This window comes from Trachinotus anak, unplaced genomic scaffold, assembly GCF_046630095.1.
Source record: "Trachinotus anak isolate AG129_WGS33_773 ecotype Australia unplaced genomic scaffold, CSIRO_AGI_Tana_v1 ptg000032l, whole genome shotgun sequence".
In the NCBI taxonomy this organism is placed as follows: domain Eukaryota; kingdom Metazoa; phylum Chordata; class Actinopteri; order Carangiformes; family Carangidae; genus Trachinotus; species Trachinotus anak.
This window is the reverse complement of record NW_027273883.1, coordinates 10,363,793-10,501,887: the sequence shown is the minus strand read 5'-3', so window position 1 is coordinate 10,501,887 and position 138,095 is coordinate 10,363,793. Positions and strand designations below refer to the sequence as shown.

At 42.8% G+C, this 138,095-nt stretch overlaps 4 protein-coding genes across 17 annotated transcripts; 3 read left to right on the top strand and 1 right to left on the bottom strand.

Annotated features, from left to right (window-relative positions):
• The first annotated feature begins 18,783 nt into the window (after nucleotides 1–18,783).
• atp1a3b (ATPase Na+/K+ transporting subunit alpha 3b) lies at nucleotides 18,784–40,369 on the top strand. Of its 3 annotated transcripts, none has more exons than XM_071468465.1 (23): nucleotides 18,784–18,923; nucleotides 19,067–19,161; nucleotides 30,541–30,618; nucleotides 31,174–31,233; nucleotides 31,511–31,714; nucleotides 31,954–32,067; nucleotides 32,858–32,992; nucleotides 33,092–33,209; nucleotides 33,425–33,693; nucleotides 33,998–34,196; nucleotides 34,313–34,557; nucleotides 34,685–34,877; nucleotides 35,127–35,302; nucleotides 35,394–35,530; nucleotides 35,618–35,768; nucleotides 36,385–36,553; nucleotides 36,760–36,914; nucleotides 37,056–37,179; nucleotides 37,417–37,562; nucleotides 37,662–37,792; nucleotides 37,968–38,069; nucleotides 38,183–38,274; nucleotides 38,810–40,369. In XM_071468465.1, the coding sequence occupies exons 2-23, from the start codon at nucleotides 19,156–19,158 to the stop codon at nucleotides 38,836–38,838; spliced, it is 3,033 nt and encodes a 1,010-aa protein (XP_071324566.1). In that variant the 5' UTR covers nucleotides 18,784–18,923; nucleotides 19,067–19,155; the 3' UTR covers nucleotides 38,839–40,369. The 3 variants fall into 3 exon arrangements, with proteins under 3 accessions (XP_071324566.1, XP_071324564.1, XP_071324567.1); XM_071468463.1 differs by having other exon boundaries at nucleotides 30,502–30,618; XM_071468466.1 differs by having other exon boundaries at nucleotides 18,789–18,923; nucleotides 19,020–19,161.
• A 1,684-nt stretch (nucleotides 40,370–42,053) lies between these two features.
• On the bottom strand, nucleotides 42,054–46,321 carry rabac1 (Rab acceptor 1 (prenylated)). Of its 2 annotated transcripts, none has more exons than XM_071468483.1 (6): nucleotides 46,168–46,321; nucleotides 44,987–45,122; nucleotides 44,402–44,614; nucleotides 43,983–44,080; nucleotides 43,349–43,450; nucleotides 42,054–43,054 (listed from the first exon to the last, which is right to left on the bottom strand). In XM_071468483.1, the coding sequence occupies exons 2-6, from the start codon at nucleotides 45,106–45,108 to the stop codon at nucleotides 42,966–42,968; spliced, it is 624 nt and encodes a 207-aa protein (XP_071324584.1). In that variant the 5' UTR covers nucleotides 45,109–45,122; nucleotides 46,168–46,321; the 3' UTR covers nucleotides 42,054–42,965. The 2 variants fall into 2 exon arrangements, with proteins under 2 accessions (XP_071324584.1, XP_071324585.1); XM_071468484.1 differs by having other exon boundaries at nucleotides 44,987–45,119; nucleotides 46,168–46,300.
• A 1,060-nt stretch (nucleotides 46,322–47,381) lies between these two features.
• On the top strand, nucleotides 47,382–61,444 carry dedd1 (death effector domain-containing 1). 5 transcript variants are annotated; one of them, XM_071468478.1, is made up of 7 exons: nucleotides 47,382–47,525; nucleotides 47,862–48,065; nucleotides 48,546–49,062; nucleotides 49,222–49,350; nucleotides 49,975–50,127; nucleotides 58,159–58,533; nucleotides 60,693–61,440. In XM_071468478.1, the coding sequence occupies exons 3-7, from the start codon at nucleotides 48,588–48,590 to the stop codon at nucleotides 60,806–60,808; spliced, it is 1,248 nt and encodes a 415-aa protein (XP_071324579.1). In that variant the 5' UTR covers nucleotides 47,382–47,525; nucleotides 47,862–48,065; nucleotides 48,546–48,587; the 3' UTR covers nucleotides 60,809–61,440. The 5 variants fall into 5 exon arrangements, with proteins under 5 accessions (XP_071324579.1, XP_071324583.1, XP_071324582.1 ...); XM_071468482.1 differs by lacking the exon at nucleotides 60,693–61,440 and adding an exon at nucleotides 58,856–60,149; XM_071468479.1 differs by lacking the exon at nucleotides 47,382–47,525 and adding an exon at nucleotides 47,564–47,659.
• A 25,554-nt stretch (nucleotides 61,445–86,998) lies between these two features.
• On the top strand, nucleotides 86,999–124,981 carry pou2f2b (POU class 2 homeobox 2b). Of its 7 annotated transcripts, none has more exons than XM_071469812.1 (16): nucleotides 86,999–87,243; nucleotides 115,117–115,182; nucleotides 115,329–115,363; nucleotides 115,973–116,023; nucleotides 116,776–116,895; nucleotides 117,085–117,423; nucleotides 117,760–117,865; nucleotides 117,968–118,059; nucleotides 118,197–118,346; nucleotides 118,438–118,579; nucleotides 118,738–118,886; nucleotides 119,167–119,364; nucleotides 119,531–119,757; nucleotides 121,573–121,641; nucleotides 121,969–122,042; nucleotides 124,006–124,475. In XM_071469812.1, exons 1-16 carry the CDS (start codon nucleotides 87,144–87,146, stop codon nucleotides 124,332–124,334), a joined length of 2,247 nt encoding a protein of 748 aa, XP_071325913.1. In that variant the 5' UTR covers nucleotides 86,999–87,143; the 3' UTR covers nucleotides 124,335–124,475. The 7 variants fall into 7 exon arrangements, with proteins under 7 accessions (XP_071325913.1, XP_071325915.1, XP_071325916.1 ...); XM_071469813.1 differs by lacking the exon at nucleotides 86,999–87,243 and adding an exon at nucleotides 110,031–110,158; XM_071469814.1 differs by lacking the exon at nucleotides 117,085–117,423.
• Nucleotides 124,982–138,095: the final 13,114 nt, after the last annotated feature.

Sequence of the window (138,095 nt, the reverse complement as noted above, 5' to 3'; positions counted from 1 at the left end):
GAAGAAGAAGCAAATTGTTTAAGTAAATAATTTAGGAATCCACTATTGTCTGTCCGCTGGTTTTCCAGAAAGTAACTGGAGATCAACAACTTCTAAAAGCTCCTCACTTGTTCTCAGCTCCATTTTCCTCTCCTTTATTTTATTTATATTTTTCATTCCTTCTGCCATCACCTCTCAACTGGGCTAATTCTGTAAACACCAGGCCAGAAGGACACACTGTGTGAGAGGAGAGCAAGAGGACGAGGGAGGCACGAACGCTGGCACCGTGGTGAGTGACACTGTCGAGACGCCCTCGCAACAGGGAAAGCATGCAAGTCTGGAGAGGAATGGAAAGAGGGAGAAAGTGATAGAGCGGGTGGACTAGATAAGGGGAACAGGCTGTGAAAGAGGAAGAGAGAGAGAGAGATACAGAGAGAGAGTGAGAGAGAGAGCGAGAGAGAGAAGCTTTGGGGATTAAAGAGGAGCTGAAGGTGGAGGGCAGACAAGGCCAGTGGACAGCTGGGAGAGGCCTGGTTCACTGCAGATTGGTTCAAATTTGAACTGCTTGTTTCTCACGTTGAAAACTTACACATGGGGTCATTGGAAGTGGTTAGTAAGATGCATGTGTATTATGAAAACAGAAATAAATTGAACTTGAGGAAAAAAAACAAAACAATCTCTGATAAGTTTATGTCTTTAGGAAATTTATTAACCCAAGCATAAACAGTGGCTAGGTCAAGTAGAGTCAAGTAAGGCTATAAATATCTGTCAAAGGACTGTAAGTGTTGCAATGTTGAGAGACCAAACTATCTGATTGGCCAGTGCTGCTGTTTCATGTGCATTGTATCCGCAAAAACAACAGCCTTTAACGTGACATCTTTGGAGCTGTTATTTTACATTAAACCTTGACACAGTTAAAATCATTTTACAGCCCATGTTAATTATTGTCTTTGCAACTATATGCATCAGCAAAAAAGAAACATAATACAATTAACACACTATGACCAAAACAAACAACCAGAATCAACAATGTCATCCAGTAGACACACTGATGTGATAATGGTCCAACAGAGGTGTTCAATATTACAGCACTTTGCTCTCTGTATGCCTCAGGCAGGACCACACTGACTAATAGTGAATGCAGCTACACTTTGTTTTGCATTAACATGGTGATGTAACTTCAATTCTATATATAAAACAACCAAATGTGTAAATAAAGAGAAGCTATTGGATTTTTGTACTGAAAAGAATCTGTTCAAAATAAAATATTAGTATCTTGGAATAGGTGATGGCTGTGTAACATAAACTGAACAGCATTACTAAAGTAGTAATTACAGGATAATGGTATATGCTAAAATGTAGTGCAACAGTAGCACAAGCAGAGTAAAGTTGTAATGTCAATGAACTGAAATACTAATATAAGAAAGTGTTCATACCAGACCAAGTCAGGCTATAGTGGAAAAACCCTTGACTGTGTTTTTAATAAAGCAAGTGTGTGTTTTATGTTTTATTTAGTTTATTTGACATGGATAATGCTCACTGATCAAATGAAAAAAAAATAGTTTAAATGATTTAGGGTTTATTTCAAAGCTAATTTCCAGTTTTAGAGGTGCTGGTAGGCTTCAGCCACAGACACACCGACGGTTTCCCCCTGTTTCCAGTCTTATCGCTAAGCTAAGCTAACAGGCTCCTTCCTGTGGTCTTATTTTTATTGGACAAAAGTGAAAGTGGTATTGATCTTCTCATCTAACTCTACACTTCCAATTGTTCTTCCCAAAATGTTGAAATAATGTGAAAAATTATATTATGGCAATTTTTAGTGTTCATTATTTTATTTTTGGTTTGGCATTTTTTTGTCTGCTAAAATAGATTTACCTTTATTTACCCTCAGTCTGAAATGCTTTGTTAGAGCTCAAGGCTCTTTAAGGCCCCCTTCTGCCTGAAACTGACCAATCAGAGTACACTGGGCTCTGTTTCCACAGCTCCACTTCCGCCCATGGCTTGCATTCTCGCGCACCTGTAACATACATTCTCATGAATGTATGTTACAGAATGAGCTGTAATCAAATGGTTGTGGCTACTAAAATGGTGTCGGTTCAGCCTTATCAGTTTGAGTGCCAGCTCTTGAAGAAGATGACAGACAAGCAAACCCACTGCCAGGCAGGTTTTTTATCCTTGGACTCTTATGGAGGAAAGGTATATATATATATATATATATATATATATATATATATATATATATATATATATATATATATAATTGAGGAATAGCCATACAATAAGACTTCACAACTGCATCAAAGGTAGGGAGTTGCTGCTTTGCCATCTTGCTGGTTCATGATGCTGCTGAATCTGGATTATAATAAATTATACCTACCTTTGTGCTCATAGTTAGTGAAAAATGAATTGAATTGTGAAATTGCGCATCATTTATCTGAGCTAATGAGTATAGCATGTTAGTATTGATAGACATTTATATCTATTATATATTATAAGCATTTATATCTTTACCATCAGATCGCCTGAGACCCGGTTAAACATCACAAATCCACCAATAATAATACTGCATAATACTTTGGGCAACATAAAGTGAAAACTGCTCCCTCCGTCAGTGATAAACACTGCGACAATACAGCGTCAAATTGCACTGTTTTTGAAGCAGTTCTCCTGAAGTGTCAGTAAAATGTCCAAAACAGTGGAGGTAAAACATAAGTTCCACCCAAGAAGTTCTTTGTGGTTCTGCTGTTGTCAGTGCAAACAAAGTAGGTTTCTCCAGGCAACTGAGAACACAGTGTCTTCTCAGCATGTCTAAAAGCTATGTAACACCATAGGAAAGGGAAAGCTTGAAAAAGCGTAGGAGCTCTTCCTTTTAATTACAGTGTATATCAAAGATTGTTAACACATCTATCTATCAGTGCTGAGAGATAAATGTGTTATACATTGTAAGTACAAAGCATATTGGCTATGGTACTCATCCTAATTATAAGTGAATGGTGAGTGTGTTTACATGTGTGCAACCGTGTGTGTGTGTGCGTGTGTGTGAGAGAGAGAGAGAGAGAGAGAGACATTTACAGCTTGTTTCCCAGGGGCAGTCGTGATGCCAGCTGGTTTAAAACGATGGTTAATATTTAATGCTATCAGCTCAGGTTGCATCATTCTTCTGTACCTGCATAGTGACTTCCTTTAACTCTCTCCAAATTATCTCATTCAAAGGAATGAGATGTCCAACATGCCCTTTAAATGCCTTGCTGGCTGAGCTCAATCCTCTCTGTGCTCACACCCACAAATTATGTTATCACGTATCTAACTATACTCACTAATTTAGTGTCAGCTATGGGCTATTGATGTTACAGGACAACATCCTTCCTGTGTTGAAATTTAAGTGTGTGAAAGACACAGAGAAAGGTGGCTGTTACATTAGACAGTCTTTGATTCACTCCTCTGCTGATCTGCAATGTTCTGTACCTACTTTGTTGTAATACCTCCCAGTTGTTTTTCCCCCACACGACTCTCTTTTCATTTCATCTTTATTTTATTTTTTATGCTTGTGTTAAGAGAAAAAATAGTCATTTTCAACAATCCCAGCACCATGAGAGTCCTCCTACTCCAGTCACGTTCAGCTGAGTCTCAGCTCTTGTCTAATAAAACAGGGCTGTGTCTTCTCTCTCCTCCAATCACAGACGTTAGGGCTACACTGCAGATGCAGGTGGTGGGATGGTGTGCAGAGATGTGGGTGTTCTTGTTACAGTGTTAAGCAGGTGATCCACCTGGACAAGATAAGACAGGAAGACAGAGAGGAGAGGGTTGTATGAGCTGTCATCACAAGAAAAAGCCACTTAGAACATGTGAATATGTTGCAGCAAAGGAGAAACAGGCTTCAATCAGCAGGATGAGATGGCAAATGGTGGTGTCATAAAAGTAACCTTCAGGTTTTCATATACCTGGTGGTAATTCATCCTTGTATGATCAGTTATATGCACACACACACACACACACACACACACACACACACACAATGCCATAAACACAGCACCGATTTAGCATTAATCAGAGGCAGGGATGCAATTGTTCTTCACATTAACTGGTGGCATGAAACAAAACAACAGATACAACTTTGTAATGAGGCACCCTTTACAAAGCTTACATAATTTGTACCAAAGATATGTACCATAGATGGATGATAAATTAATGGTGCTGGGCTCCCATGAGCTGCTAGGACAGCACTATTTCTCCAAGTCTCTTGATCTGTATTGGAGGTATGCGCACCGCTCTTCAAAAGGATATTCCCTTTTTTGTTTTTTTGGTAAAGGTGGTGGAACATGCCGTCTAACAAGCTCTATGTCCCACTGGCGTTCAGTTGGGATGAGATGGCGAATATGAAAGATATGGAAAGAAATTGTTTTCATACCCATGAAACTATTCATGACCGCTCACTCTCTGTATGGAAGTTGTATTCATTATGTCTCTGCACTCATGCATTCATCCTTTTTGTCACTTTGTCAGCAGATAAACAAATAATCAAAAGAAAAGCCACTTGTAGCTGCACCACTTGCTTACATGGATAAATAAGAGCTATTCATTTAAATAAAACGAGCAAAAATAGTTGAGCATTAATCAGGACCACTGTACTTACAATAGAGCTACTCCTGCACTGAGAGTGACAGACTTCCCAATCAGCCTGGGTTTTTCTGCACTTGATTATGTGTCTTTGTGCCTGTGCGAGTAAATGAGTAAAACCAGCCAGTCAAGGCCACCTCACCAAAACAGTGCCAGATGTTTCATTCCCCAGTGATGACACAACATTTGAACGACTGAGTGCCTCTTGGGTACTCATCCAAACTCCCTCCCCTTCATCATCCCTCATTTCATTCAATCCGAAATCACATTTCTGGGCACGTGTGCAACCTTGCCGTCTCATACACAAACATACACACTGACACAGACACAACCGCCTACATTCAAAGGGCTGCCAGGGAAACACTTGAATAACAACATGTTTTCACAGAGTGAGGAATGGCTCAACTGATCGTTCAGTCGGAGTAAACAAGGCTTGATTTAATCGCATGACATTAGTTAGCATGTGCTAGCGAACATGGCATAATCTAATGAATCATGACTTATATGTGGTTTAGAGCTACTCAAGTTAATGAGGTGTATGTGCTAGTGTGTGTGTGTGTGTGTGTGTGTGTGTGTGTGTGTCTGACTGTTAGCTTGCCAGGGTGTGTCCAGATGTTCATTTCAATTAAGCCTGCAACCACACCCACAATTCTCCATAACCTTCAGGGAAACAGCTGGCTGAGATTTGAGTTTATCAATGAACTCCACAAGCACAGTCAGCAGATGCCATCATGACACAGAGATGTTGCTCCTTAGAACTTCTTAACATTAGTGGTCTAGTGTAGGTCTTTGTAATGTGGCAGATCTTAACCCTAATTGACCTCTGCCACTGCCAGCACCCTCAGGCTAAATAATGTGGCTAATACATCAGCATTAGTTAAACAGCTGGATACAGCTAATAACCTTTTTTATATATAGTCTATGCTAACAACCACAGTTTATGCTAACAACTAGTGCTGCATGGTGGGTTATCAGGCTGAAGTGTTGCTAGGCAATCAGTATGAACTGTATGCATAGATCCATTCTTGAAAATCTTGTAGGGGTTCTAATGTTTAACTAACAAAAAATATCCCAACTCAACTTCCACTTAATCTTTCAGTTGAGTCTTGTGTTCTTCATCAGTGAATGAAGTGTAGTTAGCATCTTTTATTTATGTTGTTTGTTAGCTTGTAACTGGCAGTGACTGACATAGTGCTAGTGGTTGTGCTAATGCAAACTCTTTCTCTCTCTCTCTACTGACAAAGTTCCGAGTTTATTTCTCCCACCCCCAGTCCCCCTAAATTGATGGGATTGGTTCCTTAGGTATATGACGTATGAAACCCTGGCTGTGTCATTTGTTCACTGCAGTTCCAAGGTGAAAACACACAGTCTTGACGTTGACTGCTTATTTCGCTCAAGATAAGTACTGTATTATATTAAAAAAAACATCATATGGTTAGAATCAAGGTTACAAACTTGACTGGAGTCTTTAAATCATATCAGTACCATTTTTGTTCAGTACAAAGGAAATTGAAAAAGAAAAGACAGCAGTGTTTTTTTAACAGGGTTACTTCCAAGAGCATCTGTTTATAGTTTAGCTACACTATCCTGTGTCTGTCTCTCACCTTGCTCCTCTGAGGATGTGAATGACCTGTGATTTACTGCTATAACATGTCTGTAGTTTAAATGAAAATGTGCTAATCCCTCAGGCTTTGCCAAGGATAAGGTTTGGCTTCAATTTTCTGTGTATGTGTGTGTGCAGTTGTGTTGCACGCTGCATGTTCCCCTATGTGTTAGCATGCATAACCTTGGGAGCTATCCTTCCTCTGAGCATCATGGGATGGCTCAGAGGACAGGGAATTAGCCAATCAGCCATTAGGGTCACCCCAGTCAAATGCCCCTAGAGACTTGCCGCTTCCCATCCCCCTCCCCTTTCATCTCACTCCTCATCACATTACTCATCTGTTCACACATTGCTTCACACACACACACACACACACACACACACACAGACACACACACACACGCACACATCCACTCAAGATGTTCCACATGAAAATGCAAATGTGCTACGCAAATTTCTAGGGTAATAAAATTTGAGTGTAACCGTTGTGTTCCAGCTAAAATCAGACTCATCACAAGTCCACAACAGAGAAAGACAGAAAGAAGGAGTTAGAACAACAGAGGAAGTGAAGTGTGGGAGAGAGGTGAGGATGAAGGGACCAAATAGAAATTTGTAGAGGACATAAGACAGGGTGACATACAAGAGAGAAAAGTGCAAGTGCAGCTCTTTTCTACCATTAGCAATTTCTCCTTCCTAGGTGCCTTGGTAATAATGATAATAATAATAATAGCAATAATAATAGCAAATTAGGCATAGAAGCATCTTTTTTATTAGTAGAAACTAAAATAAGAGCATTCAAATTGAATTTAAAATGGTTAAGTTTTTTAATAATAAGATATATATTCATAGATGTATGAAAGTGCATTTCAGAGGTTGATCTGCAGCTAAGCTTAAGGTCTGATTTCTCATAATGCAGAGCTTAATAAAGGGGGTGCAAAATGTCAAAAGGTCTTTGATAAGAGGTCGGTAAATGAACCTTTTTCCTAGAAATTACATTTTTTGACAACACAGATTAGTAGTATGTCAACATCATTTCTGGGGGACAGGTAAACAGGTGCATTTCTATACATACAATACACTGATTGGTCAGGAGAAGTGCAAACTCCTCTCCTGAGGGAGACAGGTAACCATTGTAGTTTGTGGAGGAAAGTGGTCGTGTAACCACACTCTCATTAGTATCCCAGCAGCAAGCTGGAGGCTCTGGCAGGAATCCAAAGCTATGGCTCACTGCAGTAGTTCAGCCTTGAAGAGATGAATGGACCAGCTTCTCAGCATCAGCGAGGAATTAAATGGGATGTAGCTTGGCAATGTTCTTGAGATGATAGAAGAAGGTTTTATAGAAATGTTTAATGTGTTTTGCATGCATCATCACCCTCTCCTTCTTTCTCTCTTTTTCCCTCTGAAAGTGAAGTTATGGGGAGTCTAAATACAGCAGTTATACTGGACTTTCAAAGTTCCTCTCCAGACATGTAAATATGTAAAAAATACTCTGCTATGATAAATATTTTGTTTAACGTGATTTTCCCACAAAAAAAAAAATCAAGAACTGTGGCTGACAGCTACGCTTACTTCCTCACTGAAAAATCTGGGTCAGGCCTTATGCCCCGCCCACCACCACTGCTTGTGCTCGGTTGACAGGTGAGACAGCAGTGCATATCAAGATGATACTCTGTACTCACAAGGTTTTGGTGACTGGTGAAGAAGCCGCACGAAAAAAGTTTTAGAGGGAACATCGGAGACACTCAGATACATGTTTGAGCCTCAGTCACACCCAGACTCAGATGAGGAGTCAGTAGTGCACCAAAATGGCAACTAGCACACATATCAGCGCAGTTAGCCTCTTTTATTTGTTTATGTTATTTGGGAGTGGCTGACACAGTGTTAGTGGTTGTATTAATGTAAACTCTTGCTCTATGTACTGACAAGGTTTCAGGTTTATTTTGTCTTCCCCTCATCCCTGAAAGCTGACAGGATTGCGTCATTAGTTTTGTTTTGAATGAAACCCTGGCTGTTTGAATCAGTTTTTATGACTGTCATTGGTTCAGTGCAGTTCCAGGGTGGAAATGCACAGCCATGGCTTATGCCATGCTTATTTGTCTTTATTTTGTATTATATAAAAAACATCATATGGAAATATAAACAAGGTCTTTCAGGGGGTCTTTAAATCATTACCTATGTGTACATACATATATATATATGTATGTGTACAACATATATATATATATATATATATATATATATATATATATATATATATATATATATATATATATATATATATATATATATATATATATATATATATGTACTACCCTATACTGGACATGTGTGGATGTGTATGTACTGCAGGTGTGACAGATGAGTAATGTAATGACAAGTGAAATGAAAGGGAGATTGGAGGGAGGAGTGCTGGTTGTTGCCAGGGTGACCTCCTCCAGTCTCCAGGGTCATTTGACGGGGTGACCCTGACAGCCAGCATTCCCTTTACTATTCCATACTACACCTTCTGTATCTGCTGAATGACCAGTGTCTCAGTGAAGCTCGCCGTCGTATGGACAGTACCTGTCATACAGATGACATGGCTCTCACAGACCATCAGCTTACATTTGGACTGCAGCCTTTGACTGTACGAATGAGTGCACACAGAGGGGACAAAGCAGTGGCCGGTGGAGAGCCAATTATCTAGTCACTCACACACACTCCACACTCCCACTGAGGGAACAGTGTCTGTGAGAGTCTTACAATAACGAGCACACAGCAGCCTATTTCTGTCAGAACAGAGCTCAGGATAAGGGCACAAATACACATCCAGCGGACAAGCCTTGGGGACAGAAGACACAGAACCACACACATGGGCACACATTAAGCTATGAATGCACACACAGATGATACACACTCAGAAGGCAAATGAACAACCAAAATTAGCACAAAGAGTAAAGGCATTTATTAATTATTTTTATGCATTTTTCTGCAATCTTTACCTTTTAGTTATGTGGGTGTGCTCATGTGTGTTTAAAATATGCTTGTCAGTTGTGGTCCAGTAGACATGGACTGTGGTACAGTGTGGGGTCTCATGTCTGAAGTGACTGGGTGCAGCAATAATGAAAATATTGCTGAGTTTGCCTCGCCAACATTGAGTTGGGCTAGCACTCAATCACACTGACTCATTGGGCGCAGCAGCAGCATGCCCCCAGTGACACATGCACACACACACTCATACATGCAAAGACACAAACACACATCACATATACATGCACACACACACACACTGCCAGTCCCGTGGCTAGAGAACACATACTGACGCACACAGCGCATGCACAGATCTGCTGACGCACACACAGGCGAGCAGCATATTCAGACACTAATTTCTTTGGTGCAATCTTCCTCTTACATAAAAAGGGCAGACACGCACAAATACAAACTCACACAAACGTAGTCTCATTCTATCATCTGGAACAGAATCAGGTCACACACAAGGCAACACATCTGGTGGGGCCATGCACAGCACTGCTGTGCCTGCTGCTGACACCACACAGAAGAGGACTAGTAACCTCACTATGAAAGTGACTGCATCATTAGGCTATCATTGAGATTATGTAGTTTATAATCAACGGGTGTTAAACACTGAACGAAAGAGTGTCTTCACAAGCATAATCACCCCTGTATCTCACTTTAGTTTAAATAGTTCTGTCTACATTTTATTTTTGGAACAGCCAGTTTGACATTTTGAAGATACACTTGTCCACTTTCATGCCTAAAGGTACATAGGAAGATTGATACCACTATCACGTCTGTACAATAAATATGAATTTACAGCTAGGACATCACCTTAGCTTAGCTTAACAACTGTAAACAGGGGGAAACGGCTAGCCTGGCTCTCTATGAAGCTAACAAACTCTACCTACATATTTATACCATAGCTTTTCCTTTTTACAGTTTTCCTGGGGATTGAACAAACAAAAGATTATGTGTCAGTTGGTAAACTTTAGAGATGCTGGTAGACAGATTACCTTTGGAGTGAGGCAGGTTGTTTCCAGTATTTATGCTAAGCTAAGCTAACCATCTCTTGGCTCTAACTTCATACTTACCATACAGACAGGGGAGTGGTATCTGTCTTCTCATCTCAACTCTATTCAAGACAGTGAATAAGCATATTTAGGTTTACGTTTAAAAATGTCTTTGTTTTTTAAGGAGTCTCCCATTTTCTTGGAAAAACAGTCTGTGGAAATCTGAGACCCCTTTTTTATCTTCTTCAACCACAATTTCTGTGTCCACATTATTGCCACTTCTAAATCTGAGTCCTATTCTTATTCCTCTCCTTTCATCCCTTTCAGAGAAATTCTTATGCAACATAAGAGTGTGGCATGCTTTCAATTTAATCTGGACGGGATGACGTCTGCATGTATGTCACAGACGCAGAAAGAGACAGAGGTGGAGTGAGGCAGAACTACGCAGCTGAACTTTTAATCCTCTTAGTGTCCTCAACTATCTATCTCTTATTCATCCTTCTGCATCTATCTATTTATTTATTTATTGTATCATGTGTGTTATGTATAGTAAATTACCTTTGTGGTAAAGCATAATACATTTTTTCACCTTTCTTAGCATGAATTTTCTCTCATCCTCCAAATTCCCTCCATCATCCCAGCACTTTCTGTACCAACCGTTCTTGTCCTTCCTTCATCTGCCCCCTCTGTGTGCTCTTCCCTCTCTACCCTCTCCATCCGTCGGCCCCCCTGCAAGGTCGTTCCCAAGGACGGCCTGCTCCCAGCATCCCCTGCCTGATTGGCTGATAGCTATTAAAGGGCCAGCTCTCCCACTGAGCACATGGCTCGACTCAAGCTCCGCTACAACACTGTCATTGTTCCCATCACTCCTGAGGCTGCTCACTGTGCTCGCGACACACACATACACACACTTACTGGCTCACATGTACATGCAGAAGTGAATCCAAAGACACACTCAGCTAACATAAGATGCTGACAAAATGTCTGACACACTCACATTCATAGACTATCCTGTCTCTTAAATCAGGTTGGGGCTGCTTGCTGTACTCTACATGACATGTCACTTATCAGACTGACAAAAGATGCTTGCTTGCAAATATGCAAACTTACGCACGCAATGAAAAAAAACCACTTACAGACAGTCAGCACCGTTTGAACCACGCAAACCTCTTCCTTTACAATAAGTGAGCGTGACATACAACAACCTCGGCAGACCTGAAAAACACAAAGCAGCCAGCTTCAAAGCAGCTTGAGCAGATAGACAGTCAGCAAAATGGCCACCACTGTGAACAAATTTAGCCAAATGGTCTCGCTGGAATTAAAAGAGGATTACAGGGTGGTTGTTAAAACATAAGAGTACAATTCTGAAATATTCCTGCCCTCTTTAAAAGGTTTTTACAAAGTCCATCAGTCCCCAACTTAGGCGAAAAGCTAAGCTAAGAATCTGCTGATCTGTTGAAGAATCATAGCACCCAAACACCATTTTCCCTCATCCTAGTGACCTTTATATCTCTTTCTACCCAACCTCAATCAGCCAAGATTACTGAGAACACCTACCTTAAATAAAATAGTCAAAGCATTTTACTGTGAGACGTAAGGTGTTGAAAGAGAAGAGAGAATGAAGAGAATGAACAAATATGAAAAAAAAAAAACTGCACAGTGTGTTGGAGCATTATATTTATGTTACTTAAAACATAATGAGCAACTAATATATTACAAAAAAAACTTTGAGGATTTCCTCAAACGCTCATTCTCTGACTGAGAGGCTTCGGTGAGGCCTCTTCATTTCCTTATTTCTGTCAGAATGAGTCATTTGAACTATTGTAAGAATAGCTCACAATATCAAAGAAATTAACTCCCTACAAGGTAGGAATGCTTCTGTTATATATAAACTTTATGTAATCAGGCAACCTTATTGCGATTTGTATCTATTTTTTGAAAGAGACCACAATTATACCCGAACTAGTACTGCCTAAATGAATATATACAAATGGAAATACATATGGAAAATCTGTAGTTATGTAAGTATTGAATTGCGTACTATAATTACAAGACCGAAAAGAAAGAAGAGCTATAACTGTAGAGCTTCACAGATAAATATCATGAGGTGATTATTTCTTCTAGTCGGTAAGGAAGTGCATCCAAGTTAATGAGAGAGCAGTGATGAGCACAAAATTTGGTTAACAGGGTTTAGCTGATGAAGTAATGATCAGTATTTAGCCTAGTTTTATTTTTAATTCTTGAGTCAAATGCTGATTATGAATCTTGAATGATAGTTGGATATCAAGCAAGTTTCCTAAATATTTGTACGAGAAAGAGTGATATGGGTGCCATTTCAGGTTTTTATGGCAGGATATTAGCATATTAGTGTTTATGAAGTCTTAATGGGAGTTTAAGTGGGCCTCTAAGTGCATCCTAAGAATAAACACCTACTAAAAGGCAGTCACATAAAATGAAAAACAAGTAAATGCATGTTTGCTTTCTAATGGCCTTGTAGACGGAGAGACTTCATTAAATGCTCTTTAGTTTCACCCATAAGTCTTTCAATCATTCCTCTGTGTTTATAAAAAGATATTATATTGAAACCACTGACTGCAGCACAAGACGTTCACATCTGATGATCTTTCGGGGAAATGCATTAGTCAAACCACCTGAAAGCAATGAATATTTCAACAATCAAATGCACTTAAATCAGAAAAACATTTTTGAAAGAACACAGGCCAACTGCATCTTCACATTAGGAGCATGGTGTTCCCAGGCCTTTGTTTGCTGTTTGCAGGGATTACTGAGGCTGGCTGGTAAGTGGTATTCTGTAGCTAAGATGTAGGTGTATTTAAAAAAAAAAAAAAACACATGGTATTGAAGGTAGAGTGGAGCAGAGTTTTGCTGCAGTGGTTTTGGTGCTGAAAGGACAGCTACCAGAGGAGGCGGAGGAGGAGGAGGAGGAGGAAGAGGAGGAGGGGTCAGGGAGGACGGAGGAGAGGGGAAATGCTATAGAACCAGATGGAGTGAGAGAGGAGGCAGATTGAAGTCATGTGTGCATTTCACATGAGCTGGTGAATAAGTCTAATATACTGTCTATGACATTTTGTACATCCATGTGTGCGTTCAGGTGTATGAGTGTATCCTTTCTGGATGTATCAAGAGCACTATTTGCCCTTTGACTTAAAAAAATAAACTTAACCTTCTTCTCCACAACTTGAAGTTTATTCTCTCTTTTTCTTAGACACAAACCAGACAGTTTCATGTCATAGCAAGAAAAGCAGGGATTTAACATGATAACATGGTAAATGGCTGCATTATGTGCCCCACGTCGAGGGCCTGTGTGGTGTGAATGTTGGCATTCATTACTGGGACATTCAAACGGTATGGAGCCATTGCTATTGTTTTTAGTGAGACCAGTGCTTTTCCTGCCATGACAAGTTCAAATGTTGCCAGGATCTTAAAATACTAAGGTCATGAGTGTATGTGTATCTCCTGTACTGTTTCCACTGTCAGGAATAAAATAAAATGAGCTCTGAGTCATCACAGGCCCTGTATACCCATGGTATACCCTCACAAGTGATTTCAGTTATATTGGTCGATTTGATTTCCTCTCTCAGCACCGCGTGTGGGTGTGCACAGACTGGAGTTGATTGAAATCTCCCTCATTCTCTGTTTTCTTATTTTTTTTGTTGGCTTTAAACAAATCAAATTTGAACATGCTGAGTCCAAAATACCAGCATCATAAAAGCATATAAAATGCTCACCGTGTGTTTATTTCTAATTGCAGATTGTTACCTCCCCAAGGTTTATAAAACCAGAGAATTCTCAGGACACTTCAGACACAACCTCAGTTTCCTCTGTGGTAGAAACAGCCCTGTTGGAATTTACCTGTATTGGAATGGCCGTAATTAAATACAGTATTTTTATTTTTAGGAAACAAAAGATGAAAAATGTTACCCATGCTGTCATGAAATAGTAGTTTCATAACCGAATGAAATGGTGGTGAAAACCAAATAAAAATCATGCGGGAGCCAGATTTTGAAGGAGCTCAGTATACATTCATGTGTTGTTCCACCTGTTTTTCTTCAGGCCGTGACATGTTCCCAACATATTCAACATAGTTGGCTGCTCTTTCACCAAACAAATACTGATACAACAAATCACTATAAATCTCCTTTTCTCATTCTCTGTTTCTAGCCAGTTGTGTGCCTGTGTTTTCACTTACACATGCACACGTGAATGGATTTTGATTCCAGACGAACCTACAGTTCATTATATTGGCAGATTCCTGTTCTCTCCCCTGTTTTTTCTGCATTCTTTATCAGATTTCTGATTAGAGACTCTGCCCTACCCCTGTCTCTGTTTTCCTCTCCTTTACCCTTTACCACACATCAGCCATTTCATGATAGCTGAACCTTCATTGATAGTCCTGTGTCACTCTTTCCACACTAAATCCCAGAGGAATTTTCCACCACCCACCAGCCTCCTTCCTGCTTCATCTCTTACTCATTTCTTGTCCTCTCCATCCCCTCCCTCCCTCCTCCTCCTAACCCTAACCCATGTGTCTTTACACAATCCATCCCCTGTGATCTCAGCCCTCTCCTCTTTTTGTTCCTGCCTCTCTCTCTCTCTCTCTCTCCTCTCCTCTCTGTCTGTCTGTCTGTCTCTGCCTCTTTTCCTCCCTTCTCCCTGGTCTGGACACTGTGACTGGAACACAGATTATGTCATTTATAAAACCGGATTAGCTAGGATCACCTTCACACACGCACATATACATGCGCACAAATACAAACGACATAGCCAAAAGTATGGGGACACCCTTTTGCATACGTCTAGTTTAGGACTATTTTTCATGGTTTAAGACGAAATCTTAATATAAATGTAACTCAGTGCCCCTGTGCACATAAAGAAATGGCTTCTTTGGAGTTTGTTGGAATAATTTTACTTGCCTGCACAGAGCCGTGACTCTAACCTCATCCGACAACTTTGAGAGGACCTAAAATGTCGACTGCAAGCCTGGCCTTATCGCTCATCACCAGTGCCCACAACCTCACACGAGCTTTTGAGGCTGAATGGGAGCAAATCCCTGCAGCCAGGTTCCAAAACCTTACAGAAAGCCGCCCCAGAGGAGGAGAGGTTGTCATATCAGCGTGTTAATGACCACGGTTTTAGAATTACATATCCAGAAATCACATGAAATGTTGGGGTTTCCACACACGTTTGGCCATGAAGTATATGTATACTTAGATACACTAGCACATACCACACACACACATGCTATTTTAGTCTGAGTCACACATATTTTCCTGAATCCTACACACATGACCTATGACACTAAATCCTCATGACATATGATATTCATCTGCCGCTCTGACTCACACAGAGCACCTTAACGTCACACTTTCCGAAATCACTGACCGCGCACACTATCACACTATCACACTATCACACTCAGTCTCTCTTGGCTGTGTCCCATGTGTTCAGCTTCTCTCCAAGACGCACAAATCAGCTTCATGTAAATTAGCATGACACAGCACTGTCTGCATGATCAGCATCCACACAGAGACAGAATCAGTTAGAATAACAGTACCAGTGCTCTCTCTGTGTCATCTCTCTCTCCTTCTCTGTCTTTCTCCCTCCTGTTCTTTCCTCCCCGCATCCCCCTCACCCATCCCTCAATTTCTGACTCAGCAGAACGAGTCAGAGACAAGGTCATCTGACTGCTGTTGCTGTGGAGACGGAGAATTCAGGGTTTTTTCCCTCCCTCCCATCCTTCCTTGTGCTGCAAGGCAGGGGGGAGTTGTGGGGTAGTGGGGGGCAGGAAGGAGCGAGTGAACATGAAGGTATGACAGAGGTTAAGAAAGGATAGCCTACTAGTGGCAGCCATTTTGGTTGAAATGAGATTGAATAGATCTTTATTAACAGCAGCATGGTGACAAAGTCACCCTCATGGGCAGCACTGTGGGCTTCAGGATCAAATTCTTGTAGTCCTTACTGCCCATTGCCTGTATTCTATACATGTCTCAACACCTCTAATGTGCAGGAATCTTTTTAAGAGATTCAGTGGGATTTTTGATTATGTTGCAGCCTTAAAACTGGCTACATCAAGATCTTTTATAGTCACAAAAAAAGGCTTTAATCAGTGTTTCTGTTTTTTGTGCATCCCTTGTATAGCTTAACATCCATCCCCAAATTTTTGGAGGTTGGTTCACGTAAATGAAAACAGAGGGATTATTTTGCATTATAAGAACCTTGAAAGCAAAAATAAAAAAGTTTAATTACTTTGTTGTACTGCTTAGGTTTGTACTGCATGACACTGCCAAAATATAGGAAGCCACCAGATTTTAAAACAAGACATTCTTTTTGAAATTGGACACAAGGACTAAAACACAAAGTCTGATCTCTTGATACATAGAGTGTACTGTATTACATGTGTTTGCATTTTCATGTTGGTGTTAGCAGTGAAATTTCTACAGAGTGCGAGCCTCCTACAGACAAGCCAGTGTTTAGTAAAAAATTTGACGTGACGACCAATAATTGCAGTAGCTTAGTAGCCAATTATAAAAACTGTGCAAACCTTTTTTTGAAACCAGGCCTGGGTCAAACAGTAATATAAGTGTCAACATTTAACATCCTGTGAGTGCTGTATGAGTGGGATTTGCAGCAGAATGTGTACTTGAAACTTTACCCTGTCCATCTGGTCATTCAAGAAGGTTACAAAAACTACAAAATTACCACAAACAAAATGATTACTCACTGCAAAATGAAATTCTTGCCATTAGTTAGTCATCTGGCCGATTTCAGATGACTTGAATAATAAAACCATCTACACCATAACAGCATGTTTGAAGAGTGTTGTAGTTGACTATCCTCTAACCCTGAGCTGACCCTGTTTTGATGCTCCGGGGCTTTATGGTGCTGTGTGGTCATCATCTGGGCCCACAGCGAGGAGGGCAGTGAGGCATGGCCACAATCTGCTGCAGGGAGAGCACGCATGTCTCTCTGCTTTGCCTTGCAAAACAGGCAGGGCATTGCATGCATTTGTGCGTAAGTGTGTGTATGCAAGTTAGGGACTCCTCGTGTGTGCTCCTGCTGCTGCATCATCTCTTCAGTGAAATGCACAGAGGAAAAACGTGACCAAAGGCCTGCAATGGCATCTCACTACTGCATATGGGGCAGCTTTCTCCTGCTCTCTCATGTCTTTAGATCTCTTTGGTGCTGTTACAGAAAAATACTGTCCATCTATCCCTTTTCTTCCATGTCCTCATATTTTGTTCTTTCTAACTACACTTGCCCTTGGCATGACTCCCATCTCTGTCATTTTAGTGCCACTCTCAAAGAATGTGGCCTGATCTGTTCAACTAGTTCATTCCTCTCTTTGAGTGGGTAGTTACAGTTGTCAGCAGGGGATTACATTTTTTACAACTGTCCTCATAAATGTCAAGCAAAGTTACAGCCCCAGAAACCCTTGAGCATTAACTGAGAATATATGGTGCTGAAACAAGCCAGCTTTGATTCCTTTTTTTTTAACATCCATTTACATACACCCAATTTCACCTTTGTTGCTGAGTCTCTCTAAGTCAGCTTAATCGCTGACTCCACATTGCCAAAACTGTGCACCTGCTGATATAGGCAGTCAGGTTGCAGGCTGTTTTTTGCAACTGGCCCTGATGCTCCTCATGTGCAGTGATACTGTGATGACTGAAACGTTCAGGTATGTGATCACATATGGAGTCTGGCTTCGCCTCCCTCCCGCCAAACACACACACATACACACACTCACATACTTTGACTTTATTGCTGTCTCCTCTGTCTGCTGTGCCCAGGCCCACTTGTAGGGTGACCATTTCCATAACACCAAAAAGGAGGACATTATGCGGCATATCAATAAATTACTATGGTGTACATAGGACTCTGGTATACTCTCATTTATAGTACAATTGTGAGTGGTTTAAAGATGATGTTTGTGTAGCTGAATAGGCTACACAAACATACAGCGGCCGGACAGGGCAGTGAAAATCCGGACTGTCCGCCCTAAAGCCGGACGCCTGGTCACCCTACCCACTTGTGAAGTGACATTTTGAGGTGCACAACATGCTCATGACAGGACCAACACGACCGATGAGACATCCAGGGGTGCTTATGACATGCAATGATGCACACAAATCCACTATTTTATATTACGGAAAGACATTACATAATGAGCAAACACAATCACGACACCTAGAATCTAACCTTGTGCGTCCATTTAAACAAAATTTCAGCCTAGAGACTTGCGACGTCGCTGGGTGCAAGCCTCGGAAATCTGCAGTAATGCAGGAGGGGCAGAACTGGCTTTCTATTGGCTCGCTTCAAGACTGGGATTAAAGCGATTGGTCGGCGATCCCATCACCGATGAGTCGCTCCGAATTACGATTGGCCATCTGTCTGAGGGGTGGGCGGGCGTAGCTGGCCCCGTCGGTTCAGTCATTTGCTCCAGGCGGCGCTTCTTTTACCGGCGGAGTGGTGCAGCTAGAGGAACGGAGTAGTGCGGCAGCAGGCACGGCCGCGGATGGACACCAAGTCCTGAAAAGGTAGCAGTGCGGCACGTTAGTTTCGCCGGTCTTTCACCGCAAGTATCAGAGAGCAGAGGAAGGAAGCGCATCTCAGCGTGATGCTCCGCTTGAGACCGCAACATTTCATTTGAACGACGTCTCACGGAGGAGAACGACTGTAGCCTAAGCTTTTTGAAGGTTTGAGAGACAGTTTATTTAAGCCCACGAACACTGTTTTGTCAGACATACAGACAACTTCTCTGACGTCTTTTGTCCTGCTCATCTTTCATTTAGGCTTAGCAACCCCGAGAAACTGAGCGTGTCCTCTTTTGTTTTCAAAGGCGAGGCATTTTGATATCTAATTCGACGTGAGGGGCTGACACCTCTCAAGCCGTGCATCACCTGAGAGGAGAAGAGTGACTGCGCCAACATGGGGGTAAGACTGACGACTCCAACTTTCTAACTGCATTGTAGCCCACCTGAAATGGCCTGAGAAGTGAGGGTTAGCCTGCTGCCTGGCTCCCAACGTGGAAGTGCTTCAAAAAGAGCGGTGATGTCATTTTTATTTATTTATTTATTTATTTTTCTTTATGGAAATCCCGTTTGTCTGAGTGACATTGAGTCTAATGCGGAACTGTGTTTTACCCTGCTCTCCTAGACTGCGACAAATTGATGTAGCCAGTACAGCTCCTGTCTAATGCAGCCTCAGACAGCAGCGGCATTTAACTTGGCGTTTTTTGATTTGACTTCAGCCTGGTTTCGACGGGAATAGAATATTATTGGCTCATGGCTTTTGCAAACAGGTCCCGCTAATGAAATATGAACGAAAGCTGGTGTCCGAGTCTCAAAAGAAGAGAAAGTCCGGTGTGGTTTAAAATGTTGGCAGTGTGTCTCTGATAGGCCTTATTTTGACTAGATAACCTTGCCAGCCATGGTAGGCCTAATCGGTTTATTCCTACAGAGAGCTGTCGTGTGGGAGAGAGGAACAGCGAGGGGGGAAAGGTGGTGGTGGGGGGGGGCGATATTTTAGAAACCTGTGTTGGTCACCCATCATTAACCTGTGGTTTAAAATATGAGTTTTGTCATGTTTGAAGGTACAAAAGAACATAGTTATGATTTATGACTTCCCCAGGGGTGAATGAACACAGTGTACCGTGACCTCCTTCATGCCCTCGCTGCCTCCCTCCCCTCCCCTCCCCTCCCCCCCCACCCCTGTCCTGTCCGTCCGGCTGGCTTTATACCCCCGCTGGCACTGCCCCTCTCTCCGGTCTGGTGCCGCACAGGAGCAGCATCTGGCATCGCGTCCTTAAAGCGGACGCCACCAGCGGAGGAGCCTCATCCTCGGCACCCTCGATGACCCATGCGTCATAATGCGGTTACCGGGAATAAGCGCCTCACCAGCTTATTTCCCCTTTAATTTGTGACATAACAGGCGCTCGATAATCGCCAGCAGTGAACGCATTCACACACACTACAGATTAAAGAAACGATGCCTCCAGTGCACCGGGATGCACGACGATGTGCCCGTTAGAGTCAGAGGTTTGACTCTAGAGAGTCCTCATCTGCCAGTGCGCACCGTTAAACCGTGAAAAGCACCTGATCTGTCTCCAGTTATTTAGATGAACTTATTAGCAATGCAGATGAATCAGTGGAGGCTGCTGGAAAAACACAGCGCCACTGGGAAATGCCAAAGTGTCGATGCGACTGCCGGCTTGAGATATTGCGCAATTTTTGATCCATCACCATCTTGCGGAAGGAGTCGTAATATTTAATCTGTCCCTCGGTCTGTCTGCTGAACGATGCGGTGGCATGACGCTGCAGACAGAGAGGACCACGCAGCGCTAAGAGACAGCGGCCGCCCTCTGGGCAGCGCAAACCGTTGTCATTGCAGTGATGTTGCCCCTGCAGCATCTGACGTTTCTCTGCCGGTTCAAGATGTATGTATCAAGGGTGGAGAGAGCCTCCCCTCCGTGTCAGGCTATTCATTTAGATGGGAAATAAAAGCCGGCAACATTAGTGGGCACTGCGTCAAAAGGGATGGGATGGCAAAAAAAAAAAGTGCTTACGAGTGTAGGTGCTGCAGCTGTGTGCAAGTTTTGGTGTAACAGAGTGAGGATGGGAGGCAGAATCTAATTGGGGTGCCATTTCGGAAGATGCCACAGCTCTCCAGACATGACATTATAAAAAACAATATGAGCGTCCCCGGCGACCTGTCAAGGGTGTTTCCTTGCTCGTCACTCTGTGCGCTCCGAGGTGACCCTGAAGGAGAAAAGGGATGGATAAAAGGATGGAGAGATGGATAGATGAGTGTAATGGGTATCATGTTATCACGCAGGTCGACTACACTTCCGAAAATCTCTGTCTCTCTCTCTCTCTCTCTCTCTCTCTCGCTCTATTTCTCTCACTGTCTGTCTCTCTTCCGCAAATTTCGCACTGGCGCACTGTGCGATGGCACTGCCAGCTGTCCTTTCCCAAGGCCGCAGTGGGCACCGCTTGCAAAGTGCCTCCTGCGTCAAACCGGGGGCGGGGCCTCTGGTGTGGAAATTCCCTGTAAAGAGCCCTGATAGGTTGCCAGGAGGAGCCACGCAGAAAGTACCAGGTTATAAAGACAGCAGTGATGCTATAGAGCAAAGCTGCATTGTCAGGGATATTGGAGAGACACAGAGACAGATGGAGCATCTCAAAAGAAATAGACGTACACACCTTCATCTTTTCTTGTTGCTCATTGTTGTGCTCCCTGCATTGATGCAGCTCTACGTTGCAGTGGCTGATGCTGATGAGACTATAGGATGCTGATGCTGATGAGACTATGTGATGAAGGGCTGCACACATGCATTAGCTGCTGGTTTTCACCTTCAGACACGTGACTCTGATGGGGGGGGGGGGGGGGGGGGGGCTGCCAATGCTGAGAGAGCAAGAGCGACGGAGAGAGAGAGGAAGGGCAGATAAGTAGTGACTGGTCTGCAGGTGTAGAGAGAGAGAAAGAGAGAGGGATTTAAAGTGAGGGAGGAGACATGGAGAGGGGGAGGGCAGCCTGGCTGTATATCCTGTTACAGGATAATGACCTGAGGCTCATATTACCATGGCTCCTGTTTCCTCTTGCTTCGCTTTGTGGGATTGGTTATCAGGACAACAGGAGACAGATGGGAAAGGGAGAGGTGGGAAGGGGTGGGGTGGATGATCTTCACAGGACATTGACTGAAGGGTGAGTGTAGTGGTGGTGAAGAGGTTAGCGAGGTGTAGTGTAGGTGGGCTAATACACCAGGAGAGTTGGGGGATTAAAGAAAGATGAAGGCGCAGTAGAAGCACTCAGGTTTTGTCAGAAGGTCATGGCGAGGGGTGTGGTTGAGCTGCTCTGAATGCAGCCTGACTGAGGAGAAGCTCCTGTTAGTGTTGAGGTCCCTCTAAGTGTTTGATTGGACTAACTAATTACCTCACATCCTGATATAAAGGTTTCTAGAACAGCGTGTACTTTGATATTGGCACTAGTGAGGCGTGTGCAGTGAAAGAGAAGAAGAAGGTGTTCGTGGAAGGTAGTTCAGGAATTGGATGTGTGTGGCCTCTGCAGAGGCCCAGCCCTCAGTTTGGTGCAGAGTGCTGCACATCCCTCCCCACTGCACCTGCTGCCTGATGCTGATAGGCTGCACTGTACCACGACTGATCTGTCCCACACGTTGCAGGAACCAATAGAAGAGCATGTCCACACAGGGTCTGCTCATCCGCATGGTCTTTCTGACTGCACAGCCAGCTGGGGATGTTGTGGCACTGTGGCCTAGGGGTCAATTAAGGTCAATATGGTGACTCTTTGAAATGCTCCTCCATTGTCTCCTTCAAACCTCTTGATGGTGTTTGATCAATAGATATCCACTGTAATGAGGACAATGTCCTTAGAGAGTATTGCTGAAGGGCAGAGTCCAGACTTCTGTAGTGCCTCAGCAAAAAAAAGCTGCAGTTAGTCTCCTCACAAGTGTGAGACTAACAGGACAGGGCCTGAGCTGTGAGCTCAGAAGCAGCTTGTGTAATGTTAATAAAATGTAAAGGTCAGTGCTGTCTCCTTCATACATTACTTTAAAACAAGATTACAGTCAGCCCTGTGACTGATAAGGCTAACAGTTTTCCAACAATAACATGCTGATGGGCTCCCGTAATGAGAGCAATTCAGAAGGGTTAGGTTGCCTGACTACAACAACATGACTAATTCAGGGTGTTGTCCTGGAGATGTGTGTATGTTTGTGAAGTGTGTGTGGCTGTAAATGTGTGCGTGTGTATTCCTCACACAAAGTGTATCCCTAGGCAGCCACAATGGACGCAGGCGTGTTAAAATCAAAAGATTTTCAGTATTTGATTTTTTAAAAAATTTTGTTACCCTATAATTATTCAAGTAGTTTTATAATTAACAATGAGTGAATGGTGAGTGATTCTTCAGATCCTATGGACACAACACATAATGGTTTGAAATCACAAATCTGATATGTTAATGGGTTTTTGGTTAGCTGTGCAGTCAGCGGCTGTGTGTGTGCATGTGTATGCACGCACATCTGCACAACTCTGCGTGACCAGCTGCCCGCTGAGAAGTCCTAAGGTGCCCTTTCTCAACCATGGCGAGATGCCATGTTTGCTACAAGCACCAACGAACCAAGATTTACAATGCTAAACCAGACCAGGCTATATTCGCACACACACATACACACACATTCACACACACGTAAAGACACACAAACTGCAGTATAAGCACATCCTTTAGACCTCCGCAGCGCATTGTGTAGAACCAAAGTTACACAGTTACACAATTATTCCTGTGGGATGAACAGATGATGATGATGACGGACAGATGGACAGAAGGGAACAGAGTGGAGGGGTGTGGGGGGTTACAACCGAAATTTGGGTTTTCAGTTTGTGCTTTGTTTGGTTTTGTTTCTTGCTTTTGTTTATTTTTAGTTTTTAGAGAGAGCACAGCTCAGATGATATGAGAGTTAATTTCTTTGTGTTTATGTGGTTTAGAGATTACGATTTTTCTCAGTGCTGTTAAGCAGCCACAGTTTTTTATTGTACATTTACCATTTTACATATACCTTTCCATCAAATCAATTCGTTACATGTACTAGTACATGTCTCCTTGGACTGTTGTTATTCACTGTCTGTTTCTTCCAAAAAGGTTTTTATGTAATCTTTTCTTTCTTCTTCATGTCTGATATCTTGAATCTCCCTCCTTTTGATGTCTGTTCACTGAAATAGAGATAAGAAGCCTTCACATCACTCTCAAGGCTGATATAGATAAGTGAAACAAATATCTTAACAGTCTCTTTTACAACGCATTCAAATCATCTGTCAGAAATAACCATCTAATCATTCCCTTCCCAGTACTGTTAGCAGCTCTCCACCAAATTACATGGCACCTGGACCTAATGATAAATGTGATAATTGAATTTATGTATTTGCTTTTACTGGGAGAGAACAGCACAGAAAGAAGAGTGACAGAGAGACAAAGAGAGAGACAAGGGAGTGGGCTAATCCAGTGCAGTAATCTGACTAGCTAATCCCAACAGCCATGTCTCTTGGTCCCCAGCCTGAGCCCCCTACTGTGGTGCAGAGCCCTGTCACCCTGCTGCAAGAAACAGCAGATGGCCCAATGACCTTGCAAGGTCACACACACACACACACATACGCACGCAACGACACATTTAAACGCACGACACACATTGCTGCATCTCTACAGGTGCGAAATTTTAAACACAGATTTAAGAATACAGTGTTACAAATCTTAATTTAAATTAATGCATTGCAGTTACTTTTTAAAGGATAGATATGCAGACAGTGAGGTGGAGATCTAACATTCTTCTGACAGTGTCTGCCTATTTTACCTTTAAACTCATTTCAGAAGACATCGTCTCTGTTCTATCTAGTTTAGCACCTCTGGCCTTGCTTTACTTTCCTCTGTAGTTTGCGTGCAAAATAGGTCTACTGTGCAAAGAGCACAACTGAAATCAGTATGTCTGAGTACAGAAAGCATATAACATTGATTTGTATTTAAAACTCAGATGTCTTTATGTGTTTTTTCTCTTGGAAATCTGATCTGATTTACATAATCTTTTTTGGGCAGCCACTGTACAGATTCATGATGAAAAACACAGAATGAGGCCATGATGTAGATGTCACATGGTCAGTGGAGAGAAGCTCTGCTCTGTACACAGGGGAAGTGGAGGTTTGCAGTAAAATAAGAACAGAATGTGAACCGCGATGGTGTCTCTTCCACCTACAAAGCACTTCCTCATATGAGTTTACATCTAAAGGGAAATAAAATAGCACAACAACAGCAAACTTGCCTCAACCTTGCATGCAATTAAAAGAGAAGAAAAAAAATGTCACATCAGTGCCCAAATCAAAGCCACTATACATGATGTGCACAATACAACAGGGCAATTTCACTGGATTTCATTTCATTCTTTCAGAATAAATTACATCTATGTCGTTTTATCATTCGTGAGAAAGCCACATTTGCCTTTACCACGGCCAGTGCTTGTTCAAGTCAGAAAATTTGCCACTCCACATTTCAATATGATTTTGACCAGCTCTCTTTGATTATAAATTCTGAGCTGTGTCTTATTTTTATGTCTTATTATATGATTTCTTAATCACTAGGTCTCTCCCTCTCATTCACTCTACATCTGCCTCACTCTCTCTGCCGCATTGCGTGTAGACGCTGCTCATACGAACTGTAGCCAACACAATGACTCACCTCTGCTCGCGCAGACACATGCACACAAAAACACAAACCGATTTCTTGAGTCACTTGCCTGTCTGTGTTATACAGCAGTGAATACAGTGTCCAGTTACAGATACATCAATTATTACTCGTCACGGATCACATCAGAGGTTCCTAGGAGTACTAGGCCACTGCTGAGCTTCGTCACCATGCCAGTGGCCATGCCGGTCACCATGGTTACTTGCCCTCCAAACACACTCCCTCAACAGAGTTGTTCACACGAGGACAAAATGCAGGATTTAGTTTGGTTAGCCAGAGCAGGCCTGCAGAATAGTTTATGATGACATCAACCACACAACCAGATACATGAGGCACTGGCTTAATTCAATTATTGATATTCTAATCACATTTTAATAAGCCACTATGTAACTGGACATGAGTGATTTCACTATGTAATCCATAGGGCAGAGTGAGATTTTTCCATTTCCTGATAATGTCAGAGATGTGTCTGTACATCAGTCTGTTTCATCTGTGTGCTTGTGTGGGAGAGCGAGCGTCTGTAATTCCAGCCATGAGTCTCTGTTTCCTTCCTCAGAACTGAGGGGGCTCATTACATTACCCAGAGCTGTGTGAGACAGCTGGACACCGACACAGACACACACAGGCAAGCACACTTTGATGTCGTCTGCATATGAAAAGACGCTTGGATTGTGCACAAAATATAGACACGAGCTTTCTCTGCAGAATAATTAGATAATCAAGATGAGACAATAGAGACAGACTTGAACAGATGAGAGGATGAACTGCAGTGATAACAGACATGTAGTTTAAAGACTTTGCTTTGTGACTGAGGCAAAATGTTAGCAACAGAGGTGCAATGAGAAGACATGCTAACACTTTACTTTAAGTTCCCCTATTTAGCATTATAAAGAGTATATAAATGTTTAATTAAGGGTTTATAACACACTACAATATAGTTATTAGCAGGCCTAAGGCTATTTGTAAGTGTTTATTAAGATGTAGTATTTGTCAAGATTTATAACTTTTCCTATGAAGCCATAATTATTACAGCTCTGCTTAACCATATTGTCATTCACAATCGATAACAGACCAGACTCCACTCATTTATATCTGATTACCACTACATTACAATGTGTTATAAACCATCTATTAATTGTTTACATACTGCGTATGTATGCTAAATATAGGGACTTAAAGTAAAGTGTAATCAGATAGCCGAGTGTGTATAGAGGAGGGAAAGGAGAGGCTTGGTGGGTTGTCCCGTCTGTCTTTAATGATTGAGTGGCAAGCACACACACGCAGAGCCAAAACGGTTATGCACATAACATACTCAACACACTGTAAGTGCACACAAACGATAAATCAGCAAACTCTCCTCTCTCTGTGAGTCACGCTGATAAATGCTCATTCATATCCGCAAATGCGCATACACTTAAGGACACACACAGACACCCGAAGTGACAGAACAACCTTTCAGCATATGAGAACACATGCTGAAAGTGACACACACCCACCATAAGTGAGGTTGTGCAATCTATTAGAGTGGGGGTGACTGTGGGTCAAACACTGACACAGAGCCAGCAGACAAAGACTGGTGGTCAATATCTAATTAGAAGCATGAGAGAAGGGTGACAACAGTTTCTCTCTCTCGCTCTCTCTCTTTCACTCACTCCATTTATCTTTCTCACTCATTCACTCTTAGTCCCTTTCTCCACCTGCCTTTCTCACCTGTCCCTGCTTCTCACCTCCCACTGACGTCTACCTTTCCATGTACCTAGTCATGTCTGTCATCCACCCCCTTCACATCCATCTCTCTCTGTCCTTACTTTTCACCACATATCGTTTTGTTTGGCACTCCTGTCCACCTCCCTACCAACCACTTCTATTGTCTGGGCATGTGTGTGTGTGTGTGTGTGTGTTTGTGTGTGTTACATGTACAGAAAGAGATAGATCTGTGTGTGTCTATATTTCTATTGGCAATTTAAGTGTGCATACGCTCAGAGGAGCAGGTGCACTTTTGAGCTGACAATGCTCCCTAAATGTAGTGTTCATTCAGTCTGTGAAAAAAAAATCATGGCCAGTAGCCACAATCCGTGAATCTAAACTAACACACCTGCCAGTCTGTCATCTGACATGGCACCAAATTGACTTAAATACAAGTTAAATTAGTAACTTCCATGTCACTTAAATATAGACATAGAGCCACCATTCATTCACTTAATACATATTTATGATACATATGTGTAAGGCCCCCCCCCCCCCCCCCCCCCCCCCCCCACACACACACACACACACACACACACATACACACATATCCGGGGTGTGTCTCAGAGGGGATAAGCTGCAGTACTTTTCCACTGCATCAGTCTCAGCTCTGTGCATCCCTGCCTCACCAGGCCTGCCTGGTCTTGCTGCAGCAAGACATTTGCTTGCCTGTTTTTTTGTTGCTGAACTCTCTGTGTGTATGTGTGTTTGCATATGTGTGTGTGTGTGTGTGTGTGTGTGCGCGTTTGCAGTCATGACAAACAGCTCCCTCCTACTGACATACAACTCTCTGCCTGACATGCTTGAACAAATGGTTTCATTGTTGGCTTTGAATTCAGAAGTGGTCGCGGAGCAGCCCGCGCGTTTTTATGACGAAGAAACCAGAAAGACTGGTCTTTGTCACAACGTACAAATTGAATATGAACATGACGTGATTTCACAAGAGCAGTGCAATCACAGGTCAAGTGGGAGATGCAGTGGCAAAGTGATCTTTGTTACTAACATTTTATCCCGCTGCAGGTGTGTGTGTTTTGGAGTGGTATGGGTGTGTGTTTGTCAATCAGCATGAGTGGAGGCCTTAGGATCCTAATCCATACTTCCTTCTTTTTGCAAATATACTGGTCACAATTTGAACAAAGGACCCACATATTTTAAAGTAAGCATACTTAAAGTAAGCACAAAGTTTTTGTCTTTGTAGTTCATATCTGTGTTATAATGTCAGATGCAAACTAAGCAATCAAGAAGCAGTTACTTGAAAATGTTGCTACAGTATTGTACCACTAGGGGGTGTTTGCCCTATTTCATTGAATTTCAGCACACAGTCCCAGTCAAGTCAGATTTTATTATATAGCCCAATATATATTCCAATACAGATCATAAATTTGCCTCAAGGGGCTCAACTTTCTGTACAGCATTACGACACCCTCTGGAGGAGAAACAGGAAACAGGAAAAAATTAAAGAAAACAGAGGAGGGATCCCACATCCAAGACAGACCGACATGCAACAGATATTGTATGTACAGCATAGAGCAACAAAGAAAGTAGATTTTCAGCACAGAGACTCAGGATGACAGCATTATAGACTGGAAACATTCATGAAGAAAATAATCTGGGAGGACAGGACCTGAGCCACGCAACCTCCTCTCCACCACAAAGACCAGAAAGAGAACGGATTACACAAACACACAAGAGACAAAACCAAGCACATTTTTCACATATTGAGGAGAAGGAAACAGACAAACAGGGGGAGAGAGACAAGGAGTTAGACAGTAGGAACAGTAGGAAAAGACTATGCAGCCTGGTGACAACTTTTTAACTCTGAAATAGAAAGAGAGAAAAGCAACGGACCAAGAACAGAGCTCTGGGGTACTCCATATTTCCTAAAGCCCACCCTTCTGCTCTTCTGATACACATACCTTAATCTTACATTAACATTATTGTTGTCATTGATTATTAGTTGATAGATATTGATGTTTATGTCTCATCCAAGATAAATTTATGTGACATTGTTATCAGCTGGACTCTGCCTCTGGTCACGCAAACCCCTTCTTCGATTCATTAGTGTATATTTGGCTACATTGACGCACCACCAAGGGCAGTTCCTTGATGACTCGGTTATGTCAATGAAAGGCCAGTCCACAGGGACCCACTCACACCTCCTGAGAGGGATTCTTGCCTGCCTGTGTCACATCTGACCTTTGTTGGGGGACATTTGTATTGATGTGGCACAGCAGTCAGGCTGCTCTCCTTCTGGACGCCAAGCTAGCTTTACAGTTGCAGTGCTAAAAGCAGTAGAATGTGCAGTTCTGGAGAAAATTGTGGTTATTAATGGCTACTCATGTCTAGTTTAACAAGATAAGTCAATTTCTGAGGGGAGACTTGTGGTAAGGAGTGTACCAGGAACAAGCAGGGAGGACGAGAACATTTGATGTGTTTCTGTGTGTTTGTGCATTTGTGTACTTGTGACTTAATTTCTCGGTTATCTTGGCATCAAAGTGTCTCTGATGTATCTTGTCTAATAGCATAGAACATACTAGAATCTAATCAAAAAGCCTTTGATGAGCCTATAAGCACAGTTCGTATGCTCTCTCTGTCTCGCTCCCTCTCTCTCACATCTTTAATGCTTGCTGCCAGATAAAAAAAAAAATAAAATAAAAAAAAAAGAAAGGCAGCAGGAAGCATTTAGTTAAAACCTACAGGTTAAACCATTTGCACTTGATTATGTTTTGATGTGTTTATTAGGCTGTTGTGGCCATCAGAGCAAGATTTGTTTGATCAGATGGATATGGCAGAGCAGACCACAGGCACAGTTGTTAATATGTGGTGATAGTGCACTCAGACCTACCAGGGTAATGCATTCTCCTTTCATGTCACAATGATTCTTATGATAGTAATGCTTTTCATCTACTATCTTCCTCATACACTCAGAATAATTGACATTATTACCCTCTGAGAAATGCAGGTGACTTCTCAAGGCCATTTCACCGGGATACAAAGCTATTTACTGTACACTGACAGACAGAATCTCAAGGGCAATTCAATAAAGCCCACTGGCTTTGATTCTGTTGCAGTCAGTGGCTGATAAATACTGTTAGAAAGCCAGGCAAGATAGCTCTCTGAACAAAGAGGGTATGTAATGCATTTTCAGAGACAAAGTATAGTTTTTAGTTAATACAATGTACATGTACAAGCCCAGAGAACAGCTAAGATTATACAGAAAGGCGCACAGGCCACTTTCTCCATAATCTAGTCCAAAGGCATGTATAAAACATGTGTGTGTGTCTGTAGTATGGGCGGTCAGACAGTTACCGCGTTGCCACCACACAGGACAAAGATGACCGATCCCCCAAGAAGAAGAAGGGGGGGACCAAGGACATGGATGACCTGAAGAAGGAAGTGCCCATTGTAAGTAAAACGTCTTTTATCTCTGAATATTTGAATGTTGGTATAAAGTATGTTTGAGATCTATTCACCTGTGATCCCCTCAGTCAAAAGATGATTAATTTCCTCATTATTTAAAAAGATTTTAGTACCATCCATATCGGGATGTGAGAAAATGATTTTCAACTTTGAAGAACATCTTCTTGCAGGTTATAGTAAATGAAAGTGAACTGGAAACAGGGAAAATCTCATACAGGCCAAATTCATGTATTTTTGCTGGTAAGAGGGTTGACTTGTCAGGAGGTCATCACTTTGATCCAACACCTCAGCGCAAGAAACTGACACCAGGGTCGCCATACCTGGCTGCCCTGATACTCTTATCTCTCAGGTGAATTGCATGCATGGAGTAAATTTCTATTACCTTGTATGATGTTAAATTACTGGATATTCTAAAAATGCAGCACAGTTCAAAACTATTTTAATCTGGAAAATGTCTACAAATTTTTCCTGCATGCAAAAATATGGTAAATAAACATACTAAACTATGCAGAGTTCTGATTATTTCTGTATTTTTTTCAGACGGAACATAAGATGTCTGTAGAGGAAGTATGCAGGAAATTCCAGACTGATATTGTCCAGGTGAGTTAATGAAATTCAGGTTCTCTCAGCATGTACTGTACATCTATGATGTGAGACTGTTTTTCTAGTTGTCCACTAGGTGGCATGAGGGGGCCTTCATTGATTTATTATAGTTTCTGACAATCCCAAGGTCAACAGTTTGCTAGACTCCAAAGTCATAATAAAGAAATGTGAGAATGGTAACATACTGAAACATGTGTTTTCTTTGACTTTGCATCACTGCACACCTTCCTTTCTCCACTAACTCTACATCTGACCTCTTCTCTGCCTCCCCCAGGGACTGACCAATGCCAAGGCAGCAGAGTTTCTGATCAGAGATGGTCCCAATGCTCTCACCCCTCCTCCCACCACCCCAGAATGGGTCAAGTTCTGTCGCCAGCTGTTTGGCGGATTCTCCATCCTGCTGTGGATCGGCGCCATCCTCTGCTTCCTGGCCTACGCCATCCAGGCAGCCACTGAGGACGATCCTGCAGGAGACAATGTGAGCGCCACATGTACACATACAGAGATTTTGCACACACATATTCACATCTGGCCCATCTACACCTCATTAACACATCCGCCACACTCTGAAATACAGACATAAATAACACCTTTGACTTGTCACACAAATTGTACCCAGTGCCTCCATACAGCCCACACTCACATGTGTTTTACAATCTTTCTCTCTCTCTCTCTATCTCTATCGATCTATCTATCTATCTATCTATCTATCTCCAGTTGTACCTAGGTATTGTGCTCACAGCTGTCGTCATCATCACTGGTTGCTTCTCATACTTCCAAGAGGCCAAGAGCTCTAAAATCATGGAGTCTTTCAAGAACATGGTGCCTCAGGTAAATATGCATTTGCACAAAAGAAACCAACTTATGTGTGAAAAGCAATCTGGACCCAGACTTTACAGCCTTGAAAGTGAATATATGTAGGACACCAGAAACTATAGCTTGTTAATACCCAGTTAATGTGTCTTTATGAACTTGGCACTGGGAAGCAGAAATACTTGTCTCTATTCATGTCTCCACAATGTGGCGACTTTGTTGCCCAGCCAAGTGTTAGTTGCAGAGTAATGTTTGCTGGCTGCTGTTCTAACAAAGTGAGCAGTTTTGCCTTTACAGCTTTTCTTTTAGATTCTTTGCCTTTTCAGGGATAATTCATTCTTTAGATTAGACTAAGACAAGGCTGTGGTAAAACAATGTCCATTAAGAACCCCCAGTTTTGACAATTTTAATTTCATTGTTTTTCACTTCTTTAATTATAGAAAAACACACTTTAGCCACCTCCTGTTACATGAACATTTAAAATGTCAGTCAAGGTCTTCTTCAAAGTTTTTTCAACTGCTTGTCAGCCACCAAACATTTACCTCTTAACTTGGCACTGAGATGGAATGAAAATACTGTATATTGCAAAAGGACGTGGTACAGCTGGTGGTTGCCACACTCAGTGTAAAAATGGTTTTGCATACTTTGTGCTTTAATTGCCAGTGCTTAGATTTTATGAAGTCTTTACCTACAGGATCTACAGTCAAACATGGAGGCAGGTTGTTCTGTTCACATGATGTATATAATGTTGATCCAAATAATATCGTGTGTGTGTTGTTTTCTAACCATCACTGATATCCACCTGCAGCAAGCCTTGGTGATCCGTGAGGGTGAGAAGGTACAGATCAATGCTGAAGAAGTGGTGGCCGGAGATCTGATTGAAGTAAAGGGAGGAGACAGGATCCCAGCTGACATCAGGGTGGTTTCTGCTCATGGCTGCAAGGTACACACATGTACATGTACATATACACACACATTCACATTCTTGCTTCTTTTTGTATGCAATATGTTTTTTTGGTTGTTTTTTTCTGTTTCTTAATAGGTGGATAACTCCTCCCTGACAGGCGAGTCAGAACCTCAGAGCAGGTCACCTGACTGTACCCATGACAACCCCTTGGAGACCCGAAACATTGCTTTCTTCTCTACCAACTGTGTGGAAGGTAGAGTCACTATGGCGATAACATTACATACTCTTATTAACAGTGGCTTGATTTAAACCCACCGAACTGAGCAGAGTTATAAACTTTAAACTTATACTTTTCTCTTGGCTAAAATGTTACAGTTAATAGTAATTTTATCTTAAATAAATAGACACAGATTTTGTTGCCATAAATGATATTTAATAACATTGTATCTCTTTTCTTTTCCAAACTAGGCACAGCGCGTGGCATTGTTATCTGCACAGGAGACCGCACAGTCATGGGTCGCATTGCTACTCTGACCTCTGGCCTGGAGACTGGCAAAACCCCCATCGCTAAGGAGATCGAGCACTTCATCCACATCATCACAGGTGTGGCCGTCTTCTTGGGTGTCACCTTTTTCATCCTGGCCATCATCCTGGGTTACACCTGGCTGGAGGCTGTCATCTTCCTCATCGGCATCATTGTGGCAAACGTGCCTGAAGGGCTGCTGGCCACAGTCACTGTAAGTGGGCAAGTTATTAGATACGTCTCTGACCCTTTCCATACTATAGTATCATATGGTATCTTCTTTTTAAGCTATTTGTTTCTTTTGTTTCTTACTTGCCGTTTTGTTTGTTGATTTCACCACCTACCTTGTGTATGCTCCTTTTATTATTATTTTTAGTGTATTTTGTTAAACTTAGTTAAGTGTAATTGTACCATGCTCACATTCCTCAGCATCAAGAAACAGGGAAATTCTCTACATCCAAATAATTTATCCAATAATCCGTAACATGTTTTAACATCATAAATGTATTTTTCTGCAGGTCTGTCTGACCCTGACTGCCAAACGCATGGCTAAGAAAAACTGCTTGGTGAAGAACTTGGAAGCTGTGGAAACCCTTGGCTCCACCTCCACCATCTGCTCTGACAAGACAGGCACCCTGACCCAGAACAGGATGACTGTGGCCCACATGTGGTTTGACAACCAGATCCACGAGGCCGACACCACTGAGGATCAGTCTGGTTAGTGAGGAGAGGGCATACACACATCACTGGTGTCTGAAATATGTGCCTACTGTAAAAGGAACAAACAGTTACTACCTCAGTGATTAATGCCCGATTTTCTGTTCTTCATCCAGGTGCCTCATTTGACAAGAGTTCAGTGACATGGCTGTCTCTGGCTCGCATTGCCGCTCTGTGTAACCGTGCTCAGTTCAAAGCCGGACAAGATTCAGTGGCCATCCTGAAGCGTGATGTTGCTGGCGATGCCTCAGAGTCGGCCCTGCTGAAGTGTATCGAGCTGTCCTGTGGCTCAGTCAGGTTGATGAGGGACAAGAACAAGAAGGTGGCTGAGATCCCCTTTAACTCCACCAACAAATACCAGGTGAGCAATGGCTAAATATAGCTGTGTATGCACAAATAATAACAACAACATTGTAAATACCAAGTTACAGTATACAAATATATCGGAGGGTTTTATCTTAACTTACACTTCTCTTCTCCTCTTTTAGCTCTCAGTGCATGAGACAGAGGATCCCAATGACAACCGCTACCTGCTGGTGATGAAGGGAGCCCCTGAGAGGATCCTTGACCGTTGCTCCACCATCATGCTGCAGGGCAAGGAGCAGCCTATGGATGAGGAGTTGAAGGAAGCTTTCCAGAATGCCTACATGGAGCTGGGAGGACTGGGAGAGAGAGTACTGGGTAAGGATAGATGGAATACTTGCATGTGAGGTATTTTAACAAATCCCAAATCTGTGACAGTTTAAGATCAAAGTAAAGTGTTTATACAGCTAGCTTTTAGTTAGTCCTTGTCAACTATCAGTTGAATTATTGAAACAAGAAAATTTCTAAATGTAATTTCCTAAGGACTAGATATTGGAAGTTCTGTCAGAGGTGATTTAGGGATAGGGAGAGAAGATCTACTGAATCACAGACATCTCTTCCTCCCAGGTTTCTGCCACTTGCTGCTTCCAGAGGACCAGTACCCCAAGGGTTTTGCCTTTGACACAGATGATGTCAACTTCCAGACTGACAACCTCTGCTTTGTTGGCCTCATGTCCATGATTGACCCTCCTCGTGCTGCTGTGCCTGATGCTGTTGGCAAATGCCGATCTGCTGGTATCAAGGTGAGCCTCATATATGATCTCTTTATTCCTTACTGGGTTTAGCAAACAGGTTCTGTTGCAAAAAAACATCATCTTTATTCCTCGGTTGTAGGTTATTATGGTCACAGGAGATCATCCAATCACAGCCAAGGCCATTGCCAAGGGAGTGGGCATCATCTCAGAAGGCAATGAGACAGTGGAGGATATTGCAGCTCGTCTCAACATACCTGTCAGCCAGGTCAACCCCCGGTAAAGAGTGTTAACAGGAAAATACATAGTCATATGAATAATAGTAAATTATGAGGCCCACATACATGTTTCAATGTCTGTGTTCAGGGATGCCAAGGCCTGTGTGATCCACGGTACAGACCTAAAGGATCTATCTCAGGATCAGATGGACGACATCCTGAGGAATCACACAGAAATCGTGTTTGCCAGGACCTCCCCACAACAGAAACTCATCATTGTAGAAGGTTGCCAGAGACAGGTTAGAAGACTTTTTTTTTAATATTTATTTTAATTTATCTCATATACAATAAAATAGAAAATGTCATTGTACCTTATGGGCTTTGTTTGTTGTAAATAACATAGTCTAAGTGCAGGGACCAGGCTTTAAAATATAATTACACTTTCACAACAGCAGATGGTGCTAGTTGTCTGTTGAATGAAGATTCCCTGACTGACACATAAAAATGTTTCTTTCACTGTGAGATGATAAGATTGCCTTTGAGATACAAAAAGGTTTTAGTTTTTATTAGATTGCATTAAAGAACACTTTTTACACTTTATATTAAAATATTAGTATTACATATTCATGTTAAAATTTGAATACATTTTGTTATCAGTTAAATGTCACAGCTTCATTTAAAAGATGTGGAAAGTATATCAGCTTTTGAATTGTTTATTCAGCTTATGCATACCAAATAAAATCTTTTACTATATTTGGTTTTCCAAAAGAACATTTCAAAAGCAGGTACTTAAAAAGTAGAAGTTGATTTGCCATATGCAGTGTATTCATGAAGTGCTGACTAAATACATCTAACAAAGATAACTTTACTTATGCTATCTGACCTACTGATTTTCCATTTTCTCATCTCTCCAAGGGTGCCATTGTGGCTGTGACAGGTGATGGTGTAAATGACTCTCCTGCACTGAAAAAGGCCGACATTGGTGTTGCCATGGGAATCTCAGGCTCCGATGTGTCCAAACAGGCCGCAGACATGATCTTGTTGGATGACAACTTCGCATCTATTGTCACAGGAGTGGAGGAAGGTGAGACAATGCAAGAGACAGAACTGGAAGACTGAAAATATTCAAATCAATAAAGATTTTTTAATGAAAGAATCTAAACTAAAAACAGCATTTCTGACACAAAATTAGAGCTCAGGACAAAAAAAGTTGAGGTTCTAATGGAGGTGATCCTAGATTACTAGATGGAGTTAGTACATGATGTAACCTGTCTGCTTCTCTCTCTTTAGGCCGTCTGATCTTTGATAACCTTAAAAAGTCCATCGCCTACACACTGACCAGCAACATCCCAGAAATCACACCCTTCCTGCTGTTCATCATTGTCAACATTCCCCTGCCACTGGGAACCATCACCATCCTGTGTATTGACCTGGGAACTGACATGGTGAGAGCTGATGAAACACCCGCTGCTTGATATGACACATACAACTTTATAAGGCCACACACAGGCACCAGTGAATCTAGCTCTTTTTGATATGCCACATCATACAGAACTAAAAATGTGCGATTCTTCCTCTCCCCTCAGGTGCCAGCCATCTCCCTGGCTTATGAAGCAGCTGAGAGCGACATCATGAAGCGTCAGCCCAGGAACCCATTCAGGGACAAGCTGGTGAATGAAAGGCTTATCAGCATTGCCTATGGACAAATTGGTAGGTGAATTGAAGATGGGGCCGTTGATTCAGGCCTTTGATATGGATTGAAGTTTGATCTTGGTTGCCTGAAAGTAATTTTGTGTTCAGATCAACTTTATCCCCCCGTATTGTTCACAAACAACAGTCAGATTATCTTTAGACCTGTCTGCTGTGCTTTTTAGGAAACTAGATTAAGGAAGTTAGAAAACTTAAAAATCTGTTACTTCATCTCTCTGTGTGTATGTTTGTCTTCAGGTATGATCCAGGCTCTGGGAGGATTCTTCTCCTACTTTGTCATCCTGGCTGAAAATGGTTTCCTGCCCTCCCGATTAGTAGGCATTAGGCTGAGGTGGGATGACCGCTCTGTCAACGACCTGGAGGACAGCTATGGACAGCAGTGGGTAAGTGTCTAGTTTCTGTGTGCGCTCAGGTTAAATTGTGTGTGTTTTCAGGTTTTGTTACTTTATCTTACTGTCTTTCTGTCCCTCTCTGCCCTTCAGACATACGAGCAGAGGAAGATTGTGGAATTCACATGCCACACAGCCTTCTTTGTCAGTATTGTAGTAGTGCAGTGGGCTGATGTCATCATCTGCAAGACCAGACGTAACTCTGTGTTCCAGCAGGGCATGAAGTGAGTCCAACAACTCTGCTGTGACATATATATACTCAAACAAATCCTTTCATTGCTAAATGTATGTTTTTGCCAAGAATCATTAGCATAGTATGATCTAAACTGGGCTGACAGGTGTCTCAATTTCTGCATCGTCATTTCTCCTCTTCAATATTTGTTGTGTTTCTCCACCCAGGAACAAAATCTTGATCTTCGGCCTGTTTGAAGAGACAGCCCTGGCTGCCTTCCTGTCCTACTGCCCAGGCATGGATGTGGCACTCAGGATGTATCCTCTAAAGTGAGCCCCATTACCGTATATATCACATGGGTACATATGCAGTCACTCTGATATGAAGCCATAAAGCAGTATTTGTTTATTGTTTTTAATCATTCTGCTTCTCTTGCCCACAGGCCTACCTGGTGGTTTTGTGCATTCCCCTATAGTTTCCTCATCTTTGTTTATGATGAAGTCCGAAAACTTCTCCTTCGTAGGAACCCTGGAGGTGAGTGTTGTTTCTCCAAATAAGCACTTAACCAAAGTGTCTTTAAAGGAGTAGTTTGACAACAACATCCTGTGGTTTTATGGCCACCATGTGCTAGACTTTGCCTTTGGTGGGTGCAGAAACATCCTGTTGTCTCGCAAACCACAAAACCACAGCGTGAAGTTTTTCCACTTCAGTTTGTGTACAGATTAAACACGGTAGACAAAATGTGTTAATTAGTGAGCATTAGATGCTGGTATGTGGATTTTGTCATCTTAGGCCAGAACCAGGCTAGCTATTTCCCCCTGTTGCCAGTCTTGGTGCTAAGCTAAGCTAACAGACTGCTAGCAGTAGCATCCCAATTACCGTACAGACATTAGAGTGGGTTCAAATCTCACATCTAACTATTGGCAGGAAGGCAAATAAGCTGCTGATGTTGAACTAGTCCTTAAGCTAATGGTAATGAAATTAAAATCTTCACAAAAATGTTATTCAAAAACAATGTTGAATTAACTGAACTTTTGCTCTGTTCTTCTTTCCCTCATTTCCTCTCCAGGTTGGGTGGAAAAGGAGACGTACTATTGATCGATGGAGCATCTTTGCTCAAACCCCCCCCCCCCATCTTCCACTTATTGCTCCCTCCTGTCACTCCATCCCTGGCAAGACACACCTCCAGATGCCCCGCCCCCTAAAGACAAAAACCGCTTTGAAGCAATTTTCATCACAACTGCCCCAAAGATTAAAAACAGCAAAAGCACCTTTACAACTTTCTACATTGACCCGCCCCCCTTTCTCCCCATCTCCTATGATACTCTTTGCATGTGTTCTCTCACTGCTGTGTACATAAACCAATATATCTACCAAACGGCAGCTGCATATTGTGTATGTAGATTTGAATGAGCTAAGGATACAAAGGGAGTGTCTATGCTCTGCAAAAAGGGCCATCCAGCTCCTTTCCCTCCCTCTTCTTCCCCTGCTCTTCCACCCTTGTCTCTGTACCTTTGGTCCTCTCTCTTTTCCCTCCTCGCCAACCCTTTGCTTGTCCTCCAATCACACACAGATATAAAGATCACACAGTGAGATCCCACCGCCGACACCACTTCGACTGCCACCTCGCGCCTCCGTCTCCTGTCTGTGGAGGACCAGCGGAGTGGTCATCTCCCTGTTGTTCTCACTGCGTCCATTTTCCTTCTCTTCAGTTGTCAACGGCCACAGTGTTGTTGTTTTTTAATATGTGGGGTAGGGGGGTTTCAATGGTTTTACTTGTCTTTTTTTATTTCTGAAACGGGAGGGGGGATATGTGAGAGCTGCTTTTCCTCATTTAGGCCTAACAAAGCACACCCCATGGCGTCCTGTCCCTTCTCTCTCCCCCTCTGTCTCTCACACCCCTCCCCTCCCCTCCCTCCTGCCCCGTTTGTCTCTGTTTGTGTGCACTGTGTGAACCATTGTCCTTGTTAATAACTATTACAGTACACCGCCCCAAAGTTGGTAAATACAATTCAATCTTTCTGTGTGCTCTAGGAAATCTATATAATTCTATACTGAATTTAAATGAAACAATAAAAAACACATGTTGAAAAACAGCTCAAGAGAGACATTCAAAAGGAAGAACACAAACAATATTGGTGAGATAGGAAAAAGTGAGAGAGATATGTGTCTCGTTCAGTTTTTTGTTTGGTTTCAGTTATTTTTGCTGGTTTTCAGGAGACTATTCTGAAAATGAAACAGCAGAGCAGGGTTTTAGGTTGTGTTTTTACCAAAAGACACAGGACACCAACCAGGGCTTTCAGGTTCCTGTCACTGCAGGTGTGTCGGTATGATGTGGTGCAGTGTGCTGTGCTGTGGTGAGTGGTGATGATGAATCCATGTGTCTGGGGTCTATTACCGGATCAGATCCAGGTCTGGTTCACTCCAGGTCCCGGTATATAGGTTGGTCCAGCCCGGGTCTGTGTGCATGTATGTGTTGGACCAGTGAAGGGCCAGCGGTCTCAGGCTGGGTCTATCTCAGATGGCTGAAAGGGTTGAAATTCAAGAAAAAAAAATTCACAACTAGTAGAACATGTGTGTCAAATAAATGAAACCAACACCAATAAAACATCTAGAACATTTAATACAACTTAGACCCGTCTGTGTGTCTTTCTGTCTCCATTTTTGACTTTTGAAGCTTCACCCATTTTATTCCTTAGTCATATTTGCCATATCTGTCTTTCATACCCTTACTTGAAAATAGTACATTACTAATTAAGGTTGTATATTTATGGGTATACACAATATAATGAATCTAATGAAATCTATTGCCATGGCCCTGCAGGAAAATCTACTTTTTGAAGCTCATAATGTCCAATTTTTGCAAGAAAAATGTGCTGAAACCCTGTGTAGACTCACTGTTTCCCCAGTACATATATTTACATATGACATCAAACTGTCCTCATTTATTAAATCACATTATGAGATGTATGTGCGTAAGTGATGCAGCTGTTGTGACACCAGCATCAGCACAGCAGGAATGCTAGAAACATGGAAACATGAGGATGGGATGCCACCTAGTGTTATGAGTTAATACGCACTTCAACCTGCAAACAGCATAATGTTAAACTGCCATAGGAGGACGAGTTGGCAGCAGTCCAGGGTAATGCACCAAACCAGCTGTAAATGTGTGAGCCTTGTCTGTTCGACAGAGATGAGCTTCAGGATGAGAATCACCATCAGCAGAAGTCTTACAAAGGGAACAATGTTCTACTATTTCCCAAAACTAATATATATATATATATATATATATATATGTATATGTATATATATGAAAAAAATAGTAGTACATGAATTATGTGTTCAAGAAGAATCGGGAAATTTTGTTATTAATAAAAGTTATTTCCAAAAGGTTACATTCCTGCAAACGAAGCAAGGTCGTATATCTTTTATCTTTAGGGAGCAGACTGTAATTGTGCTTCCTCTCTGTGCCACAGCAGTCATCTATTTTAAATGAGCCTCTTATTGCCCAACTAGTACACAAATCAAATAAATTATACACAATATACAGCCCTATAATGTGAGGTAAGTATTGGGTATTGTGAGAGGTCACTTTGCTGCATCCAGTGGAAATTTAGGACATGTCCCTTTGAGTCACAAACACAAAAACTTTCTGGCCCTGCTCTGCTACTGTCCAATGACAAATGCAGTGTCTTTTGCTCATACATACACACACTGAGACACATGCACACCCACTTCCTGTCACTCTCCCTGACAAACACTCACACACTCACCCTCTCTCTAATTTCCCCCGTGTCCCTCTGCAGTGAGCTCACTGCAGTGCGACTCTCCTCTCTCCCTCCTCGCCACCCTCCGTATAATAGAATATCGATCGCTCGCCTTTGCCGCAGTGTGTAAGCGAGTGTGTATGTCTGACTGGGGCCCTCCAAGGTCATCACCATGGCAACCTGAGCATGGGGTGCTCTTGCTGTGTTGTCACAGAGCACAGGTCAGAGGGGTCACATGAAAAGGGGCACAAGAGAGGGGATCGTGGGGGGGGGGATAAGAGGGGGTTGGTGAGTGCTGCAGTGTTTGGTGTGCTACAGAAAGAGGAGCCAGGAGGGTTGGAACTGTCCTATTCCACTGTGTATCCAGACCAGACCAGAATAATGAAAAAATGTACAAACTAAGTGCCAAGGGCCACTGAGTTCACTGCAACTCCTGCCTTGCATCCACAAATATGAGTCAACTGTAGTTTTGTCTGAATGGAAAAAAAAAAAAAAAAACTACCTGAATTAATAAAAGGCAAAATCACAGAGAAACCAACAAGAAGCTATCTTCATATCAGGGGTTTATTGCACTCCCGAAATGTCATTTAAATATAAAAAACACACACATTACATCAAAATGTAAACAGAATAATTATTTAAAAGAAAATATTTCAGGTTTTAAGAATGACCTTCAGATCTGAATATTGCCAGCAGAGCTGATAAATGTGCATATTGTCAGCAAAGTACCCTATTATCCCCAATTAAAAAAAAAAAAAAAAGACACCATTACTAAGCACTGACCTTTCAATGTCTTCTCATCATCATATCTATGTTAAGTAGCCTATCAGAAATACCAATTTTGTTTGTGCATTCTCTTGAATAAAAGCATCTTGTTTTATTTGTGCATGATGATAATATTATTATGTTTTAAATATATTTTTTTAAAGCTTTAAATGGCAATATTTCTTTGGAAAATGAATTTTTTTTTTAGCAGTTTAGAAGTGTGAACATTGCATGTATACATGATCTTTACATAAAGAAAAAGACAGAAGCAATTTCCCAAGATATCTACACAGCAGAGTATAACAAAGAGATTACTAAGATGAAAGATATGTCACTGTTTAAGGGACATTGCAGGGAATGAAAGGCTATTTGACACAAACCAGAGGCATCCATGGTTTAAAATAGATAGAGAAAGGCATATAATGTGTATGATTACGCACTTAAATATTTTATTTGTGCATATGGCAAGTTATGTGTTCGAATGAGTTTGAGAAAAGCTATACACTGTAACAACAACTATTTCAGAGGCAAGACGAGGTGCATTCTTGATAGACTGGCAAAGGTAAAATACAGGGGATACAGGATGCACATCTAGGGCTAGTTTTTTCCTCAGTCCCTCTGAGCTAACGCAATTACAGGGTCAAAGTGAAGCCTGATGGTCGACCAGCACCTGTCGAGAGTTCAGCCTGCTCTTCACACCTGCTCCATCAAGAGCTCTTCCATGTCAGATCCCTCCAGCTCACGGAACGCAGCATGAGAGCCAATCACAAACAGCGTCGCTCCTGACAGGAGACGTGACAAATGGAAAAGGGGAATGTGAAGGGAAAGAACAATGAGGAGGAAGGTTTTTCTCAGACAGGGTGTGTCCACACATGACCATATTTACAATTACATTTGTATAATTTAGCTAACACTCTTACACAGAGATTTTCATTCAATCCAACAGTATAATAGGATTTAATACATTAGTAACATCACAAAAACACAGGAGCGACAGCGCTCTGACCGGCTTTGCAACCAATATTCCTGCATGTCTAGAATGAATTGTGAATGGCAATTACTGCTGTTTGGCTTACCCAGAACCCAAAAGACTGCAGCTCCAGCTCCAGCCAACCAGAACACAGGCAGAGAGACAGCTCCAGCGAGGCTCATCTGGTGAGGGAGAGTCAGCTCCCTGCCTGGTTGACAAGGAAATGACAGATTTGACGACACATGCCAATGATTCAAAGTAGTTATTTCATGCCTTGTGGAGATCTGTTTCAATTGACTGGTAAAAAAAATATTAAAATCTAAAAAAAGGATAAATATATTCTTTTTTAGACTAAACTCAGACCTTTATTATCCGAGAAATGTATTCACTCTATTCCGGAAGAAACAAATGGTTTCAGTGTATTTCTTTGCCTGTCAAATAAACATGTAAACAAATCCTGCTCTTATCATATAGTAATTTAAGTGACACTTAGCTAGTTGCTTAAAAAAACCTACATCATTAAAGAAAATAAAACACACTTTTTTTTTTTCATCTTATTGTTTATAATATTGTTTTAAATATTTGAACTAATGTGGGTGGGCTTGATTTCTCTTAGCAAAACGCACAAACGGAAAGGTGGATATTTAGAATTCGGATGAAATGTTTGATTTTAAGAGTTGACTTTATTTAGCAGGAACACATTCAAAGGGCTGTGAGGCATATGTGACGGCTCCACTCACCGAGGACAACCAGCTTGGACTCCAAAGATTTGAGGTGGATTATGTAGAAGGCGCCAGCGAACACAGCCAAGGCAATGAGTAGCATGGGAGAACTGACGCTGAGGAGAAGAAACATTGACAGTCTAATCAAGCTGATGCTGATTTATGAGGCATTTTTACATTTTGTTTAGAATCACATAAAAGCTTAAATTATTAGATATTATACTCTTTAGTCACATTGTAGATTATTTTTCTGTTCTTTTTCCTTTTTTATATTTTTACAGTGGACAAACTAGATCTGTGAAAACCTTCCAAACTGTTTTTATATCAAGTTCCTATATGCACATCAGGCACAGGCTGTGTTAGTGAGAGCCGGGCAGCAGTAGGTGAAAATATTCCCCCCAACAAAACAAGACAACATAAATTTGTTTTGGTCTTACATGCAGTAGAGGATGAGACCCAGGAAGATGAAAGTGTAGTTGCTGTTGTAAGTTTCCACGTTTTTCACCACCCTCTGACACAACTCTCCAAAATTGCGAGGTTTTGAAAACTTGCGTTGATCCACGAAGCTGGCCCATGGTCGAATGGACACTCGACGCCTGTCGATCCACTCTTTAGCCATACTGACTGAGAAGCCTTTAGGGAGCCAGAGCCTGTGAGATAAGATGTTAAGAAGTGACTACGTAAGGAAGTATTAAGAATTTGATAAATCTACAATACAAACAGACCTACAGAGATTAGTTCCTCTCTTATCAATTATGTTAGCTGTAAACTGGAACGCTCTGTAAAGGCCCTGACATATCTGTTGGGAGTCGGTCTGTTTAATATGACTTATCTGCATTGTAGACTAGTAAACAATAGTAGCAGATCCGTCAGTATATTTCTCTCAAGTAGAAGGGAGAAAATGTGAGCAACATAGAATCACAACCCTCTTGATAATAGCATTACTATTACTATATATTATATAGTTATACTATTACTATATGATTAATTCATACTAAAAATAAAAAGATATGAGCGCTTACTTTGACAAGACTCCAGCTCCACCTGTGCCCGTTGGATGAGCATCCTCAGCACTGAACAGATCTCCAGCCTTGCTGTCCATGTCGACTTGACAGTTCTCCCCCTTTGGAGCTCCAGATGACATCTACAGACTGTCTGCTGCAAGGCAACAGTGAGTGAACAGACTTAAAAACGAGTACATCATTTTCATTAGCTATTCAAATTTTCTCGACAGTTTTAGGTCTGCATGTAGCATGCAACAAGCAACAACAAAATAACCAAATGATTATAATCCTGAATAGTGTTGGGTATCAACAAATGTTGTTGCAGAAATATTTATATTCATTAAAGTAAGATATTGTAAAGTATGATTCTGTTATAGAACCGAAAACCAGACATCATACTGCTGCTGGTTCTGTCAGCAAATAATTCATCAATTCCAATTCAGAGAAATGATCCATCAATCACAAATACCAGGAAGGATACAGCTTAACAAAGGCGTAGAGCTGCTTGCTTTATTCATGTAATTTGATTTTAAGTCATATATTTTTAAATCATTTTCTAACAAGACTAGATCAGCGATGTGAAGGCATCTCTTGGGTATCTTGTGATGTGATTTGTTAATACTTATATTTCACAATAGACTAACTCCTCCATCCACTGGTTGAAATCTGTATTATTAGAGATCAATTCTGAGGTGTCATGAAAAAGAAAATGCCAATATCTTTCACAAAAAAAGGAATAAACAAATAAATAAACTAAGCTAACTCAATAATCAAGTATGTGGCTGGTAACTATTTTTTTTCGTGAGGGGCAGTGCCGTATTTTAGGAGTGGAAAATTTTAGTCAACAAAGACAGGGCTTGGTCTCTGCCACATCAGTATAGAAGCAGGATATATATATTTAAAAAAAAAAAAAAAAAAAAAAAAAAAGACCATAGCATTAATTTATAAAGTAACTTAGATAACGTTTCTAAATTTTCTATACAAGTGCTTATGTTATATGTATATGGAATTAATTCGTAGTGAAGACAACTTTGCTAGCTGTTGAATAGACTGCAGTAGCTAGCTTCAGCGCTAGCGTTGATGTCCACCACAGGTCCCAGCACACAGGCCGGTTTTCACCACACAGCCGCGGGTAGCACAAAGAAGACGAGGCCGCTCTGAACCGACGGATCTGGGGTCGTTTAATCACATGTACTCACGGCAGAAGTTAGGTCCCGTCGTGTGTCTTCGTCTTCTGTTGCTGTTCTGCTTCACGGATGTGATGTGGATGTTATTTAACTTCCTGCTGTCCAGACGCAAAACAGCGCCACCCACTGGCCACACAGAGAACTGTTTGAAGTGTGATCAGCGCTTTAGCTCTGTTGAATCTGTCACATAAATAGATACCGGTGAATAAATATCAGTAGTGAAATGTAAGTAAGTATATTTCCTCAAGTACTGTACTTAAGTGCACATTTCACACCAATTTTACTCCACAGCAATTCAGTCTTAAATATTGTACTTTTTTTTTTTTTTTTAACAATTAATTTATTTGGGTGTTTTAGTTAGTTTACAAATTAAAAAGTGCATTAAAAAAATATGAAGAAGGTAGGAATATAATGCTTTGTTATAAATGAAACTGAATACTATTTCAGTTATTTTAAGGTTTGGACCTTTGGTGGTCAAAACAAGCACTGTGGAGGTAACACTTTGGGCTCATGGTAACTGTGACCAAAACAATGAATATCGATTAAGTGACAAAATAATCAGGAGATTAATCTATAATAAAACTGATGATTTGTCTTATACAGCCAAACCTCATCCAACTACGACAATGAAAACCTGCTTACACATTAATGCTTTAGTAATCTAATGATGTAATATAGGCTATAATAGATGCAGGGGCCCTCTTTCTGCGTTGAGTACTTATACTTTTAATATACTACTTTAAGTACATTTTTGCATTGTACTCACATAATTTTACTACATTAAAAATGTAAGCTTGACTTTTACCTGCAGTGGAGTATGTTTATGGTATCAGCACTACTTCTTAAGTAACAGAGTATCTACCTATTGCACCACTGCAAATTGTTTCTATTATTTTACGTGTGTGTGTGTGTGTGTTAGTTATTCGTATAGCAGTATGTAAATATTCTTTCAGCAAGAATATTCGTCCTGATCCCTTAAGATTATCTTTATTTTTTAACATGTGTTTCTTGTCACAACTCACAAGAGGCAGTGAATGCTACGGAGGGCAGCGCTGTATGATCGGGGAAGAAAAAAACACACTACGGTTTTTTTTTTTTTTTTGTTTTGTTTTGTTTTTTGTTTTTTTTTTGCGACACAGCTGAGACAATAGTTTTCAGACAGCTGACTTGCGATCAGCTGTCTTTTTTCCAGTTGTGCTGCCTTTAGTGGAGAAGATCTGACTCTAGATCAGTGACGTTAAAACGTGACCTGACGTCATGGTGCCGGTGGAGGGATGTGATTGGTCCGTTTTTCTGTGTTATTGTGCTGCTGCCAGTGCTGCAAGGCGCTGTGGGAGTTTCCAGATAACCCGACGCTAATAACTGGAAAGGTAAGTAGTCAGTTGTTTTACATTTTTTAAATATGGCTTTCAGAATGCAGTGAACTCTTTTATACCCGTTTCTTTTTGCGTTAACATCGTCATGACTCAAGGCCTGTCTGTGAAAAGGCCCGTGTTTAGCTAACGTAAGCTAACAACGGTATTTACTAGCAAGTAATTTCCCTTTAATGTCGGTTAATGTAGATGCAACGCAAATTTCTGTCCATAGCGAAGGGTATCTCTGTTATGTTTTAGCCAAGTTGTTTTTTTGAGACTGTTTATTTAGCTAAACGGCAGTTGGGGAGCGATTTTTTTCCTAATGTTTGGTATGTTTTTTTCCCCCCCCAGAGAAACGTGACTGGTTACGTAACTTGTCAAGGGTGTAATTTGCTCCACCGGTTGCTGATGGGCGTGTGAGGAACAACTAACAATTTCTTTGGCTTTCAGTTGATGAGCTGATATAATTGGAAAACGACGACAACATAGCACATTCACAGCTGGACATTTTGCATTACATGTTTCAAGACAGCGTCGTGCAGACCCCGACAGTAGGTAGGAATGCAGAGTTTGCAGAAACAAGCTTTTGAACATTGTAGACGAGAGGCGTTGCGATTGCATTAACATTAGCTTGAGGCTTTAGCACAGACGGATCAGACGATGTTTGTTTTGGATAGCTAGTTTTCAGGAAATGTAGCTTAGCTTGGTTTTGTCTGCTCCTTATCTAGACGTAAATATACCACATTCAGGAAATGCAGGTATATGTAACATGGCAGGATGTGGAAGTCAGACCTACATATGAATGCAGTCTTTACATAATAAAACAAGTATAATTTGATTTACTGGCTTGCATTGCAGTACAGCATTTTATATTTAGTGGTGGTTGTAAGCCTCATAAGGCGAAGCTACAGAACACCATAAGCATATGTTGTTTATTCCAAACTTTGCATTTGGAGAGTCACATCTTTACATGTCTGTTAATCTTATGTATGTGCGTGTGTTTTTATTCATTTGTTTATTCTTTATCCTGAACAGTTTTGACACAGCTGGGAAGGTGTGGTCAGGCAGACCCTGATTATGGCTGCAGTCCATCACCAAGGGTACCCTCTCAGGGAGTCACTATACTGGGATGAAACAGAGTGTCTTAACTACTATGGAATGCTGTCTCTCCATGAGGTCTTTGAAATAGTTGGTTCTCAGCTGACGGAGACTGACATTGAGGTGCTGTCATTCCTACTGAATGAAACCTGTTCTGCAAAACACCCTCTTGATCCAGCAGGCTGGACAGTTGAGCCCCGTGAGGGTGACCCAGATGACCCGGGAGCGTCCCCAAGTCCTGAGCTGCTAAAGGCCTGGAGGCGTTTAAAGCCTCAGGCCTCCCAGCATCCCTTCGTGGCTTCATATAAGCCCAAGAGTGGCCTCGAGCTGTTGCTAGAGCTAGAGAGGCAAGGATACCTCAGTGATGGTAACCTTGAGCCACTGCTGCAATTACTAAGAGTCCTCACCCGTCATGATCTGCTGCCTTTAGTGTCCCACAAGAAAAGGAGAACAGGTGAGGATGAATCATGGAAACACTTATTATCACATTTTGAGATTATGTTGATTGCAGTAGCTGCTGCCTCTCCATATAATGGCCTTCTAGAATATGTCAGTCATAAATGCATTCCTGTCCTAATAGTCCTAGCCTAATCTATAGTTTTATGCTTTTCAGTATCTCCAGAGAGAACTGGATGGAGGTATGAAACAGAGAACCGAGAGTTGGTGTGCGTCTCTGGAATGCAACATAGCTGTAGACAGACAGAATTACCTTTCCCATCTTTCACACAGCAATTGAGAACTGGTAAGTGCACTGTAGTATAGTATTTAGCTGACTTGGGGTATGTCAGATGTAGTTTTTAACTGTGCGTATGTCTGTGTTTTTAAAAATTTCTTTAACATGCACTGTTGAACCTTGTCAAAGGAAAATTTGTCTTACTTTGTGACAGATGATAACGTTTCTTGAATCTTGTATTTTAAGCTACCGTGTACCCACATTTTTGTCAGTCAAGGAGGAAGACTGTCCAAAAATCTGTGTTTATTGCTGCTTACGTTGTAACACTTCTACAGTACAATAACTGCCAGCGCCTGCTTTTTAGTGAAGAGGCACTGGCTTCCTCTCAATTCTTCTGATGTACAAAGAATGTATATGTGCATCATTTAAAGTGGTTTTCTCCAGGTCGAAATTAGAATATACTCATTTTAAGAATTAAGAGTAGTGGTGCCCTGTGGTTAACCTTCCATAGGTAGAACAAAGGATGTTTTCATCAGATATCAGCAGAAATAGATTAAACATGTAGCAATTAGCAGAATGGAATTAAAGGAAAAGAAATAAAAAGAAGGACAAAAGCAAACCCAAAGATACCCTGTCCATGCTCATATCTTATTATCCCAATTCCACAAACTAATTCCATACCTGTTCTGTCAGGAATTTACCCTCCTATGCCTGGGCCACCTCCTAGGAGGAGGAGGAAGAAGAGGGGAAATGGCTGGAGCCGTAAGCCCAAGAAAACAAGCAGACAGTGCCAGCCACTGCATCCTCCACCACCACCACCACCACCACCACACAAAGTGTCCTGTGGTAAGTGCCATTCCTGCATTCTTAACCTGTCTCTGCTGTAGTGTTTCATCTCTTACTTTCAGTACCGCCTTCATTCCCCCATTTTCTCTTCCAGATCAACCTCCTTTGTTTTTATTAACCATATAAGTTTCAGTGTCTCATTTAGTCTGTTAACTGCAGCAGAAACACATTTCCTTTTTTTGTCTTTCAATTCTCATATTGTTTGTCTATGCTGAACCTCAGCTTGAGTTAAGGAGTGAGCATGAATCAATGTTTTTTTACTCCTTTTAAAATTTTGTATTATAAAGCAAAGATTCAACCATGCTTATTCACTCTCTTTTGTGGAGAAAGAAAAGTGTAAAGAGCATGGAGAAAGTAACACACTTCAGAGGAACTGGACCAATTACTATAATCCAGTTAATCCTAAATAGCAGATGGCAATACAGCAGCCACACTAATACTGATATTATATTACTATATACTATACTGTTATTGCCAGACACATATACAATGAGGCGAGTTTGCCTGTAAAATGTTGGCACACTTTGACTGTTACAAGGCCCTTGAACTGCACAGAATCAAAATGATGGACAAAACTAACGTAGCCTAACCTTCACCAGGGAAGTTTACTAATCTTAAACATGTGCTTAAAAATCTTGACAGGATTAGAACCTAAAGCTAAATATTGGACTTAACTATGACTTTGGTGATATCACTTTGGTTTAAAATCTGTCTCTGCTACAGTACATGAGTGTAGTACTGTAGTTTACAACAATTGATTCAACTGTTGGACACAGAAATGACACATGGAATGTCAAATTGCTTGCACGTCCCTTTCAGTTTACTGACATCTTCTTTTTCATTGTCATGCTTTGGCATTGTCATGCACTTAACAGTAACATCAACATCAGGGAAAGTTTGTCACATTACCTGTTTCTCCATTCAGCCCTTCTTTGCACTCTTTTCCTCTCATTTCACCTTTCTCTAACCCACTGGACTATGTTCAGCTGTTGCGCAGCGCAGACTGGTAGGTTGTCTCCTGTCCTTTTGTCTACTCTATACTGAAACAAGTTGTTGAGTCACCACTAGACACAGCCCCTCTTCTGCTTTATTGTCAAGCTTGATACAAAGTCACAAGAGTCAACTCTCAAACCTCGTATCTTCCTGAAAAAGGATTTTGAGCAGTTGTTCAAAACGATCTAACGCCTCTGGAAAACTGAACCATATAATCCATTATCAGTGTCTTGCTCCATGTTTCAACTGTTGCCTGCCTTTTAAATCAGTCAATGCTAGTCTCTCTCAGCACAATATGATTCAGGTAACACTAACATCAGTTGCTGTTTGTGTGAAGTTTGCTTAGTCTCAAACATTTCTTTTGAACGTTCATCATTGCCTGTTGGTCAGAAATACTAATTCCACAAAGGCCTGATTCTAAATCGATTTATTTAAATTAAAAAAATAAAATAAAATAATAATAAAAAAAAAAAAAATACAACAATGAAGACAGCCCCTCTTAGCTATTCAGGATGAGTGATGTGCCTGTGACTATAAACATGTTGCTGTCTTGACTCCACATTTGATTCCACCAGGTTGACTCAGGATTCTGACTCAGATCGAGTAACCTAACACACAATGGATCATGGAGACAGAGGGGGAGACTGAGGAACAAAACAAAAAAGTCTGTCACTCCACTCTGTCCATACATACTGCAGTGTGTGTGATCAACTCAGTCATGCGCTCTCTCACAAGTCTGGGCGGATGCCTAAGGTAAAAGAGGCTCTCCCCCTTGTTACAACAGGGGTTGGTGCTGCCACTTTGCTCTGTATTCGATGATTGTGTATCATAATGTAGCTGCCCCCTACCCTGCCTCCCTCAGAAAACATAATGTGCTCTAAAAAAATCATCCTGTAATGTTATCTAGTGTTGTGAACTGTGGATGAGAAAATATTCTGTTTGAGATTCCTTATTTATCTATTTCTGACAAGGGTTGTTGGTGTCAGTGTTTCACAGAACTGACAAGAGTCCTCAGCAGCAAGCCTCAAATATTTCCAAGAAGTCTTCAGCTGATTCAAAAGGCAAAAATGCCAAAGAACAAAAATCTCTGAAAAACTCAAAGTTAATTTGATGTTCTAATGGGGATATATGAAGTGAAAGTCTATTGTAAATTCCCTGATGCTCCCTGCGGATAATGACCCTGGTCAACTTGACACATTTTCACAAATATGGCTAATGCATGTGTTTATTCTTTTGGACAACTACATGACTATAAAGTAATTTGATGAAAGCCCAGCGGTAATAGGAAGCCTTTGTCAGCTAGTTGATGTGCTAGATCATAACATGTTTGCAGCTGTGTAAGCATACAACAGTAGGAAAGCAAACGATAGTGACATGATTTTTCTGTTGCATACTATACTGAAAATGCCTTTTCTTGAATATGTCTGATGTTAGCGAAAACTCTGCTTAACATCACATGAGAATAATGAGAACCAGTCTTCATCAGCCAACTGAGCAAGTGCTAAATGCTCCTCTATATTATTTTCCAATTTGAATGTTTCATTGAACATGCATGCAGCATATTCAAATGCTGTAGAATATAGCATTCACTCAAGAGCCAGTATACTCACTGTGACCTGAGGTCTTCACATGTTAGAGTGTAGAGTTTGCAAGTTGATACCAGATACAATCAAGATGGTGAAATTTGCAGAGAAAGTCAACACAAGCTTTGGCTGTGCTCAGAGTTCCGACAGAAATACAAGAGTTGTAACATTATTTAGAAAAGGCCCTGAAACCATTCACAGCAACAGAAAAGCAAAAATTTGATGGTATCGAATGGTTTTGTTTTAGGTTATCTGTGGTTAAGGTTTTAATTATCTTAATGGTTAGGGTTTAGTAGAGATTAGCAGTGTGCACCACCCCAAATCTTGAACAATGTAACCAGTGCATGGCTGTGGCAATCTGAGCTGACAAACAAAATACCGGCACTCAAAGATGGATAATCTTCTTGGTTATTGTGGGCCACAATAAACAAGAAGATTATCTATGTTTGAGTACCGGTATTTTGTGTGTCAGTTTAGGGTTTAGTGAAGGACACTGAAGAGCTTAACTTGGAGCCCAGTGTATACCTGCAAAGACAAAACAGACATTGCTGGACATATTTGTGAAAGTGCTAGTTATCACTGCATGTGGGAAACATTTTGGGGCCATTCTTTCTGCCCATACCATCTTCATAAAAGTGGTTGTAAACATCTGCCTTAAGATTCAATCAGCTTAAATCATAATGGCAAACTAGTATGTAATGTAAGCCACCGCTGGAGTCTCAAGTTATGAAAATGATCATTTGGCACAGTTATTTATACATTGGTATGGACTGGCCCTGTATTCCATTTCAGAGAATCTAAAATGTCTGCCAAAAGGCAGCTGTTTAAAAAAAAAAAAGGCCCGTGTAACCTTTACTCACGCAGTTCTGAGGAAAATAACCCAACAGTGCTCTGCTGAAGGAAGCTCCTGCTGTATCTTATCTCTGTGCCCCATGTGAGTCCTGGGTGTGCGTTTGTCAAGAGGGAGCAGAGATAGATAGGGCGGTTCAGTCCAATGCTGGCCCCTAGCATTTAAACAGACATCAAATACTTGTCATGAATCAGCTCTCAGATCATTTTCAGTGAAGTGTCTCAATTACATTCTGACAATGACACCTGCTGTTACAAATGCCCATAAGGTGTTTGTACCTTCAGCTCAACAGCAGTTTTGTGCTATCTAAATGGGGTGCTTGTGAAGGCCGTTACTTGGTTTAATGGACATTGTTGATTAATGTTACAGTCGGGGCTTTAGTAATTGGTTGGTGAGGGCAAGGGGATTGGTCAAGGTAAGAGTAGTCCCAAGCATCCCACTTAGACACAACCATGTTATATAGTAGAGCTACAATAAAGGGTATTTCTGAGCTGATTAACTTGTCAGTATCAGCTATTGCCCTGACTCAAACCTCATTACAACTAAGAGAAGTGAGTGCTGTGCCATGCCTGCTTGATGTTGAAAAAACAACCCAGTCGACAGATATCCAACCCACTTGTGCTTGTCTCTTTTTCTCTTTCTCTCCTTTCTCTGTGTTCGCAGTTCTTAACAGACCAACCTGTGTGTCAGGAAAACAGTGTCCTTACACACAATGAGAGGGAGAGAACGAACACTAAATGCTCAAACTACGCAAAATGGTACAGAGGGTGATTTTTTGTCTATGGGGAAAAGAGAGAGTTCTGTCTGCCTGTCTCTCAGTACTCCCCTAACTCTCCACTCTCTCGGTCAGTCGTTCAGCAGAAAAACGGATCGATAAAGAGTTGAAGTTCTCCGTGCCAAGTGACTCCTCGTAAATGGGTACTTAAACTTTTTTTTTTTTTTTTTTTTTTTTTGGTGGGTTGAGATGGAGGAAGCCAAACGGGCTTGGTGTTTAAAGTGAGAAAATGAAAGCTGTGCTTCCTAATGTCCTGTCTAAGTGGATGTCTCTGTGTCTGATGAAGCGTGAAGTGCTCTGTAACCCTAACAAAATGACCATCACTGTGTTCCTGTGGTTTTAAATGGCCTTCTCCTCAGTACCACTATCTCTGCCTCCATCCTGCTAAGTATGAAATGGGAAGGTAGAAATGGAGGCCATCCATAAATACAGTAATTGCATGAAGGGCAGGTGTTTATCATAGCCACAGCCCTCCCACAGTGTAACGATCCAAAAGGTCGAACTGTTAACTGTGCTTTAACTTCATATTTCACTGAGCTCCTACTGAATATTGTAAAGGTGTAAAAGTAAGGTGATCTCCAGTATTCTGCCCCCCTTTTAAAATGGATTCCCTATCTGACTTTCTGCTTCAACACATCCTGTCACTGATTTGTCAATATGGTTGCAAGGATCAGATATGTGCAATGATGAAATGTTTTTGATCCCCCTGTTTTTAGCAATTTTTATGTTTTATTTTTTTACAGCATTGAATCACAGTGGATACATTTTTGACGCTAACAGATAAGGATTTAGTCCAAGTGAAAACAAACCTTTATGAATTTATAGGTTATTGTGCTGAAAAAATAAATCTGAGCCACAGTTCAGAACAACACTACAGCAGGTGTTCCTCAAGGATTTCTCTGTATTTTGCTGCATTCAATTCAGCTTCTACCTTCTCAAGCAATACAGATCCTGCTGCAGAGATGCATCTCACAGCATGATACTGCCACCACTGCACTTCATAGTGGGGAGAGTGTATTTCTTGGTCTGAGCAGTGATTGCTTATGCCAAACACAGAAGACAAAATTCTCAGTTTTGCTTTTGTAGAGCCACAAAACTTCATTCCATTTTGACTCAGAGATAAGTATTTGATAAGTCCATTGTTTTTCCTATATCGACTTTCTCTGCATCTGAGCGATGGTTGCGTGCAGTGTCTCCCATCTGAGCCATGGAATCCAGCAGAGTTTCCATTGGCCTCTTGGTGGCTTTCCTTTTGACTTGTTGAACCAGCACTCAGTATTCAAATATGCCCTTCTCTAGACACATTCTAGGCACTTTTTCATGATAATGCACTGAGGGGTATTTTTGGACTAAGTTTATTTTATTTATTTATTTATTTATTTATTTATTTATTTATTTTTTGTACACTTACCCTGACCAATACTTTTGAGGAACTGGTCAGTAACAATTTGCAATTTCAATGCAATTTTCCTTTGTCTTTATGATCCAGATTTGCCAGATGTTGGCAGTCCACGATTAATAAATGCTGTAAAACAATAAAATATGACAAAAAAAAGAGGGGGGGTGCATACTTGGTATACGTACTTTAAGTCCTCTAAGCACAGTCATGATCTGTGGTATGACAAGATTTTCCTCAACACAATGTATCATTCTTGTATCTGTATGTATTGTCAGTGGACTGACCTGGAGAACCATTATTACAGACAAATATCAATTATTTAAGCCATTGTAATAGAAACAGGGTTTAATTATTTGTCAAATCACTATCACGTGTCTTATAAACTCCTGTAAAATGTCAGTGTTTCATGTTCTTGTACCGTGATGCCTTTTAATGAAGAAAAACATTTTTGTATGAGCAAACTGAAGTATAAATTGAATGATCTCCTTCTGTAAGTGGGTTTTCAAAAGGATCTTATTTCCAACCCTGCATATTTTAAACATTTGTTAAACGTTATTGATTAAGCGTCCCCTTTGATCCAGTCCTCTGTTTTCAGAGTAATCTAATTACAGCCTTATGAAGCATGAATGTAAAAGCCTGTGTTTGGTTATCGCTCTCCTACAAATGTTAAGAGATGCAAAATCAATGCCTTAATTCAACATTTGCATTTCTAATGTTGGCATTTTCCAAACTTTATCCCCCTTGAGTCTTGCACCATTCCCCATAGCCCCAAACGAAATATGAATGTAGAAGAGGTAGACTCAGCTCATGAGTTGAAACATGTACCGTTTATTTGTGGAACCGTAGCTACTGTATAGCTAACGAGGTACATAACCTTCATAAATGTTCAAGTCAGGTCCTTGGTGCTCTCTTGTAATAAGGTCCTTCTGTGTCATAACTGAAACTCTGGTCATTGTCTTCCATCAGTCATAAGTGTGTACTTAACACACAGACCTCTTGGTCCGAGTAATGTGAAGATGTATTCTTACACATTCTATTTTTCCTTATTAAGATTTTTCCTAATTAATCTCTTTAAAATTTTGAAGGAGAGCAGCAAAGAGGTTTTGGGAGGGTTGGGTTTTACATACTGGGAGATGCAATTATGGCTTATGGAAAAAGGTTTCTGCATTGCTTTGCAGTGAGACATTGATGAGACTGTTTCTAGAGAAATGGATGTCATTGGTCGTAAATACTGTTTACCTCTAAACTAAAGGGGTTTGAGCGGGAGAGATGGATTTTTGTTGCAGCAAAAGTCGTCAGCAGCTGGTTTCCACTCGAAGTTCTGGAATAATGACATGGGGGACGGTCTCAGCGGTGCTCTTGCTCAGCACAGTATGTATCCTCTGATCTTTCTCGCTGTGCTGTTGCATGACCGCCAATCCTGTTACTGCGGAACTACGGGAGCTATCTGTTGTCAGCATTAAACATGTTGATCAGAATGAATCTGGCGTTTAAACACCGGGCTGGAACAAAAAGCCACTCCAGAGCTTGACACTGCTTAGTTGCTTTCATTACACCCACCATGATATTTGTTGAAGGTGTCCAAGTTAATTTGAATGGATTCAGTACATGAACTCTACAGCCTCGATTTATGTTCACCATGTATGGTGAAAATTCTCATCAGTTTCCTCTGATCACTGATAACCATCTAGTTTACAGTTGACATTAATACTTAAAAATATGAATCTGCCTGAGAAGACAAAGAACTGCACTACTGATTGAGTTGCAGAGTATATCTCTCATTGCTTCAAATTGTCAAATTTACTGTCACCTAAACTACATCCGAAGAGCTTGAAGCAGGTTTAATCACGGAAATGCACACAGTTGTCATACCTGGGTTTGTATAGCTCCTGTGCCCTACATTATAAAGTTTGCTCTGCTCTGCTACACAATTGTATTTGGTCTTTTAACAGGCTGTTACCAAAAGAAATATCCTGAAGTATTTCACTGCACAATGTCCAGTCAAGAATCAGCCTATTTGGTCGCAATCTCCTTTTGGGAACTTTGTGCTCTTGAGTTCCTATTTTTAATCCCTGCTTAATGTAATGCAATGCAGATAATCTAAATGAGCTGTCATTTAATGATTTTTGTCTTGTTCCTGTTTCTCTACCCTTTGTTTTGACTTTCTGACCTCCTCCCTCTCTGTTTATGTGGGCCTATCCAATTTGACTTCCACTGTTCACTTCTCTTCACTTTTTCTGTAACCTTTCCTCACCCTTCTACTGTCTTTTTTTTCATCTGTCCTCTCCCCTTTACTCACTATATGTTTGCCTTGCCCTCATTATTCACTTTTTCCCCCTCCACTCTTCCTACCATTATTTCACCCCTCACTTCCCCCCATCACACCCTCACCCCTTTTTCCACCACCACTTCCTCCCCCTTCCATTATCAGATATCCGCCTGCGTGTCCGGGCTGAATACCTGGAGCATGAGTCGGCACTCCGTGATGGTGTCTCCTCGGACAAGCGGCAGCCGCTGGAGCGGCAGTTTGAGTTGTTCAGCCAGGCCAGCATGCTGCTACGTGCCAGAGACCTGGGGTCCATCGTCTGCGACATCAAGTTCACAGAACTGGACAACCTTGAGGCCTTCTGGGGTGACTACCTAAGCGGCGCTCTGCTGGAGGCCTTGAAGGGAGTCTTCATCACAGACTCCCTGAGGATGGCAGCGGGTACAGAAGGAGTCCGCCTGCTGATCAGTGTGGACCAGGATGACTATGAGGAAGGCCGAAGGCTGCTGAGAGCCAGGAGAGTGCTGTCATCAAGTAATGGTGGGAGCACAGAGACTCAGTGGGCTGTGTAGGTGGATAAGACTCTGGGGTGTATTATATTGACTATGAAGAATGGCATTGTAAGGAATTATATTGAAAGTTAACGATACAGGCAAATTTGGAAGCATTTTAAGTCCTCCTTTTGTAATTGCAATCCATATAATAACCACTAGATGGCAGCACTTACCATTGGTTGTTTTTGTTCATAACGGGGCCTTTATTTTCAATAGTCTACAGTTTTTAGTTGAACCATTACCTTTATTTGTGAAATGAAAATGAATAATAATGGATCAATGTGCTTTTCCTTTGGATTCATGCACAGGTGCTACTTATTAGGACGCCAGGATGAAACGGGCTATATCAAGATTTTTCTTCTTAGTCTCATTGAGAACAGGAGCAAGTGACCCTGTGCCACAAGATGAAGTTGTAAGCCCCTCCTAACATAATAAATATCAATCATAAACAATTATAAATAACACACCTGGGCTGCCACAAATTACACTAAATACTATGTAGTGTTGACACATTGTCATGCTCTTGGTTAATCTTGATCCCACCCACATAAACACAGACTTAATGGGCTACAATCAAATTTTCTCTTAAACAGTGGGCATCCAAAATTCCAACATGGCTCTTAAAATTTTTTAAATACAAACTGACCACTATACTCAATAAATCCTTCTTCAGCAGCATTTTTGATATGAGGAAAAATAAGAATTTTCACTGGCACTAACTAATTAAAACTAATGTAAAGAACAAAAATGCCTCCTAAAAGAAAAAGAGAAAAGTTTGTGCTTTGAAAAATGTGTGAGAAAAATGAGCCCAAAAAAAGTGGATTGCTCTCAGTACAAACTGACCTTTGGTCTAACTTTGGAGATCCTAGTCCACACATATACACCTAGATAACAAACACAAGGATTCTCAGCCTTGTGTACCATGATAACCCAACTTGTGATTGCTGTGGTCAGTGGATACAGCAGTTGCCAGTAGATGACAGCAGTGATTAGGGCTAGGCCTCAGCAGACCATGGAGGATTCATCATCACAAGCTTGTCAACAGCTACTCGGATAATGCAATGGTGGCTTGTGTCCGGGCTTCCAGCAAGGCCTCAGCAAGTGCTTCTCTCAGCAAGTAAAGCACAGGACAGTGCGTCGGTCAATAGAAGTGATGTTGGGGAGATCAAAATCAAAAGTGCACATCCCAGCTCCACTCAGCCCTGCTATGTAGGCCCAGTAGAGTGGCTCATGGACAGCTGTCTACTCACCCTGCTGGAACTAATGCCTGGACTTCACTCATAGAAGACGATCAATAAGGCCCCTCACTCTAAGTCCCTTCATACAGGCACGACTTAAGCAGACAGATTTGCTACTGTCTGAAGTGCAGGGCCCTGCTGGCTGGGCAAAGGGAGGGACAATGGACAATTTCCATTTTTACGTTTGTGTTTTTGGTAAACAAATGTATTAACATATGTTTGTATTGTTTACTGGAGGAAAAAAAACATAATTCAGGAGAATATTTGTTAAGAAAATTTGCTTTTGGTATTCTTTTTGTGTCGAAATCTTTGTATATTAGAAATTATTTCTGGTGAATAATAAAGATTTCATGGCCTAAAGCTGTTTGTGCACATTGTTGTTGACTTTTTTTTTTTTTTTTATATAACAACCTCTATTGTATCAATAATTTCCACAATGTTGCTGACAATGTCAGGCAAGAGGAGGACATTCCAGAAATACACAGGTGTTTATCTTATGATTTCATTATTCAAATTTCCCCAAAACCAAGATTCATCTATCACCAAAGTTGTCCATATTGAATGAGAAACATTGTATAGACAAGGTGTTGTAAACCTAAAGGACTTCTTAAAACACTTAGAGTTAATACATATATAGTGTTAAGTTTTAAAAATGTTAAAATGTTACAATTTTTTAAAATTATATCAGCATCTAAAATGTATTATGTGCAGCTCAGTATACAGTTTTTTTCATCCTTTTTGCTTGTAGGAAGTATTGAAAATTAGCCTTTTCCAAATCTCTTAAACCTAGCACTTCTTGTCATATTCTAAAATCCCTCTGTTTGCTTTGAATGTCTATGTATCACACTTTGTTTTAGTATTTGTTATTTTGAGCAGTTTTCTGATTTGTCATTTTTTTCCCCTCCAGCCTCCCTACCTGTATTAGTGGGAACGCGCCCTCTCCCTGCCCCCAAACGGTCTGAAGAGGTCCATCGAATGCAGGTCACCGTGGATCAGATCCTTAATTATTTCTCCTTGCTCTAAGCTGTCAGCATGATGAAACTCCAGAATGGTGTTCGCTTCGAACATCTTATCAAACTACCTATCCTTGTGCTGTTTCTTTCTTCCCTGTACTGTTCACTTACTGAAGTCTGATTACAGTGAACATAATGACACAGCACTGCTGGTTTTCACATTGAATTGTTTGATGTAAAAACATTGCCAGAAAATCTGCCTTTTTTTCAATTTCAAAAGCTAAAAATGTATACTTGCAATTTTTGCAAAAAATATGCAAAATACTTTTTGTTAAGATCATCTATAAATGAAGCATTATGAAAATGTTATTTTCTCCTTAGAAGATAATTTCCTATAGATGGTACCTAAATTGACATTGAACTCCCATTTTTATCCACAAAATAACAGAATGACACAGCTTAAATGCAAACATGGTTTTTGTCCTCAGGACTGATGTTAGGATTTATTAGTGCCTATTTATACCTAATTAAAAATGTTTTAGTAGCTGACTGTAAGCTGCAAACCTGACTTTTGAAGTGCTTCTAATTATGGTCAAATACTTTCACATCCTTGCTTCAGATTTCATCAGTGACCTCCTATAGATTTGAGATAACACCTCTTTGTGCTTTTAAAAAAAACTTGATATTTTGCTTGTCTGTATAACATTACACTTTTATTCCTTGTGTGAACTTGTTTCGAGGATGCTAAGTCAATACTTAAATTAAAAATAGCAGACATGAGTCAGTAGAACAATAATATATAGTTTATTTCACTGTAACATTAAAAAATGTTGATTTGTTTTACATAAGTGTTGAGTCTCTACAATAGTAAGTGAGGTCTTTGACTTATCACTGGGCCTCCTTGGACATAATTAAGTCCTCTGATGTAGACCAACACAGTCCTCAAGCACATGAATAAATAATGTAAATGTCGGCTAAAGGCACACTCATTTCACTCGGAAATATAAGTAAGCACTTTGCACTGGCACTGTGATGGGTTTTAGGCAAGCTGTGGTTCAAGGTTAGGTCATGCAGTACATAGCAATATGTAATTTTGAGATGTTATAAGTACCTCAACAAGAATCCATCAAGAGATGGATAGCACATTGGTTAAGGAACTTATTTTAAATTCAATCTTCCACCTGCCTAGATTAGTTGTAACTTGCATTTAGCCTAATACTTAATGCCTCTTTTGCCTCCTGCGTCCAGGTAGCCAGAAACACTTCCAAGCCTGCCTTTTTTTTCCTAATGAGTTCATAATGGCATTTTAGACAAGTTGAGAATCCTCACTAACATATGATCGACACCCAAAGATGCACAGAAGTACCAAATTTATTTCTGATTAATAAGTTGTTTTTGACAGTTGACAGTTTGACAGCGTAATTTATTGTGTTTATTTATTCCATTGAGCACACAAACTGCAGTCATCAATGCTTTGCCACAAAGCTGTGCTGATTGTAATTTTTATGGCATTTCAGGGCACATTCTTGTTGATTTAGTTTCGCTGCCAGATCTCCCTCATTTATTTTAGATATTTAGTACTCTTTTGCTTCCTTGTCACTTGCTGACTTACAGACAATATCCTTATTAGCTAAGTTAGTGCTCTGACCACAACCACTCTTTAAAAAGGCAGTTTTTATCATTGACTTGCCATCATGGAGAATAGTAAGCAGGATCAACCCTTAGGTAAAAACGTGATAGGGCCGTTTCTGCCCTATTCAGAGTGTGCGTTGTTTGATGGCCAGCTCAACTGCCCCAGGACTGCCTTAGGGAAAACTGAGATTTTTGAAAGCCCAGTTCTCACCACACCCAGCCTTAAAGCAAGACCAGTGATGTGATGCCCACAGGGAGACCTCGGCACTCTTTCTGAGAAGTCTGCAAAACTATAGAGGTCCAACTCAAAGGATGCTGCCATGTTCCTCCTCTGAACAATGACTCCCTCTTGGATGACCCTGCCACTATGAGAGATTTGTTTGTCAAAGAAATTGGGGCGCATATCTGGAGCATTCAGGAACATTATGCTCACAAATATCCAAGGACAAACGCAGGCAGAGCGCCATCAACAAATCCCACCCTTCTTTTCCGTCAGACTCCCATCTCCCAGAGGAATCACATCTCTGAAGGTCTTGACTGAGGTGTCTCCATCAGGAAAAAGAAACTGCTTGAACAACTGGACAGCTATGTCCTGGACCCACCTCCACAACTCACAACATCTCTCCAACCATCTTATTTCATCTTGCTGTAAAACTTACGGCAGAGGCTGTTGCACCAGTTGGTATGGCTATCAGGTTTCCAGTCTTTATGCTAAGCTAAGCTAACTGGCTGCAAACTCCAATTTAATATTTCAGACACAAGAGTGTTATCGATCTTCATCTAATTCTCTGCAAGAAAATGAGTAAGTATTTCTAAATTTTCCATTTCTTGAAAGAACACCCTCAGCTGAAGGGTTGTTAAGAATCCGAGGACAGGATTTGAGTTTGTCATTCGTAGTGGACCCCAGGATCCCACTGAGGCTTAGGAGCCCACACGCCATCACCACTGCCACAATCACATCTCCTCTCCACACCAGCTGTTTTCAGCCAATAGGCTCCCTTGATGCCTCACTGATCTACATCCAGGTCAAGGTTTCCGCAGACAGGGTCAAAGACCCCGTTGCTATGGTGATGGAGCTAGGGCAGGCCAGTAGCAGTCCTGCGATGCAGTATGCTGGGGACTAAAAGACCAAGGAAACCCATGGCAAGAGGGAAACAATGATGGAGCCAATATTGAAAAGAAAAGAACATATTGTTTTTTTGAATGAATGAATCACTTTCAACATGTGTTTTCACTTTCTGTTACCTGCAGCAGGGAGTAAAATATATAAAGCACCCTTTTTTTTTTTTTTTTTTTTTTACAACATAGCACACTGTGAACATTTGGTGCAGTGAATGTTCTGTTTATTGCCTAAAGCACTTCATAGAGACATCAGAGGTGGTTTTGTGTTTCATGGTGCAAATTGTATTGTAGTGAAAAAGCTAATGTAATGCTGGGTTGTCTGGCAGGACACTGGTCATCATCCTCCTGTCGACTTTATTCCACTGTCCGCAGGTGTTCTTCGCACCTGCTTGATTGGATGGAGACTCAAGTCATCTTGTGGTAGCTCGGGCCTAAATCAGTCTCCTATCAAAACGTGTCATCTAAAGCTGATAGACACTATAGCCTTCTGCTGGCCCACTGGGGCTGCCATTATTGTATGTATACCCTGCAGCATATGGTACATCCCTCTGATGGGGGAAATTCTGCGGCTTTTATTGAGGAGAGAAAATTAGATTAGGTGATCTTCTTGGGTTCTTGGCCTTGCTTGGTTTCCCTCTGCACAGTCTGTCGTAAAGCTAGTAGGCAGCACAACAGATTTCAAACAAGACAACATATGAACACATTTTTCCAAATACTCAAATTTGAGAAGGAATTCGTCAGGCCCTTATAATTGTTTAAATTATATTTATTAAGACTGACATTTGTTTTATTTAGATATTTCCTTTTCCTATTCAAGGCTTCTGTTCTGTTATGTGGTAAAGGAAATCGGGTGTAATCTGCTTAATTGAGTTAAGTCAGACTCCTTGTATCAGTAAATCAAATACAACGAGCAAACCAAGTTTATGAGTCTGTGTCAGCTTGAGAGGGAGCAGAAAACTGCAGCTTTCCCTGCTCATGCTGAGCAGGAAGGATTGCGTTTCCTGTGGCCTGCAGGTGGCAGCATACAGATGAATCGCCAATTTGAGGAGGCCTCATATTCAAAACAGCAGAGCTGCTGCTGAATATCCACTGTGTCATGCCAGAGGCTTCTGTCATGCTGTAAAGTTACAGATCTTAGAGAGAGAAGCTCCCAGAACACAGACTGATTTAAAATAGAAACCTGAGGAACTTTATGGTTTGTTTATGCTTAATGGCATTATTATGCAGGCCACTCTGCCCCTGTGTCACACTGGGCCCTTAAATCAGCACCATAAACCCCCCCCCCCCCCCCCCCGGCAAACTGGCATCTTTAAGAGAGCAGAACACGAGGTTTGTGCAGTGATAATTAATCCTCTTGATTGCTAATTACCTCAGATGTGTCAAACGGGCGTCTTGCCTTTCCTCAAGCCTCCCCTCTCTCTCACGGACGCGCCTCTTTCTCCTCAGCAGCAGCAGCAAGCAGCACCACAGCCACCGGGTCGCCATGGAAACCACCGAGAGACATACTTCGAGGGTGAGAGATGGAGAGAGGAAGGGGGACAAGGAGGGACAGCGGGAGAGAGAGAGAGAGAGAGAGAGAGAGAGAGAGAGAGAGAAGGGGGACATGAAAGGTTAGGGTGTAGCCATATGCCCCCCAAACATCCCCCCTCACCTCTAACCGCCCCCCACCCTGCAGTTTAATGCTGAGCCCCCAACCCAGATCCCCCCCCCCCCAACACACACTCACACACACACACACTGGCCCCCCTTACATGCACCTCTGCCTCCCCCGTACCCTCTCCCCCCATCTTTTAGCTCTCCATCCTTCTCTTGTCCAGACAGGCTGCTCGCATGGCGGGGAGGATGGAGACGTTCACCGATGGAAGCACTGGTAAATTTTCACATCCACAAAAAGAAAAAACAAAACAACAAGAAAATGATTCTAGGGGGTGGGCTGGTTTAGGGGGTCGGCGGGAGGGGGGGGGGGGTGCGGCTGAGATATGCATCCTGCAGACTTAACTCCTTTTTCCTCCATGTGTCTTTTCACCTTTCCTCAGCTGTACCATACACTCCCCCCTTTCCCTTCTCAAATCACAATCTCTCTGTGTTCTGTGTCAGTTCAAAAAAACAGGCGACAGCTTTGAGTCCACTTGCTGGGGAGCCGGACTTTCCTCATGGCAGCGTCCTGGGGAGAGACAGTGCAGAGAGGGGAGAAGGGTTGAGATATATCGGTCCTAATGATTTTTTTTGTGCGGGGCTGGGCTTTTTTTATTGATTAGAAAGAAATTAATTCACGGGGGCAACCCTCGTGTTCTGACTCTCACTCCCTCTCTCCTACCCTCTCTCTACCTCTCTCTCTCTCTCTCTCTCTCCTATCCTCCCTTGCTCCCTTGCTCCGCGGACGAATAGCGTTGTGTCTTCTCGCCTGCTCTGCATGTTGTATTATCGCGGGAATATTTGATTCGGAATATGCTCTTGTGTTATGCATAATACGGAAGTCTGGCCGCAGCCCTGCGCCCGTAGCAATGCTTCCTCTCCTCATCTGCGAATGTCAGGCTCATTATTTGCCTCATGAACGCGTCCTGAGTGAATGTGTGGTCGCTGTCATTGTTGCTGTGTTGTTGTTTTTTTTTTATTCGTGCGCGTAATGACGCCGCTCACATTTGAATTCATGCACATCTGGCGGCATGGCTTCTTTGGCTGAGAGGGAAGAGTGATGTTGAAACAGAGACAGATACACACGATTTACACTGTTTACACACCATTGTTCCGCTGCCCCCCCCCCCCCTTCCTCAGTCGTTATTCTCTTTGTTGTTTGATTCCTAATTGTGAAAGGCCACGGCTGATTCGGGAGCTCTTTACGCACAGGTGGGTGCGCAGGCCGGTGTGATAGCGGGCAACCTGTGTCTTAATTTGTGCATATTGTTGCCTGCAAGACAGCGGTTCACGGCCAGATTCATCCGCGCCGTGAGGTTTTTAATCAATGTGGTCGATATTTCCTCGTCGGTATCCAGATGCCCGCAGATAGCACAATAACACCTCAGCTCGGTGAGCGCTGATCTGCCACAGAAGGGAAATCGATGGACAGACTGAGTTAATTATGAGAAAATCAATTAAAAGGAGGGGATCTATGGGCTTTAAAAGGCCGAGCAGGGAGCTCGCAGCGGCAGAGGAGCGGAGCGGAGCGGAGCGGCCGGTGGACACCTCCCAGCCGGGGCTTGGCTCTCCGCCTGGCCGCTGCGCTGCCTGCTCGGGGCTCCGTTCCAACATTGACTAAATGTGTGGCAGACTCCCTGCATCCTATCATGCGCCAGCAACATGTCACCTAATCATCTGCCGCTCATTAGTATCTGCCACAGCGTTTGTTCACTGTTCGCGCGTAATCTGCGCTGATAGACACACACCTCAGTGGCTGCACGGCTCCTGAATTTTCACCGCTGTGGTTTGGTCGAAATGAGGCTTCCCAACGCATTTCTGCCCATTTCTGCCTGACCTTTACTCTCCAGTGAAATGAGACACGCAGCAAGGTCACACCAGGCTCAGTCTGACCTTAACACACGCTCAAAAATATAATGACGAGGGACAGTCCGTTGTTCTCTCTGATGAGCCTGTCACAAGTTTCCCAGTGTTGCCTCTTTGATGTTAGGAGGCAGGCCTGAATGCAGAGGTTGATAATGAGCAGGTAGGTTATACTGATGATTGAAGGGCGGGCTGACTGCATCGCACCGCATGAGAGCTGCTCGAAGTTTGTGGGGTCATGTGAAACTGTAGCCCGTGTGTGTGTGTGTGTGTGTGTGTGTGTGTGTGTCGCGGTTATGCAGATTATCTCATGAGGTTCTACCCTGGTTTATGACAAACACACGCAGGCCGTAAGTGTGAACAGTTCAAAGTCACCACGTTAAATAACAGTGAAAACGTGCAAAGTGTGAACCATGGTGCGCGCATGACTCAAACCCCATGAGACCCGGACACACGGTTTGGTCAGCAGACAGTTCTCCTTCAGACCGCAGCTCTACATCTTTTTCTTTTCTTTTTTTTTTTTTTTTTTTTTTTTTTTTTTTACCGCTCACACAAGTGGATAATTCATTTGCATTTATTGCACAACTCTTATTTAGCAAAGTCTGTCTTATTAAAAGCCTAGCCTGTTTCATATTAATAGCTGGTGCACTGAGAAACACGTCATGTTACTTTCCACTGTATTCAGGTGTAAGCTCTAAATATACCTACGTATATAATAATAATAATAATAATAGTAATAATACATGCATATTTTGTATTTTACGTGTCCAAGCGTTTTCTTAATGTGGGCACAATAACAATGTTTCATTTGATGTTCTCACTTTGCGGCCCGTATCTTGCAGTAATCTATAATAGGACCCATTGATGAGGCTCCTCAGAAGTTGCAGCCTCTTTATCTTACTTTCTATTCCGTCTGCCATTATCTTATAACATCAGTATAATTCTAATCTCAATATGCCAACGTGTGTGTGTGTGTTTTAATGACATTCTTCCAAATCAACTGCGTGATTTCACATTAAATATCTTTAATTTGTTATTTGCACTCCTCTTGGCCTTTTACCTGAAATTAAATTAATTCAATGATGTTAAATTAAATGAAACGCGAACTGAGTTTGAGTTGTGCCGCAGCTGCGATGATGATGATGATGATGATGATGATGATGATGAGCTGATCTGAGCTTTGCATAGAAAGTCAGAGTCGCTGACTTACTGACTGTGTGATGGAAGCTTCCATCGCTGGACTCAAACTTAATCACTCTGGGCGTGTTTTACCTCATGTCCCGGTTTAAATCGATAGTCTACAAGTGCTCATGTTCAGCATTTGCCGCAGAATATGTAGCCCAAATATTAATGCAGATTTCATTTTTTTTGCATATCGATATTTTAATACCACTTTTCACGGTCGTTTCCAATGTTGCTGCTCATTTAACGTCTCGTTGCTCTGAAATGCTTAGTTATGGATGTCGCATGCATATTATTTAAATTTCAAAAACATTCATTTTTATTCATTTTTGCAGTATTTCAATTTGTATTTGGGTAAACTGGGAGTGTAACCCACAGCCTGCAGATCAGGGTGTTTCAAATTTCGATTCTAATTTCGAAGTTTTTTAAAATTCTTTGGACAGTATTTCGAAATAACAAGCCCCTTATTTCGTCTGCATCTTGCTGTGTGTCATTCGTTTTTTTTTTTTTTTTGGTGTTGTAATGATTTCTTTGCGTCACAAACTGCCAAGCTGTTATTTGCTGGAACAATTCCTTAAAAATTCGACTTCATGCAAATATAAAACATAAGTGGAGGAGCAGGTGGAAACTCGTACGAACGTGTGTAGACTAGAATACATTAGGCATTAGACAGTCTTATTTTGAAAAATATTTAGGTGTGCGGAAAACGTTTCTATTTCTTTCTTTAGGGAAAAATGTGAAAATTGAATTAGTGGGAAAAAAAAAAAAAAAAATTCAAGTGCAAATTTAGTCGCTTATAAATGAGATAAAGGATTTTAAGTAAGGACGACAATTGCTTTAGTAATACTTGCATCTTAAAGTTTTTTTTTAATAATCAAATCAAATACACGACATATTGAAATCAAGTGACGACACTTGCACATGTAGGAAAAACCTGCATAAAACTACAGGCTGATATTCGCATTTATACATCAAGTCATTCTAATTCTGCATGGCTTTCTTAAAGTGGTGTGTACCAGTGGAATTATTACTGATATTTTATAGATTATCCAAATAGGATTGAGGCGACTGTTACAATGAGACGTCAGCAGTTGAGGTGGGAGTATTTTTTTTTTTGCAGAACTGGCACCCTGACCCCCTGTCGTGCACCTTATCAACTTGAAACAGACCACACCACCGATACATTCAATTTTATGGTTTATGTTAAAGTCTATGCAGCCGGTCTGAAAGCTCTTTCCATAAACGGTTTATTGGCTCAGTTTTGGTGTCATGAAGCCCGGTCGTTCATGTTGGCTTTGATGTAGGTTTTTCTATACATTCTTGTTACTGACCACTTCCAGTCGGTATCAAGCACCACAGGCCATACAAAATTAATCCATTTTCTGCACACGACTCCCCTCCCAAATGGTGTAGCTCTCTGCGGCCCGGTGCACAATGCGGTAATGACCAGCAGGTCAAAGGTCGCTTGGCCAGTTCCTCAATTAAGCCGGAAAGATTGCAGTTGCACGATGCACCGTTTTTGTGATAAGAAGGGTCCAGCAGTGACCGCTGTATACGGAATATATTAATACAGGCTTTGGCCGAATGGAAAACTTTTACCCACCTCAGTGTGCTGCATATGTTTCAGTAATTTCTGTTTGCTGAACATCATTTTGAAACAGAAGTGGTGGAATTACATTTTAGATATAGGCCATAACATTTGCCTATGGTTGATGTGTTTATTGTGAACTAAATCAAGTTTTATTTTAATTTCATTTATTGGATATATTTCACATACACATTTTAAAGGCCCATTGCTATGGAGAAAATATTAAGAATAAGCATAAAGCCAGATCAAATGTTACTATGGTCCTTGTTGAATAAAGTCAGTAAATATTTCCATGAAGGCCAGTTTATCGTAGGAGGAGAACTAGGAGTCAAAAACCTTATTTTAGGTAGTGTTGTTTTTTTTGGTTTTGAGTGTATGTGTGTATTCAGGGTTCTTGTGTGTCTGTCTCATGGAAGAGTGTGTTTTTCCCCACGCAGTCATGTATCTGTTGTAGTTATTGAATATAATCAATGGGCAATTCACGATCATCGCTGCATCGATTAGCTGATAAATGGTGGTTGGATTAATCATCCGCAAAGATCCTGTCGTCGAAGCCGGACCACTCTGGCAGTGCAGCAGCCAGTCAGAACGAGGCTTCACCAGCACAGACAGGACTTCAATAAGTGACAAAAGAGAAGTGATAAATTGATCAAAAATGACCACAATGAAACAGGCCTCTTGTGAGGCCACACATGTCCATTATGTGAGTGTGTCTGCGATTTTGTGGTTGGAATACATCAAGGGCTCGGTGTCAAAGTTCAGCTTCATCCCAGACTGATGACCCTGCAGACGGACTGACCTTTGGGGGTCTAACAGCTGGGGGAGGAGGCAGTGTACTGGACTGGCCAGGGAGAGGAGAGAGGATGGGGAAAGAGGGAAAGATGGAATTAGAAGAGGTGAAATTTAGGACAGAAGGGAGGAAGGTAAGAGTGAAGGGGAATCTTAAGAGGAAGAAGAGACACCACAGTAGACCTTGAATACATCCTTGTGGTTTTAGTCTCTGTGTTCTGCTCCGGTCTCCCCTGGCTCTGGTTTGAAGCAGTGAATTAACACCTGACCCCGGCTTATGACCCTACCCCCTTCCTCCTGCTACCCCCTCCCGATTAGCAAATATGTGCTATCTAGCCTGGACACACACTCATACACACACACTCACAGATACACATGGCAACACAGAATCACAATCACACATGTACACACAGCAGCTACTTAATGTATAGAGAGTAAAAAAAAAAGAACAATGGAACCTCGTGTACAATGTCCACACAACCTTTGCACATCCCATCGTCTGTCCACCATCCAATTCCCCAGAGTGAAGCCACAGTGTGTCACTGCTTGTCACCATAACGGTCAGTCTGTAATGACTACCTCCCCCCTCACAATGACCAGAGAGGCAGACTCTTCCCCCACACACTGACCCTCATCCATTTTACCTGCAGGACATAGCCCAGCGTCGGCCCGACCGCTGCAGCTTTGGACCCGGGATGTGCTCCCACCCTGGCACCCTGCCACACCCATGACCTAGCTTTTGTCCATACCCATTTACACCTCAATCTTTTACATTTCTGAGCCCTTAAAATGAAATCATACTGTAAGCACGCAGAGTGCGGGGACCAAATTACAGGATGGTTTCTCTTAGGTTAGTTTAATTTGGAGTATCAGAGGAGACCTGGTGTTCAGAAAGTATTTAGAGTTTCACAAGGAAGAAAAACTGAGAAAATCGTTGTAACCTGAATCATAGTGGAACCACTGGTATATTACTAGATACCAGTGGCTGCGAGCAGTGATGGTGGGAGCTCTTATCTTTCATACAAATGCAAGCTATCGTCATGGTCTCTGTTGATCTAACAATGTTATAGGTTAAAAACAGCAAAAATAAAATTTACCAGCATACACCAGCTGAAAGAAACTTCATCAGTACATGACAAAAAATAAATCAGCAGATGTAAAAATTACATCTGGTTGTCTGCAATTCAGGTTACTAACGTGCCAGCTCACATTTAGTCATGAACAGATTTATTATCAGAGCAACATCAGTTTCAGATCTGCCTCGGTGTTTTCCACTTATTCTCCAAATTAATGTCTCTACTTTTCATCTTTGCAAATTTGCTGCTAATGTTCACTTTCTTTATAGAGTAGTAATTTTTTTTACAATTCCGTCCAGTCTTTAAAATGTCAAAAATAATGACAAATACCCATCAAAAGGTGCCAGACTCCTATGTGATGTTATGATTGGTTGATTTTGAGAAGAAAAATCCAAATACTATTTTTACTAAATATGAAATAGAGCTGAGGCCATTCTTTTTTTTTTTTTTTACATTTGAAAAGGTTTAACCAGATTGATTGGTATTTTTCTTGTCAAATTATTAAAATGATTGCATACAATACATTACATTAACAAATTATTACAATCCAATTATTTTCATAACGGGAAGCAATGTTTTTGACCAACTAATCAGTTAATCAAGAAAATGTTTCAGCACTAGTGATAAAGATTATCCGAGGGAATTGATGAAAAATACTTGATGACCATTCATAATATGATTATTCATCATATGAGCCATATTTTTAACAATATTATCAGATTTTAAGAGATTCTCTACACTGGTGGTCACTGATGCAAGCTCCATTATTAATTTCCTCTCATGCCCAGCATGAATCAAACTCCTAATTCTCAACAGTGTTGGAGGCGTGCGTTACCCATTGAGCATCGCAGGAGCACATCCCCTTCCCTCTCATCCCATCTCCCCCAGCCTCCTCCGGGCTATTGTGCCGGATTGATGGCCGCTCTGGACGATAGGTGAGGGGGCTCTCGGCTGGGCTGGTCAGCAGAGTTTGCAGTGCCCACCCTCCGCCTGTGAGTGTCAGCAGAGAGCAGCCGGTGTGTCTGGCTCGATTAGGTTTCCTACCTATCTTCCCACTGTGTCAGACAGAGGAGGAAGGCAGCAGAGAGGGGGAGAGCAGCGGGAAGTTGCCCAGAGGAGAGGGAGGACAACAGAGGAAGCAGGAAAAATACATCTTTTTATCCCTGCTCTCTCTGTCAAAAGCCTTGTGCAGTTTCTCTTTCTGTGTGTCTTCCTCTCCTCTTTTCTCCACTATCCCGCCTGCCTCTCACTTTGTCCTTTTCTCACCCGAACCCCTAATCCTCCTCCTTTTACCCCACACTCATTCCTTAATCCTAAATCTCTTCTTCCCTCTCTACCAGCCTTTTTTCAATTGTTCTCCCTGTACCTCTCTGTTACCCACCTCCTCCCTCTTCTCCTTTCCGTCTATCGCATCTGAACATGCCACCTCTCAGCATAACCCTTTTACACACTCCAGATGACTGCAGCACACCTTATTTTCTCTCCTTCATCTCTTCAACCTTTTTTTTTTTCAGTTTCTTCCCCCTGTTGTTTTCTTTGTTGTCATCCACACATCCTGTTTTTGCCCACCACACCTCTGCCCAGCATGTCTGTTCATTATGGTGCTTGCTGTCCACTCTAGTGCCTGATTTAAATGTCACTACTGTCACCATCACAATTAATGTCAAAATGAATCAACTGGAGCTTTTGGCAAAATAATTCTTCCATGCAGGAACAGTCACCATGCAGTTGTCACAGTGCACTCACCAGAGATTTTTTTTTTTTTTTTCTGTCCTGAGCAAGCTCAAGCTCACACCAATTTTAGTCACTGCAGCCATTTTGTTGGATGTGATCAATTTTGTGTGATTTGGCCTCAGTGATTTGCAGCCCGTCAGGTTCTCTGTTGTTTGAGGGTTCAGCGGTGTTGCCGTGTATAGCTCAACATTTTGTCCTTTTTGGATTTTGGAGCATAATCACGGAATGATTTTCAATTATACAACAAAATGAAAATTTTTTCCCCCCTTTGCAAGATGATCATTGAAGATAAATTGATGTTACAACCACACTGAAAAACTACTTTCACTCTTCCACTTTTTTCTTTTCTTTTTTTTTTTTTTTTTTGTTGTTGTTGTTGTTGTGAGAGCAGGCTGTAATTTCACCCCCGAGTTTAACCACACAATGTTTCACAAATTGTGTTTCCGTGCCACCTCAGCACTGCTCATATTATTCAGATAACAAGAGAGCCTCTGTCATGTCCTACAAAATAGGATATGTTTTCTTAATCTGTCAATGGCTCTGGCCCTGAAAGACTTCATTTTGGCTGAGCAATAAAAGGCTCAAAAACATCAATATGGCTGAGCAGGATAAGAAGAAAGAGCCATATTCCAAGTCTGTATCGCATTCCCTCCATATCCTCCTATTTGTATGGTGCAGATATTGGGTCTCAAGCGAGAAATCAGGATTGCGTTCTCTCAGAATGGCAGCGTCCGCCTGTTGAAGTGGAATAGGAATGTTATACGGAACCAATGCATCTGGACTTGCCTGGACAACTCGACAATACCCCGCCAGACTTTCTCTTCCTCCCTCTCTATTCCTCTAAGTCCCTCTCTCTCCCTCTCTCTCTCCCTCAATAAGTTTCTCTCTCCAACTCCATCATGACCACAACAGTGCGGAGGAAGAGGTGTGGATTAGGCCTAAATGCAGAATCATGTCAGGCCCAGCCATGACTGCCTGCCTCTAATGCTGGGTCCACCATGGAAATAAAGTTTACGAAGAGAAAGGAAAGAAAAGGAAAAAAAAAACAACAACAACAACAAAAAAAACCTCACTCCTCACTTCCATTCTCTTTGTGTGTTTAACGTGTGAAAAAGGATTGCTGGAAGGATGTCAAGAAGCAAGAAGAAAGAGATAGAAAAAGACAGACGGTTATCCTTGCTTTGCCTCGCCTGTCACACTACAATGTGCATGGCTGATAACTAATTCAAAAAACATGCATGGGCTGGGTTTAGCTTTTCAAATAACTTGTATGTCTGAATGCGATTTAAAGGGTGTTTTTTTTATGCAGCTGCCTATGGCTGATCAATGCTGTTCCTCTTGTCATGCTGTGGGACTGTCACATTGGTATACAGTAATTCAGCACTGGGCGTAGGCAGCATTTTGCATTGTCTCTGGATAAGGTTTGGTTTGCAGAGTGTGATGTATATGGATGGGGGTTTGTCCGTAACTGTCAGTGCAGAGAAGAGAACAGTCTCAGCACTGCAGACAGTGATTTCACCGATGTACAGTCGCTTGCTTTTGCCTCCTGCCTTCTTTTTTTTCCCCCCTCCTCACTCATCCTATTTTCAGCCTTTCATTTTTTTACACAAGGGGAAAATGAGGAAGAACAAAACCAACATATGAAAACTAAAACATGACAGAGAGGGTGGTGGGGTGGGGGGGTGGGGAGGGGGAGGAGGAACAGAGGAAGGAGAGGCAATCTCAGAAAACAAGAGGGCTTTCAAAAGTAAGGGATGAAAGCTAGTCAGGCTGTTATTTTTGAAAAATGATCCTTGTGTAGTGCTCCTCTTAAGAGCCAGGTACATATTATTTTATCTTCCTGAGGAGCGAGGTGTTTGGTGCAAAAAAAAAAAAAACAACAAAAAACTTCACCAATGGTTTCTTTTAAGCAATTTATTGTCTTTCATGTGATTTTTGACAGGCGTAGCTGAAATCACTTATCATTTTCTGTGTGAAATGTTTCCCTAATCATCTGTGTACATAATATTAAAAGGTAACTCAAGGAATTCTGAAATTTCAGCATCTGCTGTTTACTATTATCGCACTATTTTGACAAGCAGTTATTTCAGGAATCAGCTCTTTTATATGTCCAATTAATGGATCAGTCTGAACCGGCCGAGTGCCACCATGTTACAAGCAAACACACACTCTCCCTCTCTAGCACATACTCCCCCTTTTCTTAATGGAGGCTGGTGCTGGCTGGCCAGTGGCTGAAACCTGAATTAGAGTGAAGCTGGCGTCCGTGCAGTCATTTTGAGTCCCCCCCCCCCCCCCCCCCCCCCGCCCTCCCTTGACCCTTAAAGCCAGGGATCCCACAGAAAAGATGAGGCATGTGATGTGATCTGATCTGATGTGATGTTGAACTAGAGCAAGAGAGGATAAAAAAAAAAAAATCTAAATGGCTCCTGGCTGCAACTTAATCAGAGGACATTGTCGAAGTCATCAGTCAGTCTAATCATTAAACACCTTGACGCTGCGGCTCAGAGGGATGCTTCTTAACTACACCACCGGGGAAAGACGTGTATCGATGAAGCACAAAGAAGGCCGTACAGTTTTGTGAATATTTCTGATTTACAGTGACTGTTTCTGCTGTTTAAACACAGCTTACTCTTTCAAGAGTGTGTTTGTTTTCGGTGTGTTTGTGTGCGCCCCACATCTTAAGGAATTTTCCTCATCATTTCAGCAGCACAGATGTTTGTATTGGAATGTGCCTTTGTGTGTGTGTGTGTGTGTGTGTGTTCAACACGTGTCTCCTGTATCAATAGGTTAATAGCTGAGATGTCAGTTTCAGTGACTGGCTGATTAGTTGTGTGTTCACTAATCCACACTGGGGCGGGGAACTATTGGCTTTCCCATTGATTTTAGCGTGGTGAGCAGGCAGAAGATAGAGAGAGGGGAGATCTATTGATTGACCCCAAATTAGCCCCCCCCCCCCCCACACACACTACCACCACCACCACCACCCAACAACCCGTTCTGCCGTTCCCGCACTCAGCTGCAGCTTCCTCATTGGGTGTCTGGGCTGACAAACATTCGGTATGATTGGACGCTTCGATGGGGAGCAAAAAGTCTCCTTTTCGCTGATTTGGAAGTGGTGGTTGTGTGCGATAGGACTGTCAGTCGATTGGCGAGGATGAGTGCTACACTCTACTGTGCTTGACCGTAGGGAGCAGCTGCTTTGGACGCCTTTGATGAACCAAACTGCACCGCTTCTGAAGGGAGGGTATTACTTTTTATGTTTCTGATCACAAACCGTAACCTCATTTGTAACCCTCGGCTCTGTTAACGTGTCACGGTTTCGTCGTGGAACAAACCCCAGAATATTCACACAAACAGTGGATGAGAAATCTGGCCTTGTCCTTCCCTCTAAATCCTTCAACTTTTCCTTTTCTCCTCTGTTGTCCTTCATGACTGTCACCTCGCTGCATCACATTCTACCTTTTTTACTGTTCTTTATCTCCATTCCTGTCCCTAGCTCCCTGCCTTTCTCCGCCCCTCCCTCACATCCCTCTTTCCTTGGGTCTAAGCTTTGAGCTTTTTCTCCTGAGCTTTTCCTTCCCATATATCACTCCATCTCATCCTTTTCTGTCTGCCTCTGATATTCCTCTTTAGGCCTCCGTCACTCTCTCCCCTCTCTCCCCTGTGTCTATGTAAGCAAGAGAGAGGAGGTTGTTAAACATTTTTCTTCCCTCTTAATTGTTTTGACTGGGCCGATTGGCATCCCGATTAGGCCCATTGATTTCCTGGCGCTAAGTGCATTGATTTTTAAATTTCTTATTGATCCCCGCTCTAAATCTCCTGCACACTCACTCACACAGTCTCACCGTTTGCAGGGGCAGAGATGGAGAAAAAGGATTGAGAGGAGAGGAGAAGCGGGAGAGGGGAAAAGGAGAAAGATTGGTGTTAGGTAAATACACTGACCGGTGACAGTGTAGTGAATTAACAGAGTGAGAGTAGAAGACGAAGAAGAAGAGCAGGAGGTGAGGAAGGGGAGCAGAGTTATGAGCTGTAAGAGGAGGCTGACTGAAAAAGCCTCCCAACACAGCGCAGGCAGAGAAGAAACAAAACAGCAAACAACACCGATAGATTCACATTCAGACTATTTTTAAAGCATTACACCAAATCTCAAATGCATCATCGTGATTTAAGCCTGTTAATCTTTAGCACGTCGGCCGGTGTTCGGGGCCAAAAAGCTGTAAAATGTAAAGAGAATCAATAATTTAGTAATTATAACAAGCATTAGGAGGGACTGGCAGCGAGTTGACGGCTTGCTAGCCACCCAGATGGAACATGTTCATCTGTGAAGAATGAGTCACTTTATGGGTGTACAGAGGTTTATGAGGGATAGACAGATATTGGAAATGTCAGAGATGGAATGGAGTGTTTTGTCTTTGCCTTGCTATTTCACATGGTCTGCAGAGCCTACTGGAGACGTGTGTGTGTTATTTCTGGCTTATGACTGTGTTAGGCTTTAGAGGCCCTCTGGACTCCGAATCTTACATGCCCACTGGTGTTTCTCTGAAGGTGGTGGACCTAATTGGCTGCATCCGAGTCTGTGTGTGCGTGCGTGCATGTCTCTGTGCGCGCTTGAATGTGTGTGTGCGTGTGAGGTAAACTACATGTGAACTAAACTATGTCTTCTTAAGTGTTTGCACGTGAACATGTATGTTTTTACATCTGCGTGTGTTTGACCTTTACTGGCCTTCAGTGTTGGGGCTCAAATTCAGACATTCAGTTGATAGCATTTTCTTTTTATAGCATCTCTACTTGACCAAATTGTGCTAACCTTTTCTAAAGTCATTTGCTGCTTTTCTGTCTCAGTGTGCAGTAGAGTGCCTTGCGCAACACACAATATAAGGACCATATGTAGCATTACTATGTTGCAATTACAATTTACTCTCTGTAGATCCACTTAAGATAAGTGCTTTCAAATGGCAAGCAGGGAAAAGCAACTATTGTCAGCAACATAGAGAGAAAAACTTCAATATCACTATCGTCATCAGAGATGATGTAATGCTGCGCTGCAGTGACATTAAATGTATGATGTTTTAAAGAGTACTCTTTAATAGCTGCATTATTATGGTGATGGTTGAGCTGGCAATGACAGTGATGATGATGACACTGGCAGAAGAGACTGTTTTGCCTAAGCTTTCAGTGTTTACATTTTCCAGCTGACAGTTTCCATCTACAGGAAATGTAAAATAACATATTATTTCATAGCAGCGTGTGTGTTGGCTCGACAATGAGAGATAAAGTGTTTAGAATGCATACGCTGCGCCGAGCTGCTGTTTGCTTTGAAGTGATGGGGCCTGTGTTTGCTCTGGTGATAGGGATGGCCTTACAGCACACACACTCTCAACCATGCACCCATGCACACACGCACGCACACGACATAGTTTTTAAAAACATGTGCATAAATGAGGAAGACGTGTCTTTACTTGCGTGAGATTACACATGCGCAAACACACACACACACATGCAGGTGCCTGCAGAAAATGAGGCTCAAACTGCCTGATGGTCACTCTTACTGACCGCTTTTTAAATGAGAGGTAGGAACCTGCGGACTCAGCACACACACACACACACACACACACAGCTACATGAGAGACACAGCCATGCCCATGATCAAGAGACACACACACACACACACAACAACACAACAACGATGCACACGCCCACACACTGTCCTTGGGCTCATAGACACCTCTCACACTCTCACAGAGACAGACACACACTTTGTCCAATACACACTCAAAACATAACCTTGACCTGTCGTACTCCCAGCCCGCAGTCTCATACATACTTCATCCGTTCACTCAGGGATGTCACACATACACACACACATGCACACACACACACACACTCACACACACACACACACACACACACACACACACAGAAATACACTTTTGAGCACCTATTGATCACAAATCAATCACAAAACAAAAATTTATATCCAGAGAGTTTTGTCCAAAAGTGAGAGATTTGAAAAAGAAACAAAAAGCACTGACCTATGTTTGAGAAAACATAGGCAGTATCTTTAATTATACAAACTGAGAATATAATCATTTCAGCAGATCTGGATACTCTGTGTTTTGAGAGAACTTCATAAGAAATGAGAAACAATTGTTTTCATCATAGATTAATATGTCGATTATTTTCTCGAATAATCAGAATTTATGAAAATCCAAGGTGACGTCTTCAAACATTTAGTTTTTTCTGACCAACAGTCTCATCATGTTGTGTTTTACAGTATAAAACACAACATGATGATACAATGATCCAAAGCACTCGAGAAGCTGGAACCAGAGAATTTTTGGCTTTTTTTTTTTTTTTTTTTTTACAGAATAACTTGAAACAATTGATCACTAATAAATTATTGTGAAATTAATTTTCTGTACATTGACTTATTGAATGATCAACCAATTGCTGAAGCTCTAATAACGAATTTTACATTTTGTGTCTCCACAAAACGAAACCGCACCTCCTTGTATTCACCCAAATGTGTCGATGAAATTAGAGCAGATCAGGGCCTACTCAGTGATGAATTTCACTGTCAAAGACAAATTCGAAATAAATCTCTCGCCATGGACTTCCAGCGCGTGTCGCACTCTGATAATTTCCACAATATCCTCTGCAACCCCCAGGGGCAGATTTTTTTTCCTGTTATTTCTCTCTCCATCCTCTCCTGTTTGTTTCTATCCCTGTAAAATGCTGGTTGCTTTGCTGAAATACTGCAGTGCTTTATCTGCCCTCTTTTTCCTCCCTTCTGTCCCCCTCTCACTCTTTTTCCTCCCCTCTCTGTCTCTCTCTCCCCTGGATGGGTATGGTGTACAGCTCCCCTCCCTCCTCTTTTAGTTGTTGTTGTTGTTGAAGATGGTGTGTGTGTGTGCGTGTGTGTGTGTATGTGTGTGTGTGTGTGTGTGAGGGGTGGGGTGGGGGGTGGGTGGATGGGTGAGGTGGAGAGGGGAGGGGGTGGTAGCAGAAGCAGCCGGGACCCAATGACGTGGGTGCGACATGTAACCGTGGCGCAGGAGAGGAAATCAATACATGAAAGGATGAGGAGCACTGGGGTGGATTACCGTCTGGGGCCCTGGCTACTGGAGGGATGGAGGGGGTGTAGATGAGGCCTGGGGGGGTTGGAGAGTGTGTGTATGTGTGTATGTGGAGGAGGGGAGTGGAGGGCGAGAGGCCAGATTGTCCAGTCCCCTCTTTCCTGCATCCCCTCCCCTGACCAAGCGCTGTTTGAATCTTGACCCCTCCCATCAACCCTCCCTTGGCTTCTAAACACTGCTCAGTGCCGGTAGGCTGCCATAGGTGAACCTTCGGCTCTACACACACTCACACACACACGCACACACAGGTGCAGTGGACTCTGTAATGTTGAGTGAATACATAGACGATTACGGCCACTGTGTGCTAACTCTGCTGATAACCCTACACTATCTGTATGGGGAATAATCGCCTGATATTACCAGTGTAAATTAAAGAGCCCCAGAGAGACTGTGTTTGTGTGTCTGTTAGTGTGTGGGTGTGTGTGCGCGTTTATGTGTCTGTGTGGTGAGTTTGCCAGCATGTGAATCTTCAGCAGGGTGCGTCCGCACTGCCACAAACCCAGATAATAAATATCTATAATAAATATCATTATTATTGGGCCAATCTCCCCCAGTAACAGAGCCTCAGTGAAAGATGGCACGAGGGACTGAGCTGGATATTGGCAATATATCAGCATTGATTATTGAGAGGGCTGACAGAGAGAGGGAGGCAAAGTTAATAAAAACTAATAAAAAAAGACAAGGAATACAGAAAGAACAAGGGCTTTAGCTGGATCAGCTGCTTGGTCGCGAAAAGAAAGAAAGAAGGGAAAGTGGAGGGAGGCAAGGAGTGAAAGGATGGAGATAGTGCTGTACAGTCATGGTGTGTGTGTGTGTATCTGTGTGTGTGAGTGAGTATATTTAGGTTTTATCACTCTTGGTGAACATGTTTGACTTTTTTTTGTGACTGTGAATTGGCATTGACATCTACATACACATACACATACACACACACGCAGAGTTCACTTTTCCTTTTTCCTGCATGTGTGTCTTCTTGGATTGATTGAATCTTGGTTGAATCTGAACTCTGCGGTTGGGATCCAAAGCCTGCACAACCTTGCGCCTTCCCACACATTGGCACTAACCAAGATGCACTAACAATACTTACCGACTCACCCACACACACACAGACACACACACACTGACAAATACACCAACAAACAAACCTCATAAAAGTCCATGCATCATATCCATATTATCTTGACAAATCTATACATCATGTCAGAGCGTGGCTTTATGTGAATATTGCATTTTGCTGTGTGTTATTGGTGTGTGTGTACAAAGAGGATATGAGAACAGTGCGTTAGTGCTTTGTGCTGCTGGGTTGAGATGGGACGGGGCGACAGTGAGAGAGCGTTGTCCATTCTAATAGGGCCTTGTTAGGCCGCTGACACAGCCAGTAACGCCACTGTTGGCTGCTATTGATTCCCGACCGACGCTGTTATTTATGAGTGAGAATTTAATTCAACCAGCTCGTTTGTCAACATGACATCACCATTTAACTACGACCATGACATGGATGCGAACACCCGTGGATGAGCTGGGTCACACACACCAACACACACACCAACACACACACACAGACAACAAACAATTTCCTCCCACACATGCTGTCTGCCAGGTGGTTAGAACTTGTGATTGCCTTTGCTTTTTCTGCATCTGTTACAATCAAAATGACTTTGTTCAATATTCAAACTCTGTGTTTTCAATGGTCAAATCAATCATTCAAAATGAATAACAGGCAATTACCAAGAGTGCAATAAACTATGTGACTAATGCATGGCTCATGTTATGACTAATGTATAGCCTAAGGATACTTCTAGCTCTTTCTGATTGGATAAATATTTCATGCCACATCCTGAACCACAGCACATGACATGGAAAACATGTTGTGGTGAGGAATTGAGCAAATTGCCTCCTATGAATATATTTGTTTGTAACTGGTATAGGAGAGGGAAACCATGTAACCGAACCACCTTCTGTAAATGAAGTTCTTTTTAACAAGGGAAAAAAAACACACACACAATTCAGAGTAGGCTAACATAACCTTTATTTTATTAGGCCTAATTTAAACAATTAAATGAATATTGTGTCTTTTCTTGGGAAATGTAGTGTAATTGTAACCGACCATTCTGGAATAACAATTGTAAAAGAAATCAAGTTGTTAATAATTGTTCCCATATGCCAACTCGACAAAGGAAAGCAAAGAAAGGCTGCATCATTTTATTTTATTTCTTTTTATTGAGGAGTTATGTTTCATATTATAATCTGGTGCAAGAAGAGTAATATACAGGATTTCCGTATATTATCAAATGGAAAACAGATTTTTTTTTTTTTTTAAGTACCTTTGTCAAAATGGAGTAATTCATAAATAGCATTTTTCATACCTGACCAAAAGTTTCAAAATTTTGCGAAAGATAAATGTCAATAATTGTGTCATGTTTATAATTTGTTGTAAAAGTAGCACATGAATGGTGAAAGTGCAGCAAAGACACAAGGTAAAAAGAGCTGAAAACACAATGGTCTACATCCTCAGTTAAAGCCTTTTGCATTTCATTTCCTTAAATAAACCAAACATTGTGTAGAATTCTTGTGTAGAATCAAAATACAGATTTAGAATGATCACGCCCATAGAAATTGATTTTTTTTAATTTCTGTGATGATTAACAGTATATATTGTCCACCTAATACACAATAATCATCCTTAATCCCTGACCTTTGCTGCTACTATCCACTGTCCAATATTACATCCATTACAGTATTTCTTTATCTGAAAAAACAGAAGCAAAAAAAAGGGAGAGCGAGACAATTTTGGAAGAGCATTTTTCAATACAGCAGGGGGAAGATGCAGCCCAGAAAACAATGGAACGAGCTATATATCTCTGTATAGATTGGGAAGCTTGATAGGGAGGGAGGTGGACAATCAGGACCGTATGTGCCCCCGATGAGAGCAGTCCAGCAGGGGTTATTGGCTGGAGCGGCCCCCCAAGGGAGAATCTCTCTCTCTCTCTCTCTCCCTCTCTCTCTCTCTCAGTGGACCCTTGGGTCTCTCTAGGTCCTTTGGGACTGACACTGTGGAGACTGACTCGCTGCAGGGGCCCTATAGGCACCAAGCAAGAAACACATGGGGGGGGGGGCCCTAAATTTAGGTGGTCAGTAGCAAACAGACAGAATCACAGACAGACAGAAGGACAAGAACAAAGATGAAGGGGATAGTTGTCATCACCAGGGATCAAAGCTGTTTCATTCTGTGTCTGATTGTGTGTATTTGACCTGTCAAACAGTGCAAACCACTGAGGAAGTTGATGAGGGAAAATATATCTAATTGGGTGAAAATCAAAATTCAGCACATGCCCACATGACAGAATAAGAAAGTTTCTTTCTGCCTTAAAAGTTTTTCTTTTTTTTAGTTCTCACACCTGCTGTAGATTAATGAGACCCACGCATCATCTGTGTGTTTGTGAATACATCTGAGATGTGCGTGCAGGTGTGTTTTCACGCGTGTGAACACCTAGTTGATGGTTTTCTGTTACGTTGTCTTTGCAGTTGTGTCAGATAGAGGGAAAAGAAGAGTTTTTGCCACAAGAGTGTGTGGAGGATGAAGGGGTGGATGCTTTAGGTGTTAGCATCCCTCCTCCTCCTCCTCACCTCCCCATCCTCCTCTACCCCGCCAACACCATCTTATTTTCCCCTCCTTCAATCTCACACACCCTCCCTCCATCCCTCTCTTCCACAGACGCGCACAACCACACTACATTCTACAAGAAATAATTGCTTTTGTCTGGAAGGAGTGTAGGGAGGAGGGAAAGGGGGCGCGCATGGCTCCCTCTGTGGAGAGAAGGGGGTCTTTGAAGGACAACTAGTCACTTCTCCTCTCCCTTTCCTCCTCCTCTCTCCTCTCTCCCCTTCTTGCCTCACCTTCCTTCCCCTGCTTCTCTCTCATTGCTCCCCCACCTTACTCCTTCCCATCAGTTTTTCTCCTCTCCTTCCTCCCTTCTTTCCTCTCTCCTCTCTTTCCCATCCTTCTCTCTTCTCTTCCTCTCTTCTCTCTCCTCCTCTTGCTCCCTTCCCCTCCTCTCCCTCATTGGACCTGCAGATGTCATCTGTCATACGTGAAGCGGAGGGAGAAGGACAATAAAACCTGGTTGTCTACTACAGGGGATGACACATTTTTCATAATTAAGAATATGCCAGCTTAGTGTCCAACACACATATCTTAGCAGTGTGGTTGTCTGTAGATGATTGAGAGAATGACAAGTCCGGTGATGATAGGAAAATCATTTATTTTATGTGCAATTTCCATTAAAACAGGGCCTAATCAGGCGCAGCATTAAGTTAGCAGGTAGAAACAGTCCTGCGGGATGGGGCTCTCAGGCCCTTCAGGAGCAGGAGCCCGCTCATTCCCATTGATTCGCCCGTATTGACTGTGATGTTTAAGGTATAGATTTTTCTATTTAAAAATCTATATCGACAATAATCTGGTGTGTAAGCGGCCGGCGTTGACTGATGCTGGCCTGTAATTGACAGCGTGTAACATGTCGTTCCCGGGCAGGGAGAGGGCAGAAGGCGAGGAGAGGCATGCTGGGGAGGCCGGCATGCGTGGCCGGGACGGAGAGAACAAGATCAGGAAGCAGAGGGGAGGAGAGGAGGGTGAGGAGGGTGAGGAGGGTGAGGGTGAGGGTGAGGAGCCCCCCCCCCCCCTCCCCCCACACACACACACACACACCTAGGCTCTCTTATGTAGTTTTAGTGTGTGCATTTTAACGCACTTACTTATGATGCAAGTCGGTCGTGCATACGGTGCATTTATGTCACTCAGTTTCCACAAGCTGAAAATTCAGCAGCATGCATTTGCAGCTTGAGAACCAGCTTCACATTTCCCATGCTCGGAACAGCAGTGGTCGCTCTTGTCTTCCTGTATCTGAATAACCTAATGCTGCACCCTCGTCCGCTCAGGAGGGCTTATTAAACGCAGCAGTGATGAGATAACTTAATTGTGTGCATGCTGGGTTCCCTGGTAGGTATTAGCGTTAAGCACCTATAGGTTTCCATGGATTCTCTTGTCGGGTCCACAGCCCTTCCCAAGCAGGCCGGCAGTAATGCACTGATCACCATTGGCATCATTATAGCCGGTATTATTAAGAGAGGGAGGGGGGGGGGTGAAAAAAAAAATCCAGAAATCAATACAGGATACCTTTTGCAGCGGTAGTGAAAACGAGGGAGATGCTGTGTGTGTGTGGGGGGGGGGGGTGGTGGTGGTGGGGGAGAGGAAGGAGGGGATGGAGGGAGGGAGGGAGGGAGGGAGGTGCGGGGGTGGGGTGGTGATGTGTGAGTAGTAGCGGGTCCCTCTCTCGCCTCAATGTTGCGGCCAGCCTAGTGGCAGATCGCTACAATCCTGGAGGGAGCCGGGTCGAATGAGCTATTGGGGTTCCCGAATAATAACGGGGACAAACAGACAGACAAAAAAGACACACAGACGGACGGACGGAGATAGGCAAGTGTTCCGATAAAACGCGACACGGCAACCGGATTCTACACGCCTTCTTATTTCCGTTGTTTTGTGTTTTTCAGTGTTCTTTTATTATTATTTATTTATTTATTTATTTATTTATGTATTTATTTATTTATTTGCTGTATTTATTTATTTATCGATTGATTGCGTTTTAATTACTGCCTTGTGACAGAGAGGGAGGGAGGAGGAGCGTCAGGGCCAAGCGCGCACGTTGTTTGCGCGCGCGCGTGTGTGTGTGTGTGTGTGTGTGTGTGTGCGTGCGTGTGCGTGTGTGTGTGTGTGTGTGCGCCTCGCCTTCTCCCCGGCTCGTTCGTTTATTTATTGATCATCGGCTTTTAACGAAGCTGCTCTAAATGTGCTCGCGACGCGATCCGCTGCCTCGCGCGAGCGCCTGAATGTCCTCGCGCGTAGCCTTCGCGCGAGCGTGCAGCCAGACACGGCAGGTGGAACCAAACATCGCGCGTTAGGGTCGATTGTGTTTGTGTTTTAAACAGCAAAAAAAAAAAAAAAAGCTAAAAACCAAAGCTCAGAAGCCGGAGCCGGGGCCGGGGCCGGGGCTAGCGACTGCTCCCATGCCTCTCTCACACCTTGTGGGGAACAGTAGTGCTGAGGAGTGAGGGGAGAAAATAAGCCCCCGGGCCTCTGTGTGTTTACTCAAGGAGCTCGTTAAGCGGTGCAAAGGTAACACAGAGACGCAGGTGCATCAACGACAGGCAGGTGACGCGCAGCCTTTTATCGTAAAGCTGCTCACAACAGGCCTGTGATTGTAACACAACTTTTTCTCCCCCCCCCCCCCCCCCCCGCAGCCCGTAAGAAGTGAGGTCCGATCTCCCCTCCGTCCGTCTGTGTGTGTCAGTCTGGACTGTGGGCTAACCGCTGCACTCAAGGGACCATCCCACATCTATGTTCTATGCACATTTACACCAAAACTAATGCCGGCCACCAGTCGACATCCACAAATGTAAATAAAAGTGCGCAGCTGGGCTACATGTGTACACACCTAACGGCGAATGTTGTGAGCTCTCCGTACCAAATATTCCCCCAAAGCTGTCTACCAGAGAAACGGGCGAAGACACAGAGGCTTCAGAAGAGGACAGAGCTTATTACAGTACTTCTGTCAGATTATTTGCATCAAAACAAGAAGCCGGAGGAAGATCATGTTTGTTCCCTTGCCGGTGCCGTTTGTGTTTCAGAGAACTGCCCCTGACCTCAACGCCTGGCGTCTCAAGTCCCCTCTGGCTCTCCGCTCCAACTCCGGTAAGACATTTTTTTTTTTTCCTCTTCTCCCTGCTACACCTCCTCCATGTCGGTCAGCCATGCAGACCCGCCCCGCCTTGCTCTCGGTGCCGATGCACTTGCATCGGGGAGAGCAGTCGGCGCACACACCCACTTACACACGCACACACACTCCTCCGGCTCCGTTTGAAGGCTTAAGCGGTCCTTCACACTTGCGGGGCGGTTGTTTAAATGAAAAAAAAAAAAAAAAAAAAAAAAGCTTTTCCGAGAGCTGCCGGAGTGTCCAGACTGATCGAAAATTATCTGCATGAAATATCCATTTTTGCTGTCCGTTCTGTGGGACGATGCGCCACTGTTCCACCCATGTGTTCGTTCGTTTCCACGCCGCCTATGTGTTCCTTTCTCCGAGTATTTTTCTCTCCTGTCTCCGTCCCCTTCCTTCCCCTCTCCTCCACTGCCTGCGCCTGAGCCTCAGCCTCCGTCTCTCCCCAACTAGACTCTCGGCAGGCAGGGAATATTCATGCCAACTTATCGATCCTGCGGAGATCGATTCCTGGGCCGGTGGAAGCAGGGAGAGAGGGAGATAGAAGGAGAGAGTAGGTGCACGGAGGAGAAGGAACGAAGGAGAGGAGAGAGAGAAAACGCCGTTATCCTCTCTTTTTACTTCCTACTGTTCTGTTATTGTGCTTTATTCGTGTGGATAATGTGTTTGTAACTCGGCTTTTTAGCTTGTCGAACATCTCTGGTGACTGCTTGCGTGTTGGTCAGGGGACAGGACTCGCATCTTTGTAAACACTGGAAATAGACTTCCAGTGACTACCTCCCTCTGTCCCGCTGCTGCTTGGCTGTTGCACGGTTGAAAGCGGAGGGATTGTGGAGTCACGGAGGGGGAGGGGGGGGGGGTTTGCTGGCTGCGACTGGGGCGCCGTCTGCGTTTCATCTGCGCTGAAGCGGAATAAAAGGACGCATGGTGGGAGCAGCCGGGCCGGCTTCAGTGTGTCACTGATTGTCGCTGTGAGAGAGTTCCAGCTCAGTCCAGCGTCGACTCTTTCTCAGACATGCAACAGCTGCTCAGCCCTTTTCACCCCCACGAAATCTTTGGAGAGGGAAGGATGCGCTGGCTCGAATGTGTTTTTTGACTGCAGAGTATAGGGAAGTGATGCAAAATACTACATGGAGTCAGTTGTTCTTTATTGCCGACGTAGGCTATTCTATATTAAAGTTATTCATGAATGCATATGTATACCATAACCTGCGTGTCAGTGCGTAATGGTGCGTAAATGTGGCTAGTGTGCACCTTAGCCGGTGGATGGGCTCTTAAAGGGCCAGGCAACCCCTCACCCCCCCCCCCCCACCCCCTCCGGTGCACGACTGCCCTCTCATTTCCAGATCAGTTCAAGCCCATTTGATTTCAGAGCTGCCATGCTTCACCCTTACTCCAAATACTCAGTCAACAGTGCACAGCATGTGACAGTGAAGGGATAGGTGATAGAGCGGGAGGGAAAAAGAGAGTGGAGGGATGAGAGGGACCTGTTACCCACCATATCTAGAGATATACACATAGAAGAGAGGGGATAGGGGTTGGAGGAGGGGGGGCAATGCCAAAGGAGCGGGGACCGGGGAGGAGGAGTTTTCTCCGCACGTTGAAAAATGGCGAATGTCAAAATGAGATAAAAAAAAAAAATGTGGAAGGAGAGAGCGGGAGAGAGAGAAGCGGGTGAAAGTAAGAGTAGATGACAGAGTGAAAAACGAGGAGGGAGAGGAAAACCTAGTTTGAGCTTGAGAGGTGAGAGTAAACCACGGATGAGCCATTATGTTGCAGTGTCCCGGGCCTGGGCCAGCGTCTGAATAAGCAGGCAAACTGATGGGATGTGTACACAGGCTGCTGGAATCCTTAGATGGCGGGATAACAGCGATTCACAATGCTATGCTGATTTTATTCCATTTTGATAACACGGTACAAGGTGCTGTCCTTTTTCAAACTTAGAGGGCTGAAACAATTGTGCACTGGCGAAACAACAGTCACACTCACGTTTTTACACAAAGACATATTGAGATAGAGTTGACACCACAGAGATTGTCTTCAATTGTTGTCTTCTTCAGGCGATGTGCCCTTGAGCTCTAATCTCTGATCTAAGACTTTCCCAACCTGCACTGGTAGTTCCCTCAGCACATTTTAATACACACACACACACACACACACCACACACACAGACTTTGGAGGGGGAGTTGTAGGGCTCTTGACTCAAGCTCTCAGTTAACTTGTCTCTTTGACTGGTGGCAGCTCCTTGACTCCTCTGAGTTCGAGCTCTACGCGGGGTCAGAGGTCACAGCAGGAGTGTTTGACTCAGCCCCACCTGACCCTTCTCTGCCCCCTGTGTTTTCATTCTCTTTCATGTTACAACAGGCCTCGAGCACTCATGCACAACCCCTTTGGGGGCTCACACACACACACACACACACAGACACACACATCGTCATAAAACAGACAGACCATCATATAGCATAAAACAAGCATGTTAGGCTGTTTTCCACCTGGATAGCAGGCTGCTCTAACTGATCCAGGTTTTGTTCTATTTTTAATGGCATTGTGTCTGTGAACATACAGGTCAGGGCTACTGCTATGTGAACTATTTTGTGTGTATGTGTACGTGTGTGTATGTGTAGTAAAGTGGTTTGTGAAGCCATCAGCATTAACTGGTGTATGAAAGTTTAATGGGACATAGAGGAGAAACCGCAGGTTTCCCACACAGTGCAGGGCTTGATATGATATGATATGATATGATTTGATATGATATGATGGGACATCAAGGAGACTGGAGACTGCTTTTTTTCTCTCTCTCTGTCTCTCCCTGTCACACACACTCACACACACACCTAGATTCAGTTCATCTCAGCTATGCACCTTCTGTCACACACCATTAACCACCTTTTCCTACCATATACTGTCTCACTTCCTTATACTCACACACACCTTCCTAAGGAGCCTTATTTCCATCTCCGCACTTCAGACAGCGGAACATGTAACAATACAGTTATTGATATTTTTTCTTCCTCATCGCATTTCCTGATCGCGAAGGGCCAATCTGATGTTTATATTTCGCGCAGGGTATTCCAATAAAATGCTCAGTGTTAGCCCATTAATCACCATGTCTCGAGCTCTGAGCCTGTGCTTCCTGGCTGCTTTCAAGACATTTCTACATGTGTCCGGGCTGCTGGCACATGTCTTCGATTTCTACGTGATGTGAGGCCATGCATGTGCTTACCCATTTGCTTTGTGTGGGGCAAAGCGAGAGAAGCAGTGCGTATGTGTGTGCACAAGCATGAGCACACGTGCAAACTAGTGTGTGTAGGTATAGATCGGTTTGTGGAGGGGAGCGTGCAAGTCGCAGTGTTAACATGATTGCAAATGACAAAATGTCAACCTGGGTTTGTTAGCAACATAATGGGGAATCAATAGACACGAGAAAGATGTCAATACTACATGCTTTATTGCATTAAGCTACCTCTCTCCTTCTCTGTAGCCCTCTCTCTCCTCTTCTTTTCCCTATCCCTCCCACTCCCTCCTGCTCTCTGTCACAATACAATTCTCTCTCCTCTCCTCTCCTCTACTCTCCTCTACTCTCCGCTCCCTGTGGTAGTAGAATTAGATTGCAGTATATGAGCCAGCCACAGGGTTCTGAATGCAGCAGGCCGATGGCAGAATGCTTCAGGAGCTAATGGGCAATTGGTTCGTCTATTTACGTATATTAGACTCTTGTAGATGCCTCCAACACACTTTGACAATGCGACGAGGCCCAAAGCAGCCGCAGCAGCTCTGTCTGATGTTTAATGGATGCATTTATGCAATGAGACTGATAACATATCAAAACCTAATTAAAACTCATCATAGGATATTACTAAAATCATCTTGCAACCAGAAAAGGCTTGCTTATGACAATATGTCATAATTTGTGAGCATGTAATAACACTGGCTTTTATAATTATGTGCTTCAGCTGACAATATTCTCTTAAAATTGATATATAGCACATGGGGATTAAGCCTGTTACATGGTTTTGGATTAAACCAACCAAATCCAGTCTCTAAGTGTGTGATGATAACGCGTGTTATTTGTGTTGCTGCAGGGTTTGAAAATTCCCTTTAATCCTATTAACTGTTTACCTTTTTATGGATTTGCACAGGTGTGCATATGTGCCAGTAGTTTGTATTTATATATAGTATGTGGATGTGTGTTTGTGGACTGATGTGTGTGTTGGCTGAGACTAATGTAGTATTAATGCTGATGAGGTCCCACAGCTCATTAGTAGCAGTGAGTGGTATTGAGTTTCTTCTAGAGAGCAGTACACACACGCACACACACACACACACACACACACACACTCATACAGCACATCCTCATCAACCATTAGCGTATTAATAACAATAACCACACACCTATATACACACGCACACACGCTTTCTCACAAACAATGACCTTTTCACCAATGCTTTTAAATATGCATACTCCAGCAAAGATGCATACACAGCAGGAAACAGCAAGAAAATCATGCAAACATATTCATCTGTAGGCCATCCATTATTCTCGAACGTGTTCTCAACACACGATGTCATTGGACACATGCACATTCACAGACTCACACTCAGAGGGATAATTTTGTGCAGTTGGTTGCTGTGTCCAGTGAAATACAGCCCAGCATTAGTTCTAATCAGAGGCAGGGTGAGCAGACCACTTAATCAGACCTATCACCTGGCGAACACACACAGAGAGGGAAAGATGGAGTGTTTGGGTGTGTGTGTGCGTGCGTGCGTGTGTAGGGGCAGTTAATCAACATATCAGCAGGAATAAACACATACAAACCACCTGACTCCATCCTGGCTATTGATTTATACCTCTCTGTGTTTCACGTTGCCTCTCCCTCTCTCTTCTTCAATAACGTGATGATGATGTACATACAGATAACTCAAGTATTCTTGACCTCTACATGGGGGAGCTCTGACTATGTGTGTGTGTGTGTGTGTGTTTGTGTGTGTGGATGTGTGTATGGATGCTCGGTCAGTGGTGGCCTGGCTGTTATCAGGGTTGACTTCGCCACATGCTGCCAATCACCCACATCAGACTAGGCAGTCAAAACAAGCCTCTGAACTCCCGCTGACCATATTGAACAATTGATTAGCTGATTTTAGTGTTTTTTTAGTGTTTTTTTTTCCTTTTTAACCAGGATTGCAGAATTTGTTCAAACATCAGTGCAAAGGATTGGTGGCAGACTCCCCGCATTCCCCCGGTCAGAGGGACCAAAGCCTCACAAATTTCTTCGTAGCAAAAACGTGCGAGGTCTGGACCGTTGATTTGCTGAGATGACTGTGGTCTCATAAACGGACCAACAATGTGTTTTCGCCAGCAGCTGTCTTTTTTGTTGTTGATTGCTGCAGGCTGTCACCTCTGCCACCCCGCTCATGTGCCAGTACATTTAGATAATAAAAAAGACCAATAAAATCCAGGGGTTTGATTGGGTGTCTCCCCTTAGCCCAGCGGAGCAGATGACTAAATCAGGGGTCCTTCTCTCCATTTCATTTAGCTGATAAGATTTATGGTAATGAAGGGGTCCTATTAACCTTTAGGGTTCCACTGCTGTCCTTCAGAGTGAGGGTGGATGAGAGTGCTTACTGATCGGGTTTTGAGGCGGAGGCAGCGAACATGTCTGCTATAAACAATGTCACATCATCGCAAATGCACCCTCTGGAGTGCGCCCACACATACACACACACACACACACACACACACACACACACGTACACAAAGCAGAGACTCTCCAAAAGCAGCTCAGCTCTTTGAGAGAGTTGAATGCATGTTTAATCTCCCACCTCCCTTTCTCTTCTCAGCGTTTTCCCCTTTCTTTATCCCCTCTATCCTTCCTGCTCTCCATCCTTCTCTCTGCAGGAGCACTCTGTTCTGAAATTAATCTGTTGTACTCCACCACCTCTTCTCCCTCTCATTCCCTGGTGCAATCTCTCTTACTCTGCCTTTCTTTTATAAGTGCATAGTCCCACTCTTTTTCTCGGTGCTTGTGAAAGCAACTGCCACGATATTAAAAATACTCCAGAGTTAACACGGAATTTTGTGCAACTGATTTTAAACTTTAAATTTTTTTTATTATTTTATTATTTTTTATTAGTTTAAATTTGTGTTTTTGAACAAAGCCATTAGTGGCTGACACACCTCCCTGTGCTGCTAATTACTCCACCCGGGCTCCCTTTCTACCTCCACGTATCCATACCAACCATATTCAGTGGTTGTCTGTAAATATTGCGGGGGGGAAAGAAAAAAGAGGGTGGGGGGTAACAGAGGGAGGAGTAAACCCCTCCTTTTTCTGTACAAGGACTGCACCCCTCTGTCCCTTTGTCTGCTTGTAAAGGGGACGAGGGAGGAGGCGCGGAGTGGGGGGTGCCGAAAGAGTGACTAAGTGACCTCTCTCTCCCCTTTCTTTTGACGCTCCCATGTTCTGTCCATTTTGTTGTGCACGTCCCTCTCCCTCCCTCCTCTTTCATCCTCTTTCGTTCCCCCTTTTTTCAGCCTGGTTAAGTCGCCATGGCTATTGGCCTCATACGTCCTGCTCTCTCTCTCTCTCTCTTCCCCTCTCAGTCTCTCTCTCTCTCTCTCTCTCTATCCTCGCATCTTCGGCAGCAGCAGCCTGGTTGCCAAAGTGTCTGTAGGACACATTAAGGCCCATAAAAGCCTAGTCTGCGGTCGCACTCTCAACCACCAGTCAGAGGTAGTGTACAAAAGTGACTTTAAATGAGTCTGTGATTACCCTGGAACATGGAGAGATACTGAAGTGGCCAAGAGAGTGTGAGACAAGGCCTGGGCACTGGGAAGAGGTGAAGAAAGAGAGGCTCTTAGATGTTTCTTGAGTCTCTTAAGGAAAATTGAACTGAAATGAATATTTGTTTCTCCCACAGCTAAGAGCTAAAAAGATTACCTGAGTGGAACAAGCTTTGAAAAGTTGTAACCCAAATTTCCTGCTGTCCACCCCCTTCATCGCAACCTGCTCGCCCCTCCTCTCCCCGTCACCCCTCTCCGCCTAATTGGCCACATGCTGCCTTGAGTGACAAGTGTAATCATCAGTCAAATTATGATCGGGGGAGAAGGTGGAGGCCAGGGGAGGTGAAGGAGGAAGAGAGGAACAGCAGAAGGTGGTGGTTGGGGGGGGTGGTGATCCGGGGGGTGGGGGTGGGGGGGCGTTTTAAAGGAAGTGCTTTGATCAGAGATAGAGAGGGGGTGAGCAGGCAAACAGAAAGAGCTACATGGAAACCTGCTGTCCACACACCTGCTGCTTCAGAGATGGGCAACATTAGCACCATCAGACCTCAGTGTGCTATTAAACATCACAAGCTTTCCAACAGCCCTCTGTAACCACGGTTAACCGCCAAAAGGTGCATCAACTGTCTTTACAATGTAAATAGTTTTGAACATGGACTTGTATCTTTTCCTCTGCTTTTCCTGGCAACCTGAACAGCAGCAAACCCCACTCTGCTGTGATTACAATCGAAGCACAGATTAGAACAATGAAATCACTGGGTGTGGTAGCAGCACAACCTGATTCTCATTTGGACACACCAGGCCAGGTTCATCTTATATATGGATATACTTTGTTAGCGAGAGCAGATGTTAGCTATCCAGCCAGCTAACAAGGTTTACAGTAATTAGGAGTGCTGATGAAGCGCTTTGATTCTCCGGCTGTGGCGGCCCTCTCATTAGCGGCTAGCTAGCTAGCGCTGCAGCAGGCGCTCCAGTCACATCCTATTAGACGGCTCAATGTACACTCTGAATTAGGAGCGGGAGATTAAGTGGAGATGAAAACTGTCTGCGTACACACACACACACACACACACAGACACACATTAATTCAGGCTGCTTTAAGAAGACCAGCATACACTCGCTGTTATAATGAGGTTAGTAGAAGAAAATTCCTCCTTTAGCGCCAATCAAACATTTTTAAAGACATTAAACATGAAGCATTCCTCATAGGTATGCATGTGCCAAGAATAGCAGTGAACTAAATTTAGTTCAAAAAAACAGTTTTAATAAGGTACACTTGACTGCTTCTCAGAGAAAATGACAAATGCAACAAAGAGAGGAGGAACAGAATCACAATTTTTAAGACATAAGACGAGTTTGTTCATTTCTGTGCACATGGATTTCCCAGTGTCTAAGCCAGATGGTGAAATATCTCCCTGCATTTCCTACAAATTCAAGAAAACAAAAAGACAACCTTGAAAATACACCTTTTCCCCCCGTCTCTTCTACTCCTTGCTATTCGTCAATACTCTCTACGCGCTTCTCTCTCTCTCCCTCTCTCTCTCTCTCGTCGTCTTTTGTGTGATGGAGTGATTATTGAGGACGTGGCTCCTGTGTTTAACGCTTGTTGATGAAGTCTGCCTTTGTCTGTCTGCTCTAACCTGTCGCAACCGGGACACCGCTTATAGCAAAATCAATACACAGAGTAGAGGAGAGAGAGAGAGGCTGGGCAACGGAGGCAGAGAAAAGAAAGATGGGGGGGGGGGGGGGCAGAGACAACCAGAGCGCGGACAGAGCAGGAAGTCACTGCAAAGAAGAAGGAAGTTAGTGAGATGGAGGAAAATTTGAATACTTTCCTGTTTGTCTGCTGAGAGAGAGTGACAGTGTCTGGCTCCTGTGACACATAGTGCCTGTGTGTGTGTTTATGTGTGTGTAAATCAGGTGTTTTGCCCGTGCCTGGCCTTGACCATGTTCAGACAAGTTGACTGACTTGTGGTGAGTGTGTGTGTGTGTGTGTGTGTGTGTGATTGTTTAAGTGCGTGTGCAGGAGCAGAATGGGACAGCCCCTATCTGTGTGTGACGATCGGTGCATGTGTGTGTGTGTGTGTGTGTGTGTGTGGAGCGTCATTTGTTTCCACTCCCCAGAGTCGAACCCTGTGTGAAGACGAGAGGGGAGCAACACAGGGATGAGGAGCGGGACGGAGGAGGAGAGAAGGATAGAATGGGGAGAAGGAGAGGTGTAGGTAGGGGGTGAGTTGGGGTGGTGGGGGGCAGTTGTGTGAGAGAGGCACAGCTGGGAAATGAGAAATGCAACCCCCCTCCCCGTACCACCAACTTACACTCACACATACGGCATACACACACACACACACATATACACACATGATCCCCATCTCTTTATCCTCCCCTCAGGAAGGAAGGGGTGGAGGTGGAGGTGGTGGTGGTGGTGGAGGTGGAGGAGGGGGGTGAAGGGAAGGGAGAGGCAGAGGGGGGGATAGGAAGAGATGGAGAAGGGGACAGATAGGGGCATTAAAATTCATGGCCTTTTTTTTTTTTATTTTCCCTGCTGAAAATCAATAGTGTTTACTATGAATGAGTGGAACAGTGGACAACAGTGGTGCCTGGGGGACAGAGAGAGACAGAGAGGAGGAGGAGGAAGAAAAGAGAGAGCAAGAGCGAGGGAGGGAGAGGTAAAGAGGAGGAGGGGTGACTTTATTGCGATAGGCAGAAGCACCAGAGGCCAAGGTTAAAGACCAGCAGAGGCAGAGAGGCAGAGAGAGACAGAAGTAAATTCAGTTGTCTTCTAAAACAGACGTACAACCCTGTAAATGCTTATTTACTATAGGCTATCGTAATAATGTAATGGGATGTAAATCATAATCGGCCCAGCTGCAATGTTCCCCGCAGTCGTATCTACTGTTCAGCTGTCCTTACTTTTCTGACTTTCCATTCTTCATTCCTCGCCTCAGCTGACTCTACCTTTCAAAAAGTGTGTGTGTGTGTGTGTGTTTGTGTTAATTGGCAGCCCACAAACACTACAGACACGGTCTCTGGCAAACAAACAGCCGACACGTACTCATGCACACACAAGCTGTCACACACAAACACACACAAACTCCAGACCGGTTCACACTGAGTTGTTCAGCAACCCTGACCCTGTTTCCTGCCACAGAAAGCCTACAAGTTCAGGATGGCTTGCCAGTGTTTTGATTAAGCACTGCCTGTATATCTCACACACTCCAAAAGCAAGAAGAAAAACACTGTTGTTATCTGTTTTTTTTTTGTTTTTTTTTACTGCATGTGGCCCCTACATGTTTTATAGTAATCAAAGCTTTTAGTTATGTTGTTTTTCTTCCAGCAGTAAATAGAAAATAGACCATTTAAGGGTGTGGAACGCTGCTTCCAAAATACAGAAAAGTTTTTTTTTTTTTTTGTCAGACAAAATCGGCTTTTCTTTTCCTGCTGAATTTCTGTCTTTTCTGCATGTGTGATATCAGATTCTCACCATTTCTTGTTTGTTTTGTGTTCGACTGTGGTGGACGTGCATATGTGCCAGCTTGTAGCTATGCATGGCCATCTTGTGCGTATGTGCCCATGTCACTGTACACACACTAGTGTGTTGGTGCACTGTGGAAGTGTGTGTGTGTGTGTGTGTGAGAGAGTGAGCTGTGCAGGGGGTGATATATATTCAGGCAGCTCATGCATTATGGAGAGTGCAGGTGAGAGCGTCTAAATGTGAACTGCTGGTATGTGGAGGGTTCAGGGCCAATCTCACCAAAGCCTTTTGTATTAGCATAGTATCTCCATTTCAAATCGGCCTGTCAAAAGCCAGCAGCATGTTTTATTCAGCAACAGATATTGATCACATATTATGCATACATACCAAATCTATATTGCATACCAAATCTGAGCCTTTGATCTGTATATCATACTGCTTTGCAAATATGCTGCATGCCGAATGTAGGTGTTTGTTATGTGCATAAACTCTGCAGCACTTTGGTGATGCAAAATATATTTATATGTTTGTTTTCGCAGTTATTTGTTGTGGTGATGGTATGCAGAAGTTTTGATCAGGCGTTGAAGTTGGGAGCTGAGAGTGAGTTGTTTACTGGTGAAAAGGAGAAGAGGGAGGCCGTCAAAGTGCATCCATTCAGCTGCTGCGTGTGCGCGAGTGTGGACATTGCACTGTCTGCTGGGATGAGGAGAGTTTGCCGAGGTCAGAATGGCATGGCGGTTCTTTCCTGTGGGTGTGGGCATGTGTGTTCGTTACTCCGACACCTCAAAAGACCAAAAGTGGGTGTTGTGCGCTAACTTCAATTTCTCCGATCCACTTACCAAGCTTCTTGGTGAAAATGACCTCCAAGAACCCATATACATTAACAGCCAACATTTCACTATAGCAGACTTCTCTTTGTCCATCAACATGTTTTTCCATCAATATTTCTCCATGTGTTAAACCGGAGACCCGAGGCCATCTCTGCCTCTCTATCATGTGCTGGTTTTTACCATCAGGCTGCATCGGTGCTGCACTAAATCTCCCTTCTCTAAATGACTGGAGTGGATGAGAGGTCACAGTATATGGGGGAGGAGGACAATGCAGGCTTTAGCTGTGATGGAGCTTGCTTTTTCACCCTTTATGAGCAGAGGTGGCCCATTTACTGAATGGGATATGAAGAAAGTAAACGCTGGTTTGTTAGGGAATGAACATTTTCCCTGACCACATGACTTCTCACTGAGGATGAATTCAGTGTTTCATTAGCTGCCTGTCTTCTACCTCTTGATTTTTTTTTCTTGTCCACCCCCACCCCCTACCCCCCTCCTCTCTCTCTCTTTCTCTCTCTCTCTCTCTCTCTCTCTCTCTCTCTCTCTCTCTCAGTACTCTGTTCCCTTAGCGACCGTTTCCAAGGTGCCCATTCCCAAGGGCTGGAGGAGGGGTCCAGTGATGTCATGCATGCATAACTTTACACCTGTAATTCATGTCCTGCTCGTCTTTCCTCTCTGTCTTTTTCACAATTTTCATTTCTTTCTTTCCTTTCAATTTTTTTCCTATACCTGTCTTTTCTAGCACCCTCCTCTCTTTTTGTTCCTTTCTCTGTGGCCTTATTACACACCTGAAACTGATTTTTCCAACCTCTTCTCGCCAGAATAAAATTCACTTTTGATGTAGGAATAGCTTCGGTTAGTTCCACATTTTGATATAAACTTGTCGTAATGTCAGTGTTTTATTTCAACAGTATGAAACAGTGACGCTTCTCTTTTCAGTAGCTGTTAAGAGACAGACAGTTGAGCAGCCCTCTGTCCACAGTGTACATGACTCTCTACATCTGCTCCATGTTTAAAAGGTCATTTGTCAAACCTGACATTTTCTGCCCTTACCAAAGGTTTCCTCAATATCCAGCCCGGCTCCCCCATTCAGAGTTTATGTTTTTTCATCTATTTGTTTGCTTTTGTATAAACCTGTTCTGACAATACGTTCCTCTTCGGTGTCAAAATACATCAAGAGAGTAGGAGGCTGAATTCTATCATCTTGTAATGTTCAATAAACTAAGGTATGACAGATGTGGTCCCCTGTGTGTGTGTGTGTGTGTGTGTGTGTGGTGTGGTGTGGGTCTGGGTTGCCTGGGAAATAGGGCCAAGGATTTCAAGAAATGTAAGTTGCAACCATAAGTGTAGTGAGTGGGTACTTGCACACACACTCAGTAGGCTCTGATTAGGGATTAATGCGTGTGCATGTGTGTTTGTGTGTGTGTGTGTGTGTGTGTGTGTGTGTGTGTGTGTGTGTGTGTGTGTGTGTGTATGCCAGCAGGATGTTTTCACTCAACACAGGTTGTCACTCTGCTGTTTCCCCCTGTGTGCCTTTTGTTCCAGCCCTATTCCACCATTTTGGTTTTTATCCCAGACAAAAAGAGGCCCCACAGCAAGGCCCCCTACCTGAACACCGCCTCCCTCCTGATATTTTTCAAAGCTCCCCCTCCAACACACTCACCTCATATCCTTGCTGTCTTCACCGCTTTCTCTCTTACATTCTAAGTCAAATTTGCTGTATTGGCCTAGCTGGAATTAAATATCACCAAAGCATTTTGTCCATGGTTTACAATGCAAATATAATAAATGTCAAATGTTAGAAAAAAATATAATTACATTATACATTATTAAAGCATATACTATATAATTAAATAACAAGAAAGAGATCATTATAAATACATTAAAGAATACATATGTGACAGGGTGCAGTAGGTAGCACTGTCTCTATCAAGCCCTCAGGAGGTGCACAGGACTCTGAGGTGATTTGGGCGTGGAGGCCACAGTGGAGGCTACAGTTACTACTGTGGCCTCCAAAAAGACTTCTTTTAATTCACAATTGGATACATATGCAAACACAATACTTTTGTGCCATTCATGCATGCAGGGAACCGATAGGAAGTCAGGCAACACAGACAGGGGAAGTGTCTCATGAGCATGCTCTGTGGGCCCAAAAACGCTGAAGTCTGAGGAAACTAGAAAATCATTTGGCACATGTTTCCTGTGAGCAACTTGCACTGGACTAACACACGGTATTCAGTTCTTTTAATAAATCCATGGCCTTTAATTTTTGTTTTTGGCAGAGCTGACTATCTGTTTTCTCTGGGTTGCCAGGTTTGTCTGCATCCATCACTCTCAGTGGTGGGGTTGCGGTCACTCAGTGTGTATTTAGTTAATGTCTTTTTTAGTCTATCTCCCTCTCCCTCTCCCTCTCTCTCTCGCTGCTTAGCTGTGTGCTGTGTTGATGGGAGGGCACTGGTGGGCTTGTTGAATGAACTCTGTGGTTGTGCTGACAAATCAATGATAAAGAGTAATGACATCAACAATGTAATGTATCTCCTTGTGCTTTCATTGACTCTTTCTGTCTCCCCCCGACTCCCCTCGTACCTTTAATGCCACCTTGGGTCTTTGACTTTGCTTTGCACCATAAACGATGTTTGTCATCATATGTATCTTTTATCTCTGTCATTTGTTTCTCTCTATTGGTCTGTCTATCCTCTAGCTCTCTCTCTCCCTCTCTCTCTCCCTCCCTCACTCCCTCTCTCTCTATTGATCCAGTCATAGTTTTCTCAGTCTTCACAGTACTGGGCCGCTCTAATCAATACAGATAATTGTCTGCTCTCTCTCGATGCCAAACATAGTCTCCCCTTCTCCCCTCTACCTCCCTCTCTCCCTCCCTCTCTCCCTTTTTATCAATGAACCCCGGTCTTCCCTCACCCCTCCTCACCCGCCCCGCCCTCCCCACCCCTCCAGACGGGGATTCCCCCTCCCCTAATGACGGGAGATAACCTGCTTTCTTTACCGATTTTCTCCCACCCGCCATCCCCCCCTACGCACATCCCTGCCTCGCCCGCTGCCTCCCTTTCCTCCCTTGTTCATCGATTACCGTGAGAGTCGGGGCCTGGCCCGCCCACCCTACAGATGTAAACACACACAACGCTCGTGTTGTGGTTTAGTTGCTGTTCAACCGCCCCTCATGTGAGGGCCTCTTGGTTAATCAGTGGATCCAGTGGATTTTGCCTGGCTTTCAGCGATGACTCGGGCAAATGATCATAGGGGGAGGGGGGATGACGTTGTACATACACCATCTTACCTGTGGCCAAAATATGGTCTCTAATCTCTCTCACTTGTGATGTTTCGGCAGACATCCTTGACTAGTAGAAGGGCTCAATCCATATTCTCCAAGTAAAATAGTTTGAATTAATGAAACAGCACAATTAAAGTCAAGTTAGTTTTATTTATTCTGTCCAAAATCTATTCAACGTTCAACTGTGTCTATCCTTAGACACTAAATTCAGGTAAATCATCACAAAAAAAGAGGGGAACCTCAGGAGGGGCAGCACAGGAGGAATCTCTCTCTCTTCCTGGATGCCAGGCACGCTTAAGTGTTGTATATACCGGGCAAACAAAAGTAGCAGTAGTAGAATTACAATATGGAGAAACAGAATGACAATATCAGGCTAAAAAAAATGTACCTATGTAAATATAAAGTGTAATAAATTCAAGAGTTTCAAGGAAAATGTAAAAGAGTTAAGACCAGAGCGAAGGAGCGAGTACAGGACCCAGTGCAGCATTCATATTCTGTCTCTACATATGAAATCCTGTGTGTTTAATAATGCATTCACCCATCCAGCCAACAAGGCAGGTTGTAGGCCTGCAGGTTATTGTACGTTATGTGTGTGTGTGTGTGTGTGTGCGCGCGCACAGGTTCGTGCATGTGTGTGCACATGCATGCCTGTGTGTGCGTATTCTCCCATGAATCAGACGTGAAGCATCCAGCGCTAGTCTCTGATGTATACTCTATCACTGAACTCAATCTGGAGCTACACGTAAACCACACAAGCAATATCAGTGACAATATATATACAGTATATGTATCCAATGTTTACACAAATATCTCATATCCACTCACATCTGCTGCAACTGATAGCCAAGGCAATGCCGCGTTTCTCTTTGGTCCTTACCACAAGAGGGGAAAGTGAGATGGAGTCGGAAAAGGCAGAAAGGGTTTCAATCATAATGGAGGTCACAATAAAATGATTTGCTGTAATATGGAAAAACAGAAGATAGCAAGAGCAAAGCATTTGTATTTGAATTGTAAGAGTGTGCTGCAGTTTTATGAATATGTTTGTGCATCGGTGAGTTATCTGTGTGATTGCATGTGGATGTGCGTCTGTGTGCGTGTTTGTTTATGAGTGTGTGCGCATGCAATGTGTACTTCTGAGACAAACAGAGAGAGTCTGGAGGCAAGGCTCAGGTTTACACGTGTGTGATCAGACTAAGCAGGGCTTAAAAGGGCCAGCAGTGGGATGGGGAAGAGAAAAGATGGGTGGAGGGAGGGCTATATTGTCCTGGAGGAGGTTTAAAGGGGGGAGGGCTGGGGTCGGACGGGAGACAGCAGGGATCGTCCTTGCCCCCTGGGAGTTGAACCTACAACCCCCTAACCTTCCTCTAGCCCTCTGGTCATGGACTTGAACCCGTAACCCCCTGATGGACAATCTGCTCTTCTCCCCGGCCTCACTGCGGTGCTGTGCATGCCATTAACAGATAAATAGGCTGTCTGTGCATGTGTGTGTTTTTGCGTGTGTGTATTTGCACACACATGGACACTTACATGAATGAGTCAAGTATTTGGTCAGTTGGCTGTGGCTTTGACATTGGGTCTTGGCCCCTTTTTATATAATGCTTGTCAAACAGAGGAGGTGAGAAAAGAAGTCTGAAGAGGTGGGAGATGTGTTATTTTAACTCCTTGATTTTTTGACTCTGCTTTGACATCTTTGCAAACCTGTTCAAGAGGTGGTTTTTATTTTATTTCATTTTATTTGGCACCAATAGAATAGTTAGAGTTGTATAAAGTGTGACCCACATGGGATCCATCCTGTCTCTTGTGGACACCAGCTCTCCTTGTGTCCCTCTAACAAGGACATGCATGCATTCTTGGGCCCGGCTCATTCTTCACCTGTCAACAAAATCATACTCACCTCAGAAAAAAAATGGAGATACAGTAGGGACGAGGGCAGTCAGTGAGGACGGAAAGGAGATGGAAAGATGAGGAAGAAATGAAGAGGATGGGGGCTGATTTATTCCTCGTGGCCATTTTTTTCCCTTTATTTCTCTATTTCTTCCCTTGTTTGTGTTTGTGTGCTCTGCTTATCAGATCCCAGCTCCATTCAGGGCTTCAGTCAGGGGAGGAAGCCAGACGCCACCGTCTCTCTTTCATTCAATCTCTCTGTCTCTCTTTCTCTCTTGCTTTCCCGTGCTCTCCCTCTCCTAACCTTTGAGAATAAGAGCCTTGAATTTGAATTTCAGAGCGAGCTCGCAAGCAAGAGGAGGGTTTGGGGGGGAGGAGGAGGAGGAGGAGGAGGAGGAGAGGGGGCTGGTTGTTGGAGCCACAGTCGTTGAGAAAGGGCCTGCTCAGCGCGTCCTCCGGCCTCCCCCCTTAGAGGGGCCCCGATCGATACAAACTCGGAGCAATAAAGCTTTCCCCCTGTCATCTCTGCAGAATACAAAGCAGAATAGAGAGAGGGAGAGAGAAAGAGAGGGAGAGAGAGAAAGAGAGGGAGAGAGAGAGGTGAAAAGCTGTTCCGCTAGCCAGACCAATTTCCTAACCCCCCCCTCCTCCTCCTCCTCCTCCTCGTTCGCTTCACCACCACCTCCCCAACACACCATCACCAACACCACCACCTCTATCACCCCTTTTCCTTACCTCCTTCTTTTTATCTATCGCTCTTTCACCTCTTTCCCCAAATGCACAATACATCCCCCTGACTGTATCACTGAGCAGCTATCTCTCCATAATAAATACAGCATGAATAAAGTATACAATAGAGCCCCTCTTTCTCCAACTATCTGAGAGAGAAAGGTTGAAAGGGGGAGGGATGGAGGGAGGAAAAGTGGCAAAAATAGGGGTGTGAAGGGAAAAGAAGTAAAGCAGCCAGGGAGTAGGAGGAATGGAAAACAGGAAGGAAAGCTTGTTATAGCTGGGGATAAAGTGTGTTGAGTGTGCCTATGGAAGGGGGGAGAGTCGGGATAAGAGAATCCTGCACCCAAAGAAAGATGGATGTAGCGATACAGGTAGAGAGCAGGTGGAGGAATATTGATGAGGAGGATTGTGGGGTAGAGGAAGAGGCAAAATGTGTGGGGATGGGTAAGGGAGCGAGTGAGAAAGAGAGAAAGAGAGGTGAGCAGGTCAAACAGAAATCGCTTGAATTGAGAGCCAATTACTGTAATTGTAATCTGGATTCAAAGCATAGAGACACAGCAGTGACAGGCACACACACAGGCAACTGCACACACACACACACACACACACACACACACACACACACACACAACCAAACAATCACACACACACACACGCATGCACAAAACAGACAAAAGACAGTGTGTGTGTGTGTGTGTGTGTGTGTGTGTGTGTGTGCGTGTGCGTGTGCGTGTGCATCTCTACATCTCTACATGCTGTGTTGATTGTTCTGTGAAACTGCACATGTACATGTATGTCGTGTGTGTGTGTGTGTCTGTCTCCATTCTTCTCCATTGAATAGCAGTGCAGGAGTCAGCCTGCCAATCAACTATTGTACTCTTGTCAATTTAATAATATTTCTGAGCACTGACCTCCGCAGTGCTGCTCTGTGTGTGTGTGTGTCTGTGCATGTCTGTTTTTGTCTGTGAGCTCGAGCGTGTTCCTATATATTTCTCTGTCTCTCCCTCTTTCACCTCAGTCTAACCCCCACCCACCCCTCCCTCCCTCTCTATCTCCCTCCCCCGGTCCCTGTCTCTCATTCTCTCCTTTATTAGAAGAAGATAGTGCGAATCCTTCATCTCTCCTCCTCTAATTCTCTCCGTTATTGTCCCACCATTCGGCCCTCTGTCTCTCTGCACTCCTTCACTTGTGTCCTCTTTTCTTTTTTCACCATGATCTATATTGCTCGCTTTCTTTTTTCTTTTTCTTTCTTTTTTTTTTTTTTAAACCTACGCTCCGGTCTCCTTCCTGTCCTTTCCTGTTCTGCTTCAGCTTTCTCTCATTCTTTCTTTCACTTTATTACCTCACATCCCTACCATTCCTGCTCTCCTTTCTTCCCTGGACCTCATCACTCCATCCCCTTATCTCAACTTCCTCACTTTCACCCTCTCTTCCTCTCTGTCTGTCTCTTTTCCTTTCTACCCCGCTGATGCCCCTTTTCCAGGCCAGCTCTTCCTGTCTCATTTTCAACATCGTCCCTTTTTGCTTTTTCATCATCATAGGCTCATTTTGTCAACTCCATGTCCCCCTCTCATTCCTCACCCTCCCTCCTTCCATCCTTCCTTCCTTCCTCATCCCTCTCTCCCTCCCTCCACCCTGTCCGTTCCCTGGGGAGGTCAGTAATAATGGTAGTGATGGAGTGAGAGAGGGAGGTGCGATTATTGTCTTGTCGGGAGTCAGAGGAATCGATCGGCCCAGAAATATGAGGCGCGAGAAAGAGCCGCTGTGTCAGATACAATAACCACCCTCTCCCGGGGGCTTACACACATACATACACACACACACATTTAGAAACGCGCACGCGCGCACACACAACATACAGACACATACCCGTATTCCACACAAAGATACACATTTATTTGCTTCGACGCAAGTGCAGACACTGACACATACTCACACTCGTACCATCTTTCTTTTTCATTAACGCGATGCACACACATCACTCTTCTTCTGTGGTGAAGGGGAGTGGTGAGGCAGCCCAATCATCTACATGCTTTGATGTGAGATAAAGCATAGAAGTAGATCTGTTCTGATCATTCTTCATGCACAGATAAAGGGCAAGGCGAGGAAAATCGCTCACACACCTTTCACTCACGTAGCTATAAACAGACATAAACACACACATACATGCGCACGCCGCACACACGCTCGCACTGAGACCTTTCACTGCTGTTGCCTGGCAACGTGGCCGAGTGTCCAATCCGAGCAGAGAACAGTGGCCAGTGATGTCACAGCTGCTGCTGACCAGCAGGTCTGAGAGAGAAAGAGAGACAGAGAAAGAGAGGAGAAAGTTTGCACTGGAGAAAGAAGAGGGGGAAGGTCGTGAAAAGGAAAAGAAACTGGGAGGATGATGCTAGGGTTTGAAGGAAAAGAGGCACAGCAGGTGAAGAAGAGGCCAAGGTGAAACAGGGAATGCATGGGTGGAGAGAGTGCAAAACGGTGATGGCTGCTATAACTAAAGTACTTCCACTTTTTTTGTATTTAAATAGGACAAATATGAAGGCTGATTCAACACAGCGGCCTGCTTTGTCAGTGTAAGTGAACAGGCTGATCCAAAGTGTCCTCTCTGCTCCTTGAGCTGACAATGAAGGCCACCAGTCCCTCCCGGTAGACCCTTCACTCTTGTGCCAAGAGCCAAAGAAGAAGAAGAAGAAGAAGATGGGTGAGAGGAGCGAGGAAAAGAATTTGAGCTTCAACCTTGGTCACGCCGTGGGAGAGAGCGGTGTCTGTCTAGACAAGCCCGGATCCCAATGGGCTGCCAAGATGATATAGAAAGGAGAGGAACAGTGTGAGAGAAGGATGGAGAGGCGGAGGGGCCAGAGGAAAAGGGGCGATTGAGAGGTATTAGGACAGGAGAGGAATAGGTGTTGTAAAGGTGTAGGCGGCGTGTATGTGTGTGTGTGAGATGGCGCAGGTCCCATGGTAGACAACAGTGTGAGTGTGTTTTAGCCCCTGCTGCTTCTCATACAAAACCTCAACCTCTATAGTCTCCACACTGCTAGACCCACTGTTTATAATCCTGCAACTCCTCATGGGGCTACACCTGCACACACACACATGCACACATATACACTACACTGGATTTTAAATCTCTCACCTTGTGGAATAGAGTCTTGCCGTTGGACTGTGCATAGGCCTTGGTGGGTCCATCACTGAGCCGTACACTGTCCCCTCCATAAGAAGAGGAATATGATGGATTATATGAATTAGAGCCAGTGTGTGCTCCGGGCCTGAGGCTGCATTAGATATAGTAGGGCCGAGCTGCAGAGGGTTACTGAGCAGGTTTGGAGACCTCAGAATTGCCCCTGCAATGACCCATTATACACACATTCTCTATCCCTCCATCTTTCTCTCACCGTCCTCACCCCCAGCTAACATCCTTTCTCCAGTCTTTTTATTCTAGTCTCTCTATCACTCACCTTAATTCCCGTCACTCTCTCCCTCCCTTTTTTCTTCACTATTCCTCTTTTTCTCTCTCTTAGTAACCCCCAATCCTCCCTCTCTGCCTCTCCCTCTCTCTCTGACAGTGGAGTGATTGATGGTGCTCTAGAGGCCTCCACCTCCCCCCATCCTCCTCCCTGGGGTCCCACTATCAGATTGTGTATGTACGTGGATATTTTTATATCTATGTGTGTGTGTATGTCTGTGTGTGTGTGTGTGTGAACATGAAAATATAACTTCTAGTGGTGCCAAAACACACTCTGCATTAACATATTGCTCCATAGTAACATATTAATTCTAAGTTAATAATATCATAGTTCATTATGTAGTATATATCAACATGTCAACTTCAACTGAAACCGTTGCCGTCGGCCCAGTATCATCTAAGTGGCAAGAGTGTTGCTAGGTCTGGTCTCCATGGTAACCAAGGCTCAGACCTCCTTGGGGCAGGATGGCCCCCCATGGCCATGAACTATACAGTACACACACATAACCAGCGTACACTTAGATTCACTGGTCAACTGTTAGATTTTCTCAAACAAACGCACACACAGTTATGCACACACACACACACACACACACACACACACACAAAGACACACGTTGGTAGTGATGTGGGTAGATTGGGGTTTGAACAAAGGTCACGGCCAAAGCCAGGCTGCCCAGATGACCTCTGACCCAGAGAAACGCCCCCTCTCCAATGTGCAATGTGTCCTTGCTCGGGCCTGACCAGTTGGTTCACTCCTACACACATCCAAAGTCCAAGATGGCATCTTCAAATTTTATCAGCTCACAACCCAAAAACATGCTGATTGCTGATGAATTTATTTTGATTGACAAACCAATTAATCAACTAATTGTTTCAGCTCTAAACTCTGCTACTTACAAGCCAAACAATATAAAGCTCAGTTTCAATCTCAGCAAAGTTTTTATGCTGACATTGTCCCTCATGGCAAAAATATACTTACATGTGTCAGTCCATTAGTGTTTGTGTGTGTTTGAGGACAAATTTAAAAAAGATGCCTCTGTGTAATGGAGAGCACCTCGAGTGCAGTGCCGTATGCACTTCTTAGTGAGCGTCTATCCGGCAGTACATGGGGCTGTTGTAAATCACCACATAAAGTATTTATAAGGTTAAACTTGGGAACTCTGCTGCCGTTAGCTTTTGAATTAGTGAACTCCGACCAAGGGAGAAGGAAAGGGGAGGGAGGGGTGCTCTGCCTCTCTTCCAGCAGTGGAGCTCGGCGGTTCATCAGAATTAGAGAATCAAGAGTGCCACCTTGTGGTCATCTTGGCCCATAGTCAGAGCAGCACATTTCACACTTTCAGATTTGAAAATCTAGGCAGTATGCCTGCTGAAACATGTTGTTCGGCTTCCTTGAGATCATTCTGTGACCTTAGATTTTCACTTATTTAGGAGCGTCTTAGTCTGTTCATCCTAGTGGGCGGCACTGGTAGTTGCTCATATCTAGGTTATGTTCCACTTTCATGCCACATCTATCCATCACGTGTAGAGATTCATGGGATTCCTGTAGGTTTCTGTGGTGTATCACTGTGTGCAGCCCACAGTGTGGGATGGTCAGTGGTACAGTGAGTGCTGTGACAGAGTTTTTCCTTCCGCTCAGGGTAGACCAGAGCTGTGGCTGGTAAACTTAGCTGAGGATGTCTCACATCTTCTCTTGTTGGTGCCGACCTCCCTCAACAGACCACCTTACGCCCACTGATGTACTCGCTCGCAGCTACCCCACAGATTTGACTGAGGAGAGACGGTCGTGACTCATGGTAGACAGAACAGGCAACATGCACCTGTTAAAATAGCTTAGTGCTGAGGAAAAACTCTGATCAGCTGGGTTTTGGAGATGTTTTGAAGGTAGACTGGGTCATAAATCACACGCATGTATCACACGCTCTTCGGTCAGAATGTCAAGCCTGCTGTTTTTCTCTTGCGTGTCTGAGTGAGTGAGCGTATGTGTGTGAGTGGCTGTTTCCAGCCGCGCCATCACTTTCCATCGGCACCCGTCATCCCCCTCTTTTTCACCTTGTCTATCTCTTCAATCTCCTCGCTCACTCACTCTCTCCCACACTCTAACCTCTCGCGTGTCCCCCCTTTCTCTTTCTTTTTTTCTTTTGTGTTGTATTTTTCTCTACTCTGTGCCGAGGTCCTACTCTTTTGAGGCTTACTTCCTGTTGTGTTGCAGGATGTGGGAGGTGGGGCTTGGGGTGTCATGTGTGAGAGAGAAAGAGAGGGAGGGAGGGAGTGATTCTTTCACGCATATGATTGAATACACTCCTCCTTTTTTGGGTAGAGACAGTCAGAGAGAGGGAGAGTGAGAGTTTTTCTTTCACGTAGCGCACACACACTCTCACACAGACACAGATATGACCAAGACAGCAGCAATAGCATCAAAGGACTTCTCCAGTATGTGGTTGCCAGGTGAGTGACTGTCTGTGCAGCCCTCTCTCTCTCTGCTGGCCTTCATTTACCAAGACCAATTAAGCTTTACGGGAGGGAGAGGGAACTGTGTCTATGTGTGTGTGTGTTTGTGTGTGAGTGAGTGTGTGAGAACGAGAGAGAGGAAGAGAACTGTGTTTACGCTGTTGATTAATGCCACTGGGTCTAAGAAGCTCTGCTAATTAGAGAACATCAAAGAGAAAGAGAAAGATGGGGATGGATGGATGGATGGATGGAGGGATGATGGATGGATGGGTGGACGTCTGTCGCAGCCAGAAGGAAAGGTCAGACACCTCGGCAGCCCATAGCATGTCTGTGTGTGTGTGTGTGTTTATACTGAATACTGAATGCTAAAAAAGCTTGAGGGAATACTGTGGAAACAAAGTTTTTTCAAATGTCTTTTGAAACATAGCGGTGAAGAAAAATCAGTGTTGCAGCTTGTGTGTCTCGCCAGTGTTTTTCTATATTGTGATAATTTTTCTGCCATCAGAAAACACCTTTTCTTTTTATTGCCAAGCACTGCGGCACTGATACATTTATGTTCAGTTCATAGATATTTAGCTCATAAGGTTTCTTCCCGTGCAACTGGTGAAACTGGTGTAAACTTTCTGTGTGCGTGCGTGTGTGTGTGTCTGTGTGTGTGTGTTGGAGGTGTGGGTTGTTGCAATGATTCTTGCTTTGTCCATTTTTTAATTAATATTTATGTCAATGAATTCAAAGCACATTTTAAAGCAGTCAGATACTTGATTTTTTTTTTTTTTTTTAAGGGAAATGTCTAATATAACTATCATTCTCAGTATTTAAAAAATGATAAGAAAACAAAGCAGAAGCCCTTCGTCCTTGTTTTCGTGGTCAGCTCAGGCTGTGAGAAGTAGCAGACACACTCTCTGCTGACCGACTACAAGTACCAGAGAAGAGCACAGCACTGCTAGCTGACTCACCAATGATCAGAAAAGAAATCAAATTTTAAATGTCAATTAGCTCATATTTCTCAGTCTTTGGTGTCTTAAACTGATTTCTAAAAAATGACACGTTTCTGCGACAGCGTGTTTATCAACGAGTGATTCATGTTTTAAAAATCAGCAAGTCATTTCTTAACTTGATGTGGTCACTGCTGTGACCTTATGTAAGTCACTCCGTCCAAGGTGACACATCCAGTTCACAAATTGCAACAGAGAAGGATACACCACTCTGCATCACAGTGCAAGTCATACGAAGTGCTAGAGTTTAGAGGGTGAATGCTAAAAAACAAAAGAAATTGTTGGAAATATTGTAATTACTAATTTTGCTGAGTGACAATTAAAATTATTTCTACATGTCTGAATTGAAAAGTTCAGCAGTTTCGCTAATTAATGCCAGAATCAAAAGAGAATACATGACGAATATTAGGAGTTGGCTTTGTCTACAGAGTTGGCTTTTCCATAATTTTAATTAACGGTCAAAATATTTTTTTAATCTCCATGTACAGCTTTATTCATCTACTCACAGTGCATCAATACAACAAGTGAAAAAAAAATATTTAACTACATAGAAAATTTAAGATATGTCTGCACATAGGTTAAACTGTTAGAAAGGCCTGTTTGAGAAATTAGATTTTATCACATTATGTTGCTGTATGTGTTATCTTTTTTTAGATTGCTTTATACATAATCACATCTGTCTCTATTCCAGCAGAATTTGCTTTTATTTATAGGGTGTTTTATAAGCTCGTCTTAAGCATTTTTAAATCATGAGTCATTTTTTTGTGTAACAGACAAAATCAACAGACAACACTTCCATTTGGTTAAACAACCCCAACACCAGTGGCTTGGAATGTAATGAAATACCAGAGCCTTGTTGGTCAGCCTGCTGCCACTGCTGCTGTGACATCTCAAATTTTTCTTCAGTTTCTCACTTTATTGTTCCTTAATTTATTCTTAAATCCTGTCTTTATCTGCCTATTCATTTTTATTTATTTGTCCAGCTCCTTATTTTATTTTGAAATCTTGACCTCAGCTCATTGCCTCATCTTCACAGAGATGTGCAAAAGGCGTTGAGGGGGATATTTGACTCTCTGACGCTCAGTTTTAAATGGAAGATGTTTTTACTATCAAAATGGGCACCCCAAAGCGTGGCGCGCTTTTTGAAATCCATAGTTAGTTGGTGTGATGACTCCAGTTCCCAGACACCCCCCCCCCCCCTTGGTGCTGGGGTTGCGTCCTGAATCAGGAAGTGGGGGTGAGGGGTTAGGGGTAGTGGTGGTGGGGTGGATGTGGGGGGGTTGGGGAGTTCGGGTTGGTTGCATTGGAGTTTCATCTCAGCCAAAATACCCAGAGGAGAATAACAGAAACAGTCCAGACTGAGCACAGACACTGTTGTTCCTTGTTCCTTTCTGTTGCATCATTTATTCATGACACAGGATTATACAGCATTAAATTTGGTCTGTTTAAGATACAGTGAGTACGGCATAGCATGCTGCTCTTGCTGGATAAAAGATAATCCCTGGGCTTTGCTGTAAGATTAGCATATGCTTTAACAGCTTAATGATGGATGAAAGAGACATAGTAATTAAACTTTGTACTTGTTAAAAAAAAAAAAAAAAGTTTCTGAACGCGACTGCAAATATAATTCATGCCCCTATGTTAGAAGATAAAGCCTCTTATTCTCAGGCTTATTTAATCGTCACTTTACTAAAATTGTAAAAACATTTACAACATGTAACTCTGCTCTAAGTCAAGTAAAATTAGAAGTGCATGTGTGTGTGTGTGTGTGCAGCAACGTGTGGCAAAAGAGAGGGAGGTTTTAAAAGACAGAGTGAAAGAGAGCAAGAGAGAGTGAGAGAGAGAGCAAGCTAATATTAATAGCCTCACTGACAGTAAGTGTTGGGTTTAGCGCTCTGCGTTCAACCCGGTACAAGGGGAAGTCGGGAGGGGAAGTGAGAAAAAGACACAGCAACTTGATATACTGTCCCACCACTGTATTACTGACCACATTATCCACCATGCTACTGTCTGTAGGCCATTTTGAGCCATGAATCAAATCACACCTTCCCTGCAAACAGCCAGTACAGTTCAAGAAAACTTCAGCTTTAGCAGCTCAGCTATCACTTTATATGGTGGATTTAGCTTTAGTGTTGTACACTTCACCTACTGAGCTCAAGATAGTCCAGTGTAAGAGAAGTGACATTTACAGTATATTATTAACTTTGCCGTGCAGTGTGAGGGAGTTACCTTCCAACAGAGTTTTAAATGTGAGCATCTTGAGGGGAAGACATTGCATGTTGGTGCAGATTCAGTGGTTTTTCTCCAGGAGTTGAGCAACATTGGACGTTTTTTTATTTATTTAATAATAGCTGTTCCACATAGCACCAGAACAGGAGCTATAAGTAATGTTGGAATACCCACAAATTGACCCTGATAATAGTTTTACCAGATATTTGCGTCCACATGGTTAGTGACCCAATTTAACTTTTTTTGCAGAAGTTCATTTATTTGAGGGAAATCCTGTGGTCAGTATGTGTGTGTGTGTGTGTGTGTGTGTGTGTGTGTGTGCGTGCGTGCACCCTGACCCCAGGTTATAACCGGTGTGGCTGCAGAGTGGAGCATTTCGAGATGATCGCCACTTCCCCCTTCCCCTAAAGACACTGCACGTACCAGAGTCAGCTGTTCTCACATCTGTTTCACTGAAACAAATGTGTTTCTGTGTCTCTCATTGGGGAGTGGCGCATTTTATCTGTACACTCTTGTCTTTATAAAGACTGCACTGGACTTTTAAACTTACATCAGCTCAGTGCTGGTCAGTGGATAAGGACTATATTCTTCTCCATGTGCCACTGCTGCCCCCCAATGGTGAAAACCATGCTTGACCACTTTGTTGTTGGCATAGCAGAAGGTCAAATAAGAGTATTTTCTGTATTTTGTGTTACATTGATAGAAACACAGCAATATGGTAGTTACCATTACCAGCATACCAAATTAACATTTGAGGTCCTGTCAGCGCTGTCTCATCTTCAACTTGAGAAACAACAGGATGAAAAGAGGACAAACAAAGGGGAGAGGAGGGGGTGAAAGAGGAGAGAGGAAAAGGAGGAGGGAGACTGAGAGTTTATTATGCAGGTGGCAGATATAATTAGTTGGTCGTTGGGCAGATTTGCATGTTTTCACAAAAGGGAAGTAGCTCTGTGTGTGTGTGTGTCTGTGTGTGTGTGTGTGTCAGGGAGAGAGAAAGAGAGAGAAAAAAGAGAGACAACAAAAAGTATTCTTACAGTTTGTGGTTTCAGACAAATAAAAGGCTTTTATCGTGACATAATACGGGTGTATGATTAACAAAAACAAAACCACTACTACACATACAAGTATATAGACATGTACACATCCCACACACACATATTCTCTCAAAGTTCCTCTCAAATTATTCCCATCTTTCCTACATGCTTTTTCTGCCAAAAATGCCACATTCTCTTTGATAAACACACTTTGAGACTTCAATTTTTTCCTTCCCTCCATTCAGTGCTGTTGCCATAGGGACTGTCCCAAAACAGTATCAACCAGGAAGTGATGTGGTCTTGTAATGAATGACACACAACATGAGACATTTTTAGTGCAGAGCTCCCACGTAAACACCTTGAGTTAAATTTAGAACAAGCAAACACCTTGGGTCAACCTACTCTATGTTAAACCACTAATTGGAAAAAGTGAATGAATGTGGGCAGCAACATGTGAATGATTCAGCTACATTGTTTGGTGTAGTGTGTAGGCCTGCTCCGTGACCTGAAAACACTCAACCCTAAGCTATCTAAGATCAACACCATGGGCATCCTCTTTCCCCTGCTGTCATCCAGATTCTGATCATCTGCTTCGTAAATGTCTATTATTTTGCTTCCGTGTGCTTTTCTTGTCTGACACAGACTAAAAGAGTCAGCCTGACTGACTGTTGTTTATCTGCGTGTCTTCCTGTTTCAGATATCAGGATGTCAAAGCCAGTAGAGGTCGAAAAAGTAGGGGCTGACTCACCGCTGGAGGGCACAGGTAAGACGCAAATGAATGTCCATATGCATACGGTATACAGTTCAGATATAATTAGTATAAACGGTTATCCGCGCCTGACACTGTACGTCGTATTTGCGCTCTAACACGCAATCAATTTCTCACTTTTTCCTTTCCCTCCTACGCAGATTCTGAGCGGAATGGACCTGAATCAAATCACCAGGTACATCTGAATCCTGTGATTGTCACATTCATCTCCCACCTCTTTCACCTACATAACTGATGCGCCAAAAAAGATAACAAAGGGAGGGCGTCAGATGTCAATTATTTTGCAAGTCTAAAAGTTTGAATAGTATTTTATTCTATTTTTTCTTATATCTTATTATTATTGTCAGCTTTCTTGGCTGATTTGTCCTTTTTTCTTTTTGGCTTGTCAGTCATCTGTGAAGCACTTTGAACTGCACTAAGCTGCATGAAAAGTGCAGTGCAAATAAAGTTTGATTGATTGATTGATTGACAAAAGATTTCAGAAATTCGTGAAAAAATTTCTCAGAGGCCAAGGTGACATCTTCAAATAATTTCTGTTTGATAAGCAGTGAAAAATCCAGAGATAATTCAGTTTGCAGTGATGTTAAACAGAAAAGAGCAGCAAATCCTCACATTTCAACAGCTGAAAACCGTGAAAAAAAATCTGTGAAACATTTAATCAAAATGGGCAAAATTAATTTTAAAAAAATCTGTTAAATCATCCATTTTTATTTGAAAATAAAATAGAAAGTAAGTTTCATTTTTGTAATGAAAATGAAGTCATTTCTGTTTCTTCTTCTTTCAGTCAATGAAAGTCAATCCCTTTCCTCTGTCACCGACCCTGAGCAGCAGCAAGGTGAGTGTGTGTGTGTGTGTGTTACCATTACGCTGAACTGCCTGTGCATGTCTAGGCATATGTTTGTGCATCTTTTGTATCTTAACATAGCACAATAGGTTTCTTGACAGTATAGCTGCCTCAGCTTTGTATTCGTTTCTGTGCACTGAATTGCTCTTTTGTCGTGTATAATGTGTCGACTCTCCGCTCGCTCTCGAATGTAAACAAATTCACAAAGAGTAGAGAGTATGATGGCACTCTCCCTTCAGAGAGCACATTCACAACTCAAATCAATCTATAATGCTACAACACACTAAACAGTGAAATCCTCCTCATTTGCATACCACAGGAGATATGGAAATTAGTTCAAACATGCCTTATCCTGGGAAAACAGATCATCCATTTGTGCAGGAAAAAGAGAGAGAGACTGGTAGTTTCATCAGCTCATGAGCGTTATTTGAAATTACACATAAACTTTAAATGATTAACACTGCCTATCATGACCTTAAATAGCCAGGTAAGCCAATATAGTTGTTGAGGGTGTTTCTAATTGGCCTTTTTGACCAGCTCATGTTTGATATTGTTTTTCCTTTTAGTGAATGTATGCTTTTTACAATTGCATTAAATTGGAAAGGAGCAGTATATTTACTATTTGCACCTGTGCAGTAATGGAAATGTTGTGACGGAAGAAAGGGGATTTAGGATTTAATTGTGGACACTTATGTTTATTTAAATGAATATTGTTTGACATTTGTCCCTCTGTTTCCTCACAGAATAAGATGGAGGAGTGCGGTGAAATGTCCCCGGCCCTTCCTCCCTCTCACGGCCCGACCCCCTCACAGACGGCCCTGCAGCACACACAGCTCATGCTGACCGGCTCCCAACTAGCAGGGGTAAGACAGAGATATGTTACATGTGCAGAGACACACACACACTTTGCTTTGCTTGTACCTTGCTTGCTTCTCTTGTGCTTCTTTTTGAACACTTTGTTTCCTTCTTTGTTTCCTCCTGTCTATTTCCCTCTTCTCTGTTTTATCTCAATTTTCTCCTCTCCTCTCCTCTCCTCTTTTTCTCTTCGCCAGTTGACAGCCCTGTTGCCAGCACAGCAGCAGTTGTTGCTGCAGCAGGCTCAGGCGCAGCTCCTGGCTGCAGCTGTGCAGCAGTCCAATGCAGCCCACGCCGCTCATGCTGCCCATGCAGCCGCCCAAGCCAATCAGCAAGCTCAGGCGGCCGCTGCAGCAAATCAGCAAGCCCAGCAGCAGCAGCAGCAGCAGCAGCAGGCAGGACAAACGGGTCAGCAGGCTCAGTCGCAGTCCCAGGGACAGGGACAGAGCACACAGGAACAGACAGCCCAAAGTGTCCCTGTCCCACCTCCTCCACCCCAGCTAACCCTGTCCCAGCCAATCCAGCTGACCGCCCAGGTACTGACTGCCAATCAAAGCCACTTCCTGATAAGCGGCTTGATTGAGGAAACAGTATCAAGCCACGGAACAATTCTTCTTGCATGTGTGTCATATATTTGCTGATTCACAGTTTCCACCTTACATGAATACACACATTTTCCCATTCTTGTCTTGATGCTATTCAATAACAAAGTTTTTTCCTCCTACTTCTATGTTTTCTGCACATCCAAAATCTGCTCCACTCCTCAGCTGGAGTCAGAAGATAACATGCTAACACATTTTTGTTCCACTGAGCCCTTTCCTTATAAATTCACAAGGAATTATAAATACATACGTTCTCTCTTGATTGCACAGGACATCCAGCAGTTGCTGCAGCTTCAACAGTTGGTGTTGGTGCCCGGCCACCCCCTCCAGTCTCCTGCCCAGTTCCTCCTCCCACAGCCACAGCAAGCCCAGCAAGGTGGGGACACCTCTCCCATCAGATATAGATGTTACATGCTTGTCGATTACCAACTTTTTTGCCATTACTATAGTTGATAATGTGCTTTTTTTTTTTCATCAGGACTCCTATCGACACCAAATCTTATTCCGCTACCTCAGCAAAACCAAGGGAGCCTGCTGTCTGCTCCAACTAGAATGGGACTCCAAGCACAGGTATGAGGAAACTCTTGAGCTTTAGTCAGTGGAAAAGGACAACTCAGTCCCTGCACCCGTGGTAAACAAACTTCTTCCTCTCGCGCTCTTTCTCTCTCGCTCTCACTTTCATTCCTCTGACGTCGCACCTGCTGTAGCGAGATAAGAGTGTGGAGGTGAGTGGTGGTGGAGGCGTGACTACAATGTCCTCAGTGACCTCTCACCCCGAAGAGCCCAGTGACCTGGAGGAGCTGGAACAGTTCGCCCGCACTTTCAAACAGAGACGCATCAAACTGGGCTTCACGCAGGTAGGGAGACACACATGCAGGTTGCATCTGTACTGAATGTTTCCATTTGTTCTAACTTGTCTACAACTTCCTTCTTTTATCTCTCCACCAGGGAGACGTAGGCTTGGCCATGGGGAAGCTGTATGGCAATGACTTCAGCCAGACAACCATCTCCCGCTTTGAAGCCCTCAATTTGAGCTTTAAGAACATGTGCAAGCTGAAGCCGCTGCTGGAGAAGTGGCTCAACGATGCAGGTGAGCTCTCATCAGAATAACTGCATTTAGACTAGTATATGTTTAAAGTACATACTTAAAGAATATGGAAATGATAATTAGTCATGACATTCAGGTTGTTTTTATGTTTGTGTATGTTTACCCCCCCCCCACCCCCCCCCCCCCCCCCCCCACCCCAGAGACCATGTCCATAGACAGCACCCTGCCCAGCCCAAGCTCCCTGTCCTCTCCCTCCCTGGGCTTCGAGGGGGTTCCTGGTCGCCGCAGAAAGAAGAGAACCAGCATCGAGACGAATGTACGCGTGGCCCTGGAACGCGCATTCATGACGGTAGGATAATTAAACTTTTATTTTATTTTAAAAGAAATTAGAAAAAGCTGATTAAAGAGGATCCTTCACTCTGAAATGAACTCACACACTTAGATTGACTGAATTTTGTCTGGCCCGCAAAACAAAACACAATCACGACTGGAGCTGATTCATTTAATAACTGAATCTGCTTGATAATGTTTTCATGATGATGTTGGTATTTTGAATGTTTTGAATCATGTGGTTGAAATATGGCACTGATGAAATCAATCGAAGTTCCTGTCTCCCTCTGCTCCTGCAGAACCAGAAGCCTACCTCAGAAGAGATCCTGCTGATCGCCGAGCAGCTCAACATGGAGAAAGAGGTGATCCGGGTCTGGTTCTGCAACCGCCGGCAGAAAGAGAAGCGCATCAATCCAAGCAGTGCCACCCCTCCCCTGCCCAGCCAGCCCCCCACTGCCCCACCGACGCACAAACCGCCCTGCTACAGCCCTCACATGGTAAATATCTAGCCTTGACGTCCCTGATACGCGTGTTAGTTTATTGGACAGGAATGCATCGCAGTCCTCACGTCCCCTCTCCTGTGTGTGTTTTAATGAATAACTGGTATGAAACACAACCCTGTAATTTCAGGAACCTGAATCTGTCTCTCTGTCTCTCTGCCAGATGTCCAGCCAGCTGTCGCAGGCCGTTACCAGTCTCAGCAGCACAACAGTGACCACCATGTCCCCCGTCTGCCCCCTGACCTCCAGCCTCACCTCCACCCACCCCTCCCTCAGCTCAACCCACCCTTCTCTCAGCTCCGCACCCTCCCCGGTGACTCCTCCTCCTCCTCCCCGCAGCACGGCTAGCCCAGCCACTCCCAGCCACAGCACACTCAATCTTAACACAGGGTAAGACGTTCACAACGCGCCATCTCCCCAGTCAGTTACTGTACAGCAGTTGTGGTGGGGGCGGATATGGCATCTATTCACCCAAGTTATGAAGAAAAAAACCACATTTTTCACTTACCTTCAGGGATATCTTTCCATTCTGGTGTTCAGGGTTGTATTTGGCCAGGCTTTAAGATATCTGCTCAACATGGCTTGAGCAGAACTGCTTGTCAGATGACCAAACAGTTTCTGACACCCCCTCCCTTCACATGTTTCTGACGTCAGAAATTTGGCACTGCGTCCAACAGTTTCTGTAACTTTTGACATTAACGCCCACTTCATGCAGCCTCTGGCCAGGTGTGTGGAGGTTTGAACTTTCCCGTAAGTCCTATTTTTTCACACAAAAACTTCTGTCACTGTTTGTGTGAACAGATTGTCTGAGAACATGCCGTTATCACATGCCTTCTCTCTAAGGGGCACTGTGCTTTAGAGTATGGCCATTCAGAACAACTGTAAACACACTAACCTTCCAGTGTAGTTGGACAACTTGTCAAACAAGCCAGTTTGTTTCCAGCACAACATGGCGCCGAGATTTCTGCCTCCACTTTAACAGTGGAGGTGAACTGACTTTTGTTTGTGGTGTGGTTTGCATTTTTAAAACTGAAGGGCAACATCTCTCCTCTACTGCTTTCTACCGATGAAATAGAAGAGTGCTGCAGGAATGATGTATTGTTGTTGGCCAACCTGAAAGTTAACATAAAGCTTATGGGATTTTTCCATAGGCTTTTGGATTACTGCAGAAAATAAGCTCTGTGACAAAGGTTTCTGACACTTCCACACTTTGTTCAGAAAGATAATCTTTTATCATTTTTGAGGCCTAAATAACAGAAGTAAAACGCTAATGTTACATAAACACAACATGGCTGTAAAGTACTGGTGAGTAGAGCACTTTCAATGTTTGGTGTGATGACATTTAATCTCCCTGACAACCTCTGTGGTCTCATTTAGCCACTTGTTAGCAATCGCCTTTTTTTTAAGACACGTACAAATCATGAATGGTGTATTTATGTTGTACAATCAAACATGAACATTTCTTGAGCTTGTGTTAAGCACAAACCTTTTCAGGCATCCAATCAACAACCCATTCAAAAAATTTATTGACTTCAGGACGGAGGTGCTAAAACTCTAACTTTTTTCCAGGTTTTTGGACTCAGTCCTGCAGCACTGTATAGCCCCCATTAAAACTTGAGTTCTACAAATTATCCAAAGTAATTAATGCACAGTTGCAAAAAAAAAAAAACAAAAAAATTTCAGGTTGGTGGAGAGATGGATGCTGCAAAACCTGAAGAAATTAAACAAAACCTACAGTATCTAGGAGAACTGGCCCTTAAAGTATTAAGTCAATGTTTGTTTTTCATGTGACTTACAATATATATTTTTTTTAAATCACTGTTTCTTTGTGCACGGTCACCACATCAACTGAAAAAATGTAGGCAAAACATTTAAACACACATTACACACATTACCGCGGCACATAACCACATATTTCCATAAACACACTCATTACGAATACTGCTCTGCGCCATGCTCGGTTCACCTGCAGTTTGTAGTTAAATTGTTGATACTGTACACACACACACACACACACACACACACACACAGTAATTGTTTTATGCACACACATACACATACACACACACACACACACACACACACCCACACACACACACACACACTGATGTCCCAGCAATGCCATCGGGTGCCACTGCTTCCCCTTTGCAGCAGTGTATTCTAACCCTGTGTGTGTTTGTGTGTGTGTGGTTCTTGTGTTCACAGCTTATGGCGTATGGGTAAAAAGAACGGTGACGTGTCTAACTACATCACCGATTTTGCTGCAAACTTGAGGTGAATACGACAGAGACACACATGCAGATATACAGTACTGAATCATTTCCATCCTGTATTATTGATGCAGAGTGAATGAGAGTTTTGTAACATTTTCAACATGACCTGTTTCTCTCCACATGTCTAACCTCTTTTGTTTTTTTTAACATATTTTAGATCTGTGCAGCAAACTTCAGCTCTTTTTATGTGCAGGGCTGAATTTGCCCTCTGTTTGTCTTTGCTGCCAAACCTGCTTTTTTTCTCACCTTTTCTCCTCTGCCTGTCTGTGTTCGTATATATGCTTGCAAATGTGTGTGTGTATGTGTATGTGTGCGTGTGACACAACAGGAACACTGTGATGGGAGTTAACACAGGGATGAACCAAGCCCTCCTCGGTAACAATCCCCTGGCCACTATCCAAGGTGTGTGTGAGAGAGACGTTGAAAAGCAAATGGGTTTATCAAGCACCACTGACAAACAGAATATGATGTAGAAGTTCAAGGCTCTGAGGTAGAGGTGGAGGTGGAGGTGGGGGTGGAGGCGTTCTATATTATTTAATCTCTGGAAAAATCTTCCACCCAGAGAGGAGTTTATAAATTCTGTGCACAGGTTATACATTTTCCTCCTCTCATGCACTCACACAAACATTATACACTCCTACACACACACGTAAATGCTAAAACTCAGCCACATACTGTACATGACACACACACACACACACACACACACACACACACACACACACACCCCAGACACCTTCCTACACTTGAGAACAGTACGAGAATAGCACAATAAAAAAACAAGTATACAATCCTACAGAAGTGACCACCAAACAGTCCTGACCACCGTTAGCAGAGCTCATTTTTGATCATTCTTTGTGTTGATGAGGATGAGAAGGTGGGGGGGAGGGGGGACCTGTTTAAAAAGAGAAATGTGACGGTGAGTAATACAGTTACGCATGACAGGCAGATCAAATCGCGCTGGTAGACTGCTGACTGGAGACACAGATGAATAGGCAGCGGCGGGTGTTTGCTCATGAAGCAGGCGAGGCCGAGAGAGAGCTGTGAACTTATTTCTTGTATGTTGCCACCGACATCCATGAATCCATCCCATCAAGTGTCTGTGTGTGAGTGTCGACGGTTACGTTACTGTGTGGGCTGTGCATTTGTTTGTGTGTCTGTGCTGTCTCACCCATCTTTAACCTTTCATCTCTTCATTTCATCATCAGTCAAATACGATGACTATTAAAAAGGGAAAGTCACTACAACATTTTACACACTTGTATACCTGCTTTTTTTTTTTTTTTTAAATGTAAATACGTACAGCTACACTGGATTTTATACCATAAAACCTTTGAACCATCAAGAGTAAATGTCAGGTTTTGGTGTCAGACCTTCAGGATCACAGTGCCAGAGCTACATTCTGGACTCACCATTTCACACCACTTTGCTGCTCAGCAGTCGTACACCAAGAGATCGATCGCTGAGGAGGCAGAAATAACAGTTTCTTCACCAAAAGTAGCCTCAAGGCATTTTGCACTTTGAGTAGTCGGAGTACCTGATGCTTTTTCTTCGATCAAAAAAAAAAAAAAAAAAGTGTTACTGTTGCTATGCAGTCACAAATATTATTAGGCTGTGTTCATATGTATCATTTTCATAGTGAAAGAAGCCACAGTCATCAACCTTGTTTCCATAACAACAGACCGGTCATGACCACTTACCTTTAGCCATGCTGTATCTGATTCTACAGATATTAGACAGTGTTCAACAACCTTTTATCTCTAATGGCTTTTTTTTTTTTTTTTAAGTTTCTCAACTGTCATTCAAGTGACCCCCCCCCCCCCAGAAAAACTGTCAGGTGCAAGCAGCACTTCTGACAGAATAACAGATCACTTGGCGCCTCATGGCCACTCCCTGGGTTTTTCATCTAAAGTAAACGATGACTGGAATTCTCCACCTACTTCTATTGAATACAACAAGTCTGGGCACTTTCTGTGGTTTGGCTCTGTACTGTAGGAAATGTTCAACTTAAGAGGTGCCAGGTGAGGAAGGCTAATAAATTGATAGATTGAAAAGAAATTAAAACTTAACTCCAAAACAAACAAATCCTCAAACGCGCCAAATATTATTCTTTAGTGACAAGAAAAGGACAAAAGATAACTGGAGAAAAAAAGGAGAGCGGGAACTGACAAGACAATTTTCCTTTTGTAAAGAGCTTGAAGGAAGAGGAGTATGGAGGATAAGTTTAAAACAAAAAATTACCTGAGAAGAATACACAAAAGTTAAAGGCAAGATTGCAAAATGAAATAAAGTTTATTCTTGAATAGAGTGAAAGTGTCTGATAGTGGGATAGTTAACCGTTTTCTCTTCTCTCTCTCTCCCTCAGCCCTAGCAGCCAGTGGTGGCCAGCTGCCTCTTTCCAGTCTTGAGGGGGGCAGTAAGGTGATGCTGGGGACCTCTGGGGGCCACGCAGGGGGCCTCGCCTCTTCCCTCTTCCTCAACCACCCCGCCCTCCTCCACATGGGCCAGAATCCCGGCGCTGGACTGATCAGTGCCGCCGTAGCCAAAGCCTCCCAGCCCTCCCCTTTCCCCTCGGCCAGCAGCATTAGCCCCACCCCTTGCTCCCCTTCCCCCTGCTCCAGCCCCGCCTCTTCCTGCTCCTCCATCGAAATGGCACACAGCCCACCCTCTCTGGGCGGGGCCAAGATTGAGTGACCACGCCAAGGGCCAATCAGAGAGGAGGAGGAAGGAGGAAATGAGAACCTCGCCTTTCACACCAAAGCTATCTCTTTCTCTCTCTTGCGCTCTTCTTCCGTTATTTTTTTGCAATGGCTCTCTCTCTCTTTCTCTCCCAGTCTTTCGATGCCAAAAATACACAGAATGAAAGAGGAGAGAGGGAGGGAAAGAAGTGAAAGAGGGGAGAAGGGGGGAAAGGGGAAGATTGAAACCAAAAATCTTTATCTATCAAAACAGATGGAGAGGAGGCAACGTGGGACCTTTTTGTCAATAACGTGTGATATCGACATGGCACCTCTCCACTCTTTCTCTCTGAAGGAAAACAAACCAATGACTCTTTAACAAAGAGACGGAAGAGACAGCAGAGATGCATGTCGAAGTGCATAAACCAAAAATGACAAAAGATAACTTTACTATGTGACAAAGGAATGGCGGCAAGGACAAAGAAAAGTGGAGGAGGACTGTGGTTACGTTTTCTTTTTTTTTTCTTATTATTTTGAAAAGCTGCGGGTCTGAAGGAAGAGGAGTAGGGAGGATAAGTTTAAACCAAAAATTTACCTGAGAATGAGGCGGAGGAGGAATACACAATGACAAAAAAAAAAAACAAAAACAAAAAAAAAAAAAAACGTCAACCATACCAAAATCCCAAATACCAAAAATACGGAGAGAAAAGCTTTATTCAAAGGACGTGTAAATACTGAAGCTATCCAGGACCAGGACTCTACTGCTACTGCTACTGCTACTTACACACACACACACACACATACACACACACACACCACACACATCAAGAGCCAATCCATGCTGCCATCAACTCATCCTGTCTGTGTCAGCTCATGTGTCTCTCATAGGTTTTCATGCTACATATTTTGGATAATTTTTGTAAAAGCCTGTTACTGAGGCAAAAGCTTGTGATTGCCAGTACTGCTGTATCTTCATGCATCTCACGCGACATTAGTCTCTTTACCTACCTCTGGTTCTAAGAGCATAGAAAAGCTTTCCTCTCCCCTTTTCATTTTCAAATCCGCCTGACGGAGTCTTGTTATTCAGTATCTGTTTTTTACACTTTGAGAAGTATAGTTGGGATTTGTTTTTGTTTTTTTTTTTATTATTATTTATTAGTGTCATTTTACAATCCAGCTCCTATTTATTGTTGCAACTGTGTTAGTTTTACCTTATGGGACTTGAATCATCATCATTGTCATCATCTTTGTCTTCGTCATACATATTTGTGTCATCAACATGCATTTTGTTTCGAATGTGACTTTTCTGCAGGAACAGAGATGACGTAGGTGAAGAGATGCTTGTCTCAGTCCTCACCAAGTGCCAGTAGATCAGAAATAGAGTTGGCACTCTGCAAGTTGATTTCAAGGTGTGAATGAATTTATTAAGACCTAACATGTGGCATTTTGTGCTCTTAATCAGACCACTCTTTTCCACACTCTTAAAGATAACCCATTATCAGTGACTCCATGGCTAAATGAACACGCCCTGGAAACTTCACACACTGAAAATGACGTTTGTTAAGAGTGGCGACCATTTTGAAAGTATGAAATAGGGCTGTGATTGGAGATTTGAAGTAATAACCATTGAGACTGAAGGCTAAATAAGTCAATAAAGCCAAGTTTAGTCACAGCTGGCTCTCATTCCTGCCTCGTGAATCAGCATAGACGCCCCGACACCTGTCTGTCTAGACATGTTTACTGATATTTGTCTGTTTCCATCATCACTCCATCAGTCACATTTCACTGTCATTTTCCACCTCAGACTGCCATTAATTCTCAAATAGAAACCAAAGCATTCTCAAGGCCGGCCTCGTCTTTAAGAGCCTCAGCCCAGACATATGAACACAATAAAGACACTAAGGGGGTGGGGTGTGGCGAGGGCTGAGAACAGGACGCTACCACTGGAAGCCCCCTGGTGTAATCCCCTCCACCTGGCCCATCGAAAAACCCACGGGGGAAGCTTTATTTAGGGAACTGATCCTTTACTCCGAACCCCCAGAAAGAAGGGTACGCTGGGACAGGCGAGGGAGGGACACACTGTAGTGAGGGGCAGCAGGTGTCACACTTTTTGTAAGAGGATACCAAAAATAAACCCAAACCAAAAAAAAAAAAAAAACATAACCCAAGGAATGACAGAAGCAAACCAAAAAGAACCCTAACCAAATGTGGCTGGAGGGAGGAGGGGAGGAGGACAAAGTGCAGGTGTTGAAAGAGATGAAGGCGTCGCATCGCTCTGTCTGTCTGTCTGTCTGTCTGTTAGCTTTAGGGCTGCAGCATTCGCCCCACTCTGAAACTGTGTAGCATGGATAGAGAGATAAATTAGACAGGCAGATAGACAGGCGAGCAGAAGAAGGACAGACAATTCCTCCCCTCCTCTGCCTCTCTCCAGCTCAGCTCTCTGGTCCTGGATGGAGCTAAACGCAAATGACCTCACTGAACTGAAATCTTCTAAAAATCTGTTTTTATTTTTCTGTTGGTTGGTTCTGATTGTTTTATCTCTGCTGTGTCTCTTGATGCCGTTTTATGTACTGTACTTTAGTGCTTATTACTCATTTGGGATAACGTACTCGCTTACTTACTACAAGAGCTCCTTATTTTTTTCGTAGTCGTGCTAGAGATTTTTATCAGGTGGTTGGAAAAAATACTGTGAAAATTTAGCTTCCAGATTTTTATTAGATAAAGAAACAGACTGTCTTGGCAGAAAAAAGACAAACACAAAAAGCCAAAAACAAAGAGTTGAATAGCAAACCTTAAAAATGCCAAACCAAATACTGAGCTAAACCAAACACATGTAGAGAGGAAGAGGAACTGCCTACTCTGCGTGAGGGCAAAGAGATGGGTTAGTGTCAGTTTGTCTGAGGTGAAGCCGTGTGTTTTTCTGTATATACGCGTTAGCAGGATGGTAAAAAAGAAAAAAAAAAAAGAATAGGTACTGCAGTGATGACACTTAAAGACGCAGAATAATACACACAGAGACAGCCTCAGTCAAGCTGACGGCTTGAGAGCTGGACGTTAACGTATCCAAAGAATATTTGGTTTGGTCCACACCAGAAAAACAGCTGACACGAGAATCGTTTCACGAACCAAACTTTAGATGTGGGGTTTGCACCTTAAAGGTGAAACCTTTTCTCCACATTGACTCTTAGACGGAATGTATCTGTTAGTGCTTCTATAGATTTTGTAGAAAAAAGATCTATGTTCTACTGCTTACTTATCGCTAATGTATTAAAAAGAAAAAAACTTACAAAAAAGACTTTGAGAAAAAAAAAGATCCTAAAAAACATTGATGATAATAACTTGATTTTAGACCAAAAATTTTAACTATCTCTCTTTGGACTTTTTATTTCTCCTTATTAACGATGATTTAGACTTTTGATTGTACTATTTATTCAGGTAGGGTTGATTTAATTGCTTGTTGTCTTTTTTTTGTCTTGCTATTTATTTGCTAATTTATTTCTAGAGGTGCTTTTTTTGTATTTGTGATGGATTTTTTTTTCGCCCCCTGCTGAAGTTCTTACCTCTTTAAACCAAATAATACAAGAAATGCAACCTCGGGTCCTGTGGGGACTTCATAAGAGAATATGGCTGATGTGACGATGTTGGCCTTTAAGATATTCTCTTTCTCACTGAGACGACTCTCGTCTTAAAGAGGAGGGGAAGCTCACAGTAGTGAGAGGCAGCACTGTGTGGACGAACACCGTGAATCTGGTATTACCTTCCTGGACACACACTTGCCTTTGTGTCTCCTAAAATGAGACACAAAAAAAAGGCAAGTTGAAATTCTGTTTCAAAGCATAAATATGATTTATGTGTGAAAAAACTGCCTGAGTTACAGCATGAGGTGCTCTCTGAGGCACAGTGCTGCTTCTGTTCTCTACATTTTCTCCACAGGGAGAACACACTGAAAGCTTTACAGCTACACAACCAAAAACACAAAAGAAGAAGAAGATCAACTGGGGCAAAGACTAAAGTTTTTTACATGATAGAGAGGAAAGGAGGAGGCAAAAGAGAAAGAGGGTGATTTTGGATTCCCAGCCGTAAATTGCCCTCTAACTTCTCAGTTTGTCTCTGTCTCTGTTTCTGTATCTCTTTTTGTTTCCACTTTCCTGTATGTTTTGTTTCAACCTTTTTCTTCATCCACTGTAGGGTGTAAAAGAGAGATAGTTCATCATATACCTCATATTCTTTGATGATAAACCAAATAGATGAATGCTTTAAAATGCGGGGTTCAAGTGGGGATCAGGGTACCAGGATGGTACGTGTGGACGGTGTGTTCGTGTGGCCGGGAGCTGACACAGTGAAGCCAGATCAAAGGTCGTCGTCCTAATGGAGGTTAACGCAGAGGCTTAGGATCGATCTGGGAAGTAACAGATCATTGAATATATTGCAGGTTTCAGCATTGGGCTCGGAAGGTGTCATTTAAGGTCAAAAGGCCAAACTGGTTCATGCTCCTGTGCACACACACACACACACACGCACACACAAATACACACACCTTGTCCCCCTGGAATACACCCCCCGCTGTCTGTGTTGAGCTTTGAACACAGCCCTCTCCTCATATCTGACCCTCGGTGCGTCCTCCCTGTCAAACATGGACAGTGGGCTTAAAGCTGCTCTTTGGCACAGATCTAGGATCAAACCTGGATCTATTTTCAAAAAAAGCTTTTAGTTTTGTGCCTCAGAGCAACTTTATCACCAAGGTCACCGAGTCCTCTCTCGCCTTTAGGTCTTTATTGCCTGATGAGGGGGCACATTGACCACTTGATGTCCACGTGTATCAGGGAGCGCCGCGGGGCAGGTAACTGGGGAACGGCTGAGACCGAGGTTGCTAGGTGACGCATCCAGACACTTCTCACGACTCGGTGTTTGGTGAGGAAGTGGAAGTTGGAGGGAGAGGTGTGCATGTCAACAAACTGAGGAAACTGAAGTGGAGATGCACTTTTCTGGGAGCTTCTGGGTTTGAGGGACCGTGTGTCAAGTGCAGGTCTCTGTGGTGGGGATACCCCCTTAGTGAATGATACCAAAGTCAATGCCCTGCCACGGGATCCAGCATGATGCACACGCTCCCCAAAATCCTGACATCCACCTGAGTGTTCAGAAACACTTTCCTCCATATCACTGATCTGCCGGCAAATTCATCAGCATTTCCTTCTCCGCACAGTTACATTTTCTCTGTACGCAAGTATAAAAGTAGCTTTAAAGGAATAGTTCAAATACCACTCTCATATCTGTATGATAAATATGAAACTCATGCCAGCAGCCTGTTAGCTTAGCTTAGCCCAAATACTGGAATCAGAGGGAAACAGCTAGCCTGGCAACTTCATGGTGATTACAAAACTCCATGGTCGTAATTCCAGTCGTAACTCTCCATGAAACAACAGCAGTTTTTGTACAGATTAACCAAAAAGATATAACGTAACTGAGCTTGAGAGCTGCTTTACCTTCAGACTCAACTCACTACACTGAGTCACTGTCAGTAGCTTTTTACACTGGAGCTCCTCTCACTGGCGACTATTGTCAGAGCACCACTGTCAGCTCAGCCACAACACACAGCGTGTTACTGCCTGGTTAAAAGCTGACAGAAAGATTATTAGGACGTGATGCCTCTGCTGCAAACAGGTGTCTGCTAAGCTTATAAACAGCCTGTTTCTGTGCTCAACTGAAAGTGGTATCTTTGAACAGCAGCGTAGCACTGAACATTACAGCACTTTGAATGGGAATGAGTTCGCTTCCTGCTGTTCACACCGAAGTGCATTTGAGCAGTGATGTGAGTGCTTGGCTCAGAAAAAAGGAAACAAGTGAACAAACTGCATAGTCAGTGACTAAACACGTCTGAAGGGAGCAAAGCGATTTGAATCAGCAACGTGATTCATAATTTCCGCCTCATTTAGACAGAGCCAAGGTAGCTGTTTCCAGTCTTTCAGCTGAGCTAAGGTAAGCAACTCCTGGCTGTAGCTGCGTATTTACCATGCATTTACCAATCTTCTCATCTAAGTCTTGGCAAGAAAGTGGATAAGCATATTCCCCCATCATGCAGAACTATTCCTTTAAAATGCAAGAATCAGTGTTTGAATTTGATTGAAATCAGGAGAAGGAAAATCCTGACTGAAAACAAAATGCTCTGAACGTGAAGCCATGAGAGATGTAACTGTCGCTGGAGAATGAGAGGCACGGCCAGCAGAGCAAAGAAACCAACAAGCTGCTACTTCTTCCCTCACCCACTCTCATCCACACATGCACACTCTTCCCCTCTCTCTCTCTCTCTCTCTTTCTCTCTCTCTCTTCTACAATACAGCTTTAGTCCAAAGGTTCTCCAGCAACACAGCAAAGCGAGTCAGATGTTAAAGAATAAAACCAAAGAGCTCTAACTTGACCTTCTCTTCCATACGAAGCCTCCACTGCACCCTTCACTTCTCTCTGCCCCCCCCCCCCCCCCCCCCGTCTGCTCCCCTTTTACTCCTCTGTCACCTAGCGAGCCGGTCTTTGAAGCATTAACCTCAGCTATCCAAAGGGAAATAATAATAATGAAAATAATGATGATAATTAAGATGATGATGATGATGATGATGATGAAATGTATATTTTTAAGTATTTGTCATTGGAAAAATAATCTTAAGCTTCTCATAATTATGATGATCATGATGATGGGCGACGACAACGATGACAACAATGATGATGATGATGATGATGATGATGATGATAATGAAGTTTCTCTTGGTATCTTTGTAGCTGTTCTGATCCTTCTTAAGTTCTTGTCCTTTCTGCTCGTGCTGCCAGAGTACTGCTTAACTTCCCATCAGGCCACCCACCCCTCCCACCCCACCCCTCCTTTTCATTTAGTTTACCCCGATGTTTGGTCCTAACGTCTAACTGTCTGACCTTTACCCCTGGATGTTTGTCTATGCCTCTGTGTGTGTGTGTGTGTGTGCGTGTGTGTGAAAGAGTGTGCTGGCAAATACTGACAAGGGGAAGTTTTAGATTTTCTCTGGAAGTGGTATCTTGTTGTTAGCTGTTAAGGAGGGGAGGGCTTCAGTCAATTGCATGTTCACCTGTGAGCGCGCGTGTGGTGTGTGTGCGTGACTGGGTGGGGGTTGCTGGAAAATGGGAAGGGTGTGGTTCGCAGCAATTTGCAAAAAAGACAAACAGTTCTTTGGACAGCAACAAGCCCCCACACAGGACCTGCACTGTCAACTGTAACGTACTGTTTGCCAACTTCCTAGTACATGTAGCTTTAATTCCCCCTGTCACAACAGTCAGCTTGTTTCCTTATTGTGTGTGTGTGTGTGTGTGTGTGTGTGTGTGTGTGTGTGTGTGTGTGTGTGTTTGAATGTCATCACTCCTCCCTTTGTGTCTTCCATCCCGTAAGCAGCCCAAACCCTTCCCACCCCTTTCCCCACCTGTCTCCCACCTTCTTCTCCCTTGTGGTAGCAAGTTAGCCTTTTAGTGTATTTATCTTGAAAACCAAAAAAAAAAAAAAAAAAAGAAAAATTACTCTGCTTGTTCATTGTACAGTGTTGTTCATTTTAAGTCATTTTTGTAACTGAAAGTGTTTCATTCATCCAAATAAAACAGGAGACAAAAACTGTACAGGTGACCCCCCTCGCCCCCCCCCTGCTCCTCTCTGCCTCTTGTCTTGTTTCTTGGTCTTTTCTGTCAAGCTGTAGTCTGCACAAACGTTTTCATGTTGAACCACAGGTTTCGCTTGGTTTGGAGAAATCTCATCTGCCAAACAGGAAATGTGCCTCAGCTTGTCGTGCTGCCTTTTTACCAGAGGAGGGCGCTGTTAGACTTAACATCTGTCTTAACAGGGCCAAGATCAAACCCCTTCTCTCTGCTGATACTCCTGTTGCTCTTTTGACCCCCCTCGGGTTGTGGAGGACTACACCTGTCATAGTAACAGATAAAACATTTCATTAACTGATATCTAATTGGACACTAAATAGATATATGTATAAATAAAAAACAGTGTAAGCTACTAAGTTTACCATTAACTGATATTTAAATGGCAATAAAAAGAAGAAAAATACGGACAAATATATGAAACCCTCAACAGGTCAAATTAAAAGGGATTTGTTGTCAATGCGTAAGAGTCAATAAATATATAATTTAGAATAGATAAATGGAAGTGGTTAAGATAACTGGCAACACTGAGCTGCACGCTAATATCCACTGGGTGAAAAGTCTGGGTCAATATGGAACAAATGCAATTCTAGGTTGTCTTTACCCAGTACCCACTGACGGCAAAGTTTTACTGTTCTCTTATTTGGAAAAATTCCACAGATTAATTAATACTGAAAATAATAGCTAGTTTTGTTACTCTAGCTCTAGTGTAGCCGTCACTATTTGTTAAAAATATGTGCATCCTTCATCATTTTGAGTTTCTTGTGCACATATTTTTGGCACAGTTTGAAGGTAAAACTTGAGCTTGTGTCTAACACTGGGCTAAACAGTCATATCTGTTGGTTTTCAGTTAACTATTACTTTCACTATCAGTCTGTCTACCCTTTATCTGTTCGATTCATCAATTGGTGCATGTTCATTTGATCAAGATACATAAAAAAACATGCCCATCACAATTTCCTATAGGCCAGCAGGTGTTGTTTTTTGTTAACTTTTTTTCTGTCTGATCAACATTTAGAAACAACAAAAAAAAAAAATTCAGTTTACGGTGATGCAAAGAAAAGCAACAGGTTCTCACATTGAGAGGTCGGAGCCATCACGCTGACAACTGATTAATCAACTGATCACAGCAGCTCGGAACAACAGCATATTTTACTCTGCGTAACTAACACTACAGTAACACAAAAAATAACACTAACACCGAGTGCCCATGGTAAAGTGAACTCAGCATTGCGTCTGTTTTAAGAAACAGAGTGAGAGGAAGTCAGGTAGGTGAGGGCTCGTCCTGTGTCCCCACACCCTGGAGATAGCTGATCACCCAGCGGACATGTTGGCCGGGGGAGGGAGGGGGGACATCCTCAGCTCTCCCCCTCCCTGAGTCAGGGGACATCTGTTAATTAACAAACAGCATCACAAACATTTGGCCTTCTCTCATCGTCCTTCCTCATCCAGAAGTGTACTGTGTGTTGTCTCCTCATCTTTTGTTGTCTTCTTCCACATTCCTCTCCTTCTCTTCCTCCTCCTCCTCCTCCTCCTCCTCCTCCTCCTCTTCCTCCTCCTCCTCCTCTCCCAACTCATCACTCTCCCTCTCTTGGTAACTGCCTCTCCTTCAGTCTGTCTCCCTCTCTCTTGCTCCCCCCTGCTGTGTGGCACAGTAGGTGGATGATTAGGTAGGATGCTGGAGTGTGTAAGTGTGACAGCTTTCAGACACCCACCTCCGAGTTGAGTCACGGACGGCGGTGGTGAGCATGTGATCCTATCACCAGGGTGACTCGTGTAGATCTCTGCTGCTGTGTTGTCGCATTGATAAGAAATATTTTTTCTTTTCCAAATGAAGACATTTTGGAGACATCTGAAATTCATGCTGATGTATCTAAAATCCAATATGTGACTTTGATTGAATTTCAAATTGTTCATTACATGTTCTTGCTGAGGAAATGTAATTTACTCAAGTATTGTACTTTGGTACAATTCTGAAGTACTTGTACTTCAGCATTTCCTTTTTATATTACTTTAACATTGACTCTTCTGAGTTTCAGAGGCACATATTGTACTTTTTACTCCACTACATTTACCTGGCTGATATCACTACTATTCAACAGTATATAAAGTCATTAAAATTAACTTTAAACATGAATTTATCAGAATTAATAATCCATTAATATAATGCATAATAATGTATATTTACTTTTTATTTAGTGTTTTTCCATTGTTATATTGTTATTTTTTCTAAGTAAGGAAGGAAAAGATCTGAGCAGGGCCGTCACCGGGATTTTACTAATACGGGGGTCATGAGCCCAAATCCCCCCAGTCCACCCCCACTTGACCTCTGGAGATTTTGACCAGATACCATAAAGTATTAGGATTTTTTCATATTTTATATATTCAAATTAAAAAATATCAAGTCTATAAATAATGAATCACCCAAACTAACCAACATGTGTAAGTTTTTATATGTGAACTCCCATCAGGTCGAGCTTTATGGTTCATTTAAGGCATTGTAAATATTCCCCCATTTAGCATTTACATATATGATCGTTTTATAACTGTTTTATAACACACTAAAATGTAGTTGTAAGCAGATATAGATGCAGACAGTTTTAATTGGTCTTTAATGTATAATAGTTGTCAACAATTACAACTTCGCTGGTGAAGACATAGTTTATATTATTGAAACTTTGCTTTACTATGTTGTCTTTCCTTATCAGTTGATAGCCACACCGGCCACTGCTAACGGGTGTCCACATGAGGAGTTATAGTGGTTGACAGGTACATTGATAAACATTTATATCTGTTTACAATTACAGATCATTGACAAATTAAAGAACAAACCGACATAGAGTGTTTTAGTAAGGTGTTGGCCACCATGTGCTGCCAGAAGAGCTTCAGTGCTCCTTGGCATTGATTCTACTAATCTCTGGACTCTACCGGAGAGATGAACGCTATTCTTCCAAAAGTTATTCCCTCATTTGGTGTTTTGATGATGATGGTGGTGGAAGGAACTCTCTAAAACATCAGTCCAAAATCTCCCATAGATGTTCAGTTGGGTTGAGATCTGGTGACTGCAAAGGCCGTCACATGTGATTCACATCATTTTCATACTCATCAAACCATCAATTCGTGCCCTGTGGATGGAGGAATTATCATCCTGTTTCTCTACTTCTTTAATTTCTCACACATCTCTACATTATAGACTGTTCTAAACAATTTTGTTAAATAGTGGGATTTAAAGTTAAGTTAACTAAATGGTGAACACAAGGTCTTTCTTCACAGAGCTCTCAGCCACGTTGTACTTCTTCTGCAACCTTTATTCCACCTCACCTTTCTGTAGAGAAGGCGCCAGCATGGTATCTAAAATCACACCCTGGGGCAACAATGTGCCAACTTGTTTGGGTGGGTGTAAACAAGCAAAGCCAGCACAACGAGTGGTCTTCTTAATGGCAATATATTCATGGTGATGAGTTCTTTTGAGTAAGATGTATCTTACCCTCCAAACAGTTCCTGTTTCTTTTTTCTAAAATTAGATAATCACAAGTGCTTTTCTTAGATAAAATGTCTTTGTTATGTAACGGTGGTGAGTCAAAATGTCATGGTATCTCAGGATAGTTATTAAGCTATAGGAGGAAGTAAATTATTCTCTGAGGCACTGAGGAGCATCATGACTTTCTGTGTGCCGTTGCGAGAACACTAAATGTTTGACATCACAAAGTCACTCTCCGTGACTGTAAAAGCAGACTATGGCATGAAGCGGGTAACCGGAGAGCAACATATCTGGTTAGGTGAGGAGTCAGTTAACACAGTAGTAATACGGGACTGCGTTTGGAAGAATCCCAGTAAAGGTGGAACTGGCTACGAATAAGGCCTCACTGTGTCAGTGGTACGAGAAGACAGAACGCCAGCTGTCAGCTTAACCAGGAACCCTGCCAGTCAGTGTGCGTGTGTGTCTGTGTGTGTGTGTGTGCTTGGTGCCAGTGAGAGACAGTGCCAGCGGTGAAGTGCCACTAGACAGATCTGGTTTCCCTGCCTGTGCAGCGGTGTGTACGTTTTGTTGTGTAAGTTCCCGTCGCTTCACCCATCGACCTCCTGCCCTCTCCCAGAGCATTTTTTGAGAATAATTTTCTCACTGATAAGTATTTATTTTAGTATTGTCCCTGCAAATAATTCAGTTGGTAACTCTTAAGCCCAACTCTTAAGTTTCTTCATTGTCAATTTAACAGGTGTTTCCATATTGCTGCAGGTAATGTTTTTTTTTTAAACATGTGATGATTTGCATATTTAAAATATCAGATGACAGTGAAAAATGACAAATGACTATTACAACCTCCCAGACCTCAAGACAATGTCTTTAGATTTAGATTTTTAGATCAGTCAAAAATCCAAAGAAAGTTACATAAGCAGCAAATTTTCACATTTTCACATCAAACCATAAGTAACCATTTTTGCTTGATAGATATCTTAAATGATAATTAAATTATCTAAATGTCGATGTCAATGGTGATGCTGATGTCCTGATGGTCTAGTGATTAAATGGCCCAAAAAAATTGGTAATATTTCAGTTGATCGTTCATTGATTAAATTACACTTTCAATAGAAACGTCAAGCAAAGACAACTTGTTTACAACTCTGGTGTATGAAAATGAATACAGGATGTAATCTTCATAAAGTAAGGATTAACTCCCAGAGAGTGACAGATGTAATGCTCCCTGAAATTAGTTCCATCCCTCACCTTGCTGCAGTGATGTGATGTGCATGTGTACGTCATGACTCTGGCATCAAGGTCTGGTGGAAACAGAGGTGAAACAGGCTTGATACCTTCAACTGGAGAAGGCAGTGAAACACGCTGCTTTTCAGCCTGGTGTTATGTCACCTTTTAAATATCCTTGTCCTCAAAAGAAGAAAAAAGAAAGCACTTGAGCACACAAGAAGCTTATTTGTGCTTTATACTTTGCCTCTGCAGTTTACTGTATAAAGTGCTGCACAAATAAATAAACATCACTGGTGAATTTTAAAGAGTGGGTAAGACAAGGACAACGTCATTGTTTTTACTTCTCTGTTCAAAGTTTTGCTTTGCTTACTTTTGCAATAACTATGATCATTGTTTCTCCTTTCCCACATCATAGCAACAGAAAGCTCTTAATACTTCTACAGAAATCTCTTTAAAAATACAAAATGAATACATTTTCTTGAATTCATCCAACAGCTTTGTCTGAATAGATTGACCTCAGCTCGCCAGTAGCACTGTTACACACTCACTTCAAGGTGTGTGGTTAAATACATGAAGCAGCCATTGCTTCCTAAAGCTTTACGTCTGATTAAGTCTCATCTTATTCTTTACGTTCTGTTTTTTGGGGGGTTCTTTTTGTTTGTATGTTTTGCTGCTCTCCCTGACTTCCTGTCATCTTTTCAGTTTTAGTGAAGTGTTCACAATTTAGTGCTTCAGGGTAAATCTAGAACAATGGCGTAATCATCTTTTCATAAATTCACTGCAGTGAGACTGTAGATACGTTTCAAAGCCTCTGTTCTCTTATATTTTCTGTTATCCCCTCTTTCTTCACCGTGTTAATAAAACGCCAAAAGCCTGAATGAAGGCAGGATGCCAACACTCCACGGAAATTAACATCAGAGAGCTTTGGGAGAGATAAGGATGTGACAGTCATTTAGTACAAGTGCCTCCTCCATTTCTTCATCACAACAGTTTTATGGGAACTCAACGTCACTCAGAAACACATACACACACACACACACACACACACACACACACCAACACATACCAACACTGGGCACAGCAGGGAAGCCATCCGCCCCCTGAATGACACATCTCCCAGAGCACCCACTGCCCGGAGAAACCCTCCATAACACTCCAACCTTCTCTCTGTGCAGTTTCCCACAACCGCACAGAGGAAGACTGTTACTTTCTTCACTGATATTAAACACCTTGACAATAATCCAGTTGATCTGGACTCTTGAAAAAGTTAGTGATGTCCTTGAGTATGACCTTCCACATGCAACAATGAAACAGTCAAGTATTTGTATACTTCAGTATCAGTGCGACAAGGTTGTCAAAGTTAGCCATCAAGCAAGAAATGTGCAAATTTTCCATTCCGACGAAACAAAA

Bases quoted from the DNA above. Each gene is read 5' to 3' on its own strand.
- atp1a3b (XM_071468463.1), top strand. The intron at 30,619-31,173 runs GTAAGTAAAACG...TATTTTTTTCAG, and splicing joins TGAAGAAGGAAGTGCCCATT to ACGGAACATAAGATGTCTGT. The intron at 36,915-37,055 runs GTGAGAGCTGAT...CTCTCCCCTCAG, and splicing joins TTGACCTGGGAACTGACATG to GTGCCAGCCATCTCCCTGGC.
- rabac1 (XM_071468483.1), bottom strand. From the start codon at position 45,108: ATGTCATCTGGAGCTCCAAAGGGGGAGAACTGTCAAGTCGACATGGAC. The intron at 44,615-44,986 runs GTAAGCGCTCAT...CTTATCTCACAG, and splicing joins GGAGCTGGAGTCTTGTCAAA to GCTCTGGCTCCCTAAAGGCT. The intron at 43,451-43,982 runs GTGAGTGGAGCC...CTTGTCAACCAG, and splicing joins GTCCAAGCTGGTTGTCCTCG to GCAGGGAGCTGACTCTCCCT.
- dedd1 (XM_071468480.1), top strand. From the start codon at position 48,588: ATGGCTGCAGTCCATCACCAAGGGTACCCTCTCAGGGAGTCACTATAC. The intron at 50,128-58,158 runs GTAAGTGCCATT...TTCCATTATCAG, and splicing joins ACCACACAAAGTGTCCTGTG to ATATCCGCCTGCGTGTCCGG. The intron at 58,534-60,692 runs GTGGGAGCACAG...TTTCCCCTCCAG, and splicing joins AGTGCTGTCATCAAGTAATG to CCTCCCTACCTGTATTAGTG.
- pou2f2b (XM_071469812.1), top strand. From the start codon at position 87,144: ATGTTTGTTCCCTTGCCGGTGCCGTTTGTGTTTCAGAGAACTGCCCCT. The intron at 121,642-121,968 runs GTGAATACGACA...GTGACACAACAG, and splicing joins GATTTTGCTGCAAACTTGAG to GAACACTGTGATGGGAGTTA. The intron at 122,043-124,005 runs GTGTGTGTGAGA...TCTCTCCCTCAG, and splicing joins TCCCCTGGCCACTATCCAAG to CCCTAGCAGCCAGTGGTGGC.